Below are 138,028 nucleotides of genomic sequence, written 5' to 3'. Positions count from 1 at the left end.
AAATATGTCAAACTCCACCAACTGCACACGAATAAACTATAGGAGGAAAAAATTAATACATTATAATCAGGTCAGAACTATATTGAATTATTGCCATATACACTAACATGTGGTATTTACGAAAGGCTGTCAGGATGTAGATGTAATTTTTTTTATGACAAAATATAATGTGCAATTTTATTTGAAAAGAAAATGTTTTCTAAGCAGTATGAAACTCAAACCTCTCGCACCACAATCAACCTCTTGCCAAATATTATTCAATATTTAAGCCCTACATTTATGCAACTGATTTGCAATAACTATTTTCATTCACTTGTAGCATTCAGTGCTAATGCATGAAGTAGTGTGATGTTCATATAGTGCAAAGAAAAGACACTGATCTTTTATAATCTTAATTTATTTTGTGGAATTTTCCCAATTTCTTTTTGTCCTATATTAACCAGTTAATTAAAGTTCAGATTATGAGATGTTCCCAGTGAGGCTGCAGCACATGATGTTTCTGCGCATTATATTTAGTTATATTGCTTTATTCTGTATTAATTCAAATGTAAAACTAGAGGGGAAAAAACATTATACTTGTTTATACGACGTGAACCACATCTCCTGTCCTGTACCTCTTACACCTCTGCTGATATTGCTGCAAAGCTACAACCCGTTTAGATGGAAATGGATGCTTTAATAAAACAAATCAAAGAAACTACAAAATCCCTGTTTGTAATGTGTGTATGTTATTCTGCATAGTAGTAGTATACACTCCTTTATTACATGCGTGTAAATTTCTTTGTCTTTTGTTATTCTGGGTCAAGATCCACCAGGTATAGAAGGTGTAATAGGTGAGTGACTGAAAATAAATTCTCCTAATATATAACATTCAGTTGTAATTCTAATGTTTACAATGTCTACTTCTACCATCAGCTGTGCTTTACCATGTACTATACCTTCACCTCAGCCTCCCTTTACTTCAAAATCACTTTTCACTGTCTGATCTATTCATGTTTGTTGCAGCATCGAAGTCTACATCTTATCCAAAATTAGATGAAATGATCAGAAAATTCAAATGGAAATTATGTACTCTTTGCACAAAAAATGGCATGAGTGTGTTTCCTCAATTTCACTAACTTGGATACCAAAGTTTTGGGAAATTGCAGTAGTTTCACCACCAAAAAGAAAAGAAAAAAAGAAATATGTCAAACTCCACCAACTACACACAAATAAACTATAGGAGGAAAAAATTACTACATTATAATCAGGTCAGAACTATATTGAATTATTGTCACATACGCTAACATGTGGTATTCATGTATGGCTTTTAGGGTGTATATATATATATATAGTCATTTATGTACGAAATATATAATATGAAATTTTGTTTGAAAAGAAAATGTTTTCTAAGCAGAATGAAACTCAACCCTCTCGCACCACAATCAACCTCTTGCCAAATATTATTCACTATTTAAGCCCTACATTTATGCCTGATTTTTGTGATATTACGTAAGTGAAAAAAGGCAGTCCTTGAAATTTGATTTATGTGGGAGTTAAAGGACATATCCTGATCAAAGATAACTCCCAGATTCCTTACGGTGGTGCTGGAGGCCAGGGTAATGCCATCCAGAGTAGCTATATCATTAGATAATGTGTTTCTAAGGTGTTTAGGGCCAAGCACAATAACTTCAGTTTTATCTGAATTTAGTAGTAGAAAATTGCAGGTCATCCAGGTCTTTATGTCGTTAAGGCATGCTTGGAGTTTGTTTAACTGATTGGGTTCATCTGGCTTCATTGATAAATATAATTGGGTGTCATCTGCGTAACAATGAAAATTTATGGAGTGTTATGCAACTAATTTGCAATAACTATTTTCATTCACTTGTAACATTCAGTGCTAATGCATGAAGTAGTGTGATGTTCATATAGTGCAAAGAAAAGAAACTGATCTTTTATAATCTTAATTTATTTCTTGGAATTTTCCCAATTTCTTTTTGTCCTATTTTAACCAGTTCATTAAAGTTTAGATTATGGGATGGTCCCAGTGATGATATGGTACATAATGTTTCTTCTCATTACATTTAGTTATATTGCTTCAATCTGTATTCATTTTAATGGCAAAAATTGTGGGGAAAAAAACCTACACTGTGCTTTTTTATTTGGTATGAACCACATCTCCTGTCCTGTACCTCTTACACCTCCGCTGATATTGCTGCAAAGCTACAACCAGTTTAGATGGAAATGGATGCTTTAATAAAACAAAACAAAGAACCTACAAAATCCCTGTTTGTAATGTGTGTATATACATGTTATTCTGCATAGTAGTAGTATACACTCCTTTATTACATGTGTGTAAATTTCTTTGTCTTTTGTTATTCTAGATCACGGTGCACCAGGTGAGTGACTGAAAATAAATTCTCCTAATATATAACATTCAGTTGTAATTCTAATGTTTACAATGTCTACTTCTACCATCAGCTGTGCTTTACCATGTACTATACCTTCACCTCAGCCTCCCTTTACTTCAAAATCACTTTTCACTGTCTGATCTATTCATGTTTGTTGCAGCATCGAAGTCTACATCTTATCCAAAATTAGATGAAATGATCAGAAAATTCAAATGGAAATTATGTACTCTTTGCACAAAAAATGGCATGAGTGTGTTTCCTCAATTTCACTAACTTGGATACCCAAGTTTTGGGAAATTGCAGTAGTTTCATCACCAAAAAGAAAAGAAAAAAAGAAATATGTCAAACTCCACCAACTGCACATGAATAAACTATAGGAGGAAAAAATTACTACATTATAATCAGGTCAGAACTATATTGAATTATTGCCATATACACTAACATGTGGTATTTACGAAAGGCTGTCAGGATGTAGATGTAAATTTTTTATGACAAAATATAATGTGCAATTTTATTTGAAAAGAAAATGTTTTCTAAGCAGTATGAAACTCAAACCTCTCGCACCACAATCAACCTCTTGCCAAATATTATTCAATATTTAAGCCCTACATTTATGCAACTGATTTGCAATAACTATTTTCATTCACTTGTAACATTCAGTGCCAATTCATGAAGTAGTGTGATGTTCATATAGTGCAAAGAAAAGAAACTGATCTTTTATAATCTTTATTTATTTTGTGGAATTTTCCCAATTTCTTTTTGTCCTATTTTAACCAGTTAATTAAAGTTCAGATTATGAGATGATCCCAGTGAGGCTGCAGCACATCATGTTTCTGCACATTACATTTAGTTATATTGCTTTATTCTGTATTAATTCAAATGTAAAACTAGAGGGGAAAAAACATTATATTTGTTTATACGACGTGAACCACATCTCCTGTCCTGTACCTCTTACACCTCTGCTGATATTGCTGCAAAGCTACAACCAGTTTAGATGGAAATGAATGCTTTAATAAAACAAATCAAAGGACCTACAAAATCCCTGTTTGTAATGTGTGTATGTTATTCTGCATAGTAGTAGTATACACTCCTTTATTACATGCGTGTAAATTTCTTTGTCTTTTGTTATTCTAGATCAAGGTCCAGTGGGTCCACCAGGTAAATAATAATATATAACATTCAGTTGTAATTCTAATGTTTACAATGTCTACTTCTACCATCAGCTGTGCTTTACCATGTACTATACCTTCACCTCAGCCTCCCTTTACCTCAAATTCACTTTTCACTGTCTCATCTCTTCATGTTTGTTGCAGCACCAAAGTCAACATCTTATTCAAAATGAGATGAAACGAACATAGAATTCAAATGGAAATTATGTACTCTTTGCACAAAAAGTGACATAAGTGTGTTTTGTCAATTTCACTAACTTGGATACCCAAGTTTTGGGAAATTGCAGTAGTTTCACCACCAAAAAGAAAAGAAAAAAAAAAGAAATATGTCTAACTCCACCAACTACACACCAATAAAGTATAGGAGGAAAAAATTACTACATGATAATCAGGTCAGAACTGTTTTGAATTATTGCCATACACTAACATGTGGTATTCATGTATGGCTTTTAGGGTGTACATATATAGTTATTTATGTACGAATCATATAATATGAAATTTTGTTGAAATTTGTCCACCTGCCAGGTACAATGAACAGTTCTCAAGTTATGCGAAGGACAATCCAACATACATGCATACAGGCATGGTCAGTGGTAGTGTCTATAATGTGCATTCCTGGATATTAAATGTTCATTTGCAATTTTCTGTAGTGGTCCCAGTAATATTTGCTGGTAAAGTGTCCTGAAGTAATGTATCACATGACATGGTTATGCTATGTTTGAGTGAAAAAGGGTATAAATGCGGTTGCAAGAACAATACTTTCCACTCATATCTTGGGATGTTTCATATGTTTCACTCCGCAGATTCTCGTTTCTCACTCTGCATTAAATGTTTTGTCAGAGTGATTTTTATTTGGGGCGCTTTAACTACGCGTTCAACCTCTCTCATGACTCTATGTGCCTTTTTTCTGCCTCTTTCCCAGTCGATGATCATGGAGGCTGCGCTGGAAATTAGAAATGTAAATTTTGACAGCATTTTGCGTGCAAATTCAGGAGGCTCATCTCTGCCCAGTTACCACAATTGCAGTCAAATCAAGCACATCTGCAATGCAGTCGACCCATAATAAACTGATATAACAGCTCCATGAGTCGCATGTTTTACCTTCAAGACTCGTATTTTACTGCTGTTGTTCATCGTTTGTGATGTGAAAACATCAGAGAAATTAAAAGTTTGCATCCTGGTATTAGTTCAGTTATAAAATCCAAACGCACCGCAGAGGAAACACAGTCAGTCTGCGCCTCGCTGCTGTTCTCTGTGTCCATCATCTCATGCTGACTCATTTTAAAAGAGCAACGGCCAATGGTGAAACTTCATCACTCAACTGGCCAACCAATGGTGAAACTTCATTACTCACTCAGGCACTCCCTCACTTACGGACAACCGCGGTTATACGGCTGGTCTGTGGCTGGTCCAGCCAAAAAGTACAATATTCTACATTAACATACGTTTAATATAGGCCCTGTTAGTTTGATGTTTTGGTCTTGATTGCCTTTATAGGCTGGATAAGAATTACTTTGATCAAAATATATAATAAAGTTATATGTAAAATGGATGTTGTTGTTATGCTGCTGACTAAAGCTCAGAGGACTATTATTACAAGAAGGAAACAGATCAAAATGCTCACAGCTGAAAGTAACAGAGTGCAGCTCACATTTGAGTTTCAGATGTAGTCAAATTATAGTTTGTTCCTGCATGTAAACCTGCATACTTCTGCTTTTCACATGTTTTCATATTGTCACTTCACAGGACGCCAAGGCTTCATTGGTAGAGAGAGCCAAGATGGGGTAGAAGTCAGCTCCCACGACAAAGAAATCCTGAGCAGTCATCTTACAACTGTCTTCCTTCCAATCATCTACATCATTGTATTTGCTGTGGGGCTGCCCACCAACGCCATGGCAATATGGGTATTCCTCTTCAGGACCAAGAAAAAACGCCTGTCGTCAATCTACATGGCAAACCTGGCTCTGGCTGACTTGCTCTTTGTCATCTGGGTCCCCCTGAAGATATCATACCACTTCAATGGCAACAACTGGGTCTACGGAGAAGGGCTGTGCAAAGTGCTGGTGGCATTTTTCTACAGCAACATGTACTGCTCCATCGCCTTTATCACCTGCATAAGTGTCCAGCGTTACTGGGCAGTGGTCCACCCACTGTCCGAGCAGCAGAGGGACAACCGCATACCCGTTGCCGTCTCCATCACAGTCTGGGTGGTGGTCTGGCTTTTCACCATCCCTCTCTACCTGTATGACCAACAGGTCAAAATAACAAACTTCAATCCAAAAATCCTTACCTGCCATGATGTCACCAGGGAAAGTCAGGTGAAAATAGCAGCTGGCTACTTCCTGACAATGGGAACTCTGGGATTTGTTGTTCCCACTATTGTGTGCATCATATCCTACATCCTCATGCTCAAAGCTCTCAGGAACAGCATGAAAAATGCTGCCATCACCAAGAAGCAACGGAAGGCTGTGCTCTTGATCATCACAGTGTTGGTTATGTTTTTAGTGTGCTTCACCCCCAGTAACATCATGCTGCTGGTACACTATATCCTCCTGTTGAGCGGGGCCGACAACCACCTGTACGAATTTTACACCACCACCCTGTGCCTGGCTAGTCTCAACAGCTGCATCGACCCTTTTGTTTACTACTTTATCTCCAAGGACTTCAGGGATCATGTGAAGAACACGTTCCTCTGCAGGAGTGAGAGCACAGTGAAGAGGATGAAGGTGTCCTTCAGGGCTCCGAAAAACTCACAAGAGCAACACACCACGCCTAAGTCAGGAAACACACAGAGCACTGAATGCTAGTGGATTAATCATTATTAAGCTGTTTTATTCCTGATCATTATCTACCTTCAGATATCGTTTTTCAGTAACACTTAATTTACAGGTCTCTTCATTTGTATAGTAAAATAAAATAAAGTGTTACCTTTTTTTTCTTATTCTACTGTGACTTCTTCCACCTCAGGTTTGGTTCAGTACATGTAAGGAAATTTAGGAGTCATCTTTGTTAATGACCTCCTGTTTCAGAGCTTTGAGCTGTCTAAATTACTGCTTATATTGTTTTAATACATTTAATTATCTTTATATCTTTTACAACACACTTGTTTTATGCACTTTCCTTGATGCAGTTTGCTTGATTTCAGCAGGATATGAATGATTGCCTTTATGCAGTTTTAATGGGTCTAATCTTTTATTCCATGTTGTAATTTGATGAATTTTCTGTCATTGTTTGATGTGCCAGAATTGAGACCCAAACCTAAAATGTGCAAAATTTAGCTGGTTTTATAATGTAGGATACAAGTTTGTCTGTGTTGTTTAAAGTAATAATTTTTGCTTGTATATATACATTTTAGTTTGTCAATAAAAGTCATTGTCTAACTAGCAGTTTCCTGACTCTGTGGACGGGTCGACATGGGAAAGGTCAATCCAGGTAATTCTCATTTTCAAAACAATCCTGATATTTTAACCTTTGCTCACAATCGAGGGTTATGTTCATCTAAAATTCCCCTCAAAGACAAAATTTCATCCCAATTATTTATTCTGTGTGTAGAAGATTTTTCATACCTCCCAGGGCCTGGCATAATGTCAGAAATGTCTCTTTCTTTGTCCAACTGTAAAAATATCAAGTAAATTGTTGCCATTTTGTGAAAACACACATCATCCACCCTTCTTTGTTTTTTCTTCTTTTCTTTTGAAATGGCATTTTAACACCGTAATTCTTCACTTCAGTTAATGATTGTCACTCAGCTCTTGTTCACTCCTCCTCTGTTACACTGCTGCACAGAATACCACGGGAGGTGAAGGTAAACTTTTACTGAACTTTATTTATCACTGTTCTCAGTTTACACACAACATGTTAGCATATGCAACCAATAATACAATTGACTTCTCCCAAAAAACTCTTCTTCTCCTCTTCTTTTTAACCCTCTCCACAATTTCCCTACTATGGCAAGTAACCTAGGTCACAAAAAACATGCCCCTCAATATTATTTCCTATTTACTGCCTTACAGCATGTTGAAGAACTTTAACTATTACTGTAGATTATAAAAGGAAATAAAATAATAAAAGGCAACTGCAGTTTTCAACATATTAAACATGCAGTTGGAGTTTGTGCTTCCTGTTTGGGACAAAAGTAAGAAAATAAAACTTTCTCCAAAGTAAAGAATAATCTTTACAAATTGAACAAGTTTTTACATATTTTATACTTTTATGAACTTGTCTTGTGTTTAGACTCAACCCAAAGTCACAACTCCAGTTTGTCCAGAATGCAGCTGTTCAGATTATTAGAGGAGTAGAAAGACGTGGTCACATCACTCAGTTGCATATTTACCTTAGTTACTAGATTGCTTCAGAGTTGTTTTTTAAGATTTAACTGATCATCTTACGTGATGAGGACAGTTTTGAAGTCAACAGGGAATTAGAGGGTTTGACATGAACTTGACCTTCGTTGAAACGTCACGTATCAGTAGTTGCACAACAAGATAAAGTGGACGTGGCAAACTTTGTACAAACCAGAGACATTTAGTCTGATGAAGTGCTTTTGTCCGCTCAATTTATGTTAATCCAATGAATCTAATTAATCCAAAATATTGAGTTTTCTTTTTTGTTGTTTGTTTGTTTCTTTTAGATTTTTTGGGTTTTTCTTTTTACATATATTGTGACATACTAAGCATGTTCTGTAATGAAATGTTGAAAGTAGAGCTGAAACTATAGCTCAATTCACTGATTATTCAATCAACAGAAAATTAACAGGTAGCTATTTTGATCATCAATTGCTGCAGTCATTTTCAAGTATAAACGCCAATACTTTGATGGTTCCAGATTCTCAAATGTTAAAATTAACCATTTGTAGGAAATTTTGATGTTTTTTTTTCCACAATTTTCTGATATATATAAAAAATAAACATTGATCAATTGAGAATATAATCGGCATATTAATAAATAAAGTGAGATATTCAAGTCCAACATCACATCACATCATCAACATGAAGACATTAAGCGGCAGGAGATTTGGAATTTGGATTCATGACCTCAGTATTTATATAATCCAACAAAGAACATTGGTCATGAACGAGAAATGAATTTTGACCTGATGCACTACATGAAAAGCTAGGGGAAGGGTTCAAAAAAGTCATTAAATTTCATCCTTTCAACCCAAAGTCACAACTCCAGCTTGTCCAGAATGCAGCTGTTCAGATTATTAGAGGACCAAGACTCAAAAACCCAAATACATAAGAAATATATATAATATATAAGAAAACTAGCAAATATTCACATATGAGAATCTGGTAACAGATAATTAATATATATGTACTTATAGTGAAGTAACAGTTTGAATGCATGGCTTTTGCTTGTAATAGAGTATTTTATGCTGTGTTACTGTCACTTCTAAAATTCAATGCATAATCTAAATAGAAGGACAATAATCACCAAAGTCCATAAATGAAAGCTACAGACCTAAAAAAAAAAATCACACACGCTGGTCATTTAAACATAAAATATCTTCTGACAATATATAAGTTATTCTTTGATATTATATCAGTGGAGGCGTAGAAATATCATTGATAAGCGGGTTTTGAATGTTTCCATATAATGTTCCTGGCGTGCAGATGAAGAGAAATGCGTGTTCTAGTTATCAATGACGGAAGGAAGATGAACTCATGAGTGAGATTATTATCATATCACCGAAATCAACCCGAGCTATGTCTCGGTTGGTTAGATGCGGTCAGCTGACTCAGTGACATCAATTAGTGTCCAAATCATCTATTTGAAGAGGGGATGACAGTTCAAACAGTGAAGCAGTAACACCATCGGACATTACATTACATTTTATTTTAACCCGCTCTTGCAGCCATGACTTTAAACACTCGATGGTCTCACCTGTTTCTCCTTCTGTGTTGCGTCCAGACTTGTCTTTGTCAGTCAGGTAAGATGTTGCTTTGTTTTTTTCCATCACTAATGTTTTATGCTGTCATGAAAACATTCAGCTCAGGTAGATTTAAAATCCAAAAAGACTTGGTCATAACCTAGAAGCCTATATGGCTGGACCGTGTGTGGTCAATGTGTGAAACTGTGGACAATTTGTTACAGAGATAGTCAGTGTCAGGGGCGCCGGATTCATTTCAGAAGTGTGGGGGGACCGCGGACGCGCACACGGTTCCATTCATATATTTTCTGAGGTCGCGGACACAGACATTGTATGTTTATGTATATACTTTATTACAAACAATCCTACCGTATAAACCTGGAATCTGTGTGTAACAGCTGACCTCTTTATATACAGTCAATGGTGTAGATGGGTAACAGAACACAGAACATTATTTACCGTTAGATCCTTGCCGATCCTGTTAATGAAGTTACTGCTGCTGTGCCAGGTGCGTGAATGCGCACATCACTAATGTATCGTTTCAGCTGCTGTGTGATGCTGCAGGTATTTAATAAAGTAAAAAGGAAAGAATCTGACGCACAGCCAACTGTGGACAACAAACATCATTACTGATGTTTTTGCAACATCCCGGATTACATTCAGTGACACATGAACGACATTAATGTACAATTCAGTCTCAGACTGTAACCTTTTCTGACGGACATTTCAGTAGATTATGTTATAGATGCGAAATACTAGAGAAGTAAAAGAAGCAAAATACATGAAAGTTGATTTGTTATGTTGGAGAGCTCTGTGTGCGCACCTCTGTTGACTAAAGACACACAAACTGCATCTTTTACGCTCTCTGCAATTTTCATTTACTAGCAGCCTCCCTTTACCTCGAGCTCACTTTTCATTGTCTGATCTATTCATATTCGTAGCAGCACCAAAGTCTACATCTTATCCAAATTTACATGAAATGATCAGAAAATTCGAATGGAAATGATGTAGTCTTTGCAGAAAAAGTAGCAAAATTTTGTTGCTGTTTTTTTCAATTTCACTCCCAAGTTCTGAGAAATTGTAGTAATTCTAATACAAAAAAACAACACGTCTAATTCCACCAACTACACACACAGGTCAGAACTATATAGAATTATTGCCATATGCACTAACATGTGGTATTCACGCAACGCTTTCAGGGTGTATATGTACATTTTTTATGACAAAATATAATGCGAAATTTTGTTTGAAAAGAAAATGTTTTCTAAACAGAATGAAACTCAAACCTCTCGCACCACAATCAACCTCTTGCCAAATATTATTCACTATTTAAGCCCTACATTTATGCAACTAATTTGCAATAACTATTTTCATTTACTTGTAAAATTCAGTGTCAATGCATGAAGTAGTGTGATGTTCATATAGTGCAAAGAAAAGAAACTGATCTTTTATAATCTTAATTTATTTCTTTGAATTTTCCCAATTTCTTTTTGTCCTATATTAACCATTTAATTAAAGTTCAGATTATGAGATGGTCCCAGTGAGGCTGCAGCACATGATGTTTCTGCGCATTACATTTAGTTATATTGCTTTATTCTGTATTAATTCAAATGTAAAACTAGAGGGGAAAAAACATTATACTTGTTTATATGACGTGAACCACATCTCCTGTCATGTACCTCTTACACCTCTGATTTAAAATCCAAAAAGACTTGGTCATAACCTCGTAGCCTATATGGCTGGACCGTGTGTGGTCAATGTGTGAAACTGTGGACAATTTGTTACAGAGATAGTCAGTGTCAGGGGGCGCCGGATTCATTTCAGAAGTGCGGGGGGACCGCGGACGCGCACACGGTTCCATATATATTTTTTCGGGTGTCGCGGACACAGACATTGTATGTTTAATCCTACCGTATAAACCTGGAATCTGTGTGTAACAGCTGACCTCTTTATATACAGTCAATGGTGTAGATGGGTAGCAGAACACAGAACATTATTTACCGTTAGATCCTTGCCGATCCTGTTAATGAAGTTACTGCTACTGTGCTAGGTGCGTGAATGCGCACATCACTAATGTATCGTTTCAGCTGCTGTGTGATGCTGCAGGTATTTGATAAAGTCAAAGGAAAGAATCTGACGCACAGCCAACTGTGGACAACAAACATCAGTACAGATGTTTTTGCAACATCCCGGATTACATTCAATGACACCTGAACGACATTTATGTACAATTCAGTCTCATTAAAAGCTGTATAAAAACTATTCTGACGGACATTTCAGTAGATTATGTTATAGAAGCGAAATACTATAAAAGTAAAAGAAGCAAAATACATGAACGTTGATTTGTGATGTTGGAGAGCTCCGTGTGCGCACATTTGCTGACTAAAGACACACAAACTGTGTTTTTTCTCTCTCTGCAATTTTCATTATGTAACAATCTCTGTGCTGACATGTGGAGAGAAGCGTGAAACACTGGAAACCGCTCCGCTCATTGTAAAAGTAACTTTACTACCTGTAACGCGTCCACGACCTGTAAGCATCTTGTTGTGCAGCAAAATATTTCTCTTCCACTCTGTTACATTAATAACAGTTTTGAGGAGATGAAATATGCGGGGAAAGGCTCAAAACACTTGGGGCTGAAGCAGTGGTGGCTCCCGGGACCTACAGGACGGTCCCAAAGCTTTGGCACCGCATCACAGCTGTTGTGTTCACTTTTGCTGTTGACATGAACAGAAATGAGACGCAGGATTGTGATTCAAAGAAACTTGTAGCATTCAGTGCCTAGTGCATGAAGTAGTGTGATAGTCACATAGTGCAAAGAAAAGAAACTGATCTTTTTTAATCTTAATTTATTTCTTGGTATTTTACCAATTTTGTTCTGTCCTACTTTAACCAGTTAATTAAAGTTCAAATTATGGGATGGTACCAGTGAGGCTACAGTACGTTTCTGCACATTATATTTAGTTATATTGCTTCACTCTGTATTGATTAAAATGGAAAAATAGAAGAAAACAAACAGTATGCTTGTGAGGAAGCTCTAGTTCCCTGCTATGACTATGTGCTGGATTTGTTCACGTGGAACTCGCTACAGGTGAAGAATCACGCAGATGTCTTGAATTTGTATGGATTTATTGTCACCACCACAACCACAATCCTTGTACAAGTGTCTGATGACTCAGTGGTTCTGTGTAAATGAACATAATAAATCAGAATAAACGTATGAAAGTATAACAGGCTAATGTAGAAATGGTAAACTATATTACTTTCTGAATGTATAAATTTCAACTATACAAGATAATACAACTGGCAAACAGCTGATAAATAATGTGGCCATGTATTAAACAGGCATAGCTGAGGCTGAAGCAGTATATTCCCTCTAACAGTGGGTTAATGTACATCAGCAGTGCAACACTGCCATCTAATGGCCAGTAGTAGACATGCATGACATCAATCCGGGGGCTGAACGAGCTGCTACACTGCACGGGTTGTGCACACCTGTTAATTAAAGAGCGGACCTACAAATGGCCGTTCAGTCCACTATTCTATTGGTAATATGGTAAATATTACACATCACAACTCAAACATAAAGTCCTAAGCGTGTGCTTGAGACATGATGCCTGTTAACATCTAGTGACTGTGGGAAACAGTAGCTGCTAATATGAGGCTACACAGTCGGCAGAATACATGAATATCAATCAATCAATCAATCAATCTTTATTTATATAGCGCCATATCACAACAGAAGTCATCTCAAGGCACTTTTCACATAGAGCAGGTCAAGACCGTACTCTTTAATTTACAGAGACCCAACAGTTCCCCCATGAGCAAGCACTTGGCGACAGCGGTAAGGAAAAACTCCCCTTTAACGGGTAGAAACCTCAAGCAGACCCCGGCCCCTTTAGTTCGGTTAACACAGAAACAATTCACTAACGAACAGCAACTATAACAACATTCTTAAATACTTCACTCACTTGCGCTAGACGCACTTGACACCAGATGACTGTTAGTACAAAGCAAAGTTCTTCACCCAAAAGAGCGTCTGCTGCGTGGCGGATTTCAGACTACCGTCTTGAGGAAACTGCGGGTCAACCTAGTTTAGTTCTGATGAGCCCCAAAGTCCATGTCACATGATGCAGAGTTCAGGTGGGGGAAGAGAGAGAGAGAAAGAGGGGGGGGGGGGGGGGGTTGCTGTGAAATGGGGCCTTTTGGACAATGCTTGTTTGTTTGGCGTGAACCACATCTCCTGTCCTGTACCTCTTACACCTCTGCTGATATTGCCACAAAGCTACAACCAGTTTAGATGGAAATGGATGCTTGAATAAAACAAAGAACCTACAAAATCCCTGTTTGTAATGTGTGTATATACATGTTATACTGCATAGTAGTAGTATACACTCCTTTATTACATGCGTGTAAATTTCTTTCTCTTTTGTTATTCTAGGTCAAGGTCCAGTGGGTCCACCAGGTAAATAATAATATATAACATTCAGTTATAATTCTAATGTTTACAACGTCTACTTCTAACATCAGCTGTACTTTACCATGTACTATACCTTCACCTCAGCCTCCCTTTACCTCAAGCTCACTTTTCACTGTCTCATCTCTTCATGTTTGTTGCAGCACCAAAGTCAACATCTTATTCAAAATTAGATGAAACGAACATAGAATTCAAATGGAAATTATGTACTCTTTGCACAAAAAGTGACATAAGTGTGTTTTGTCAATTTCACTAACTTGGATACTCAAGTTTTGGGAAATTGCAGTAGTTTCATCACCAAAAAGAAAAGAAAAAAAGAAATATGTCAAACTCCACCAACTGCACATGAATAAACTATAGGAGGAAAAAATTACTACATTATAATCAGGTCAGAACTATATTGAATTATTGCCATACACACTAACATGTGGTATTTATGAAAGGCTGTCAGGATGTAGATGTAATTTTTTTTATGACAAAATATAATGTGCAATTTTATTTGAAAAGAAAATGTTTTCTAAGCAGTATGAAACTCAAACCTCTCGCACCACAATCAACCTCTTGCCAAATATTATTCACTATTTAAGCCCTACATTTATGCAACTGATTTGCAATAATTATTTTCATTCACTTGTAGCATTCAGTGCTAATGCATGAAGTAGTGTGATTTTCATATAGTGCAAAGAAAAGAAACTGATCTTTTATAATCTTAATTTATTTTGTGGAATTTTCCCAATTTCTTTTTGTCCTATTTTAACCAGTTCATTAAAGTTCAGATTATGAGATGTTCCCAGTGAGGCTGCAGCACATGATGTTTCTGCACATTACATTTAGTTATATTGCTTTATTCTGTATTAATTCAAATGTAAAACTAGAGGGGAAAAAACATTATACTTGTTTATACGACGTGAACCACATCTCCTGTCCTGTACCTCTTACACCTCTGCTGATATTGCTGCAAAGCTACAACCAGTTTAGATGGAAATGGATGCTTTAATAAAACAAATCAAAGAAACTACAAAATCCCTGTTTGTAATGTGTGTATGTTATTCTGCATAGTAGTAGTATACACTCCTTTATTACATGCGTGTAAATTTCTTTGTCTTTTGTTATTCTGGGTCAAGGTCCACCAGGTATAGAAGGTGTAACAGGTGAGTGACTGAAAATAAATTCTACTAATATATAACATTCAGTTGTAATTCTAATGTTTACAATGTCTACTTCTACCATCAGCTGTGCTTTACCATGTACTATACCTTCACCTCAGCCTCCCTTTACCTCAAGCTCACTTTTCACTGTCTGATCTATTCATGTTTGTTGCAGCACCAAAGTCAACATCTTATTCAAAATTAGATGAAACGAACATAGAATTCAAATGGAAATTATGTACTCTTTGCACAAAAAGTGACATAAGTGTGTTTTCTCAATTTCACTAACTTGGATACCCAAGTTTTGGGAAATTGCAGTAGAAAACCTACACTGTGCTTTTTTATTTGGTATGAACCACATCTCCTTTCCTGTACCTTTTACACCTCCGCTGATATTGCTGCAAAGCTACAACCCGTTTAGATGGAAATGGATGCTTTAATAAAACAAAACAAAGAACCTACAAAATCCTTGTTTGTAATGTGTGTATATACATGTTATTCTGCATAGTAGTAATATACACTCCTTTATTACATGTGTGTAAATTTCTTTGTCTTTTGTTATTCTGGGTCAAGGTCCACGAGGTGAAAAAGGTCCACCACCTCCATCAGGTAAGTGACTGAAAATAAATTCTCTTAATATATAACATTCAGTTGTAATTCTAATGTTTACAATGTCTACTTCTACCATCAGCTGTGCTTTACCATGTACTATACCTTCACCTCAGCCTCCCTTTACTTCAAAATCACTTTTCACTGTCTGATGTATTCATGTTTGTTGCAGCATCGAAGTCAACATCTTATCCAAAATTAGATGAAATGATCAGAAAATTCAAATGGAAATGATGTACTCTTTGCACAAAAAATGGCATGAGTGTGTTTCCTCAATTTCACTGACTTGGATACCCAAGTTTTGGGAAATTGCAGTAGTTTCATCACCAAAAAGAAAAGAAAAAAAGAAATATGTCAAACTCCACGAACTGCACACGAATAAAGTATAGGAGGAAAAAATTACTACATTATAATCGGGTCAGAACTATATTGAATTATTGCCATATGCACTAACATGTGGTATTTACGAAAGGCTGTCAGGATGTAGATGTAAATTTTTTTATGACAAAATATAATGTGCAATTTTATTTGAAAAGAAAATGTTTTCTAAGCAGTTTGAAACTCAACCCTCTCGCACCACAATCAAACTCTTGTCAAATATTATTCACTATTTAAGCCCTACATTTATGCAACGGATTTGCAATAACTATTGTCATTCACTTATAGCATTCAGTGCTAATGCATGAAGTAGTGTGATGTTCATATAGTGCAAAGAAAGGAAACTGATCTTTTATAATCTTTATTTATTTTGTGGAATTTTCCCAATTTCTCTTTGTCCTATTTTAACCAGTTCATTAAAGTTCAGATTATGAGATGATCCCAGTGAGGCTGCAGCACATGATGTTTCTGCACATTACATTTAGTTATATTGCTTTATTCTGTATTCATTCAAATGTAAAACTAGAGTGGAAAAAACATTACACTTGTTTATACGACGTGAACCACATCTCCTGTCCTGTACCTCTTACACCTCTGCTGATATTGCTGCAAAGCTACAACCAGTTTAGATGGAAATGGATGCTTTAATAAAACAAATCAAAGAAACTACAAAATCCCTGTTTGTAATGTGTGTATGTTATTCTGCATAGTAGTAGTATACACTCCTTTATTACATGCGTGTAAATTTCTTTGTCTTTTGTTATTCTGGGTCAAGGTCCACCAGGTATAGAAGGTGTAACAGGTGAGTGACTGAAAATAAATTCTACTAATATATAACATTCAGTTGTAATTCTAATGTTTACAATGTCTACTTCTACCATCAGCTGTGCTTTACCATGTACTATACCTTCACCTCAGCCTCCCTTTACCTCAAGCTCACTTTTCACTGTCTGATCTATTCATGTTTGTTGCAGCACCAAAGTCAACATCTTATTCAAAATTAGATGAAACGAACATAGAATTCAAATGGAAATTATGTACTCTTTGCACAAAAAGTGACATAAGTGTGTTTTCTCAATTTCACTAACTTGGATACCCAAGTTTTGGGAAATTGCAGTAGAAAACCTACACTGTGCTTTTTTATTTGGTATGAACCACATCTCCTTTCCTGTACCTTTTACACCTCCGCTGATATTGCTGCAAAGCTACAACCCGTTTAGATGGAAATGGATGCTTTAATAAAACAAAACAAAGAACCTACAAAATCCTTGTTTGTAATGTGTGTATATACATGTTATTCTGCATAGTAGTAATATACACTCCTTTATTACATGTGTGTAAATTTCTTTGTCTTTTGTTATTCTGGGTCAAGGTCCACGAGGTGAAAAAGGTCCACCACCTCCATCAGGTAAGTGACTGAAAATAAATTCTCTTAATATATAACATTCAGTTGTAATTCTAATGTTTACAATGTCTACTTCTACCATCAGCTGTGCTTTACCATGTACTATACCTTCACCTCAGCCTCCCTTTACTTCAAAATCACTTTTCACTGTCTGATGTATTCATGTTTGTTGCAGCATCGAAGTCAACATCTTATCCAAAATTAGATGAAATGATCAGAAAATTCAAATGGAAATGATGTACTCTTTGCACAAAAAATGGCATGAGTGTGTTTCCTCAATTTCACTGACTTGGATACCCAAGTTTTGGGAAATTGCAGTAGTTTCATCACCAAAAAGAAAAGAAAAAAAGAAATATGTCAAACTCCACGAACTGCACACGAATAAAGTATAGGAGGAAAAAATTACTACATTATAATCGGGTCAGAACTATATTGAATTATTGCCATATGCACTAACATGTGGTATTTACGAAAGGCTGTCAGGATGTAGATGTAAATTTTTTTATGACAAAATATAATGTGCAATTTTATTTGAAAAGAAAATGTTTTCTAAGCAGTTTGAAACTCAACCCTCTCGCACCACAATCAAACTCTTGTCAAATATTATTCACTATTTAAGCCCTACATTTATGCAACGGATTTGCAATAACTATTGTCATTCACTTATAGCATTCAGTGCTAATGCATGAAGTAGTGTGATGTTCATATAGTGCAAAGAAAGGAAACTGATCTTTTATAATCTTTATTTATTTTGTGGAATTTTCCCAATTTCTCTTTGTCCTATTTTAACCAGTTCATTAAAGTTCAGATTATGAGATGATCCCAGTGAGGCTGCAGCACATGATGTTTCTGCACATTACATTTAGTTATATTGCTTTATTCTGTATTCATTCAAATGTAAAACTAGAGTGGAAAAAACATTACACTTGTTTATACGACGTGAACCACATCTCCTGTCCTGTACCTCTTACACCTCTGCTGATATTGCTGCAAAGCTACAACCAGTTTAGATGGAAATGGATGCTTTAATAAAACAAATCAAAGAAACTACAAAATCCCTGTTTGTAATGTGTGTATGTTATTCTGCATAGTAGTAGTATACACTCCTTTATTACATGCGTGTAAATTTCTTTGTCTTTTGTTATTCTGGGTCAAGGTCCACCAGGTATAGAAGGTGTAACAGGTGAGTGACTGAAAATAAATTCTACTAATATATAACATTCAGTTGTAATTCTAATGTTTACAATGTCTACTTCTACCATCAGCTGTGCTTTACCATGTACTATACCTTCACCTCAGCCTCCCTTTACCTCAAGCTCACTTTTCACTGTCTGATCTATTCATGTTTGTTGCAGCACCAAAGTCAACATCTTATTCAAAATTAGATGAAACGAACATAGAATTCAAATGGAAATTATGTACTCTTTGCACAAAAAGTGACATAAGTGTGTTTTCTCAATTTCACTAACTTGGATACCCAAGTTTTGGGAAATTGCAGTAGAAAACCTACACTGTGCTTTTTTATTTGGTATGAACCACATCTCCTTTCCTGTACCTTTTACACCTCCGCTGATATTGCTGCAAAGCTACAACCCGTTTAGATGGAAATGGATGCTTTAATAAAACAAAACAAAGAACCTACAAAATCCTTGTTTGTAATGTGTGTATATACATGTTATTCTGCATAGTAGTAATATACACTCCTTTATTACATGTGTGTAAATTTCTTTGTCTTTTGTTATTCTGGGTCAAGGTCCACGAGGTGAAAAAGGTCCACCACCTCCATCAGGTAAGTGACTGAAAATAAATTCTCTTAATATATAACATTCAGTTGTAATTCTAATGTTTACAATGTCTACTTCTACCATCAGCTGTGCTTTACCATGTACTATACCTTCACCTCAGCCTCCCTTTACTTCAAAATCACTTTTCACTGTCTGATGTATTCATGTTTGTTGCAGCATCGAAGTCAACATCTTATCCAAAATTAGATGAAATGATCAGAAAATTCAAATGGAAATGATGTACTCTTTGCACAAAAAATGGCATGAGTGTGTTTCCTCAATTTCACTGACTTGGATACCCAAGTTTTGGGAAATTGCAGTAGTTTCATCACCAAAAAGAAAAGAAAAAAAGAAATATGTCAAACTCCACGAACTGCACACGAATAAAGTATAGGAGGAAAAAATTACTACATTATAATCGGGTCAGAACTATATTGAATTATTGCCATATGCACTAACATGTGGTATTTACGAAAGGCTGTCAGGATGTAGATGTAAATTTTTTTATGACAAAATATAATGTGCAATTTTATTTGAAAAGAAAATGTTTTCTAAGCAGTTTGAAACTCAACCCTCTCGCACCACAATCAAACTCTTGTCAAATATTATTCACTATTTAAGCCCTACATTTATGCAACGGATTTGCAATAACTATTGTCATTCACTTATAGCATTCAGTGCTAATGCATGAAGTAGTGTGATGTTCATATAGTGCAAAGAAAGGAAACTGATCTTTTATAATCTTTATTTATTTTGTGGAATTTTCCCAATTTCTCTTTGTCCTATTTTAACCAGTTCATTAAAGTTCAGATTATGAGATGATCCCAGTGAGGCTGCAGCACATGATGTTTCTGCACATTACATTTAGTTATATTGCTTTATTCTGTATTCATTCAAATGTAAAACTAGAGTGGAAAAAACATTACACTTGTTTATACGACGTGAACCACATCTCCTGTCCTGTACCTCTTACACCTCTGCTGATATTGCTGCAAAGCTACAACCAGTTTAGATGGAAATGGATGCTTTAATAAAACAAATCAAAGAAACTACAAAATCCCTGTTTGTAATGTGTGTATGTTATTCTGCATAGTAGTAGTATACACTCCTTTATTACATGCGTGTAAATTTCTTTGTCTTTTGTTATTCTGGGTCAAGGTCCACCAGGTATAGAAGGTGTAACAGGTGAGTGACTGAAAATAAATTCTACTAATATATAACATTCAGTTGTAATTCTAATGTTTACAATGTCTACTTCTACCATCAGCTGTGCTTTACCATGTACTATACCTTCACCTCAGCCTCCCTTTACCTCAAGCTCACTTTTCACTGTCTGATCTATTCATGTTTGTTGCAGCACCAAAGTCAACATCTTATTCAAAATTAGATGTACGAACACAGAATTCAAATGGAAATGATGTACTCTTTGCACAAAAAGTGACATAAGTGTGTTTTCTCAATTTCACTAACTTGGATACCCAAGTTTTGGGAAATTGCAGTAGTTTCGTCACCAAAAAGAAAAGAAAAGAAAAAAGAAATATGTCAAACTCCACCAACTACACACGAATAAACTATAGGAGGAAAAAATTACTACATTATAATCAGGTCAGAACTATACTGAATTATTGTCACATACGCTAACATGTGGTATTCATGTATGGCTTTTAGGGTGTATATATATATATAGTCATTTATGTATGAAATATATAATATGAAATTTTGTTTGAAAAGAAAATGTTTTCTAAGCAGAATGAAACTCAACCCTCTCGCACCACAATCAACCTCTTGCCAAATATTATTCACTATTTAAGCCCTACATTTATGCCTGATTTTTGTGATATTACGTAAGTGAAAAAAGGCAGTCCTTGAAATTTGATTTATGTGGGAGTTAAAGGACATATCCTGATCAAAGATAACTCCCAGATTCCTTACGGTGGTGCTGGAGGCCAGGGTAATGCCATCCAGAGTAGCTATATCATTAGATAATGTGTTTCTAAGGTGTTTAGGGCCAAGCACAATAACTTCAGTTTTATCTGAATTTAGTAGTAGAAAATTGCAGGTCATCCAGGTCTTTATGTCGTTAAGGCATGCTTGGAGTTTGTTTAACTGATTGGGTTCATCTGGCTTCATTGATAAATATAATTGGGTGTCATCTGCGTAACAATGAAAATTTATGGAGTGTTATGCAACTAATTTGCAATAACTATTTTCATTCACTTGTAACATTCAGTGCTAATGCATGAAGTAGTGTGATGTTCATATAGTGCAAAGAAAAGAAACTGATCTTTTATAATCTTAATTTATTTCTTGGAATTTTCCCAATTTCTTTTTGTCCTATTTTAACCAGTTCATTAAAGTTTAGATTATGGGATGGTCCCAGTGATGATATGGTACATAATGTTTCTTCTCATTACATTTAGTTATATTGCTTCAATCTGTATTCATTTTAATGGCAAAAATTGTGGGGAAAAAAACCTACACTGTGCTTTTTTATTTGGTATGAACCACATCTCCTGTCCTGTACCTCTTACACCTCCGCTGATATTGCTGCAAAGCTACAACCAGTTTAGATGGAAATGGATGCTTTAATAAAACAAAACAAAGAACCTACAAAATCCCTGTTTGTAATGTGTGTATATACATGTTATTCTGCATAGTAGTAGTATACACTCCTTTATTACATGTGTGTAAATTTCTTTGTCTTTTGTTATTCTAGATCACGGTGTAGCAGGTGAGTGACTGAAAATAAATTCTCCTAGTACATAACATTCACTTGTAATTCTAATGTTTACAATGTCTACTTCTACCATCAGCTGTGCTTTACCATGTACTATACCTTCACCTCAGCCTCCCTTTACTTCAAAATCACTTTTCACTGTCTGATGTATTCATGTTTGTTGCAGCATCGAAGTCTACATCTTATCCAAAATTAGATGAAATGATCAGAAAATTCAAATGGAAATTATGTACTCTTTGCACAAAAAATGGCATGAGTGTGTTTCCTCAATTTCACTAACTTGGATACCCAAGTTTTGGGAAATTGCAGTAGTTTCATCACCAAAAAGAAAAGAAAAAAAAGAAATATGTCAAACTCCACCAACTGCACACGAATAAACTATAGGAGGAAAAAATTACTACATTATAATCGGGTCAGAACTATATTGAATTATTGCCATATACACTAACATGTGGTATTTACGAAAGGCTGTCAGGATGTAGATGTAATTTTTTTTTTGACAAAATATAATGTGCAATTTTATTTGAAAAGAAAATGTTTTCTGAGCAGTATGAAACTCAAACCTCTCGCACCACAATCAACCTCTTGCCAAATATTATTCAATATTTAAGCCCTACATTTATGCAACTGATTTGCAATAACTATTTTCATTCACTTGTAACATTCAGTGCCAATGCATGAAGTAGTGTGATGTTCATATAGTGCAAAGAAAAGGAACTGATCTTTTATGATCTTAATTTATTTTGTGGAATTTTCCCAATTTCTTTTTGTCCTATATTAACCAGTTAATTAAAGTTCAGATTATGAGATGGTTCCAGTGAGGCTGCAGCACATGATGTTTCTGCGCATTACATTTAGTTATATTGCTTTATTCTGTATTAATTCAAACGTAAAACTAGAGGAGAAAAAACATTATACTTGTTTATACGACGTAAACCACATCTCCTGTCCTGTACCTCTTACACCTCTGCTGATATTGCTGCAAAGCTACAACCAGTTTAGATGGAAATGGATGCTTTAATAAAACAAAACAAAGACCCTACAAAATCCCTGTTTGTAATGTGTGTATGTTATTCTGCATAGTAGTAGTATACACTCCTTTATTACATGCGTGTAAATGTCTTTGTCTTTTGTTATTCTGGGTCAAGGTGCACTAGGTAAAGAAGGTGTAAAAGGTGAGTGACTGAAAATAAATTCTCCTAATATATAACATTCAGTTGTAATTCTAATGTTTAGAATGTCTACTTCTACCATCAGCTGTGCTTTACCATGTACTATACCTTCACCTCAGCCTCCCTTTACCTCAAACTCACTTTTCACTGTCTCATCTCTTCATGTTTGTTGCAGCACCAAAGTCAACATCTTATTCAAAATGAGATGAAACGAACATAGAATTCAAATGAAAATTATGTACTCTTTGCACAAAAAGTGACATAAGTGTGTTTTGTCAATTTCACTAACTTGGATACCCAAGTTTTGGGAAATTGCAGTAGTTTCATCACCAAAAAGAAAAGAAAAAAAGAAATATGTCAAACTCCACCAACTGCACATGAATAAACTATAGGAGGAAAAAATTACTACATTATAATCAGGTCAGAACTATATTGAATTATTGCCATATACACTAACATGTGGTATTTACGAAAGGCTGTCAGGATGTAGATGTAAATTTTTTTATGACAAAATATAATGTGCAATTTTATTTGAAAAGAAATGGTTTTCTCAGCAGAATGAAACTCAAACCTCTCGCACCACAATCAACCTCTTGCCAAATATTATTCACTATTTAAGCCCTACATTTATGCAACTGATTTGCAATAACTATTTTCATTCACTTGTAGCATTCAGTGCTAATGCATGAAGTAGTGTGATGTTCATATAGTGCAAAGAAAAGGAACTGATCTTTTATAATCTTTATTTATTTTGTGGAATCTTCCCAATTTCTCTTTGTCCTATTTTAACCAGTTCATTAAAGTTCAGATTATGAGATGATCCCAGTGAGGCTTCAGCACATGATGTTTCTGCACATTACATTTAGTTATATTGCTTTATTCTGTATTCATTCAAATGTAAAACTAGAGGGGAAACAACATTATACTTGTTTATACGACATGAACCACATCTCCTGTCCTGTACCTCTTACACCTCTGCTGATATTGCTGCAAAGCTACAACCAGTTTAGATGGAAATGAATGCTTTAATAAAACAAATCAAAGAACCTACAAAATCCCTGTTTGTAATGTGTGTATGTTATTCTGCATAGTAGTAGTATACACTCCTTTATTACATGCGTGTAAAATTCTTTGTCTTTTGTTATTCTGGGTCAAGGTCCATCAGCTAAAGCACATACACCAGGTGAGTGACTAAAAATAAATTCTACTAATATATAACATTCAGTTGTAATTCTAATGTTTACAATGTCTACTTCTACCATCAGCTGTGCTTTACCATGTACTATACCTTCACCTCAGCCTCCCTTTACCTCAATCTCACTTTTCACTGTCTCATCTCTTCATGTTTGTAGCAGCACCAAAGTCAACATCTTATTCAAAATGAGATGAAACGAACATAGAATTCAAATGGAAATTATGTACTCTTTGCACAAAAAGTGACATAAGTGTGTTTTGTCAATTTCACTAACTTGGATACCCAAGTTTTGGGAAATTGCAGTAGTTTCATCACCAAAAAGAAAAGAAAAAAAGAAATATGTCAAACTCCACCAACTGCACATGAATAAACTATAGGAGGAAAAAATTACTACATTATAATCAGGTCAGAACTATATTGAATTATTGCCATATACACTAACATGTGGTATTTACGAAAGGCTGTCAGGATGTAGATGTACATTTTTTTATGACAAAATATAATGTGCAATTTTATTTGAAAAGAAAATGTTTTCTCAGCAGAATGAAATTCAAACCTCTCCCACCACAATCAACCTCTTGCCAAATATTATTCACTATTTAAGCCCTACATTTATGCAACTGATTTGCAATAACTATTTTCATTCACTTGTAGCATTCAGTGCTAATGCATGAAGTAGTGTGATGTTCATATAGTGCAAAGAAAAGGAACTGATCTTTTATAATCTTTATTTATTTTGTGGAATCTTCCCAATTTCTCTTTGTCCTATTTTAACCAGTTAATTAAAGTTCAGATTATGAGATGATCCCAGTGAGGCTTCAGCACATGATGTTTCTGCACATTACATTTAGTTATATTGCTTTATTCTGTATTCATTCAAATGTAAAACTAGAGGGGAAAAAACATTATACTTGTTTATACGACGTGAACCACATCTCCTGTCCTGTACCTCTTACACCTCTGCTGATATTGCTGCAAAGCTACAACCAGTTTAGATGGAAATGAATGCTTTAATAAAACAAATCAAAGAACCTACAAAATCCCTGTTTGTAATGTGTGTATGTTATTCTGCATAGTAGTAGTATACACTCCTTTATTACATGCGTGTAAAATTCTTTGTCTTTTGTTATTCTGGGTCAAGGTCCATCAGCTAAAGCACGTACACCAGGTGAGTGACTAAAAATAAATTCTACTAATATATAACATTCAGTTGTAATTCTAATGTTTACAATGTCTACTTCTACCATCAGCTGTGCTTTACCATGTACTATACCTTCACCTCAGCCTCCCTTTACCTCAAGCTCACTTTTCACTGTCTCATCTCTTCATGTTTGTAGCAGCACCAAAGTCAACATCTTATTCAAAATGAGATGAAACGAACATAGAATTCAAATGGAAATTATGTACTCTTTGCACAAAAAGTGACATAAGTGTGTTTTGTCAATTTCACTAACTTGGATACCCAAGTTTTGGGAAATTGCAGTAGTTTCATCACCAAAAAGAAAAGAAAAAATGAAATATGTCAAACTCCACCAACTGCACATGAATAAACTATAGGAGGAAAAAATTACTACATTATAATCAGGTCAGAACTATATTGAATTATTGCCATACACACTAACATGTGGTATTTATGAAAGGCTGTCAGGATGTAGATGTAAATTTTTTTGACAAAATATAATGTGCAAAATGTTTTTCAGCAGAATGAAAGTCAAACCTCTCCCACCACAATCAACCTCTTGCCAAATATTATTCAATATTTAAGCCCTACATTTATGCAACTAATTTGCAATAACTATTTTCATTCACTTGTAGCATTCAGTGCTAATGCATGAAGTAGTGTGATGTTCATATAGTGCAAAGAAAAGAAACTGATCTTTTATAATCTTTATTTATTTTGTGGAATTTTCCCAATTTCTTTTTGTCCTATTTTAACCAGTTAATTAAAGTTCAGATTATGAGATGATCCCAGTGAGGCTGCAGCACATGATGTTTCTGCACATTACATTTAGTTATATTGCTTTATTCTGTATTCATTCAAATGTAAAACTAGAGTGGAAAAAACATTATACTTGTTTATACGACGTGAACCACATCTCCTGTCCTGTACCTCTTACACCTCTGCTGATATTGCTGCAAAGCTACAACCAGTTTAGATGGAAATGGATGCTTTAATAAAACAAATCAAAGAAACTACAAAATCCCTGTTTGTAATGTGTGTATGTTATTCTGCATAGTAGTAGTATACACTCCTTTATTACATGCGTGTAAATTTCTATGTCTTTTGTTATTCTGGGTCAAGGTCCATCAGCTAAAGCACATACACCAGGTGAGTGACTAAAAATAAATTCTACTAATATATAACATTCAGTTGTAATTCTAATGTTTACAATGTCTACTTCTACCATCAGCTGTGCTTTACCATGTACTATACCTTCACCTCAGCCTCCCTTTACCTCAAACTCACTTTTCACTGTCTGATCTATTCATGTTTGTTGCAGCACCAAAGTCAACATCTTATTCAAAATGAGATGTAACGAACATAGAATTCAAATGGAAATTATGTACTCTTTGCACAAAAAGTGACATAAGTGTGTTTTGTCAATTTCACTAACTTGGATACCCAAGTTTTGGGAAATTGCAGTAGTTTCATCACCAAAAAGAAAAGAAAAGAAAAAAGAAATATGTCTAACTCCACCAACTACACATGAATAAACTATAGGAGGAAAAAATTACTACATTATAATCAGGTCAGAACTATACTGAATTATTGTCACATACGCTAACATGTGGTATTCATGTATGGCTTTTAGGGTGTATGTATATATATATAGTCATTTATGTACGAAATATATAATATGAAATTTTGTTTGAAAAGAAAATGTTTTCTAAGCAGAATGAAACTCAACCCTCTCGCACCACAATCAACCTCTTGCCAAATATTATTCACTATTTAAGCCCTACATTTATGCCTGATTTTTGTGATATTAAGTAAGTGAAAAAAGGCAGTCCTTGAAATTTGATTTATGTGGGAGTTAAAGGACATATCCTGATCAAAGATAACTCCCAGATTCCTTACGGTGGTGCTGGAGGCCAGGGTAATGCCATCCAGAGTAGCTATATCATTAGATAATGTGTTTCTAAGGTGTTTAGGGCCAAGCACAATAACTTCAGTTTTATCTGAATTTAGTAGTAGAAAATTGCAGGTCATCCAGGTCTTTATGTCGTTAAGGCATGCTTGGAGTTTGTTTAACTGATTGGGTTCATCTGGCTTCATTGATAAATATAATTGGGTGTCATCTGCGTAACAATGAAAATTTATGGAGTGTTATGCAACTAATTTGCAATAACTATTTTCATTCACTTGTAACATTCAGTGCTAATGCATGAAGTAGTGTGATGTTCATATAGTGCAAAGAAAAGAAACTGATCTTTTATAATCTTAATTTATTTCTTGGAATTTTCCCAATTTCTTTTTGTCCTATTTTAACCAGTTCATTAAAGTTTAGATTATGGGATGGTCCCAGTGATGATATGGTACATAATGTTTCTTCTCATTACATTTAGTTATATTGCTTCAATCTGTATTCATTTTAATGGAAAAATTGTGGGGAAAAAAACCTACACTGTGCTTTTTTATTTGGTATGAACCACATCTCCTGTCCTGTACCTCTTACACCTCCGCTGATATTGCTGCAAAGCTACAACCAGTTTAGATGGAAATGGATGCTTTAATAAAACAAAACAAAGAACCTACAAAATCCCTGTTTGTAATGTGTGTATATACATGTTATTCTGCATAGTAGTAGTATACACTCCTTTATTACATGTGTGTAAATTTCTTTGTCTTTTGTTATTCTAGATCATGGTGCAGCAGGTGAGTGACTGAAAATAAATTCTCCTAATATATAACATTCAGTTGTAATTCTAATGTTTACAATGTCTACTTCTACCATCAGCTGTGCTTTACCATGTACTATACCTTCACCTCAGCCTCCCTTTACTTCAAAATCACTTTTCACTGTCTGATGTATTCATGTTTGTTGCAGCATCGAAGTCTACATCTTATCCAAAATTAGATGAAATGATCAGAAAATTCAAATGGAAATTATGTACTCTTTGCACAAAAAATGGCATGAGTGTGTTTCCTCAATTTCACTAACTTGGATACCCAAGTTTTGGGAAATTGCAGTAGTTTCATCACCAAAAAGAAAAGAAAAAAAAGAAATATGTCAAACTCCACCAACTGCACACGAATAAACTATAGGAGGAAAAAATTAATACATTATAATCAGGTCAGAACTATATTGAATTATTGCCATATACACTAACATGTGGTATTTACGAAAGGCTGTCAGGATGTAGATGTAATTTTTTTTATGACAAAATATAATGTGCAATTTTATTTGAAAAGAAAATGTTTTCTAAGCAGTATGAAACTCAAACCTCTCGCACCACAATCAACCTCTTGCCAAATATTATTCAATATTTAAGCCCTACATTTATGCAACTGATTTGCAATAACTATTTTCATTCACTTGTAGCATTCAGTGCTAATGCATGAAGTAGTGTGATGTTCATATAGTGCAAAGAAAAGACACTGATCTTTTATAATCTTAATTTATTTTGTGGAATTTTCCCAATTTCTTTTTGTCCTATATTAACCAGTTAATTAAAGTTCAGATTATGAGATGTTCCCAGTGAGGCTGCAGCACATGATGTTTCTGCGCATTATATTTAGTTATATTGCTTTATTCTGTATTAATTCAAATGTAAAACTAGAGGGGAAAAAACATTATACTTGTTTATACGACGTGAACCACATCTCCTGTCATGTACCTCTTACACCTCTGCTGATATTGCTGCAAAGCTACAACCCGTTTAGATGGAAATGGATGCTTTAATAAAACAAATCAAAGAAACTACAAAATCCCTGTTTGTAATGTGTGTATGTTATTCTGCATAGTAGTAGTATACACTCCTTTATTACATGCGTGTAAATTTCTTTGTCTTTTGTTATTCTGGGTCAAGATCCACCAGGTATAGAAGGTGTAATAGGTGAGTGACTGAAAATAAATTCTCCTAATATATAACATTCAGTTGTAATTCTAATGTTTACAATGTCTACTTCTACCATCAGCTGTGCTTTACCATGTACTATACCTTCACCTCAGCCTCCCTTTACTTCAAAATCACTTTTCACTGTCTGATCTATTCATGTTTGTTGCAGCATCGAAGTCTACATCTTATCCAAAATTAGATGAAATGATCAGAAAATTCAAATGGAAATTATGTACTCTTTGCACAAAAAATGGCATGAGTGTGTTTCCTCAATTTCACTAACTTGGATACCAAAGTTTTGGGAAATTGCAGTAGTTTCACCACCAAAAAGAAAAGAAAAAAAGAAATATGTCAAACTCCACCAACTACACACAAATAAACTATAGGAGGAAAAAATTACTACATTATAATCAGGTCAGAACTATATTGAATTATTGTCACATACGCTAACATGTGGTATTCATGTATGGCTTTTAGGGTGTATATATATATATATAGTCATTTATGTACGAAATATATAATATGAAATTTTGTTTGAAAAGAAAATGTTTTCTAAGCAGAATGAAACTCAACCCTCTCGCACCACAATCAACCTCTTGCCAAATATTATTCACTATTTAAGCCCTACATTTATGCCTGATTTTTGTGATATTACGTAAGTGAAAAAAGGCAGTCCTTGAAATTTGATTTATGTGGGAGTTAAAGGACATATCCTGATCAAAGATAACTCCCAGATTCCTTACGGTGGTGCTGGAGGCCAGGGTAATGCCATCCAGAGTAGCTATATCATTAGATAATGTGTTTCTAAGGTGTTTAGGGCCAAGCACAATAACTTCAGTTTTATCTGAATTTAGTAGTAGAAAATTGCAGGTCATCCAGGTCTTTATGTCGTTAAGGCATGCTTGGAGTTTGTTTAACTGATTGGGTTCATCTGGCTTCATTGATAAATATAATTGGGTGTCATCTGCGTAACAATGAAAATTTATGGAGTGTTATGCAACTAATTTGCAATAACTATTTTCATTCACTTGTAACATTCAGTGCTAATGCATGAAGTAGTGTGATGTTCATATAGTGCAAAGAAAAGAAACTGATCTTTTATAATCTTAATTTATTTCTTGGAATTTTCCCAATTTCTTTTTGTCCTATTTTAACCAGTTCATTAAAGTTTAGATTATGGGATGGTCCCAGTGATGATATGGTACATAATGTTTCTTCTCATTACATTTAGTTATATTGCTTCAATCTGTATTCATTTTAATGGCAAAAATTGTGGGGAAAAAAACCTACACTGTGCTTTTTTATTTGGTATGAACCACATCTCCTGTCCTGTACCTCTTACACCTCCGCTGATATTGCTGCAAAGCTACAACCAGTTTAGATGGAAATGGATGCTTTAATAAAACAAAACAAAGAACCTACAAAATCCCTGTTTGTAATGTGTGTATATACATGTTATTCTGCATAGTAGTAGTATACACTCCTTTATTACATGTGTGTAAATTTCTTTGTCTTTTGTTATTCTAGATCACGGTGCACCAGGTGAGTGACTGAAAATAAATTCTCCTAATATATAACATTCAGTTGTAATTCTAATGTTTACAATGTCTACTTCTACCATCAGCTGTGCTTTACCATGTACTATACCTTCACCTCAGCCTCCCTTTACTTCAAAATCACTTTTCACTGTCTGATCTATTCATGTTTGTTGCAGCATCGAAGTCTACATCTTATCCAAAATTAGATGAAATGATCAGAAAATTCAAATGGAAATTATGTACTCTTTGCACAAAAAATGGCATGAGTGTGTTTCCTCAATTTCACTAACTTGGATACCCAAGTTTTGGGAAATTGCAGTAGTTTCATCACCAAAAAGAAAAGAAAAAAAGAAATATGTCAAACTCCACCAACTGCACATGAATAAACTATAGGAGGAAAAAATTACTACATTATAATCAGGTCAGAACTATATTGAATTATTGCCATATACACTAACATGTGGTATTTACGAAAGGCTGTCAGGATGTAGATGTAAATTTTTTATGACAAAATATAATGTGCAATTTTATTTGAAAAGAAAATGTTTTCTAAGCAGTATGAAACTCAAACCTCTCGCACCACAATCAACCTCTTGCCAAATATTATTCAATATTTAAGCCCTACATTTATGCAACTGATTTGCAATAACTATTTTCATTCACTTGTAACATTCAGTGCCAATTCATGAAGTAGTGTGATGTTCATATAGTGCAAAGAAAAGAAACTGATCTTTTATAATCTTTATTTATTTTGTGGAATTTTCCCAATTTCTTTTTGTCCTATTTTAACCAGTTAATTAAAGTTCAGATTATGAGATGATCCCAGTGAGGCTGCAGCACATCATGTTTCTGCACATTACATTTAGTTATATTGCTTTATTCTGTATTAATTCAAATGTAAAACTAGAGGGGAAAAAACATTATATTTGTTTATACGACGTGAACCACATCTCCTGTCCTGTACCTCTTACACCTCTGCTGATATTGCTGCAAAGCTACAACCAGTTTAGATGGAAATGAATGCTTTAATAAAACAAATCAAAGGACCTACAAAATCCCTGTTTGTAATGTGTGTATGTTATTCTGCATAGTAGTAGTATACACTCCTTTATTACATGCGTGTAAATTTCTTTGTCTTTTGTTATTCTAGATCAAGGTCCAGTGGGTCCACCAGGTAAATAATAATATATAACATTCAGTTGTAATTCTAATGTTTACAATGTCTACTTCTACCATCAGCTGTGCTTTACCATGTACTATACCTTCACCTCAGCCTCCCTTTACCTCAAATTCACTTTTCACTGTCTCATCTCTTCATGTTTGTTGCAGCACCAAAGTCAACATCTTATTCAAAATGAGATGAAACGAACATAGAATTCAAATGGAAATTATGTACTCTTTGCACAAAAAGTGACATAAGTGTGTTTTGTCAATTTCACTAACTTGGATACCCAAGTTTTGGGAAATTGCAGTAGTTTCACCACCAAAAAGAAAAGAAAAAAAAAAGAAATATGTCTAACTCCACCAACTACACACCAATAAAGTATAGGAGGAAAAAATTACTACATGATAATCAGGTCAGAACTGTTTTGAATTATTGCCATACACTAACATGTGGTATTCATGTATGGCTTTTAGGGTGTACATATATAGTTATTTATGTACGAATCATATAATATGAAATTTTGTTGAAATTTGTCCACCTGCCAGGTACAATGAACAGTTCTCAAGTTATGCGAAGGACAATCCAACATACATGCATACAGGCATGGTCAGTGGTAGTGTCTATAATGTGCATTCCTGGATATTAAATGTTCATTTGCAATTTTCTGTAGTGGTCCCAGTAATATTTGCTGGTAAAGTGTCCTGAAGTAATGTATCACATGACATGGTTATGCTATGTTTGAGTGAAAAAGGGTATAAATGCGGTTGCAAGAACAATACTTTCCACTCATATCTTGGGATGTTTCATATGTTTCACTCCGCAGATTCTCGTTTCTCACTCTGCATTAAATGTTTTGTCAGAGTGATTTTTATTTGGGGCGCTTTAACTACGCGTTCAACCTCTCTCATGACTCTATGTGCCTTTTTTCTGCCTCTTTCCCAGTCGATGATCATGGAGGCTGCGCTGGAAATTAGAAATGTAAATTTTGACAGCATTTTGCGTGCAAATTCAGGAGGCTCATCTCTGCCCAGTTACCACAATTGCAGTCAAATCAAGCACATCTGCAATGCAGTCGACCCATAATAAACTGATATAACAGCTCCATGAGTCGCATGTTTTACCTTCAAGACTCGTATTTTACTGCTGTTGTTCATGGTTTGTGATGTGAAAACATCAGAGAAATTAAAAGTTTGCATCCTGGTATTAGTTCAGTTATAAAATCCAAACGCACCGCAGAGGAAACACAGTCAGTCTGCGCCTCGCTGCTGTTCTCTGTGTCCATCATCTCATGCTGACTCATTTTAAAAGAGCAACGGCCAATGGTGAAACTTCATCACTCAACTGGCCAACCAATGGTGAAACTTCATTACTCACTCAGGCACTCCCTCACTTACGGACAACCGCGGTTATACGGCTGGTCTGTGGCTGGTCCAGCCAAAAAGTACAATATTCTACATTAACATACGTTTAATATAGGCCCTGTTAGTTTGATGTTTTGGTCTTGATTGCCTTTATAGGCTGGATAAGAATTACTTTGATCAAAATATATAATAAAGTTATATGTAAAATGGATGTTGTTGTTATGCTGCTGACTAAAGCTCAGAGGACTATTATTACAAGAAGGAAACAGATCAAAATGCTCACAGCTGAAAGTAACAGAGTGCAGCTCACATTTGAGTTTCAGATGTAGTCAAATTATAGTTTGTTCCTGCATGTAAACCTGCATACTTCTGCTTTTCACATGTTTTCATATTGTCACTTCACAGGACGCCAAGGCTTCATTGGTAGAGAGAGCCAAGATGGGGTAGAAGTCAGCTCCCACGACAAAGAAATCCTGAGCAGTCATCTTACAACTGTCTTCCTTCCAATCATCTACATCATTGTATTTGCTGTGGGGCTGCCCACCAACGCCATGGCAATATGGGTATTCCTCTTCAGGACCAAGAAAAAACGCCTGTCGTCAATCTACATGGCAAACCTGGCTCTGGCTGACTTGCTCTTTGTCATCTGGGTCCCCCTGAAGATATCATACCACTTCAATGGCAACAACTGGGTCTACGGAGAAGGGCTGTGCAAAGTGCTGGTGGCGTTTTTCTACAGCAACATGTACTGCTCCATCGCCTTTATCACCTGCATAAGTGTCCAGCGTTACTGGGCAGTGGTCCACCCACTGTCCGAGCAGCAGAGGGACAACCGCATACCAGTTGCCGTCTCCATTACAGTCTGGGTGGTGGTCTGGCTTTTCACCATCCCTCTCTACCTGTATGACCAACAGGTCAAAATAACAAACTTCAATCCAAAAATCCTTACCTGCCATGATGTCACCAGGGAAAGTCAGGTGAAAATAGCAGCTGGCTACTTCCTGACAATGGGAACTCTGGGATTTGTTGTTCCCACTATTGTGTGCATCATATCCTACATCCTCATGCTCAAAGCTCTCAGGAACAGCATGAAAAATGCTGCCATCACCAAGAAGCAACGGAAGGCTGTGCTCTTGATCATCACAGTGTTGGTTATGTTTTTAGTGTGCTTCACCCCCAGTAACATCATGCTGCTGGTACACTATATCCTCCTGTTGAGCGGGGCCGACAACCACCTGTACGAATTTTACACCACCACCCTGTGCCTGGCTAGTCTCAACAGCTGCATCGACCCTTTTGTTTACTACTTTATCTCCAAGGACTTCAGGGATCATGTGAAGAACACGTTCCTCTGCAGGAGTGAGAGCACAGTGAAGAGGATGAAGGTGTCCTTCAGGGCTCCGAAAAACTCACAAGAGCAACACACCACGCCTAAGTCAGGAAACACACAGAGCACTGAATGCTAGTGGATTAATCATTATTAAGCTGTTTTATTCCTGATCATTATCTACCTTCAGATATCGTTTTTCAGTAACACTTAATTTACAGGTCTCTTCATTTGTATAGTAAAATAAAATAAAGTGTTACCTTTTTTTTCTTATTCTACTGTGACTTCTTCCACCTCAGGTTTGGTTCAGTACATGTAAGGAAATTTAGGAGTCATCTTTGTTAATGACCTCCTGTTTCAGAGCTTTGAGCTGTCTAAATTACTGCTTATATTGTTTTAATACATTTAATTATCTTTATATCTTTTACAACACACTTGTTTTATGCACTTTCCTTGATGCAGTTTGCTTGATTTCAGCAGGATATGAATGATTGCCTTTATGCAGTTTTAATGGGTCTAATCTTTTATTCCATGTTGTAATTTGATGAATTTTCTGTCATTGTTTGATGTGCCAGAATTGAGACCCAAACCTAAAATGTGCAAAATTTAGCTGGTTTTATAATGTAGGATACAAGTTTGTCTGTGTTGTTTAAAGTAATAATTTTTGCTTGTATATATACATTTTAGTTTGTCAATAAAAGTCATTGTCTAACTAGCAGTTTCCTGACTCTGTGGACGGGTCGACATGGGAAAGGTCAATCCAGGTAATTCTCATTTTCAAAACAATCCTGATATTTTAACCTTTGCTCACAATCGAGGGTTATGTTCATCTAAAATTCCCCTCAAAGACAAAATTTCATCCCAATTATTTATTCTGTGTGTAGAAGATTTTTCATACCTCCCAGGGCCTGGCATAATGTCAGAAATGTCTCTTTCTTTGTCCAACTGTAAAAATATCAAGTAAATTGTTGCCATTTTGTGAAAACACACATCATCCACCCTTCTTTGTTTTTTCTTCTTTTCTTTTGAAATGGCATTTTAACACCGTAATTCTTCACTTCAGTTAATGATTGTCACTCAGCTCTTGTTCACTCCTCCTCTGTTACACTGCTGCACAGAATACCACGGGAGGTGAAGGTAAACTTTTACTGAACTTTATTTATCACTGTTCTCAGTTTACACACAACATGTTAGCATATGCAACCAATAATACAATTGACTTCTCCCAAAAAACTCTTCTTCTCCTCTTCTTTTTAACCCTCTCCACAATTTCCCTACTATGGCAAGTAACCTAGGTCACAAAAAACATGCCCCTCAATATTATTTCCTATTTACTGCCTTACAGCATGTTGAAGAACTTTAACTATTACTGTAGATTATAAAAGGAAATAAAATAATAAAAGGCAACTGCAGTTTTCAACATATTAAACATGCAGTTGGAGTTTGTGCTTCCTGTTTGGGACAAAAGTAAGAAAATAAAACTTTCTCCAAAGTAAAGAATAATCTTTACAAATTGAACAAGTTTTTACATATTTTATACTTTTATGAACTTGTCCTGTGTTTAGACTCAACCCAAAGTCACAACTCCAGTTTGTCCAGAATGCAGCTGTTCAGATTATTAGAGGAGTAGAAAGACGTGGTCACATCACTCAGTTGCATATTTACCTTAGTTACTAGATTGCTTCAGAGTTGTTTTTTAAGATTTAACTGATCATCTTACGTGATGAGGACAGTTTTGAAGTCAACAGGGAATTAGAGGGTTTGACATGAACTTGACCTTCGTTGAAACGTCACGTATCAGTAGTTGCACAACAAGATAAAGTGGACGTGGCAAACTTTGTACAAACCAGAGACATTTAGTCTGATGAAGTGCTTTTGTCCGCTCAATTTATGTTAATCCAATGAATCTAATTAATCCAAAATATTGAGTTTTCTTTTTTGTTGTTTGTTTGTTTCTTTTAGATTTTTTGGGTTTTTCTTTTTACATATATTGTGACATACTAAGCATGTTCTGTAATGAAATGTTGAAAGTAGAGCTGAAACTATAGCTCAATTCACTGATTATTCAATCAACAGAAAATTAACAGGTAGCTATTTTGATCATCAATTGCTGCAGTCATTTTCAAGTATAAACGCCAATACTTTGATGGTTCCAGATTCTCAAATGTTAAAATTAACCATTTGTAGGAAATTTTGATGTTTTTTTTTCCACAATTTTCTGATATATATAAAAAATAAACATTGATCAATTGAGAATATAATCGGCATATTAATAAATAAAGTGAGATATTCAAGTCCAACATCACATCACATCATCAACATGAAGACATTAAGCGGCAGGAGATTTGGAATTTGGATTCATGACCTCAGTATTTATATAATCCAACAAAGAACATTGGTCATGAACGAGAAATGAATTTTGACCTGATGCACTACATGAAAAGCTAGGGGAAGGGTTCAAAAAAGTCATTAAATTTCATCCTTTCAACCCAAAGTCACAACTCCAGCTTGTCCAGAATGCAGCTGTTCAGATTATTAGAGGACCAAGACTCAAAAACCCAAATACATAAGAAATATATATAATATATAAGAAAACTAGCAAATATTCACATATGAGAATCTGGTAACAGATAATTAATATATATGTACTTATAGTGAAGTAACAGTTTGAATGCATGGCTTTTGCTTGTAATAGAGTATTTTATGCTGTGTTACTGTCACTTCTAAAATTCAATGCATAATCTAAATAGAAGGACAATAATCACCAAAGTCCATAAATGAAAGCTACAGACCTAAAAAAAAAAATCACACACGCTGGTCATTTAAACATAAAATATCTTCTGACAATATATAAGTTATTCTTTGATATTATATCAGTGGAGGCGTAGAAATATCATTGATAAGCGGGTTTTGAATGTTTCCATATAATGTTCCTGTAGTGCAGATGAAGAGAAATGCGTGTTCTAGTTATCAATGACGGAAGGAAGATGAACTCATGAGTGAGATTATTATCATATCACCGAAATCAACCCGAGCTATGTCTCGGTTGGTTAGATGCGGTCAGCTGACTCAGTGACATCAATTAGTGTCCAAATCATCTATTTGAAGAGGGGATGACAGTTCAAACAGTGAAGCAGTAACACCATCGAACATTACATTACATTTTATTTTAACCCGCTCTTGCAGCCATGACTTTAAACACTCGATGGTCTCACCTGTTTCTCCTTCTGTGTTGCGTCCAGACTTGTCTTTGTCAGTCAGGTAAGATGTTGCTTTGTTTTTTTCCATCACTAATGTTTTATGCTGTCATGAAAACATTCAGCTCAGGTAGATTTAAAATCCAAAAAGACTTGGTCATAACCTAGAAGCCTATATGGCTGGACCGTGTGTGGTCAATGTGTGAAACTGTGGACAATTTGTTACAGAGATAGTCAGTGTCAGGGGGCGCCGGATTCATTTCAGAAGTGTGGGGGGACCGCGGACGCGCACACGGTTCCATTCATATATTTTCTGAGGTCGCGGACACAGACATTGTATGTTTATGTATATGCTTTATTACAAACAATCCTACCGTATAAACCTGGAATCTGTGTGTAACAGCTGACCTCTTTATATACAGTCAATGGTGTAGATGGGTAACAGAACACAGAACATTATTTACCGTTAGATCCTTGCCGATCCTGTTAATGAAGTTACTGCTACTGTGCCAGGTGCGTGAATGCGCACATCACTAATGTATCGTTTCAGCTGCTGTGTGATGCTGCAGGTATTTAATAAAGTAAAAAGGAAAGAATCTGACGCACAGCCAACTGTGGACAACAAACATCATTACTGATGTTTTTGCAACATCCCGGATTACATTCAGTGACACATGAACGACATTAATGTACAATTCAGTCTCAGACTGTAACCTTTTCTGACGGACATTTCAGTAGATTATGTTATAGATGCGAAATACTAGAGAAGTAAAAGAAGCAAAATACATGAAAGTTGATTTGTTATGTTGGAGAGCTCTGTGTGCGCACCTCTGTTGACTAAAGACACACAAACTGCATCTTTTACGCTCTCTGCAATTTTCATTTACTAGCAGCCTCCCTTTACCTCGAGCTCACTTTTCATTGTCTGATCTATTCATATTCGTAGCAGCACCAAAGTCTACATCTTATCCAAATTTACATGAAATGATCAGAAAATTCGAATGGAAATGATGTAGTCTTTGCAGAAAAAGTAGCAAAATTTTGTTGCTGTTTTTTTCAATTTCACTCCCAAGTTCTGAGAAATTGTAGTAATTCTAATACAAAAAAACAACACGTCTAATTCCACCAACTACACACACAGGTCAGAACTATATAGAATTATTGCCATATGCACTAACATGTGGTATTCACGCAACGCTTTCAGGGTGTATATGTACATTTTTTATGACAAAATATAATGCGAAATTTTGTTTGAAAAGAAAATGTTTTCTAAACAGAATGAAACTCAAACCTCTCGCACCACAATCAACCTCTTGCCAAATATTATTCACTATTTAAGCCCTACATTTATGCAACTAATTTGCAATAACTATTTTCATTTACTTGTAAAATTCAGTGTCAATGCATGAAGTAGTGTGATGTTCATATAGTGCAAAGAAAAGAAACTGATCTTTTATAATCTTAATTTATTTCTTTGAATTTTCCCAATTTCTTTTTGTCCTATATTAACCATTTAATTAAAGTTCAGATTATGAGATGGTCCCAGTGAGGCTGCAGCACATGATGTTTCTGCGCATTACATTTAGTTATATTGCTTTATTCTGTATTAATTCAAATGTAAAACTAGAGGGGAAAAAACATTATACTTGTTTATATGACGTGAACCACATCTCCTGTCATGTACCTCTTACACCTCTGATTTAAAATCCAAAAAGACTTGGTCATAACCTCGTAGCCTATATGGCTGGACCGTGTGTGGTCAATGTGTGAAACTGTGGACAATTTGTTACAGAGATAGTCAGTGTCAGGGGGCGCCGGATTCATTTCAGAAGTGCGGGGGGACCGCGGACGCGCACACGGTTCCATATATATTTTTTCGGGTGTCGCGGACACAGACATTGTATGTTTAATCCTACCGTATAAACCTGGAATCTGTGTGTAACAGCTGACCTCTTTATATACAGTCAATGGTGTAGATGGGTAGCAGAACACAGAACATTATTTACCGTTAGATCCTTGCCGATCCTGTTAATGAAGTTACTGCTACTGTGCTAGGTGCGTGAATGCGCACATCACTAATGTATCGTTTCAGCTGCTGTGTGATGCTGCAGGTATTTGATAAAGTCAAAGGAAAGAATCTGACGCACAGCCAACTGTGGACAACAAACATCAGTACAGATGTTTTTGCAACATCCCGGATTACATTCAATGACACCTGAACGACATTTATGTACAATTCAGTCTCATTAAAAGCTGTATAAAAACTATTCTGACGGACATTTCAGTAGATTATGTTATAGAAGCGAAATACTATAAAAGTAAAAGAAGCAAAATACATGAACGTTGATTTGTGATGTTGGAGAGCTCCGTGTGCGCACATTTGCTGACTAAAGACACACAAACTGTGTTTTTTCTCTCTCTGCAATTTTCATTATGTAACAATCTCTGTGCTGACATGTGGAGAGAAGCGTGAAACACTGGAAACCGCTCCGCTCATTGTAAAAGTAACTTTACTACCTGTAACGCGTCCACGACCTGTAAGCATCTTGTTGTGCAGCAAAATATTTCTCTTCCACTCTGTTACATTAATAACAGTTTTGAGGAGATGAAATATGCGGGGAAAGGCTCAAAACACTTGGGGCTGAAGCAGTGGTGGCTCCCGGGACCTACAGGACGGTCCCAAAGCTTTGGCACCGCATCACAGCTGTTGTGTTCACTTTTGCTGTTGACATGAACAGAAATGAGACGCAGGATTGTGATTCAAAGAAACTTGTAGCATTCAGTGCCTAGTGCATGAAGTAGTGTGATAGTCACATAGTGCAAAGAAAAGAAACTGATCTTTTTTAATCTTAATTTATTTCTTGGTATTTTACCAATTTTGTTCTGTCCTACTTTAACCAGTTAATTAAAGTTCAAATTATGGGATGGTACCAGTGAGGCTACAGTACGTTTCTGCACATTATATTTAGTTATATTGCTTCACTCTGTATTGATTAAAATGGAAAAATAGAAGAAAACAAACAGTATGCTTGTGAGGAAGCTCTAGTTCCTTGCTATGACTATGTGCTGGATTTGTTCACGTGGAACTCGCTACAGGTGAAGAATCACGCAGATGTCTTGAATTTGTATGGATTTATTGTCACCACCACAACCACAATCCTTGTACAAGTGTCTGATGACTCAGAGGTTCTGTGTAAATGAACATAATAAATCAGAATAAACGTATGAAAGTATAACAGGCTAATGTAGAAATGGTAAACTATATTACTTTCTGAATGTATAAATTTCAACTATACAAGATAATACAACTGGCAAACAGCTGATAAATAATGTGGCCATGTATTAAACAGGCATAGCTGAGGCTGAAGCAGTATATTCCCTCTAACAGTGGGTTAATGTACATCAGCAGTGCAACACTGCCATCTAATGGCCAGTAGTAGACATGCATGACATCAATCCGGGGGCTGAACGAGCTGCTACACTGCACGGGTTGTGCACACCTGTTAATTAAAGAGCGGACCTACAAATGGCCGTTCAGTCCACTATTCTATTGGTAATATGGTAAATATTACACATCACAACTCAAACATAAAGTCCTAAGCGTGTGCTTGAGACATGATGCCTGTTAACATCTAGTGACTGTGGGAAACAGTAGCTGCTAATATGAGGCTACACAGTCGGCAGAATACATGAATATGAGCCCCTTTAGTTCGGTTAACACAGAAACAATTCACTAACGAACAGCAACTATAACAACATTCTTAAATACTTCACTCACTTGCGCTAGACGCACTTGACACCAGATGACTGTTAGTACAAAGCAAAGTTCTTCACCCAAAAGAGCGTCTGATGCGTGGCGGATTTCAGACTACCGTCTTGAGGAAACTGCGGGTCAACCTAGTTTAGTTCTGATGAGCCCCAAAGTCCATGTCACATGATGCAGAGTTCAGGTGGGGGAAGAGAGAGAGAGAAAGAGGGGGGGGGGGGGGGGGGGTTGCTGTGAAATGGGTCCTTTTGGACAATGCTTGTTTATTTGGCGTGAACCACATCTCCTGTCCTGTACCTCTTACACCTCTGCTGATATTGCCACAAAGCTACAGCCAGTTTAGATGGAGATGGATGCTTGAATAAATCAAAGAAACTACAAAATCCCTGTTTGTAATGTGTGTATGTTATTCTGCATAGTAGTAGTATACACTCCTTTATTACATGCGTGTAAATTTCTTTGTCTTTTGTTATTCTAGATCAAGGTCCAGTGGGTCCATCAGGTAAATAATAATATATAACATTCAGTTGTAATTCTAATGTTTACAATGTCTACTTCTACCATCAGCTGTGCTTTACCATGTACTATACCTTCACCTCAGCCTCCCTTTACCTAAAACTCACTTTTCACTGTCTGATCTCTTCATGTTTGTTGCAGCACCAAAGTCAACATCTTATTCAAAATGAGATGAAACGAACATAGAATTCAAATGGAAATTATGTACTCTTTGCACAAAAAGTGACATAAGTGTGTTTTGTCAATTTCACTAACTTGGATACCCAAGTTTTGGGAAATTGCAGTAGTTTCATCACCAAAAAGAAAAGAAAAAAAGAAATATGTCAAACTCCACCAACTGCACACGAATAAATTATAGGAGGAAAAAATTACTACATTATAATCAGGTCAGGACTATATTGAATTATTGCCATATACACTAACATGTGGTATTTACGAAAGGCTGTCAGGATGTAGATGTACATTTTTTTATGACAAAATATAATGTGCAATCCCTGTGTGTATATTTATGTAATTCTACACAGTAGTAGTATACACTTTATTACATGTGTGTAAATCTCTCTGTCTTTTTTTATTCCAGCACTTCAACCACGTGAGTGACTGAAAATAAATTCTCCTTATATATAACATTTAGTTGTAATTCTAATGTTTACAATGTCTACTTCTACCATCAGCTGTGCTTTACCATGTACTATACCTTCACCTCAGCCTCCCTTTACTTCAAAATCACTTTTCACTGTCTCATCTATTCATGTTTGTTGGAGCATCGAAGTCAACATCTTATCCAAAATTAGATGAAATGATCAGAAATTTCAAATGGAAATTATGTACTCTTTGCACAAAAAATGGCATGAGTGTGTTTCCTCAATTTCACTAACTTGGATACCCAAGTTTTGGGAAATTGCAGTAGTTTCATCACCAAAAAGAAAAGAAAAAAAGAAATATGTCAAACTCCACCAACTGCACACGAATAAACTATAGGAGGAAAAAATTACTACATTATAATCAGGTCAGAACTATATTGAATTATTGCCATACACACTAACATGTGGTATTTACGAAAGGCTGTCAGGATGTAGATGTAAATTTTTTTATGACAAAATATAATGTGCAATTTTATTTAAAAAGAAAATGTTTTCTAAGCAGTATGAAACTCAAACCTCTCGCACCACAATCAACCTCTTGCCAAATATTATTCAATATTTAAGCCCTACATTTATGCAACTGATTTGCAATAACTATTTTCATTCACTTGTAACATTCAGTGCCAATGCATGAAGTAGTGTGATGTTCATATAGTGCAAAGAAAAGGAACTGATCTTTTATGATCTTAATTTATTTTGTGGAATTTTCCCAATTTCTTTTTGTCCTATATTAACCAGTTAATTAAAGTTCAGATTATGAGATGGTCCCAGTGAGGCTGCAGCACATGATGTTTCTGCGCATTACATTTAGTTATATTGCTTTATTCTGTATTAATTCAAACGTAAAACTAGAGGAGAAAAAACATTATACTTGTTTATACGACGTGAACCACATCTCCTGTCCTGTACCTCTTACACCTCTGCTGATATTGCTGCAAAGCTACAACCAGTTTAGATGGAAATGGATGCTTTAATAAAACAAAACAAAGAACCTACAAAATCCCTGTTTGTAATGTGTGTATAAACATATTATTCTGCATACTAGTAGTATATACTCCTTTATTACATGTATATAAATCTCTCTGTCTTTTGTTATTCCAGGTGCAAAGCAAGGACGTGAGTGACTGCAAATAAATTCTCCTAATATATAACACTCAGTTATAAATCTAATGTTTACAATGTCTACTTCTACCATCAGCTGTGCTTTACCATGTACTATACCTTCACCTCAGCCTCCCTTTATCTCAAGCTCACTTTTCACTGTCTGATCTATTCATGTTTGTAGCAGCACCAAAGCCAACATCTTATCCAAAATTAGATGAAATGAATACAGAATTCAAATGGAAATTTTATACTCTTTGCAGAAAAAATGGCATGAGTGTGTTTCCTCAATTTCACTAACTTGGATACCAAAGTTTTGGGAAATTGCAGTAGTTTCACCACCAAAAAGAAAAGAAAAAAAGAAATATGTCAAACTCCACCAACTACACACAAATAAACTATAGCAGGAAAAAATTACTACATTATAATCAGGTCAGAACTATACTGAATTATTGTCACATACGCTAACATGTGGTATTCATGTATGGCTTTTAGGGTGTATATATATATATATAGTAATTTATGTACGAAATATATAATATGAAATTTTGTTTGAAAAGAAAATGTTTTCTAAGCAGAATGAAACTCAACCCTCTCGCACCACAATCAACCTCTTGCCAAATATTATTCACTATTTAAGCCCTACATTTATGCCTGATTTTTGTGATATTACGTAAGTGAAAAAAGGCAGTCCTTGAAATTTGATTTATGTGGGAGTTAAAGGACATATCCTGATCAAAGATAACTCCCAGATTCCTTACGGTGGTGCTGGAGGCCAGGGTAATGCCATCCAGAGTAGCTATATCATTAGATAATGTGTTTCTAAGGTGTTTAGGGCCAAGCACAATAACTTCAGTTTTATCTGAATTTAGTAGTAGAAAATTGCAGGTCATCCAGGTCTTTATGACGTTAAGGCATGCTTGGAGTTTGTTTAACTGATTGGGTTCATCTGGCTTCATTGATAAATATAATTGGGTGTCATCTGCGTAACAATGAAAATTTATGGAGTGTTATGCAACTAATTTGCAATAACTATTTTCATTCACTTGTAACATTCAGTGCTAATGCATGAAGTAGTGTGATGTTCATATAGTGCAAAGAAAAGAAACTGATCTTTTATAATCTTAATTTATTTCTTGGAATTTTCCCAATTTCTTTTTGTCCTATTTTAACCAGTTCATTAAAGTTTAGATTATGGGATGGTCCCAGTGATGATATGGTACATAATGTTCCTGCTCATTACATTTAGTTATATTGCTTCAATCTGTATTCATTTTAATGGCAAAAATTGTGGGGAAAAAAACCTACACTGTGCTTTTTTATTTGGTATGAACCACATCTCCTGTCCTGTACCTCTTACACCTCCGCTGATATTGCTGCAAAGCTACAACCAGTTTAGATGGAAATGGATGCTTTAATAAAACAAAACAAAGAACCTACAAAATCCCTGTTTGTAATGTGTGTATATACATGTTATTCTGCATAGTAGTAGTATACACTCCTTTATTACATGTGTGTAAATTTCTTTGTCTTTTGTTATTCTAGGTCAAGGTGCACCAGGTAAAGAAGGTGTACCAGGTGAGTGACTGAAAATAAATTCTCCTAATATATAACATTCAGTTGTAATTCTAATGTTTACAATGTCTACTTCTACCATCAGCTGTGCTTTACCATGTACTATACCTTCACCTCAGCCTCCCTTTACTTCAAAATCACTTTTCACTGTCTGATCTATTCATGTTTGTTGCAGCATCGAAGTCTACATCTTATCCAAAATTAGATGAAATGATCAGAAAATTCAAATGGAAATTATGTACTCTTTGCACAAAAAATGGCATGAGTGTGTTTCCTCAATTTCATTAACTTGGATACCCAAGTTTTGGGAAATTGCAGTAGTTTCATCACCAAAAAGAAAAGAAAAAAAGAAATATGTCAAACTCCACCAACTGCACACGAATAAACTATAGGAGGAAAAAATTACTACATTATAATCAGGTCAGAACTATATTGAATTATTGCCATATACACTAACATGTGGTATTTACGAAAGGCTGTCAGGATGTAGATGTAAATTTTTTTTTGACAAAATATAATGTGCAATTTTATTTGAAAAGAAAATGTTTTCTAAGCAGTATGAAACTCAAACCTCTTGCACCACAATCAACCTCTTGCCAAATATTATTCAATATTTAAGCCCTACATTTATGCAACTGATTTGCAATAACTATTTTCATTCACTTGTAACATTCAGTGCTAATGCATGAAGTAGTGTGATGTTCATATAGTGCAAAGAAAAGAAACTGATCTTTTATAATCTTAATTTATTTCTTGGAATTTTCCCAATTTCTTTTTGTCCTATTTTAACCAGTTCATTAAAGTTTAGATTATGGGATGGTCCCAGTGATGATATGGTACATAATGTTCCTGCTCATTACATTTAGTTATATTGCTTCAATCTGTATTCATTTTAATGGCAAAAATTGTGGGGAAAAAAACCTACACTGTGCTTTTTTATTTGGTATGAACCACATCTCCTGTCCTGTACCTCTTACACCTCCGCTGATATTGCTGCAAAGCTACAACCAGTTTAGATGGAAATGGATGCTTTAATAAAACAAAACAAAGAACCTACAAAATCCCTGTTTGTAATGTGTGTATATACATGTTATTCTGCATAGTAGTAGTATACACTCCTTTATTACATGTGTGTAAATTTCTTTGTCTTTTGTTATTCTAGGTCAAGGTGCACCAGGTAAAGAAGGTGTACCAGGTGAGTGACTGAAAATAAATTCTCCTAATATATAACATTCAGTTGTAATTCTAATGTTTACAATGTCTACTTCTACCATCAGCTGTGCTTTACCATGTACTATACCTTCACCTCAGCCTCCCTTTACTTCAAAATCACTTTTCACTGTCTGATCTATTCATGTTTGTTGCAGCATCGAAGTCTACATCTTATCCAAAATTAGATGAAATGATCAGAAAATTCAAATGGAAATTATGTACTCTTTGCACAAAAAATGGCATGAGTGTGTTTCCTCAATTTCATTAACTTGGATACCCAAGTTTTGGGAAATTGCAGTAGTTTCATCACCAAAAAGAAAAGAAAAAAAGAAATATGTCAAACTCCACCAACTGCACACGAATAAACTATAGGAGGAAAAAATTACTACATTATAATCAGGTCAGAACTATATTGAATTATTGCCATATACACTAACATGTGGTATTTACGAAAGGCTGTCAGGATGTAGATGTAAATTTTTTTTTGACAAAATATAATGTGCAATTTTATTTGAAAAGAAAATGTTTTCTAAGCAGTATGAAACTCAAACCTCTCGCACCACAATCAACCTCTTGCCAAATATTATTCAATATTTAAGCCCTACATTTATGCAACTGATTTGCAATAACTATTTTCATTCACTTGTAACATTCAGTGCCAATGCATGAAGTAGTGTGATGTTCATGTAGTGTAAAGAAAAGAAACTGATCTTTTATAATCTTTATTTATTTTGTGGAATTTTCCCAATTTCTTTTTGTCCTATTTTAACCAGTTAATTAAAGTTCAGATTATGAGATGGTCCCAGTGAGGCTGCAGCACATGATGTTTCTGCACATTACATTTAGTTATATTGCTTTATTCTGTATTAATTCAAATGTAAAACTAGAGGGGAAAAAACATTATACTTGTTTATACGACGTGAACCACATCTCCTATCCTGTACCTCTTACACCTCTGCTGATATTGCTGCAAAGCTACAACCAGTTTAGATGGAAATGGATGCTTTAATAAAACAAAACAAAGAACCTACAAAATCCCTGTTTTTAATGTGTGTATATTTAAATTATTCTGCATAGTAGTAGTATACACTCCTTTATTACATGTGTGTAAATTTCTTTCTCTTTTGTTATTCTAGATCAAGGTTCAGTGGGTCCACCAGGTAAATAATAATATATAACATTCAGTTATAATTCTAATGTTTACAACGTCTACTTCTAACATCAGCTGTGCTCTACCATGTACTATACCTTCACCTCAGCCTCCCTTTACCTCAAGCTCACTTTTCACTGTCTCATCTCTTCATGTTCGTAGCGGCACCATTTATCCAAAATTACATGAAATGAACATAGACTTCAAATGGAAATGATATACTCTTTGCACAAAAAGTGACATAAGTGTGTTTTCTCAATTTCGCTAACTTGAATATGTTCACTTGTCACATTCAGTGTCAATGCATGGAGTAGTGTGATGTTCATATAGCGCAAAGAAAAGACACTGATCTTTTATAATCTTAATTTATTTCGTGGTATCTTAACAATTTCTTTCTGTCCTACTTTAACCTGTTAATTAAAGTTCAAATTATAAGATGGTCCCAGTGAAGATACAGTATGTTATGTTTCTGCACATTATATTTAGTAACATTGCTTTAATCTGTATTGGTTCAAATGTAAAAATAGAGGGAAACAAACAGTGTGCTTGTTTATTTGGTGTGAACCACATCTCCTGTCCTGTTCCTCTTACACCTCTGCTGATATTGCCACAAAGCTACAGCCAGTTTAGATGGAAATGGATGCTTTAATAAAAACAAAACAAAGAACCTACAAAATCCCTGTTTGTAATGTGTGTATAAACATGTTATTCTGCATAGTAGTAGTATATACTCCTTTATTACATGTATATAAATCTCTCTGTCTTTTGTTATTCCAGGTGCAAAGCAAGGACGTGAGTGACTGCAAATAAATTCTCCTAATATATAACACTCAGTTATAAATCTAATGTTTACAATGTCTACTTCTACCATCAGCTGTGCTTTACCATGTACTATACCTTCACCTCAGCCTCCCTTTATCTCAAGCTCACTTTTCACTGTCTGATCTATTCATGTTTGTAGCAGCACCAAAGCCAACATCTTATCCAAAATTAGATGAAATGAATACAGAATTCAAATGGAAATGATGTACTCTTTGCAGAAAAAATGGCATGAGTGTGTTTCCTCAATTTCACTAACTTGGATACCAAAGTTTTGGGAAATTGCAGTAGTTTCATCACCAAAAAGAAAAGAAAAAAAGAAATATGTCAAACTCCACCAACTACACACAAATGAACTATAGGAGGAAAAAATTACTACATTATAATCAGGTCAGAACTATACTGAATTATTGTCACATACGCTAACATGTGGTATTCATGTATGGCTTTTAGGGTGTATATATATATATAGTCATTTATGTACGAAATATATAATATGAAATTTTGTTTGAAAAGAAAATGTTTTCTAAGCAGAATGAAACTCAACCCTCTCGCACCACAATCAACCTCTTGCCAAATATTTTTCACTATTTAAGCCCTACATTTATGCCTGATTTTTGTGATATTACGTAAGTGAAAAAAGGCAGTCCTTGAAATTTGATTTATGTGGGAGTCAAAGGACATATCCTGATCAAAGATAACTCCCAGATTCCTTACGGTGGTGCTGGAGGCCAGGGTAATGCCATCCAGAGTAGCTATATCATTAGATAATGTGTTTCTAAGGTGTTTAGGGCCAAGCACAATAACTTCAGTTTCATCTGAATTTAGTAGTAGAAAATTGCAGGTCATCCAGGTCTTTATGTCGTAAAGGCATGCTTGGAGTTTGTTTACTGATTGGGTTCATCTGGCTTCATTGATAAATATAATTGGGTGTCATCTGCGTAACAATAAAAATTTATGGAGTGTTATGCAACTAATTTGCAATAACTATTTTCATTCACTTGTAACATTCAGTGCTAATGCATGAAGTAGTGTGATGTTCATATAGTGCAAAGAAAAGAAACTGATCTTTTATAATCTTAATTTATTTCTTGGAATTTTCCCAATTTATTTTTGTCCTGTTTTAACCAGTTCATTAAAGTTTAGATTATGGGATGGTCCCAGTGATGATATGGTACATAATGTTTCTGCTCATTACATTTAGTTATATTGCTTCAATCTGTATTCATTTTAATGGAAAAATTGTGGGGAAAAAAACCTACACTGTGCTTTTTTATTTGGTATGAACCACATCTCCTGTCCTGTACCTCTTACACCTCCGCTGATATTGCTGCAAAGCTACAACCAGTTTAGATGGAAATGGATGCTTTAATAAAACAAAACAAAGAACCTACAAAATCCCTGTTTGTAATGTGTGTATATACATGTTATTCTGCATAGTAGTAGTATACACTCCTTTATTACATGTGTGTAAATTTCTTTGTCTTTTGTTATTCTAGGTCAAGGTGCACCAGGTAAAGAAGGTGTACCAGGTGAGTGACTGAAAATAAATTCTCCTAATATATAACATTCAGTTGTAATTCTAATGTTTACAATGTCTACTTCTACCATCAGCTGTGCTTTACCATGTACTATACCTTCACCTCAGCCTCCCTTTACTTCAAAATCACTTTTCACTGTCTGATCTATTCATGTTTGTTGCAGCATCGAAGTCTACATCTTATCCAAAATTAGATGAAATGATCAGAAAATTCAAATGGAAATTATGTACTCTTTGCACAAAAAATGGCATGAGTGTGTTTCCTCAATTTCATTAACTTGGATACCCAAGTTTTGGGAAATTGCAGTAGTTTCATCACCAAAAAGAAAAGAAAAAAAGAAATATGTCAAACTCCACCAACTGCACACGAATAAACTATAGGAGGAAAAAATTACTACATTATAATCAGGTCAGAACTATATTGAATTATTGCCATATACACTAACATGTGGTATTTACGAAAGGCTGTCAGGATGTAGATGTAAATTTTTTTTTGACAAAATATAATGTGCAATTTTATTTGAAAAGAAAATGTTTTCTAAGCAGTATGAAACTCAAACCTCTTGCACCACAATCAACCTCTTGCCAAATATTATTCAATATTTAAGCCCTACATTTATGCAACTGATTTGCAATAACTATTTTCATTCACTTGTAACATTCAGTGCTAATGCATGAAGTAGTGTGATGTTCATATAGTGCAAAGAAAAGAAACTGATCTTTTATAATCTTAATTTATTTCTTGGAATTTTCCCAATTTCTTTTTGTCCTATTTTAACCAGTTCATTAAAGTTTAGATTATGGGATGGTCCCAGTGATGATATGGTACATAATGTTCCTGCTCATTACATTTAGTTATATTGCTTCAATCTGTATTCATTTTAATGGCAAAAATTGTGGGGAAAAAAACCTACACTGTGCTTTTTTATTTGGTATGAACCACATCTCCTGTCCTGTACCTCTTACACCTCCGCTGATATTGCTGCAAAGCTACAACCAGTTTAGATGGAAATGGATGCTTTAATAAAACAAAACAAAGAACCTACAAAATCCCTGTTTGTAATGTGTGTATATACATGTTATTCTGCATAGTAGTAGTATACACTCCTTTATTACATGTGTGTAAATTTCTTTGTCTTTTGTTATTCTAGGTCAAGGTGCACCAGGTAAAGAAGGTGTACCAGGTGAGTGACTGAAAATAAATTCTCCTAATATATAACATTCAGTTGTAATTCTAATGTTTACAATGTCTACTTCTACCATCAGCTGTGCTTTACCATGTACTATACCTTCACCTCAGCCTCCCTTTACTTCAAAATCACTTTTCACTGTCTGATCTATTCATGTTTGTTGCAGCATCGAAGTCTACATCTTATCCAAAATTAGATGAAATGATCAGAAAATTCAAATGGAAATTATGTACTCTTTGCACAAAAAATGGCATGAGTGTGTTTCCTCAATTTCATTAACTTGGATACCCAAGTTTTGGGAAATTGCAGTAGTTTCATCACCAAAAAGAAAAGAAAAAAAGAAATATGTCAAACTCCACCAACTGCACACGAATAAACTATAGGAGGAAAAAATTACTACATTATAATCAGGTCAGAACTATATTGAATTATTGCCATATACACTAACATGTGGTATTTACGAAAGGCTGTCAGGATGTAGATGTAAATTTTTTTTTGACAAAATATAATGTGCAATTTTATTTGAAAAGAAAATGTTTTCTAAGCAGTATGAAACTCAAACCTCTCGCACCACAATCAACCTCTTGCCAAATATTATTCAATATTTAAGCCCTACATTTATGCAACTGATTTGCAATAACTATTTTCATTCACTTGTAACATTCAGTGCCAATGCATGAAGTAGTGTGATGTTCATGTAGTGTAAAGAAAAGAAACTGATCTTTTATAATCTTAATTTATTTCTTGGAATTTTCCCAATTTCTTTTTGTCCTATTTTAACCAGTTAATTAAAGTTCAGATTATGAGATGGTCCCAGTGAGGCTGCAGCACATGATGTTTCTGCACATTACATTTAGTTATATTGCTTTATTCTGTATTAATTCAAATGTAAAACTAGAGGGGAAAAAACATTATACTTGTTTATACGACGTGAACCACATCTCCTATCCTGTACCTCTTACACCTCTGCTGATATTGCTGCAAAGCTACAACCAGTTTAGATGGAAATGGATGCTTTAATAAAACAAAACAAAGAACCTACAAAATCCCTGTTTTTAATGTGTGTATATTTAAATTATTCTGCATAGTAGTAGTATACACTCCTTTATTACATGTGTGTAAATTTCTTTCTCTTTTGTTATTCTAGATCAAGGTTCAGTGGGTCCACCAGGTAAATAATAATATATAACATTCAGTTATAATTCTAATGTTTACAACGTCTACTTCTAACATCAGCTGTGCTCTACCATGTACTATACCTTCACCTCAGCCTCCCTTTACCTCAAGCTCACTTTTCACTGTCTCATCTCTTCATGTTCGTAGCGGCACCATTTATCCAAAATTACATGAAATGAACATAGACTTCAAATGGAAATGATATACTCTTTGCACAAAAAGTGACATAAGTGTGTTTTCTCAATTTCGCTAACTTGAATATGTTCACTTGTCACATTCAGTGTCAATGCATGGAGTAGTGTGATGTTCATATAGCGCAAAGAAAAGACACTGATCTTTTATAATCTTAATTTATTTCGTGGTATCTTAACAATTTCTTTCTGTCCTACTTTAACCTGTTAATTAAAGTTCAAATTATAAGATGGTCCCAGTGAAGATACAGTATGTTATGTTTCTGCACATTATATTTCGTAACATTGCTTTAATCTGTATTGGTTCAAATGTAAAAATAGAGGGAAACAAACAGTGTGCTTGTTTATTTGGTGTGAACCACATCTCCTGTCCTGTTCCTCTTACACCTCTGCTGATATTGCCACAAAGCTACAGCCAGTTTAGATGGAAATGGATGCTTTAATAAAAACAAAACAAAGAACCTACAAAATCCCTGTTTGTAATGTGTGTATAAACATGTTATTCTGCATAGTAGTAGTATATACTCCTTTATTACATGTATATAAATCTCTCTGTCTTTTGTTATTCCAGGTGCAAAGCAAGGACGTGAGTGACTGCAAATAAATTCTCCTAATATATAACACTCAGTTATAAATCTAATGTTTACAATGTCTACTTCTACCATCAGCTGTGCTTTACCATGTACTATACCTTCACCTCAGCCTCCCTTTATCTCAAGCTCACTTTTCACTGTCTGATCTATTCATGTTTGTAGCAGCACCAAAGCCAACATCTTATCCAAAATTAGATGAAATGAATACAGAATTCAAATGGAAATTTTATACTCTTTGCAGAAAAAATGGCATGAGTGTGTTTCCTCAATTTCACTAACTTGGATACCCAAGTTTTGGGAAATTGCAGTAGTTTCACCACCAAAAAGAAAAGAAAAAAAGAAATATGTCAAACTCCACCAACTACACACAAATAAACTATAGGAGGAAAAAATTACTACATTATAATCAGGTCAGAACTATACTGAATTATTGTCACATACGCTAACATGTGGTATTCATGTATGGCTTTTAGGGTGTATATATATATATATAGTCATTTATGTACGAAATATATAATATGAAATTTTGTTTGAAAAGAAAATGTTTTCTAAGCAGAATGAAACTCAACCCTCTCGCACCACAATCAACCTCTTGCCAAATATTATTCACTATTTAAGCCCTACATTTATGCCTGATTTTTGTGATATTACGTAAGTGAAAAAAGGCAGTCCTTGAAATTTGATTTATGTGGGAGTTAAAGGACATATCCTGATCAAAGATAACTCCCAGATTCCTTACGGTGGTGCTGGAGGGCAGGGTAATGCCATCCAGAGTAGCTATATCATTAGATAATGTGTTTCTAAGGTGTTTAGGGCCAAGCACAATAACTTCAGTTTTATCTGAATTTAGTAGTAGAAAATTGCAGGTCATCCAGGTCTTTATGTCGTTAAGGCATGCTTGGAGTTTGTTTAACTGATTGGGTTCATCTGGCTTCATTGATAAATATAATTGGGTGTCATCTGCGTAACAATGAAAATTTATGGAGTGTTATGCAACTAATTTGCAATAACTATTTTCATTCACTTGTAACATTCAGTGCTAATGCATGAAGTAGTGTGATGTTCATATAGTGCAAAGAAAAGAAACTAATCTTTTATAATCTTAATTTATTTCTTGGAATTTTCCCAATTTCTTTTTGTCCTATTTTAACCAGTTCATTAAAGTTTAGATTATGGGATGGTCCCAGTGATGATATGGTACATAATGTTCCTGCTCATTACATTTAGTTATATTGCTTCAATCTGTATTCATTTTAATGGAAAAATTGTGGGGAAAAAAACCTACACTGTGCTTTTTTATTTGGTATGAACCACATCTCCTGTCCTGTACCTCTTACACCTCCGCTGATATTGCTGTAAAGCTACAACCAGTTTAGATGGAAATGGATGCTTTAATAAAACAAAACAAAGAACCTACAAAATCCCTGTTTGTAATGTGTGTATATACATGTTATTCTGCATAGTAGTAGTATACACTCCTTTATTACATGTGTGTAAATTTCTTTGTCTTTTGTTATTCTAGGTCACGGTGCACCAGGTAAAGAAGGTGTACCAGGTGAGTGACTGAAAATAAATTCTCCTAATATATAACATTCAGTTGTAATTCTAATGTTTACAATGTCTACTTCTACCATCAGCTGTGCTTTACCATGTACTATACCTTCACCTCAGCCTCCCTTTACTTCAAAATCACTTTTCACTGTCTGATCTATTCATGTTTGTTGCAGCATCGAAGTCTACATCTTATCCAAAATTAGATGAAATGATCAGAAAATTCAAATGGAAATTATGTACTCTTTGCACAAAAAATGGCATGAGTGTGTTTCCTCAATTTCATTAACTTGGATACCCAAGTTTTGGGAAATTGCAGTAGTTTCATCACCAAAAAGAAAAGAAAAAAAGAAATATGTCAAACTCCACCAACTACACACGAATAAACTATAGGAGGAAAAAATTACTACATTATAATCAGGTCAGAACTATATTGAATTATTGCCATATACACTAACATGTGGTATTTACGAAAGGCTGTCAGGATGTAGATGTAAATTTTTTTTTGACAAAATATAATGTGCAATTTTATTTGAAAAGAAAATGTTTTCTAAGCAGTATGAAACTCAAACCTCTCGCACCACAATCAACCTCTTGCCAAATATTATTCAATATTTAAGCCCTACATTTATGCAACTGATTTGCAATAACTATTTTCATTCACTTGTAACATTCAGTGCCAATGCATGAAGTAGTGTGATGTTCATGTAGTGTAAAGAAAAGAAACTGATCTTTTATAATCTTTATTTATTTTGTGGAATTTTCCCAATTTCTTTTTGTCCTATTTTAACCAGTTAATTAAAGTTCAGATTATGAGATGGTCCCAGTGAGGCTGCAGCACATGATGTTTCTGCACATTACATTTAGTTATATTGCTTTATTCTGTATTAATTCAAATGTAAAACTAGAGGGGAAAAAACATTATACTTGTTTATACGACGTGAACCACATCTCCTATCCTGTACCTCTTACACCTCTGCTGATATTGCTGCAAAGCTACAACCAGTTTAGATGGAAATGGATGCTTTAATAAAACAAAACAAAGAACCTACAAAATCCCTGTTTTTAATGTGTGTATATTTAAATTATTCTGCATAGTAGTAGTATACACTCCTTTATTACATGTGTGTAAATTTCTTTCTCTTTTGTTATTCTAGATCAAGGTTCAGTGGGTCCACCAGGTAAATAATAATATATAACATTCAGTTATAATTCTAATGTTTACAACGTCTACTTCTAACATCAGCTGTGCTCTACCATGTACTATACCTTCACCTCAGCCTCCCTTTACCTCAAGCTCACTTTTCACTGTCTCATCTCTTCATGTTCGTAGCGGCACCATTTATCCAAAATTACATGAAATGAACATAGACTTCAAATGGAAATGATATACTCTTTGCACAAAAAGTGACATAAGTGTGTTTTCTCAATTTCGCTAACTTGAATATGTTCACTTGTCACATTCAGTGTCAATGCATGGAGTAGTGTGATGTTCATATAGCGCAAAGAAAAGACACTGATCTTTTATAATCTTAATTTATTTCGTGGTATCTTAACAATTTCTTTCTGTCCTACTTTAACCTGTTAATTAAAGTTCAAATTATAAGATGGTCCCAGTGAAGATACAGTATGTTATGTTTCTGCACATTATATTTAGTAACATTGCTTTAATCTGTATTGGTTCAAATGTAAAAATAGAGGGAAACAAACAGTGTGCTTGTTTATTTGGTGTGAACCACATCTCCTGTCCTGTTCCTCTTACACCTCTGCTGATATTGCCACAAAGCTACAGCCAGTTTAGATGGAAATGGATGCTTTAATAAAAACAAAACAAAGAACCTACAAAATCCCTGTTTGTAATGTGTGTATAAACATGTTATTCTGCATAGTAGTAGTATATACTCCTTTATTACATGTATATAAATCTCTCTGTCTTTTGTTATTCCAGGTGCAAAGCAAGGACGTGAGTGACTGCAAATAAATTCTCCTAATATATAACACTCAGTTATAAATCTAATGTTTACAATGTCTACTTCTACCATCAGCTGTGCTTTACCATGTACTATACCTTCACCTCAGCCTCCCTTTATCTCAAGCTCACTTTTCACTGTCTGATCTATTCATGTTTGTAGCAGCACCAAAGCCAACATCTTATCCAAAATTAGATGAAATGAATACAGAATTCAAATGGAAATGATGTACTCTTTGCAGAAAAAATGGCATGAGTGTGTTTCCTCAATTTCACTAACTTGGATACCAAAGTTTTGGGAAATTGCAGTAGTTTCATCACCAAAAAGAAAAGAAAAAAAGAAATATGTCAAACTCCACCAACTACACACAAATGAACTATAGGAGGAAAAAATTACTACATTATAATCAGGTCAGAACTATACTGAATTATTGTCACATACGCTAACATGTGGTATTCATGTATGGCTTTTAGGGTGTATATATATATATAGTCATTTATGTACGAAATATATAATATGAAATTTTGTTTGAAAAGAAAATGTTTTCTAAGCAGAATGAAACTCAACCCTCTCGCACCACAATCAACCTCTTGCCAAATATTTTTCACTATTTAAGCCCTACATTTATGCCTGATTTTTGTGATATTACGTAAGTGAAAAAAGGCAGTCCTTGAAATTTGATTTATGTGGGAGTCAAAGGACATATCCTGATCAAAGATAACTCCCAGATTCCTTACGGTGGTGCTGGAGGCCAGGGTAATGCCATCCAGAGTAGCTATATCATTAGATAATGTGTTTCTAAGGTGTTTAGGGCCAAGCACAATAACTTCAGTTTCATCTGAATTTAGTAGTAGAAAATTGCAGGTCATCCAGGTCTTTATGTCGTAAAGGCATGCTTGGAGTTTGTTTACTGATTGGGTTCATCTGGCTTCATTGATAAATATAATTGGGTGTCATCTGCGTAACAATAAAAATTTATGGAGTGTTATGCAACTAATTTGCAATAACTATTTTCATTCACTTGTAACATTCAGTGCTAATGCATGAAGTAGTGTGATGTTCATATAGTGCAAAGAAAAGAAACTGATCTTTTATAATCTTAATTTATTTCTTGGAATTTTCCCAATTTATTTTTGTCCTGTTTTAACCAGTTCATTAAAGTTTAGATTATGGGATGGTCCCAGTGATGATATGGTACATAATGTTTCTGCTCATTACATTTAGTTATATTGCTTCAATCTGTATTCATTTTAATGGAAAAATTGTGGGGAAAAAAACCTACACTGTGCTTTTTTATTTGGTATGAACCACATCTCCTGTCCTGTACCTCTTACACCTCCGCTGATATTGCTGCAAAGCTACAACCAGTTTAGATGGAGTGGATGCTTTAATAAAACAAAACAAAGAACCTACAAAATCCCTGTTTGTAATGTGTGTATATACATGTTATTCTGCATAGTAGTAGTATACACTCCTTTATTACATGTGTGTAAATTTCTTTGTCTTTTGTTATTCTAGGTCACGGTGCACCAGGTAAAGAAGGTGTACCAGGTGAGTGACTGAAAATAAATTCTCCTAATATATAACATTCAGTTGTAATTCTAATGTTTACAATGTCTACTTCTACCATCAGCTGTGATTTACCATGTACTATACCTTCACCTCAGCCTCCCTTTATCTCAAGCTCACTTTTCACTGTCTGATCTATTCATGTTTGTAGCAGCACCAAAGCCAACATCTTATCCAAAATTAGATGAAATGAATACAGAATTCAAATGGAAATGATGTACTCTTTGCAGAAAAAATGGCATGAGTGTGTTTCCTCAATTTCACTAACCTGGATACCAAAGTTTTGGGAAATTGCAGTAGTTTCATCACCAAAAAGAAAAGAAAAAAAGAAATATGTCAAACTCCACCAACTACACACAAATGAACTATAGGAGGAAAAAATTACTACATTATAATCAGGTCAGAACTATACTGAATTATTGTCACATACGCTGACGTGGTATTCATGTATGGCTTTTAGGGTGTATATATATATATAGTCATTTATGTACGAAATATATAATATGAAATTTTGTTTGAAAAGAAAATGTTTTCTAAGCAGAATGAAACTCAACCCTCTCGCACCACAATCAACCTCTTGCCAAATATTATTCACTATTTAAGCCCTACATTTATGCCTGATTTTTGTGATATTACGTAAGTGAAAAAAGGCAGTCCTTGAAATTTGATTTATGTGGGAGTTAAAGGACATATCCTGAATTATTGCCATATACACTAACATGTGGTATTTACGAAAGGCTGTCAGGATGTAGATGTAAATTTTTTTATGACAAAATATAATGTGCAATTTTATTTGAAAAGAAAATGTTTTCTAAGCAGTATGAAACTCAAACCTCTCGCACCACAATCAACCTCTTGCCAAATATTATTCAATATTTAAGCCCTACATTTATGCAACTGATTTGCAATAACTATTTTCATTCACTTGTAACATTCAGTGCCAATGCATGAAGAAGTGTGATGTTCATGTAGTGTAAAGAAAAGAAACTGATCTTTTATAATCTTAATTTATTTTGTGGAATTTTCCCAATTTCTTTTTGTCCTATATTAACCAGTTAATTAAAGTTCAGATTATGAGATGGTCCCAGTGAGGCTGCAGCACATGATGTTTCTGCGCATTACATTTAGTTATATTGCTTTATTCTGTATTAATTCAAACGTAAAACTAGAGGGGAAAAAACATTATACTTGTTTATACGACGTGAACCACATCTCCTGTCCTGTACCTCTTACACCTCTGCTGATATTGCTGCAAAGCTACAGCCAGTTAAGATGGAAATGGATGCTTTAATAAAACAAAACAAAGAACCTACAAAATCCCTGTTTTTAATGTGTGTATATTTAAATTATTCTGCATAGTAGTAGTATACACTCCTTTATTACATGTGTGTAAATTTCTTTCTCTTTTGTTATTCTAGATCAAGGTTCAGTGGGTCCACCAGGTAAATAATAATATATAACATTCAGTTATAATTCTAATGTTTACAACGTCTACTTCTAACATCAGCTGTGCTCTACCATGTACTATACCTTCACCTCAGCCTCCCTTTACCTCAAGCTCACTTTTCACTGTCTCATCTCTTCATGTGCGTAGCGGCACCATTTATCCAAAATTAGATGAAATGAACATAGACTTCAAATGGAAATGATACACTCTTTGCACAAAAAGTGACATAAGTGTGTTTTCTCAATTTCGCTAACATGAATATGTTCACTTGTCACATTCAGGGTCAATGCATGGAGTAGTGTGATGTTCATATTGCGCAAAGAAAAGACACTGATCTTTTATAATCTTAATTTATTTCGTGGTATCTTACCAATTTCTTTCTGTCCTACTTTAACCTGTTAATTAAAGTTCAAATTATAAGATGGTCCCAGTGAAGATACAGTATGTTATGTTTCTGCACATTATATTTAGTAACATTGCTTTAATCTGTATTGGTTCAAATGTAAAAATAGAGGGAAACAAACAGTGTGCTTGTTTATTTGGTGTGAATCACATCTCCTGTCCTGTACCTCTTACACCTCTGCTGATATTGCCACAAAGCTACAGCCAGTTTAGATGGAAATGGATGCTTTAATAAAAACAAAACAAATAACCTACAAAATCACTGTTTGTAATGTGTGTATAAACATGTTATTCTGCATAGTAGTAGTATATACTCCTTTATTACATGTATATAAATCTCTCGTGAGTGACTGCAAATAAATTCTCCTAATATATAACACTCAGTTATAAATCTAATGTTTACAATGTCTACTTCTACCATCAGCTGTGCTTTACCATGTACTATACCTTCACCTCAGCCTCCCTTTATCTCAAGCTCACTTTTCACTGTCTGATCTATTCATGTTTGTAGCAGCACCAAAGCCAACATCTTATCCAAAATTAGATGAAATGAATACAGAATTCAAATGGAAATTTTATACTCTTTGCAGAAAAAATGGCATGAGTGTGTTTCCTCAATTTCACTAACTTGGATACCAAAGTTTTGGGAAATTGCAGTAGTTTCACCACCAAAAAGAAAAGAAAAAAAGAAAGAAATATGTCTAACTCCACCAACTACACACGAATAAACTATAGGAGGAAAAAATTACTACATGATAATCAGGTCAGAGCTGTTTTGAATTATTGCCATACACTAACATGCGGTATTCATGTATGGCTTTTAGGGTGTACATATATAGTTATTTATGTACGAATCATATAATATGAGATTTTGTTGAAATTTGTCCACCTGCCAGGTACAATGAACAGTTTTCAAGTTATGCGAAGGACAATCCAACATACATGCATACAGGCATGGTCAGTGGTAGTGTCTATAATGTGCATTCCTGGATATTAAATGTTCATTTGCAATTTTCTGTAGTGGTCCCAGTAATATTTGCTGGTAAAGTGTCCTGAAGTAATGTATCACATGACATGGTTATGCTATGTTTGAGTGAAAAAGGGTATAAATGCGGTTGCAAGAACAATACTTTCCACTCAAATCTTGGGATGTTTCATATGTTTCACTCTGCAGATTCTCGTTTCTCACTCTGCATTAAATCATTTGTCAGAGTTATTATTATTTGGGGCGCTTTAACTACGCGTTCAACCTCTCTCATGACTCTATGTGCCTTTTTTCTGCCTCTTTCCCAGTCGATGATCATGGAGGCTGCGCTGGAAATTATAAATGTAAATTTTGACAGCATTTTGCGTGCAAATTCAGGAGGCTCATCTCTGCCCAGTTACCACAATTGCAGTCAAATCAAGCACATCTGCAATGCAGTCGACCCATAATAAACTGATATAACAGCTCCATTAGTCGCATGTTTTACCTTCAAGACTCGTATTTTACTGCTGTTGTTCATGGTTTGTGATGTGAAAACATCAGAGAAATTAAAAGTTTGCATCCTGGTATTAGTTCAGTTATAAAATCCAAACGCACCGCAGAGGAAACACAGTCAGTCTGCGCCTCGCTGCTGTTCTCTGTGTCCATCATCTCATGCTGACTCATTTTAAAAGAGCAACGGCCAATGGTGAAACTTCATCACTCGACTGGCCAACCAATGGTGAAACTTCATTACTCACTCAGACACTCCCTCACTTACGGACAACCGCGGTTATACGGCTGGTCTGTGGCTGGTCCAGCCAAAAAGTACATTAGGGCCTATATTCTACATTAACATACGTTTAATATAGGCCCTGTTAGTTTGATGTTTTGGTCTTGATTGCCTTTATAGGCTGGATAAGAATTACTTTGATCAAAATATATATTAAAGTTATATGTAAAATGGATGTTGTTGTAATGCTGCTAACTAAAGCTCAGAGGACTATTACTACAAGTAGGAAACAGATCAAAATGCTCACAGCTGAAAGTAACAGAGTGCAGCTCACATTTGAGTTTCAGATGTAGTCAAATAGTTTGTTCCTGCATGTAAACCTGCATACTTCTGCTTTTCACATGTTTTCATATTGTCACTTCACAGGACGCCAAGGCTTCATTGGTAGAGAGAGCCAAGATGGGGTAGAAGTCAGCTCCCAAGACAAAGAAATCCTGAGCATTCATCTTACAACTGTCTTCCTTCCAATCATCTACATCATTGTGTTTGCTGTGGGGCTGCCCACCAACGCCATGGCAATATGGATATTCCTCTTCAGGATCAAGAAAAAGCACCCGTCGTCAATCTACATGGCAAACCTGGCTCTGGCTGACTTGCTCTTTGTCATCTGGGTCCCCCTGAAGATATCATACCACTTCAATGGCAACAACTGGGTCTACGGAGAAGGGCTGTGCAAAGTGCTGGTGGCGTTTTTCTACAGCAACATGTACTGCTCCATCGCCTTTATCACCTGCATAAGTGTCCAGCGTTACTGGGCAGTGGTCCACCCACTGTCCGAGCAGCAGAGGGACAACCGCATACCCGTTGCCGTCTCCATCACAGTCTGGGTGGTGGTCTGGCTTTTCACCATCCCTGTCTACCTGTATGACCAACAGGTCAAAATAACAAACTTCAATCCAAAAATCCTTACCTGCCATGATGTCACCAGGGAAAGTCAGGTGAAAATAGCAGCTGGCTACTTCCTGACAATGGGAACTCTGGGATTTGTTGTTCCCACTATTGTGTGCATCATATCCTACATCCTCATGCTCAAAGCTCTCAGGAACAGCATGAAAAATGCTGCCATCACCAAGAAGCGACGGAAGGCTGTGTTCTTGATCATCACAGTGTTGGTTATGTTTTTAGTGTGCTTCACCCCCAGTAACATCATGCTGCTGGTACACTATATCCTCCTGTGGAGCGGGGCCGACAACCACCTGTACGGATTTTACATCACCACCCTGTGCCTGGCTAGTCTCAACAGCTGCATCGACCCTTTTGTTTACTACTTTATCTCCAAGGACTTCAGGGATCATGTGAAGAACACATTCCTCTGCAGGAGTGAGAGAACAGTGAAGAGGATGAAGGTGTCCTTCAGGGCTCCGAAAAACTCACAAGAGCAACACACCACGCCTAAGTCAGGAAACACACAGAGCACTGAATGCTAGTGGATTAATCATTATTAAGCTGTTTTATTCCTGATCACTATCTCCCTTCAGATATCGTTTTTCAGTAACACTTAATTTACAGGTCTCTTCATTTGTATAGTAAAATAAAATAAAGTGTTACCTTTTTTTTCTTATTCTACTGTGACTTCTTCCACCTCAGGTTTGGTTCAGTACATGTAATGAAATTTAGGAGTCATCTTTGGCAATATCCTCCTGTTTCAGAGCTTTGAGCTGTCTAAATTACTACTTATATTGTTTTAATACATTTCATTCTCTTTATATCTTTTACAACACACTTGTTTTATGCACTTTGCTTGATTTCAGCAGGATATGAATGATTGCCTTTATGCAGTTTTAATGGGTCTAATCTTTTATTCCATGTTGTAATTTGATGAATTTTCTGTCAATGTTTGATGTGTCAGAATTGAGACCAAAACCTAAAATGGGCAAAATTTAGCAGGTTTTATAATGTAATGAATAAAAGTTTGTCTGTGATTTTTAAAGTAATAATTTTTGCTTGTATATCTACATTTTAGTTTGTCAATAAAAGTCATTGTCTAACTAGCAGTTTCCTGACTCTGTGGACGGGTCGACATGGGAAAGGTCAATCCAGGTTTTTCTCATTTTCAAAACAATCCTGATATTTTAACCTTTGCTCACAATCCAGGGTTGTGTTCATCTAAAATTCCCCTCAAAGACAAAATTTCATCCCAATTATTGATTCTGTGTGTAGAAGATTTTTCATACCTCCCAGGGCCTGGCATAATGTCAGAAATGTCTCTTTCTTTGTCCAACTGTAAAAATATCAAGTAAATTGTTGTCATTTTGTGGAAACACACATCATCCACCCTTCTTTGTTTTTTCTTCTTTTCTTTTGAAATGGCATTTTAACACCGTAATTCTTCACTTCAGTTAATGATTGTCACTCAGCTCTTGTTCACTCCTCCTCTGTTACACTGCTGCACAGAATACCACGGGAGGTGAAGGTAAACTTTTACTGAACTTTATTTATCACTGTTCTCAGTTTACACACAACATGTTAGCATATGCAACCAATAATACAATTGACTTCTGCCCAAAAAAAACCCTCTTCTTCTCCTCTTCTTTTTAACCCTCTCCACAATTTCCCTACTATGGCAAGTAACCTAGGTCACAAAAAACATGCCCCTCAATATTATTTCCCATTTACTGCCTTACAGCATGTTGAAGAACTTTACATTTACTGTTACTGTAGATTTCACAGAGCACGTAATAAAAGGAAACTGCAGTTTTTAACATATTAAACATGCAGTTGGAGTTTGTGCCTCTTGTTTGAGACTTGACAAAAGTAAGAAAACTTTCTCCAAAGTAAAAATAATCTTTACAAATTGAACCAGTTTTTAAATATTTTATACTTTTATAAGCTTGTCTTGTGTTTAGAATCAACCCAAAGTCACATCTCCAGCTTGTCCAGAATGCAGCTGTTCAGATTATTAGAGGAGTAGAAAGACGTGGTCACATCACTCAGTTGCATATTTACCTTAGTTACTAGATTGCTTCAGAGCTGTTTTTTAAGATTTAACTGATCATTTTACGTGATGAGGACAGTTTTGAAGTCAACAGGGAATTAGAGGGTTTGACATGAACTTGACCTTAGTTGTAACGTCACGTATCAGTAGTTGCACAACAAGATAAAGTGGACGTGGAAAACTTTGTACAAACCAGAGACATTTAGTCTGATGAAGTGCGTTTGTCCGCATTTATGTTAATCCAATGAATCTAATTAATCCAGAATATTGAGTTTTCTTTTTTTGTTGTTTGTTTGTTTCTTTTAGATTTTTTGGGTTTTTCTTTTTACATATATTGTGACATACTAAGCATGTTCTGTAATGAAATGTTGAAAGTAGAGCTGAAACTATAGCTCAATTCACTGATTATTCAATCAACAGAAAATTAACAGGTAGCTATTTTGATAATCGATCAATTGTTGCAGTCATTTTCAAGTATAAACGCCAATACTTTGATGGTTCCAGATTCTCAAATGTTAAAATTAACCATTTGTAGGAAATTTTGATGGGTGTTTTTCACAATTTTCTGATGTATAAAAAATAAACATTGATCAATTGAGAAAATAATCGGCATATTAATAAATAAAGTGAGATATTCAATTCCAGAATCACATCAAACACATTAAGCGGCAGGAGATTTGGAATTTTGAGTCATGACCTCAGTATTTATAAAATCTTTGCTACGGCCCCGAGGGGACCAGAGGTCACACTTTTACTGAGGAAACTGTGAAACTGTTGGTGCAATATTGAACATACTAGAAAAGTTACATTTTAACAGAACAAGTCAGGACAGCAGTGCTTTGAACTAAATGCTCACAATTACAATGCTAACATGCTACTAACATACTACTAAATTAGCACTAAACACAAAGAACATTGGTCATGAATGAGAAATACATTTTGACCTGATGATGGCACTACATGAAAAGCTAGGGGAAGGGTTCAAAAAAGTTATTAAATGTAATCCTTAATGTAACAGGTACAAAATTTCATTGCAATCCATCCAATAGCTGTTGAGACGCTTTATAAGCTGCAAGTGAATATGCAAATAAATACAAGGACTTACTATTTTGTCAATGTTTTGTATTTCCTGTATACATATATACAGGAAACACCCCAGGTGTTACCTTTTCTTGGCCTTGTGATTTACCTGTCTGCTCTCTCTGCTGGTCCTCCAGCTGTTGGTCAAACGTTTTATTCAGCTGGGGTTGTTTTGAAGATTATTTTGTTTTGCTTTGGTTGCTGTGATCCCGATGGGACAACGTCTTAAGGGAGGGGATGGGGTGGGTGTCACATTTTGTTTGGCCTTGTGATTTACCTGTCTGCTCCCTCTAGAGGTGTTCATGAGGGCAGCTGGCAACAGTTGAGGGCCCACAGGGTTCCCAGGTTATTTAAGTCCAGGCTGCAGCACAGCTCAGTCTCACCCATCTTCTCTGACTGCTTACGGCTGCTACTGGTTGCGGCTCTCTGTTCTCCCCTTCAGCTACTTGGTTTGGTTTAGCTCTGTTTCCGTAGTTTGGTTATGTTTTATGTTCTTCCATCTTAAAACACTCACACACACACATTTTACACTCATGCACGTCACACACCACTGACTACTGATTTCCACACTCCATATTGTGAATTTTTAATTTTGTTTAATTTTGTCTAATTTGGTTAATTTGTGTTAATTAACTTATTTTCTGTTAAAACTAAGCATGGTGTGTGTCCTATTTTGGTGCGGCCAATGAGCCGGGTCATAACAATATATATATTTACTGAAAAAATTATTTTATCGCACATATGTTTCACAGTGAAAAGCTTTCAGTCATTCCTTGCTTTGTACTTTCATTAAATATGCATCACTTTTAAAACAAAACAACCTTTTGTCTAAATATGTTTGAGCATCATTGTGATAGTGAAAGACAACCAAGAAGCAACACTTATGTGATCAGCAAACATCCCTCCTTGGCATAGTTTGTTTAATGCTTCCCCCTGCTGGTGAGAAATGTGCAGTACATCCTAAATGTACACTCACTGATCACTTTATTAGGAACACCTGTGCAACCTAATGCAATCCATTACAACAGCTCTGACAAATTCTACTTTTTTTACGAGGCTTATACATTTTCAGTTTTTGTTGACATTATGAGAAAGGTGATAATTCTACTTTGTGTTTATTATTGATGTCGTAGTGGATGGTAGTGGTGTACTGAAGCGCATTATATTCAAAATTGTTGGAAATATTTTGCCCCCCTCATGTATGTTAATACGGTGGAAATGTTTTACTCCACTAGCTTGAGCTTCTTTTCACATAAAGACTAAAATGTAAAACCAAGTTAAGAGTATATAACCTTGTTAAAATTAGCTCCATTTTGACAGCAATAAAATGCTGCTTACAGGTTACTGCATCAGTAACAATGTTTATAATATTCATAAGTAAGGCTGGATTACCAACCAGGCAGAGCAGCAACTGACCAGACCCCCAGGTGGCCCCAAAAGCCTCCATATTATTTGGGTCTACATAATTTGATTAATTGCATATTTGTTTATAGAAATCTTCAAAGAAATTTGCACCACTGAATATCAACTGGCAGGTCCTCCATTCTCCATCTTGTGGTCCTGGTCTTGAAGAGGGACTGTGTCAGAATCTAGTTATGAGACTTGAATTGTTTTAATTTATATTGAACTCATTTGTTGTAATGTTGTGTTTTATCAATTTCCACACAGAAAACTGAGGACAAGATAGTATTATTCCATCATAGGAGTACTGTAAGGCTGCAACCAACAATTATTTTCATTATTAATAGGTCTGACAATTATTTTCTTTAATAAATGATTGATTGTTCAGTAGCTATGATGTCAGAATATAGTGGAAAATTCCTATAATTATTCCCTAAAGTCCAAGTTAACATATTATATGTTATAGGATAGGTTCTGTCTTAAAACAACAGTCAGGTGTCCATATGAACAGTGAAAGAGTTTTTCCTCGCTGTCATCATTCCTCCTGTTCATACTGGCTATTAAAATATCCCCTTCAAAAGTGCTTTCAATGGAAGTGATGAGAGACAAAATCCACAGTGTGTCCACGCAGTCATTTTACACAAAAATGTATTTAAAAGTCTACCTGAAGATATATGATACTTCAGCAGGTTGAGTTAGTCATATCAAGTGGATATCTGACACATTTACAGTCTTTTTAGCATCAAATTCCCTCTTTGTGTTTCCTCAGACAGTGTTTCCCTTTTGAGCTGCAGTGGAAGTATAGTAACAAGAAGAGGGACTGGCATAAAAAAGATGAACATTGAAAGATATCTACTTGATTTGACTCATTTGCAAAAAACCTTCATATCAGCTCCAGAAAAACTTTTAGATACATTTTTGCACAGAAGGAGGACTGTGGATTTTGGCCCCCATGGTCAGTGTGAACAGGAGGAACGATTATGGCAAAAAAAACCTACTTCAGTGTTCATTTGGGCACCTGACTGTTGGATAAGAGAGGCTTGAAAAACTGTGAACCTGTCCTTTAACATATTATTTCATCTGACCAAATATATAAGAAATATATATAATATATAAGAAAACAACTAGCAAATATTCACATATGACAAGCTGGTACTGGTTAATTTCTGGCATCTTTGCTCAGAAAGATTACAATTAACAATTAATTGCCAGAAATTAAAATTTCTGGCAATTAATTGTGGATCATATCAGCAAATCAATTAATCAACAAATAAGTTTGGCTCTAGAGTCCTACTCCCATGTGTAGTGGGGCAAAAAACTAACTTTTGCCCCAGGGCCCTATAGGAGGTAAATCCTGCCATGTTCATAAGGAGTATTTTTACTCCAGTATTTTTACTGCACTGCAGTATGTACTTTGACATATTCTTTGATACTATATCAGTAGATATCTAGAGATATCATTGATAAGCGGGTTTTGAGTGTTTCCACATAATCTCCCTGTAGTGCAGATGAAGAGAAATGCGTGTTCTTGTTATCAATGACGGAAGGCAGATGAACTCATGAGTGAGATTATCATCATATTACCGAAATCAACCCGAGCTGTGTCCTGTTCGGTTAAATATAGGCCTTGTTTGTTTCATGTTTTGGTCTTGATTATTTTTATAGTCTGGATAAGAAATAATTTGATCACATTATATAAATTACATAAGTTATATGTAAAATGTATGTTATAATGCTGCTGACTCAGAATCAGAGGACTATTATTACAAGTAGGAAACAGGTCAAAGTGTTCACAGCTGAAAGGATCAGAGTCCAACTCACATTTGCTCATTTTCTTATTCTACTGTCAGTTCTTCCACCTCAGGTTTGGTTCAGTGCATGTAAGGAGTCATCTTTGTCAGTGACCTCCTGTTTTAGAGCTTTGAGCTGTCTAAGTTACTGTTCATGTTTTTTGTAAATACATTTAATTGTTTTTATATCTTTGACAACACACTTGTTTTATTCATTTTGCTTGATGCAGTTTGCTTGATTTCAGCAGGGTATGAATGATTGCAGTTTTATTGAGTCTATAGAAGATTTTTCATACCTCCCAGGGCCTGGCATAATGTCAGAAATGTCTCTTTCTTTGTCCAACTGTAAAAATATCAATTAATTTTGTTGCCATTTTGTGAAAACACACATCATCCTTCCTTCTTTGTTTTTTCTTCTTTTCTTTTGAAATGGCATTTTAACACCGTAATTGTTCACTTCAGTTAATGATTGTCACTCAGCTCTTGTTCACTCCTCCTCTGTTACACTGCTGCACAGAATACCACGGGAGGTGAAGGTAAACTTTTACTGAACTTTATTTATCACTGTTCTCAGTTTACACACAACATGTTAGCATATGCAACCAATAATACAATTGATTTCTCCCAAAAAAACTCTTCTTCTCCTCTTCTTTTTAACCCTCTCCACAATTTCCCTACTAGGTCACAGAAAACATGCCCCTCAATATTATTTCCCATTTACTGCCTTACAGCACGTTGAAGAACTTTAACTGTTACTGTAGATTTCACAAAGCACGTAACATATTAAACATGCAGTTGGAGTTTGTGCCTCCTGTTTGGGAGGAGGTTTTACAAATTGAACCAGTTTTTATATATTTTATACTTTTATGAACTTGTCTTGTGTTTAGACTCAACCCAAAGTCACATCTCCAGTTTGTCCAGAATGCAGCTGTTCAGATTATTAGAGGAGTAGAAAGACGTGGTCACATCACTCAGTTGCATATTTATCTTAGTTACTAGATTGCTTCAGAGCTGTTTTTTAAGATTTAACTGATCATCTTACATGATGAGGACAGTTTTGAAGTCAAGAGGAAGTTAGGGGGTGTGCTTTTACTCACTTTCGTTGCAACATCAGGTAATATCACGTATCAGTAATCGCAAAAAAAGATAAAGAGGACGTGGCAAACTTTGTACAGACTAGAGACATTTAGTCTGATGAAGTGCATTTGTCCACTCAATTTATGTTAATCCATTGAATCTAATTAATCCAGAATATTGAGAATATTGCATATTGATTTTTTTGTTTGTTTGTTTGTTTTTAGATTTTTGGGTGTGTGTGTGTTTTTTAAGGTGTATTATATATATTTATCTGACCAAGAGTCAAAAACCCAAATACATAAGAAATATATATATACATATATACATATACATACATACACACACAAACACACACACACACATATATATATATATGAAAACTAGCAAATATTCACATATGAGAATCTGGTAACAGATAATTAATAATGTACTTCTAGTGAAGTAATAGTTTGAATGCATGGCTTTTGCTTGTAATAGAGTATTTTATGCTGTGTTACTGTCACTTCTAAAATTCAATGATCCATAATCTAAATAGAAGGACAATAATCACCAAAGTCCATAAATGAAAGCTATATAAGTTATTCTTTGATATTATATCAGTGGAGGCGTAGAGATATCATTGATAAGCGGGTTTTGAATGTTTCCATATAATGTTCCTTTAGTGCAGATGAAGAGAAATGCGTGTTCTAGTTATCAATGACGGAAGGAAGATGAACTCATGAGTGAGATTATTATCATATTACCGAAATCAACCCGAGCTGTGTCTCGGTTGGTTAGATGCGGTCAGCTGACTCAGTGATATCAACTAGTGTCCAAATCATCTATTTGAAGAGGGGATGACAGTTCAAACAGTGAAGCAGTAACACCATCGGACATTACATTACATTTTATTTTAACCCGCTCTTGCAGCCATGACTTCAAAGACTCGATGGTCTCACCTGTTTCTCCTTCTGTGTTGCGTCCAGACTTGTCTTTGTCAGTCAGGTAAGATGTTGCTTTGTTTTTTTCCATCACTAATGTTTTATGCTGTCATGAAAACATTCAGCTCAGGTAGATTCAAAATCCAAAAAGACTTGGTGATAACCTAGTAGCCTATATGGCTGGACCGTGTATGGTCAATGTGTGAAGTTGTGGACAATTTGTTACAGAGATAGTCAGTGTCAGGGGCGCCGGATTCATTTCAGAAGTGCGGGGGGACCGCGGACGCGCACACGGTTCCATTCATACTTTTCTGGGGTCGCGGACACAGATATTGTATGTTTACCGTATAAACCTGGAATCTGTGTGTAACAGCTGACCTATTTATATACAATCAATGGTGTAGATGGGTAACAGAACACAGAACATTATTTACAGTTTAATACTTGCCGATCCTGTTAATGAAGTTACTGCTGCTGTGCCACGTGCGTAAATGCGCACATCACTAATGTATCGTTTCAGCTGCTGTGTGATGCTGCAGGTATTTGATAAAGTCAAAGGAAAAAATCAGACGCACAGCCAACTGTGGACAACAAACATCAGTACAGATGTTTTTGCAACATTCCAGATTACATTCAATGACACCTGAACGACATTAATGTACAATTCAGTCTCATTAATTACTATAAAAACTATTCTGACGGACATTTCAGTAGATTATGTTATAGATGCGAAATACTAGAGAAGTAAAAGAAGCAAAATACATGAAAATTGATTTGTGATGTTGAAGAGCTCTGTGTGCGCACCTCTGTTGACTGAAGACACAAAAAATGTTTCCCTTACTCTTTCTGTAGTTTTCATTATAAAACAATCTCTGTGCTGATATGTGAAGAAAAGCGAAACCGCTCCGCTCATTGTAAAAATAACTTTATTGTCTGTAATACGTCCACGACCTGTATGCGTCTTCTTGTTATATATTTATATATATGTATTTATATTGCTTTATTCTGTGTTCAAATGTAAAAATAGAGGGTGAAAAACCCCAACAGTATGCTTGTTTATTTGGCATGAACCACATCCCCTGTCCTGTGCCTCTTACACCTCCACTCATATGGCTGTGAAGTTATTCTGCATAGTAGTAGTATACCCCCCTTTATGTGTGTAAATCTCTTTATCTTTTGTTATTCCAGGTCAAGGTCTAACAGATGTACTAAGTGAGTGACCGCAAATAAATTCTACTAATATATAACATTCAGTTGTAATTCTAATGTTTACAATGTCTACTTCTACCATCAGCTGTGCTTTACCATGTACTATACCTTCACCTCAGCCTCCCTTTACTTCAAAATCACTTTTCACTGTCTGATGTATTCATGTTTGTTGCAGCACCAAAGTCAACATGTTATTCAAAATGAGATGAAACGAATACAGAATTCAAATGGAAATGATGTACTCTTTGCACAAAAAGTGACATAAGTGTGTTTTCTCAATTTCACTAACTTGGATACCCAAGTTTTGGGAAATTGCAGTAGTTTCACCACCAAAAAGAAAAGAAAAAAAGAAATATGTCAAACTCCACCAAATACACACAAATAAACTATAGGAGGAAAAAATTAATACATGATAATCAGGTCAGAACGTATATATATATAGTTATTTTATATACAAAACATGTAATGTGCAATTTTGTATGAAAAGAAAATGTTTTCTAAGCAGAATGAAACTCAAACCTCTCGCACCACAATCAACCTCTGTCCAAATATTATTCACTATTTAAGCCCTACATTTATGCAACTAATTTGCAATAACTATTTTCATTCACTTGTAACATTCAGTGCTAATGCATGAAGTAGTGTGATGTTCATATAGTGCAAAGAAAAGAAACTGATCTTTTATAATCTTAATTTATTTCTTGGAATTTTCCCAATTTATTTTTATCCTATTTTAACCAGTTAATTAAAGTTCAGATTATGGGATGGTCCCAGTGAGGATATAGTACATAATGTTTCTGCTCATTATATTTAGTTATATTGCTTTATTCTGTATTGATTGAAATGGAGAAATTGCGGGGGAAAAAATCTACATTGTGCTTTTTTATTTGGCGTGAACCACATCTCCTGTCCTGTACCTCTTACACCTCTGCTGATATTGCCACAAAGCTACAACCAGTTTAGATGGAAATGGATGCTTTAATAAAACAAAACAAAGAACCTACAAAATCCCTGTTTGTAATGTGTGTATAAACATGTTATTCTGCATAGTAGTAGTATATACTCCTTTATTACATGTGTGTAAATCTCTTTGTCTTTTGTTATTCCAGGTGAATATGAAGAGGGTAAGTGACTGCAAATAAATTCTACTAATATATAACATTCAGTTGTAATTCTAATGTTTACTATGTCTACTTCTACCATCAGCTGTGCTTTACCATGTACTATACCTTCACCTCAGCCTCCCTTTACCTCAAACTCACTTTTCACTGTCTGATCTATTCATGTTTGTAGCAGCACCAAAGTCAACATCTTATTCAAAATGAGATGAAATGAAGACAGAATTCAAATGGAAATGATGTACTCTTTGCACAAAAAGTGACATAAGTGTGTTTTCTCAATTTCAGTAACTTGAAACTGACTTGGGATATTCTTAATTTCTTTCTGTCCTATTTTAATCAGTTAATTAAAGTTCATATGATGGGATGGTCCCAGTGAGGGTACAGTAGCTACATAAAATTTCCTTTCTATGTAGTTATATTAGTAATATATATTTAGTAATATTGCTTAATTCTGTATCCATTCATGACAGTGAAACATGTTCATGTTTTTGCTTCATGTCTAATTTGTCTAAAGTGCCTGTAAAGCAAGTTATGCACAAAGTCAGATTTTTGATTTTTTTGAACTGATGTGGTGTTTTGCTCTGTTCATCCTCTTTCCAGCCTCTTTGCCAAAATATACTGTAGGAAAGAATAAACATTACAATTAACAATAGCAATAGAATTAGAATAGAATTATTAACAATAGAATATCTCATTGCATCTTCCCTGTGCTGGGCCAAAAAAAGTCTTGATCAGTATTTCTTATCATGTTGGTGTGTTTTGAATGTTTAGTTTGGATGATGTGAATTATGTCTTTCAAGGATCACAGGATTTAGTTGTAATGATATCTACATGTGTTAATTTTTGTTTTAGACAATCCCTCAATCAAACAAAGTTAGTGTGGAGAATTTAAACATGAAATTTATTTTTTAAAAGTCAATATTTTGAACCGTCACATTTCATAAGAGCTGATATTAGCAGCTTTCTCCTTCACAGGAACAAGTAGGTTACTGGTAGTGATAGTAAGGAGGCAGTTTGAGCACGATATTGTCTGGAAGGGATTATTTGGTGCTTCTGGTTTTATGGAATGAAATGTGAGATTATTATATAGTTTTCACAAGCAGGCCAAAAAAACTTTTCATTGAAGTTGAATAGGTCACAATTTAACCATTGTTGGTAAACTGAGACTTCATTTGCTCTATCTAGTGTAATATGTACACTTCTGGCAGTCTGAAGTGTACTCTATAAAACATCTAACCTACTTATGCTATTTATGCATCTTGTATGTACATTCATCAATATAACGAGCCTCTGATACCGCTGTGTGTTTTTCCGTTCGTTGACTCGACGGGTGGAAGAAGCAAATCAACATTGTTTATGGGGTATTTTTACATATTTCTCAAGAACCACTCATCCAAACGACTTCACACATCAACATTGCACTTCCTTGATTCCCAGCAATACACCTGCCAGGTACAAAGTAGATCGAATGAAGAGTTCTCAAGTTATAGGCTGGATGAGAATTACTTTGATCAAAATATATAATAAAGTTATATGTAAAATGGATGTTGTTGTAATGCTGCTGACTAAAGCTCAGAGAACTATTATTACAAGTAGGAAACAGATCAAAATGCTCACAGCTGAAAGGAACAGAGTGCAGCTCACATTTGAGTTTCAGATATAGTCAAATTATAGTTTGTTCCTGCATGTAAACCTGCATACTTCTGCTTTTCACACGTTTTCATATTGTCACGTCACAGTAGAAGGAGCCATCCCTGGACCTCAGCCTGATATAGAGAGCTCAGGTGAGGAGCATTCTCAATTTCACTAACTTGAAACTGATCTTTTTTAATCTTTATTTATTTCTTGGGATTGTCCTAATTTCTTTCTATCCTATTTTAACCACTTCATTAAAGTTCATATGATGGGATGGTCCCAGTGAGGTTACAGTAGCTACATAATGTTTCATTTTTATGTAGGTATATTAGTTATATATATTTAGTAATATTGCTTCCTTCTGTGCCCATTCATGACAATGAAACATGTTCATGTTTCTGCTTCACGTCTAATTTGTCTAACCACCAGATCTACTAAGTGAGTGACTGAAAATACATCCTCCTAATATATAACATTCAGTTGTAATTCTAATGTTTACAATGTCTCCTTCTACCATCAGCTGTGCTTTACCATGTACTATACCTTCACCTCAGCCTCCCTTTACCCTTTAGTAATTTCACCACCAAAAACAAAAGAAAAGAAAACATGTCTAACTTCACCAACTACACACAAATGAATTATAAGAGGAAAACATTACTACATGACAGATCAGAACTATACTGAATTATTGCCATATGCACTAACATGTTGTATTCACATCTGCCTTTTAGGGTGTATATATATACTTATTTGTTTATGAAACATGTAATGTGCAATTTTATTTGAAAAGAAAATGTTTTTTCTAAGCAGTATGAAACTCAAACCTCTCCCACCACAATCAACCTCTGTCCAAATATTATTCACTATTTAAGCCCTACATTTATGCAACTAATTTGCAATAACTATTTTCATTCACTTGTAGCATTCAGTGCTAATGCATGAAGTAGTGTGATGTTCATATAATGCAAAGAAAAGAAACTGATCTTTTATAATCATAATTTATTTTGTGGAATTTTCCCAATTTATTTTTATCCTATTTTAACCAGTTAATTAAAGCTCAAATAATGGGATAGTCCCATTGAGGCTACAGTACATAATGCTTCTGCGCATTATATTTAGTTATTTTGCTTTATTCTGTATTCATTCAAATGTAAAACTAGAGGGGAAAACAACATTATGCTTTTTTATACGATGTGAACCACATCTCCTGTCCTGTACTTCTTACACTTCTGCTGATATTGCTGCAAAGCTACAACCAGTTTAGATGGAAATGGATGTTTTAATAAAACAAATCAAAGAATCTACAAAATCCCTGTTTGTAATGTGTGTATAAACATGTTATTCTGCACAATAGTAGTATACACCCTTTATTACATGTGTGTAAATTTCTTTGTCTTTTTTTATTCCAGGTCCACTTCCAGAACTTCCACCACGTGAGTGACTGTAAAATAAATTCTACTAATATATAACATTCAGCTGTAATTCTAATGTTTACAATGTCTACTTCTACCATCAGCTGTGCTTTACCATGTACTATACCTTCACCTCAGCCTCCCTTTACCTCAAACTCACTTTCCACTGTCTGATATATTCATGTTTGTAGCAGCACCAAAGTCAACATCTTATCCAAAATTACATGAAATTAACACAGAATTTAAATGGAAATTATGTACTCTTTGCACAAAAAGTGACACAAGTGTGTTTTCTCAATTTCACTAAATAGAAAGTGATCTTTTTTAATTTTAATCTAGTTCTTGAGATTGTCCTAATTTCTTTCTGTCCTATTTTAACCAGTTAATTAAAGTTCATATGATGGGATGGTCCCAGTGAGGGTACAGTAGCTACATAATGTTTCCTTTCTATGTAGTTATATTAGTTATATATTTAGTAATATTGCTTCATTCTGTATCCATTCATGACAATGACATGTTCATGTTTTTGCTTCATGTCTAATTTGTCTAAAGTGCCTGTAAAGCAAGTTATGCACAAAGTCAGACTTTTGATTTTTTTGAACTGATGTGGTGTTTTGCTCTGTTCATCCTCTTTCCAGCCTCTTTGCCAAGATATACTGTAGGAAAGAATAAATATTATAATTAACAATAGCAATAGAATTAGAATAGAATTATTAACAATAGAATATCTCATTGCATCTTCCCTGTGCTGGGCCAAAAAAAGTCTTGATCAGTATTTCTTATCATGTTGGTGTGTTTTGAATGTTTAGTTTGGATGATGTGAATTATGTCTTTCAAGGATCACAGGATTTAGTTGTAATGATATCTACATGTGTTAATTTTTGTTTTAGACAATCCCTCAATCAAACAATGTTAGTGTGGAGAATTTAAACATGAAATTTATTTTTTAAAAGTCAGTATTTTGAACCGTCACATTTCATAAGAGCTGATATTAGCAGCTTTCTCCTTCACAGGAACAAGTAGGTTACTGGTAGTGATAGTAAGGAGGCAGTTTGAGCATGATATTGTCTGGAAGGGATTATTTGGTGCTTCTGGTTTTATGGAATGAAATGTGAGATTATTATATAGTTTTCACAAGCAGGCCAAAAAAACCTTTTCATTAAAGTTGAATAGGTCACAATTTTACCATTGTTGGTAAACTGAGACTTCATTTGCTCTATCTAGTGTAATATGTACACTTCTGGCAGTCTGAAGTGTACTCTATAAAACATCTAACCTACTTATGCTATTTATGCATCTTGTTTGTACATTCATCAATATAACAAGCCTCTGATACCGCTGTGTGTTTTTCCGTTCGTTGACTCGACGGGTGGAAGAAGCAAATCAACATTGTTTATGGGGTATTTTTACATATTTCTCAAGAACCACTCATCCAAACGACTTCACACATCAACATTGCACTTCCTTGATTCCCAGCAATACACCTGCCAGGTACAAAGTAGATCGAATGAAGAGTTCTCAAGTTATAGGCTGGATGAGAATTACTTTGATCAAAATATATAATAAAGTTATATGTAAAATGGATGTTGTTGTAATGCTGCTGACTAAAGCTCAGAGGACTATTATTACAAGTAGGAAACAGATCAAAATGCTCACAGCTGAAAGGAACAGAGTGCAGCTCACATTTTAGTTTCAGATGTAGTCAAATTATAGTTTGTTCCTGCATGTAAACCTGCATACTTCTGCTTTTCACATGTTTTCATATTGTCACTTCACAACAGGAGAAGACACATCAGTGCAAGCCATCCCTGGACGTGAGCCTGATATAGAGAGCTCAGGTGAGGAGCATTCTCAGTGTCACTAACTTGAAACTGATCTTTTTTAATTTTAATTTATTTCTTGGGATTGTCCTAATTTCTTTCTATCCTATTTTAACCACTTCATTAAAGTTCATATGATGGGATGGTCCCAGTGAGGTTACAGTAGCTACATAATGTTTCATTTTTATGTAGTTATATTAGTTATATATATTTAGTAATATTGCTTCCTTCTGTATCCATTCATGACAATGAAACATGTTCATGTTTCTGCTTCATGTCTAATTTGTCTAACCACCAGATCTACGAAGTGAGTGACTGAAAATACATCCTCCTAATATATAACATTCAGTTGTAATTCTAATGTTTACAATGTCTCCTTCTACCATCAGCTGTGCTTTACCATGTACTATACCTTCACCTCAGCCTCCCTTTACCCTTTAGTAATTTCACCGCCAAAAAGAAAAGAAAACATGTCGAACTTCACCGACTACACACAAATGAATTATAAGAGGAAAACATTACTACATGACAGATCAGAACTATACTGAATTATTGCCATATGCACCAACATGTTGTATTCACATCTGCCTTTTAGGGTGTATATATATACTTATTTGTTTATGAAACATGTAATGTGCAATTTTGTTTGAAAAGAAAATGTTTTCTAAGCAGTATGAAACTCAAACCTCTCCCACCACAATCAACCTCTTGCCAAATATTATTCACTATTTAAGCCCTACATTTATGCAACTAATTTGCAATAACTATTTTCATTCACTTGTAGCATTCAGTGCTAATGCATGAAGTAGTGTGATGTTCATATAGTGCAAAGAAAAGAAAATGATCTTTTTTAATCTTAATTTATTTCTTGGAATTTTCCCAATTTCTTTTTGTCCCTTTTTAACCAGTTAATTAAAGATCAGATTATGGGATGGTCCCAGTGAGGCTACAGTACATAATGTTTCTGCTCATTATATGTAATTATATTGCTTTATTCTGTATTCATTCAAATGTAAAAATTGCGGGGAAAAAAAACCTACATTGTGCTTTTTTATTTGGCGTGAATCACATCCCCTGTCCTGTACTTCTCACACCTCTGCTGATATTGCTACAAAGCTACAACCAGTTTAGATGGAAATGGATGCTTTAATAAAACAAAACAAAGAACCCACAAAATCCCTGATCGTAGTTATATTGCTTTATTCTGTGTTCATTCAAATGTAAAAATAGAGGGTGAAAAACCCCAACAGTATGCTTGTTTATTTGGCATGAACCACATCCCCTGTCCTGTGCCTCTTACACCTCCGCTCATATGGCTGCGAAGTTATTCTGCATAGTAGTAGTATACCCCCCTTTATGTGTGTAAATCTCTTTATCTTTTGTTATTCCAGGTCAAGGTCTAACAGTTGCACGAGGTGAGTGACCGCAAATAAATTCTCCTAATGTATAACATTCAGTTGTAATTCTAATGTTTACTATGTCTCCTTCTACCATCAGCTGTGCTTTACCATGTACTATACCTTCACCTCAGCCTCCCTTTACCCTTTAGTAATTTCACCACCAAAAACAAAAGAAAAGAAAACATGTCTAACTTCACCAACTACACACAAATGAATTATAAGAGGAAAACATTACTACATGACAGATCAGAACTATACTGAATTATTGCCATATGCACTAACATGTTGTATTCACATCTGTCTTTTAGGGTGTATATATATACTTATTTGTTTATGAAAAATGTAATGTGCAATTTTGCTTGAAAAGAAAATGTTTTCTAAACAGTATGAAACTCAAACCTCTCCCACCACAATCAACCTCTTGCCAAATATTATTCACTATTTAAGCCCTACATTTATGCAACTAATTTGCAATAACTATTTTCATTCACTTGTAGCATTCAGTGCTAATGCATGAAGTAGTGTGATGTTCATATAATGCAAAGAAAAGAAACTGATCTTTTATAATCATAATTTATTTTGTGGAATTTTCCCAATTTATTTTTATCCTATTTTAACCAGTTAATTAAAGCTCAAATAATGGGATAGTCCCATTGAGGCTACAGTACATAATGCTTCTGCGCATTATATTTAGTTATTTTGCTTTATTCTGTATTCATTCAAATGTAAAACTAGAGGGGAAAAAACATTGTGCTTTTTTATACGATGTGAACCACATCTCCTGTCCTGTACTTCTTACACCTCCGCTGATATTGCCGCAAAGCTACAACCAGTTTAGATGGAAATGGATGCTTTAATAAAACAAATCAAAGAATCTACAAAATCCCTGTTTGTAATGTGTGTATAAAAATGTTATTCTGCATAGTAGTAGTATACACCCTTTATTACATGCGTGTAAATTTCTTTGTCTTTTCTTATTCTAGTTCAACCTCCAGTAGGTGAGTGACTGAAAATAAATTCTCCTAATATATAACATTCAGTTGTAATTCTAATGTTTACAATGTCTACTTCTACCATCAGCTGTGCTTTACCGTGTACTATACCTTCACCTCAGCCTCCCTTTACCTCAAACTCACTTTTCACTGTCTAATATATTCATGTTTGTAGCAGCACCAAAGTCAACATCTTATCCAAAATTACATGAAATTAACACAGAATTTAAATGGAAATTATGTACTCTTTGCACAAAAAGTGACATAAGTGTGTTTTCTCAATTTTACTAAATAGAAAGTGATCTTTTTTAATTTTAATTTATTTCTTGGGATTGTCCTAATTTCTTTCTATCCTATTTTAACCAGTTAATTAAAGTTCATATGATGGGATGGTCCCAGTCAGGGTACAGTAGCTACATAATGTTTCCTTTCTATGTAGTTATATTAGTTATATATTTAGTAATATTGCTTCATTCTGTATCCATTCATGACAAAGACATGTTCATGTTTTTGCTTCATGTCTAATTTGTCTAAAGTGCCTGTAAAGCAAGTTATGCACAAAGTCAGATTTTTGATTTTTTTGAACTGATGTGGTGTTTTGCTCTGTTCATCCTCTTTCCAGCCTCTTTGCCAAGATATACTGTAGGAAAGAATAAATATTATAATTAACAATAGCAATAGAATTAGAATAGAATTATTAACAATAGAATATCTCATTGCATCTTCCCTGTGCTGGGCCAAAAAAAGTCTTGATCAGTATTTCTTATCATGTTGGTGTGTTTTGAATGTTTAGTTTGGATGATGTGAATTATGTCTTTCAAGGATCACAGGATTTAGTTGTAATGATGTCTACATGTGTTAATTTTTGTTTTAGACAATCCCTCAATCAAACAAAGTTAGTGTGGAGAATTTAAACATGAAATTTATTTTTTAAAAGTCAATATTTTGAACCGTCACATTTCATAAGAGCTGATATTAGCAGCTTTCTCCTTCACAGGAACAAGTAGGTTACTGGTAGTGATAGTAAGGAGGCAGTTTGAGCATGATATTGTCTGGAAGGGATTATTTGGTGCTTCTGGTTTTATGGAATGAAATGTGAGATTATTATATAGTTGTCACAAGCAGGCCAAAAAAACTTTTCATTAAAGTTGAATAAGTCACAATTTAACCATTGTTGGTAAACTGAGACTTCATTTGCTCTATCTAGTGTAATATGTACACTTCTGGCAGTCTGAAGTGTACTCTATAAAACATCTAACCTACTTATGCTATTTATGCATCTTGGTTGTACATTCATCAATATAACGAGCCTCTGATACCGCTGTGTGTTTTTCCGTTCGTTGACTCGACGGGTGGAAGAAGCAAATCAACATTGTTTATGGGGTATTTTTACATATTTCTCAAGAACCACTCATCCAAACGACTTCACACATCAACATTGCACTTCCTTGATTCCCAGCAATACACCTGCCAGGTACAAAGTAGATCGAATGAAGAGTTCTCAAGTTATAGGCTGGATAAGAATTACTTTGATCAAAATATATAATAAAGTTATATGTAAAATGGATGTTGTTGTAATGCTGCTGACTAAAGCTCAGAGGACTATTATTACAAGTAGGAAACAGATCAAAATACTCACAGCTGAAAGGAACAGAGTGCAGCTCACATTTTAGTTTCAGATGTAGTCAAATTATAGTTTGTTCCTGCATGTAAACCTGCATACTTCTGCTTTTCACATGTTTTCATATTGTCACGTCACAGTAGAAGGAGCCATCCCTGGACCTCAGCCTGATATAGAGAGCTCAGGTGGGGAGCATTCTCAATTTCACTAACTTGAAACTGATCTTTTTTAATCTTTATTTATTTCTTGGGATTGTCCTAATTTCTTTCTATCCTATTTTAACCACTTCATTAAAGTTCAGATGATGGGATGGTCCCAGTGAGGTTACAGTAGCTACATAATGTTTCCTTTTTATGTAGGTATATTAGTTATATATATTTAGTAATATTGCTTCCTTCTGTATCCATTCATGACAATGAAACATGTTCATGTTTCTGCTTCACGTCTAATTTGTCTAACCACCAGATCTACTAAGTGAGTGACTGAAAATACATCCTCCTAATATATAACATTCAGTTGTAATTCTAATGTTTACAATGTCTCCTTCTACCATCAGCTGTGCTTTACCATGTACTATACCTTCACCTCAGCCTCCCTTTACCCTTTAGTAATTTCACCACCAAAAACAAAAGAAAAGAAAACATGTCTAACTTCACCAACTACACACAAATGAATTATAAGAGGAAAACATTACTACATGACAGATCAGAACTATACTGAATTATTGCCATATGCACTAACATGTTGTATTCACATCTGCCTTTTAGGGTGTATATATATACTTATTTGTTTATGAAACATGTAATGTGCAATTTTATTTGAAAAGAAAATGTTTTTTCTAAGCAGTATGAAACTCAAACCTCTCCCACCACAATCAACCTCTGTCCAAATATTATTCACTATTTAAGCCCTACATTTATGCAACTAATTTGCAATAACTATTTTCATTCACTTGTAGCATTCAGTGCTAATGCATGAAGTAGTGTGATGTTCATATAATGCAAAGAAAAGAAACTGATCTTTTATAATCATAATTTATTTTGTGGAATTTTCCCAATTTATTTTTATCCTATTTTAACCAGTTAATTAAAGCTCAAATAATGGGATAGTCCCATTGAGGCTACAGTACATAATGCTTCTGCGCATTATATTTAGTTATTTTGCTTTATTCTGTATTCATTCAAATGTAAAACTAGAGGGGAAAACAACATTATGCTTTTTTATACGATGTGAATCACATCTCCTGTCCTGTACTTCTTACACCTCTGCTGATATTGCTGCAAAGCTACAACCAGTTTAGATGGAAATGGATGTTTTAATAAAACAAATCAAAGAATCTACAAAATCCCTGTTTGTAATGTGTGTATAAACATGTTATTCTGCACAATAGTAGTATACACTCCTTTATTACATGTGTGTAAATTTCTTTGTCTTTTTTTATTCCAGGTCCACTTCCAGAACTTCCACCACGTGAGTGACTGTAAAATAAATTCTACTAATATATAACATTCAGCTGTAATTCTAATGTTTACAATGTCTACTTCTACCATCAGCTGTGCTTTACCATGTACTATACCTTCACCTCAGCCTCCCTTTACCTCAAACTCACTTTCCACTGTCTGATATATTCATGTTTGTAGCAGCACCAAAGTCAACATCTTATCCAAAATTACATGAAATTAACACAGAATTTAAATGGAAATTATGTACTCTTTGCACAAAAAGTGACACAAGTGTGTTTTCTCAATTTCACTAAATAGAAAGTGATCTTTTTTAATTTTAATCTAGTTCTTGAGATTGTCCTAATTTCTTTCTGTCCTATTTTAACCAGTTAATTAAAGTTCATATGATGGGATGGTCCCAGTGAGGGTACAGTAGCTACATAATGTTTCCTTTCTATGTAGTTATATTAGTTATATATTTAGTAATATTGCTTCATTCTGTATCCATTCATGACAATGACATGTTCATGTTTTTGCTTCATGTCTAATTTGTCTAAAGTGCCTGTAAAGCAAGTTATGCACAAAGTCAGACTTTTGATTTTTTTGAACTGATGTGGTGTTTTGCTCTGTTCATCCTCTTTCCAGCCTCTTTGCCAAGATATACTGTAGGAAAGAATAAATATTATAATTAACAATAGCAATAGAATTAGAATAGAATTATTAACAATAGAATATCTCATTGCATCTTCCCTGTGCTGGGCCAAAAAAAGTCTTGATCAGTATTTCTTATCATGTTGGTGTGTTTTGAATGTTTAGTTTGGATGATGTGAATTATGTCTTTCAAGGATCACAGGATTTAGTTGTAATGATATCTACATGTGTTAATTTTTGTTTTAGACAATCCCTCAATCAAACAATGTTAGTGTGGAGAATTTAAACATGAAATTTATTTTTTAAAAGTCAGTATTTTGAACCGTCACATTTCATAAGAGCTGATATTAGCAGCTTTCTCCTTCACAGGAACAAGTAGGTTACTGGTAGTGATAGTAAAGAGGCAGTTTGAGCATGATATTGTCTGGAAGGGATTATTTGGTGCTTCTGGTTTTATGGAATGAAATGTGAGATTATTATATAGTTTTCACAAGCAGGCCAAAAAAACCTTTTCATTAAAGTTGAATAGGTCACAATTTTACCATTGTTGGTAAACTGAGACTTCATTTGCTCTATCTAGTGTAATATGTACACTTCTGGCAGTCTGAAGTGTACTCTATAAAACATCTAACCTACTTATGCTATTTATGCATCTTGTTTGTACATTCATCAATATAACAAGCCTCTGATACCGCTGTGTGTTTTTCCGTTCGTTGACTCGACGGGTGGAAGAAGCAAATCAACATTGTTTATGGGGTATTTTTACATATTTCTCAAGAACCACTCATCCAAACGACTTCACACATCAACATTGCACTTCCTTGATTCCCAGCAATACACCTGCCAGGTACAAAGTAGATCGAATGAAGAGTTCTCAAGTTATAGGCTGGATGAGAATTACTTTGATCAAAATATATAATAAAGTTATATGTAAAATGGATGTTGTTGTAATGCTGCTGACTAAAGCTCAGAGGACTATTATTACAAGTAGGAAACAGATCAAAATGCTCACAGCTGAAAGGAACAGAGTGCAGCTCACATTTTAGTTTCAGATGTAGTCAGATTATAGTTTGTTCCTGCATGTAAACCTGCATACTTCTGCTTTTCACATGTTTTCATATTGTCACGTCACAGTAGAAGGAGCCATCCCTGGACGTGAGCCTGATATAGAGAGCTCAGGTGAGGAGCATTCTCAGTGTCACTAACTTGAAACTGATCTTTTTTAATTTTAATTTATTTCTTGGGATTGTCCTAATTTCTTTCTATCCTATTTTAACCACTTCATTAAAGTTCATATGATGGGATGGTCCCAGTGAGGTTACAGTAGCTACATAATGTTTCATTTTTATGTAGTTATATTAGTTATATATATTTAGTAATATTGCTTCCTTCTGTATCCATTCATGACAATGAAACATGTTCATGTTTCTGCTTCATGTCTAATTTGTCTAACCACCAGATCTACGAAGTGAGTGACTGAAAATACATCCTCCTAATATATAACATTCAGTTGTAATTCTAATGTTTACTATGTCTCCTTCTACCATCAGCTGTGCTTTACCATGTACTATACCTTCACCTCAGCCTCCCTTTACCCTTTAGTAATTTCACCGCCAAAAAGAAAAGAAAACATGTCGAACTTCACCGACTACACACAAATGAATTATAAGAGGAAAACATTACTACATGACAGATCAGAACTATATTGAATTATTGCCATATGCACTAACATGTTGTATTCACATCTGCCTTTTAGGGTGTATATATATACTTATTTGTTTATGAAACATGTAATGTGCAATTTTGTTTGAAAAGAAAATGTTTTTTCTAAGCAGAATAAAACTCAAACCTCTCCCACCACAATCAACCTCTATCCAAATATTATTCACTATTTAAGCCCTACATTTATGCAACTAATTTGCAATAACTATTTTCAGTCACTTGTAGTATTCAGTGCTAATGCATGAAGTAGTGTGATGTTCATATAGTGCAAAGAAAAGAAACTGATCTTTTATAATTTTAATTTATTTCTTGGAATTTTCCCAATTTCTTTTTGTCCCTTTTTAACCAGTTAATAAAAGATCAGATTATGGGATGGTCCCAGTGAGGCTACAGTACATAATGTTTCTGCTCATTATATTTAATTATATTGCTTTATTCTGTATTGATTAAAATGTAAAAATTGCGGGGAAAAAAACCTACATTGTGCTTTTTTATTTGGCGTGAATCACATCCCCTGTCCTGTACTTCTCACACCTCTGCTGATATTGCGACAAAGCTACAGAAAGTTTAGATGGAAATGGATGCTTTAATAAAACAAAACAAAGAACCTACAAAATCCCTGTTTGTAGTTATATTGCTTTATTCTGTGTTCATTCAAATGTAAAAATAGAGGGTGAAAAACCCCAACAGTATGCTTGTTTATTTGGCATGAACCACATCCCCTGTCCTGTGCCTCTTACACCTCCGCTCATATGGCTGCGAAGTTATTCTGCATAGTAGTAGTATACCCCCCTTTATGTGTGTAAATCTCTTTATCTTTTGTTATTCCAGGTCAAGGTCTAACACCTGTACGAGGTGAGTGACCGCAAATAAATTCTCCTAATATATAACATTCAGTTGTAATTCGAATGTTTACAATGTCTACTTCTACCATTAGTTGTGCTTTACCATGTACTATACCTTCACCTCAGCCTCCCTTCACCCTTTAGTAATTTCACCACCAAAAACAAAAGAAAAGAAAACGTGTCTAACTTCACCAACTACACACAAATGAATTATAAGAGGAAAACATTACTACATGATGAACAGATCAGAACTATACTAAATTATTGCCATATGCACTAACATGTTGTATTCACATCTGCCTTTTAGGGTGTATATATATACTTATTTGTTTATGAAACATGTAATGTGCAATTTTGTTTGAAAAGAAAATGTTTTCTAAGCAGCATGAAACTCAAACCTCTCCCTCCACAATCAACCTCTTGCCAAATATTATTCACTATTTAAGCCCTGCATTTATGCAACTAATTAGCAATAACTATTTTCATTCACTTGTAGCATTCAGTGCCAATGCATGAAGTAGTGTGATGTTCATATAGTGCAAAGAAAAGAAACTGATCTTTTATAATCATAATTTATTTTGTGGAATTTTCCCAATTTATTTTCTATCCTATTTTAACCAGTTAATTAAAGCTCAAATAATGGGATAGTCCCATTGAGGCTACAGTACATAATGCTTCTGCGCATTATATTTAGTTATATTGCTTTATTCTGTATTCATTCAAATGTAAAACTAGAGGGGAAAAAAACATTATGCTTTTTTATACGATGTGAACCACATCTCCTGTCCTGTACTTCTTACACCTCTGCTGATATTGCCGCAAAGCTACAACCAGTTTAGATGGACATGGATGTTTTAATAAAACAAATCAAAGAATCTACAAAATCCCTGTTTGTAATGTGTGTATAAACATGTTATTCTGCATAATAGTAGTATACACTCCTTTATTACATGCGTGTAAATGTCTTTGTCTTTTGTTATTCTAGTTCAACATTCAGTAGGTGAGTGACTGAAAATAAATTCTACTAATATATAACATTCAGTTGTAATTCTAATGTTTGCAATGTCTACTTCTACCATCAGCTGTGCTTTACCATGTACTATACCTTCACCTCAGCCTCCCTTTACCTCAAGCTCACTTTTCACTGTCTGATCTATTCATGTTTGTAGCAGCACCAAAGCCAACATTTTATCCAAAATTACATGAAATGATCAGAAAATTCAAATGGAAATGACATACTCTTTGCACAAAAAGTGACATAAGTGTGTTTTCTCAATTTCAGTGACTTAAAACTGATCTTTTTTAATTTTAATTTATTTCTTGGGATTGTCCTAATTTCTTTCTATCCTATTTTAACCACTTCATTAAAGTTCATATGATGGGATGGTCCCAGTGAGGGTACAGTAGCTACATAATGTTTCCTTTCTATGTAGTTATATTAGTTATATATTTAGTAATATTGCTTCATTCTGTATCCATTCATGACAAAGACACATGTTCATGTTTTTGCTTCATGTCTAATTTGTCTAAAGTGCCTGTAAAGCAAGTTATGCACAAAGTCAGATTTTTGATTTTTTTGAACTGATGTGGTGTTTTGCTCTGTTCATCCTCTTTCCAGCCTCTTTGCCAAGATATACTGTAGGAAAGAATAAACATTACAATTAACAATTGCAATAGAATTAGAATAAAATTATTAACAATAGAATATCTCATTGCATCTTCCCTGTGCTGGGCCAAAAAAAGTCTTGATCAGTATTTCTTATCATGTTGATGTGTTTTGAATGTTTAGTTTGGATGATGTGAATTATGTCTTTCAAGGATCACAGGATTTAGTTGTAATGATGTCTACATGTGTTAATTTTTGTTTTAGACAATCCCTCAATCAAACAACGTTAGTGTGGAGAATTTAAACATAAAATTTATTTTTTAAAAGTCAGTATTTTGAACATTCACATTTCATAAGAGCTGATATTAGCAGCTTTCTCCTTCACAGGAACAAGTAGGTTACTGGTAGTGATAGTAAGGAGGCAGTTTGAGCACGATATTGTCTGGAAGGGATTATTTGGTGCTTCTGGTTTTATGGAATGAAATGTGAGATTATTATATAGTTTTCACAAGCAGGCCAAAAAAAACTTTTCATTGAAGTTGAATAGGTCACAATTTAACCATTGTTGGTAAACTGAGACTTCATTTGCTCTATCTAGTGTAATATGTACACTTCTGGCAGTCTGAAGTGTACTTTATGCATCTTATTTGTACATTCATCAATATAACGAGCCTCTGATACCGCTGTGTGTTTTTCTGTTCGTTGACTCGACGGGTGGAAGAAGCAAATCAACATTGTTTATGGGGTATTTTTACATATTTCTCAAGAACCACTCATCCAAACGACTTCACACATCAACATTGCACTTCCTTGATTCCCAGCAATACACCTGCCAGGTACAAAGTAGATCGAATGAAGAGTTCTCAAGTTATAGGCTGGATGAGAATTACTTTGATCAAAATATATAACAAAGTTATATGTAAAATGGATGTTGTTGTAATGCTGCTGACTAAAGCTCAGAGAACTATTATTACAAGTAGGAAACAGATCAAAATGCTCACAGCTGAAAGGAACAGAGTGCAGCTCACATTTGAGTTTCAGATGTAGTCAAATTATAGTTTGTTCCTGCATGTAAACCTGCATACTTCTGCTTTTCACATGTTTTCATATTGTCACTTCACAACAGAAGAAGCCATCCCTGGACTTGAGTCTGATATAGAGAGACTAGGTGGGGAGCATTCTCAATTTCACTAACTTGAAACTGATCTTTTTTAATCTTTATTTATTTCTTGGGATTGTCCTAATTTCTTTCTATCCTATTTTAACCACTTCATTAAAGTTCATATGATGGGATGGTCCCAGTTAGGTTACAGTAGCTACATAATGTTTCCTTTCTATGTAGTTATATTAGTTATATATATTTAGTAATATTGCTTCCTTCTGTATCCATTCATGACAATGAAACATGTTCATGTTTCTGCTTCATGTCTAATTTGTCTAACCACCAGATCTACTAAGTGAGTGACTGCAAATACATCCTCCTAATATATAACATTCAGTTGTAATTCGAATGTTTACTATGTCTCCTTCTACCATCAGCTGTGCTTTACCATGTACTATACCTTCACCTCAGCCTCTCTTTACCCTTTAGTAATTTCACCACCAAAAAGAAAAGAAAAAAAGAAATATGTCTAAGTAGTGTGATGTTCATATAGTGCAAAGAAAAGAAACTGATCTTTTATAATCTTTATTTATTTTGTGGAATTTTCCCAATTTCTTTTTGTCCCTTTTTAACCAGTTAATTAAAGTTCAGATTATGGGATGGTCCCAGTGAGGCTACAGTACATAATGTTTCTGCTCATTATATTTAATTATATTGCTTTATTCTGTATTCATTCAAATGGAAAAATTGCGGGGAAAAAAACCTACATTGTGCTTTTTTATTTGGCGTGAACCACATCCCCTGTCCTGTACTTCTCACACCTCTGCTGATATTGCTACAAAGCTACAGACAGTTTAGATGGAAATGGATGCTTTGATAAAACAAAACAAAGAACCTACAAAATCCCTGTTTGTAGTTATATTGCTTTATTCTGTGTTCATTCAAATGTAAAAATAGAGGGTGAAAAACACCAACAGTATGCTTGTTTATTTGGCATGAACCACATCCCCTGTCCTGTGCCTCTTACACTTCCGCTCATATGGCTGCGAAGTTATTCTGCATAGTAGTAGTATACCCCCCTTTATGTGTGTAAATCTCTTTATCTTTTGTTATTCCAGGTCAAGATCTAACAGTTGCACGAGGTGAGTGACCGCAAATAAATTCTCCTAATATATAACATTCAGTTGTAATTCTAATGTTTACAATGTCTACTTCTACCATCAGCTGTGCTTTACCATGTACTATACCTTCACCTCAGCCTCCCTTTACCTCAAGCTCACTTTTCACTGTCTGATCTATTCATGTTTGTAGCAGCACCAAAGTCAACATCTTATTCAAAATGAGATGAAACGAACACAGAATTCAAATGGAAATGATGTACTCTTTGCACAAAAAATGGCATGAGTGTGTTTCCTCAATTTCACTAACTTGGATACCAAAGTTTTGGGAAATTGCAGTAGTTTCACCACCAAAAAGAAAAGAAAAAATGAAATATGTCAAACTCCACCAACTACACATGAATAAACTATAGGAGGAAAAAATTAATACATGATAATCAGGTCAGAACTATATTGAATTATTGCCATACACGCTAACATGTAGTATTCATGTATGGTTTTTAGGTTGTATTTATATATAGTTTTTTATGTATTAAACATGTAATGTGCAATTTTGTTTGAAAAGAAGTCAGTTTAGATGGAAATGGATGCTTTAATAAAACAAAACAAAGAACCTGCAAAATCCCTGTTTGTAATGTCTGTATATTTATGTTATTCTGCATAGTAGTAGTATACACTCCTTTATTACATGTGTGTAAATCTTTTTGTCTTTTGTTATTCCAGTTGAATATGAAACAGGTGAGTGAATGCAAATAAATTCTCTTAATATATAACATTCAGTTGTAATTCTAATGTTTACAATGTCTCCTTCTACCATCAGCTGTGCTTTACCATGTACTATACCTTCACCTCAGCCTCCCTTTGCCTCAAGCTCACTTTTCACTGTCTGATCTATTCATGTTTGTAGCAGCACCAAAGCCAACATTTTATCCAAAATTACATGAATTGATCACAAAATTCAAATGGAAATGACGTACTCTTTGCACAAAAAGTGACATAAGTGTGTTTTCTCAATTTCAGTAACTTAAAACTGATCTTTTTTAATTTTAATTTATTTCTTGAGATTGTCCTAATTTCTTTCTATCCTATTTTAACCAGTTAATTAAAGTTCATATGATGGGATGGTCCCAGTCAGGGTACAGTAGCTACATAATGTTTCCTTTCTATGTGGTTATATTAGTTATATATTTAGTAATATTGCTTCATTCTGTATCCATTCGTGACAAAGACATGTTCATGTTTTTGCTTCATGTCTAATTTGTCTAAAGTGCCTGTAAAGCAAGTTATGCACAAAGTCAGATTTTTGATTTTTTTGAACTGATGTGGTGTTTTGCTCTGTTCATCCTCTTTCCAGCCTCTTTGCCAAGATATACTGTAGGAAAGAATAAATATTACAATTAACAATAGCAATAGAATTAGAATAGAATTATTAACAATAGAATATCTCATTGCATCTTCCCTGTGCTGGGCCAAAAAAAGTCTTGATCAGTATTTCTTATCATGTTGATGTGTTTTGAATGTTTAGTTTGGATGATGTGAATTATGTCTTTCAAGGATCACAGGATTTAGTTGTAATGATGTCTACATGTGTTAATTTTTGTTTTAGACAATCCCTCAATCAAACAACGTTAGTGTGGAGAATTTAAACATGAAATTTATTTTTTAAAAGTCAGTATTTTGAACAGTCACATTTCATAAGAGCTGATATTAGCAGCTTTCTCCTTCACAGGAACAAGTAGGTTACTGGTAGTGATAGTAAAGAGGCAGTTTGAGCATGATATTGTCTGGAAGGGATTATTTGGTGCTTCTGGTTTTATGGAATGAAATGTGAGATTATTATATAGTTTTCACAAGCAGGCCAAAAAAAACTTTTTATTAAAGTTGAATAGGTCACAATTTAACTATTGTTGGTAAACTGAGACTTCATTTGCTCTATCTAGTGTAATATGTACACTTCTGGCAGTCTGAAGTGTACTCTATAAAACATCTAACCTACTTATGCTATTTATGCATCTTGGTTGTACATTCATCAATATAACGAGCCTCTGATACCGCTGTGTGTTTTTGCGTTTGTTGACTCGACGGGTGGAAGAAGCAAATCAACATTGTTTATGGGGTATTTTTACATATTTCTCAAGAACCACTCATCCAAACGACTTCACACATCAACATTGCACTTCCTTGATTCCCAGCAATACACCTGCCAGGTACAAAGTAGATCGAATGAAGAGTTCTCAAGTTATAGGCTGGATGAGAATTACTTTGATCAAAATATATAATAAAGTTATATGTAAAATGGATGTTGTTGTAATGCTGCTGACTAAAGCTCAGAGAACTATTATTACAAGTAGGAAACAGATCAAAATGCTCACAGCTGAAAGGAACAGAGTGCAGCTCACATTTGAGTTTCAGATGTAGTCAAATTATAGTTTGTTCCTGCATGTAAACCTGCATACTTCTGCTTTTCACATGTTTTCATATTGTCACGTCACAGTAGAAGGAGCCATCCCTGGACCTCAGCCTGATATAGAGAGCTCAGGTGGGGAGCATTCTCAATTTCACTAACTTGAAACTGATCTTTTTTAATCTTTATTTATTTCTTGGGATTGTCCTAATTTCTTTCTATCCTATTTTAACCACTTCATTAAAGTTCATATGATGGGATGGTCCCAGTTAGGTTACAGTAGCTACATAATGTTTCCTTTCTATGTAGTTATATTAGTTATATATATTTAGTAATATTGCTTCATTCTGTATCCATTCATGACAATGAAACATGTTCATGTTTCTGCTTCATGTCTAATTTGTCTAACCACCAGATCTACTAAGTGAGTGACTGCAAATACATCCTCCTAATATATAACATTCAGTTGTAATTCTAATGTTTACAATGTCTCCTTCTACCATCAGCTGTGCTTTACCATGTACTATACCTTCACCTCAGCCTCCCTTTACCCTTTAGTAATTTCACCACCAAAAACAAAAGAAAAGAAAACATGTCTAACTTCACCAACTACACACAAATTAATTATAAGAGAAAAACATTACTACATGATGAACAGATCAGAACTATACTAAATTATTGCCATATGCACTAACATGTTGTATTCACATCTGCCTTTTAGGGTGTATATATATACTTATTTGTTTATGAAACATGTAATGTGTAATTTTGTTTGAAAAGAAAATGTTTTCTAAGCAGTATGAAACTCAAACCTCTCCCACCACAATCAACCTCTGTCCAAATATTATTCACTATTTAAGCCCTACATTTATGCAACTAATTTGCAATAACTATTTTCATTCACTTGTAACATTCAGTGCCAATGCATGAAGTAGTGTGATGTTCATATAGTGCAAAGAAAAGAAACTGATCTTTTTTAATCTTAATTTATTTTGTGGAATTTTCCCAATTTATTTTTGTCCCTTTTTAACCAGTTAATTGAAGTTCAGATTATGGGATGGTCCCAGTGAGGATATAGTACATAATGTTTCTGCTCATTATATTTAATTATATTGCTTTATTCTGTATTGATTCAAATGTAAAAATTGCGGGGGAAAAAACCTACATTGTGCTTTTTTATTTGGCGTGAATCACATCCCCTGTCCTGTACCTCTTACACCTCTGCTGATATTGCGACAAAGCTGCAGACAGTTTAGATGGAAATGGATGCTTTAATAAAACAAAACAAAGAACCTACAAAATCCCTGTTTGTAATGTGTGTATAAACATGTTATTCTGCATAGTAGTAGTATATACTCCTTTATTACATGTGTGTAAATTTCTTTGTCTTTTGTTATTCCAGGTCAAGGTCTAACACCTGTACGAGGTAAGTGACTGCAAAAAAATTCTCCTAATATATAACATTCAGTTGTAATTCTGATGTTTACAATGTCTACTTCTACCATCAGCTGTGCTTTACCATGTACTATACCTTCACATCAGCCTCCCTTTACCTCAAGCTCACTTTTCACTGTCTGATCTATTCATGTTTGTAGCAGCACCAAAGTCAACATGTTATCCAAAATTACATGAAATGATCAGAAAATTCAAATGGAAATGACGTACTCTTTGCACAAAAAGTGACATAAGTGTGTTTTCTCAATTTCAGTAACTTAAAACTGATCTTTTTTAATTTTAATTTATTTCTTGGGATTGTCCTAATTTCTTTCTGTCCTATTTTAACCACTTAATTAAAGTTCATATGATGGGATGGTCCCAGTGAGGGTACAGTAGCTACATAATGTTTCCTTTCTATGTAGTTATATTAGTTATATATTTAGCAATATTGCTTCATTCTGTATCCATTCATGACAGTGAAACATGTTCATGTTTTTGCTTCATGTCTAATTTGTCTAAAGTGCCTGTAAAGCAAGTTATGCACAAAGTCAGATTTTTGATTTTTTTGAACTGATGTGGTGTTTTGCTCTGTTCAGCCTCTTTCCAGCCTCTTTGTCAAGATATACTGTAGGAAAGAATAAACATTACAATTAACAATAGCAATAGAATTAGAATAGAATTATTAACAATAGAATATCTCATTGCATCTTCCCTGTGCTGGGCCAAAAAAAGTCTTGATCAGTATTTCTTATCATGTTGGTGTGTTTTGAATGTTTAGTTTGGATGATGTGAATTATGTCTTTCAAGGATCACAGGATTTAGTTGTAATGATATCTACATGTGTTAATTTTTGTTTTAGACAATCCCTCAATCAAACAAAGTTAGTGTGGAGAATTTAAACATGAAATTTATTTTTTAAAAGTCAATATTTTGAACCGTCACATTTCATAAGAGCTGATATTAGCAGCTTTCTCCTTCACAGGAACAAGTAGGTTACTGGTAGTGATATTAAGGAGGCAGTTTGAGCATGATATTGTCTGGAAGGGATTATTTGGTGCTTCTGGTTTTATGGAATGAAATGTGAGATTATTATATAGTTTTCACAAGCAGGCCAAAAAAAACTTTTCATTAAAGTTGAATAGGTCACAATTTAACCATTGTTGGTAAACTGAGACTTCATTTGCTCTATCTAGTGTAATATGTACACTTCTGGCAGTCTGAAGTGTACTCTATAAAACATCTAACCTACTTATGATATTTATGCATCTTGGTTGTACATTCATCAATATAACAAGCCTCTGATACCGCTGTGTGTTTTTCCGTTCGTTGACTCGACGGGTGGAAGAAGCAAATCAACATTGTTTATGGGGTATTTTTACATATTTCTCAAGAACCACTCATCCAAACGACTTCACACATCAACATTGCACTTCCTTGATTCCCAGCAATACACCTGCCAGGTACGAAGTAGATCGAATGAAGAGTTCTCAAGTTATAGGCTGGATGAGAATTACTTTGATCAAAATATATAATAAAGTTATGTGTAAAATGGATGTTGTTGTAATGCTGCTGACTAAAGCTCAGAGGACTATTATTATAAGTAGGAAACAGATCAAAATGCTCACAGCTGAAAGGAACAGAGTGCAGCTCACATTTTAGTTTCCGATGTAGTCAAATTATAGTTTGTTCCTGCATGTAAACCTGCATACTTCTGCTTTTCACATGTTTTCATATTGTCACTTCACAACAGAAGAAGACATCCCTGGACGTCTGCCTGGTATAGAGAGCCAAGATGGGGTAGAAGTCAGACCTCAAGACAAAGAAATCCTGAGCAGTCATCTTACAACTGTCTTCCTCCCAATCATCTACATCATTGTGTTTGTTGTGGGGCTGCCCACCAACGCCATGGCAATATGGGTATTCCTCTTCAGGACCAAGAAAAAGCACCCGTCGTCAATCTACATGGCAAACCTGGCTCTGGCTGACTTGCTCTTTGTCATCTGGGTCCCCCTGAAGATATCATACCACTTCAACGGCAACAACTGGATCTACGGAGAAGGGCTGTGCAAAGTGCTGGTGGCGTTTTTCTACAGCAACATGTACTGCTCCATCGCCTTTATCACCTGCATAAGTATCCAGCGTTACTGGGCGGTGGTCCACCCACTGTCTGAGCAGCAGAGGGACAACCGCATACCCGTTGCCGTCTCCATCAGCGTCTGGGTGGTGGTCTGGCTTATCACCATCCCTCTCTACCTGCATGACCAACAGGTCAGAATAACAAACTTCAATCCAAAAATCCTTACGTGCCATGATGTCACCAGGGAAAGTCAGGTGGGAATATCAGCTGGCTACTTCCTGACAATGGGAACTCTGGGATTTGTTGTCCCCACTATTGTGTGCATCATATCCTACATCCTCATGCTCAAAGCTCTCAGGAACAGCATGACAGATGTTGCCATCACCAAGAAGCGACGGAAGGCTGTGTTCTTGATCATCACAGTGTTGATTATGTTTTTAGTGTGCTTCACCCCCAGTAACATCATGCTGCTGGTACACTATATCCTCCTGTTGAGCGGGGTCGACAACCACCTGTACGGATTTTACATCACCACCCTGTGCCTGGCTAGTCTCAACAGCTGCATCGACCCTTTTGTTTACTACTTTATCTCCAAGGACTTCAGGGATCATGTGAAGAACACGTTCCTCTGCAGGAGTGAGAGAACAGTGAAGAGGATGAAGGTGTCCTACAGGGCTCCGAAAAACTCACAAGAGCAACACACCACGCCTAAGTCAGGAAACACACAGAGCGCTGAATGCTAGTGGATTAATCATTATTAAGCTGTTTTATTCCTGATCATTATCTCCCTTCAGATATCGTTTTTCAGTAACACTTAATTTACAGGTCTCTTCATTTGTATAGTAAAATAAAATAAAGTGTTACCTTTTTTTCTTATTCTACTGTGACTTCTTCCACCTCAGGTTTGGTTCAGTACATGTAATGAAATTTAGGAGTCATCTTTGACCTCCTGTTTCAGAGCTTTGAGCTGTCTAAATTACTGCTTATATTGTATTAATACATTTAATTATTTTTATATCTTTTATGACACACTTGTTTTATGCACTTTGCTTGATGCAGTTTGCTTGATTTCAGCAGGGTATGAATGATTGCCTTTATGCAGTTTTAATCTTTTATTCCATGTTGTAATTTGATGAATTTTCTGTCATTATTTGATGTGTCAGAATTGAGACCCAAACCTAAAATGGGCAAAATTTAGCAGGTTTTATGATGTAATGGATAAAAGTTTGTCTGTGTTTTTTAAAGTAATAATTTTTGCTTGTATATCTACATTTTAGTTTGTCAATAAAAGTCATTGTCTAACTAGCAGTTTCCTGACTCTGTGGACGGGTCGACATGGGAAAGGTCAATCCAGGTAATTCTCATTTTCAAAACAATCCTGATATTTTAATCTTTGCTCACAATCCAGGGTTGTGTTCATCCAAAATTCCCCTCAAAGACAAAATTTCATCCCAATTATTTATTCTGTGTGTAGAAGATTTTTCATACCTCCCAGGGCCTGGCATAATGTCAGAAATGTCTCTTTCTTTGTCCAACTGTAAAAATATCAAGTAATTTGTTGCCATTTTGTGAAAACACACATCATCCACCCTTCTTTATTTTTTCTTCTTTTCTTTTGAAATGGCATTTTAACACCGTAATTCTTCACTTCAGTTAATGATTGTCACTCAGCTCTTGTTCACTCCTCCTCTGTTACACTGCTGCACAGAATACCACGGGAGGTGAAGGTAAACTTTTACTGAACTTTATTTATCACTGTTCTCAGTTTACACACAACATGTTAGCATATGCAACCAATAATACAATTGATTTCTCCCAAAAAAACTCTTCTTCTCCTCTTCTTTTTAACCCTCTCCACAATTTCCCTACTATGGCAAGTAACCTAGGTCACAAAAAACATGCCCCTCAATATTATTTCCCATTTACTGCCTTACAGCACGTTGAAGAACTTTACTTTAACTGTTACTGTAGATTTCGCAAAGCATGTAATAAGGTATAAGGACACTGCAGTTTTCAACATATTAAACATGCAGTTGGAGTTTGTGCTTCCTGTTTGGGTCTTGACAAAAGTAAGAAAATAAAACTTTCTCCAAAGTAAAAATAGTCTTTACAAATTGAACAAGTTTTTACATATTTTATACTTTTATAAGCTTGTCTTGTGTTTAGACTCAACCCAAAGTCACATCTCCAGCTTGTCCAGAATGCAGCTGTTCAGATTATTAGAGAAGTAGAAAGACGTGGTCACATCACTCAGTTGCATATTTACCTTAGTTACTAGATTGCTTCAGAGCTGTTTTTTAAGATTTAACTGATCATCTTACGTGATAACCTTATCACGTAAGATGATCGGTTTTGAAGTCAACAGGAAATTAGAAGGATTGACATGAACTTGACCTTCGTTGTAACGTCACGTATCAGTAGTTGCACAACAAGATCCATCTTTGGTTAAAGCATGTCTCAGGTTAAAAAAATGAATATATCCCTGCACTACCTTCTGACCTTTGTATCCAGGCAGGCACGTGGCATGTTTGCAACAAGGTGGTTGACTAAAAACATACAACTAACTGCATCATTGTTTTATGTCCCAGAGAACCACACGTTAGAGGACGTGTCAGAAGTGTCATCGCTCTGCAGGAGAAAGATGTTGACGGTTTGGATCGCACTGCTGGGGCTATTCGAGGCCGTGCTGCCAGAGTTTTCCACCCAGTCTCTTCTGAAATGGATAATTATGAACCTGGAGTCTACACAGAGAAGCTACTGGAGGCCACCAAGCTCCTCACTAACACAGGTACCACACAAACATTATGTTATGAAACCAATAACAGTAATGTGTTTGTTTCTGCCAATAGACTGTGCACTTATATACAAGTGATTATTCAGTTGTTGTTGTTGTTAATTGAAACTCACTTTAGTCCTCACTGTTAGTAGTCAGTTACACAATAGTGTGTCGAGTAGTATGTCGTACATTTTGCTGTTTACGGTAAAAATCTGTAAGTATGCCACTTGCGAAAAGTTCAAATTAACAGTAATACACAAGTTACTGTTAATTTACACTGCTTGTAACAGTATTTTGCTGTAAAAGTAGAAAATAACAGTTTTATGCTCTATTTATAAAGGCACCTAAAAACTGAATTTCAGCATGACACTGATTTCCGTTCCTGCAGTATAATGGTGAGTATAATGGCATACCCTGGGGTCGTGCGGTGTACGGGGCACAGGAAATTGCTCTTAAAAACAGCATCTTTTTCATTTTATAGTTCTTTACATAGGTCTAGAATGGCAAATTCTGGGGTTGTGCAGTGTATGGAACACAGAATCTTGCCTTTTTAACAATTAGTTTTCTACAAAATCTTAATCTACAAATTAGGCTCTCTCAGATAGCATGCATTTCCTGGGGTCAAGCGGTGTACGGGGCACAGGAAATTGCCTTAAAAACCACTACTTTTGCTTAGTTTTTAGCTTAAAACCAGCAATTCCCGGGGTTGTGCGGTGTACGGAAGCGACATAGGCTCCAGGGTTAGCCTCACTCATGCAACAGCCCACAATGCACCACACACAACGAATCTTGGCCCCCAAACAATCGGTCTCCTTCAAATTTTCTCACAACCCCCAAATTCTCCATCCCCTAGTCCAGCTTAGGCAGCTAGGCCACGGATGCACCGGGACCTAGGACAACCCTACGGAGCAGAGAAGCTGAAGAAACTCTGGAGGACGAGTCAACCACAGCCCGGAAGGATCCAATCTCTTAGACTTCCAAAATACCTTAGAAACCTTTAACTTACCTTTAGACCTACCTACTCTCGCTCTAAGGCCTCAGCCCAAAATTTCCCTATACAATTAGCCTCAGAATTGCTTGATTAACTATGTACCCAAACCCAACTTAACATTCACCTCCCTCCTACCTTAATATTTAACCCTAATATTTACCTTAATAATTTAAGTTAGTCTGGGACCTACCTTGGCCTATAGTAATACCTACCTTACTTACCTGCAATACTTTAATAGCTACCCTATTTGCCGTTATCCTAATGCTTACCTCAATATTTACCATGGTAGAAGTACCTATCTAAAAAATACATACTTACCTTAAGTACTTACTGTAGGAAAAATTAGCACCTCAACAACTAATACCTATCTTCATAATACCTACCTTAAATACCGACTGATCTTAGCAATCTTAGCAACTCCTTATACTAACCCAGACCTATTTACCAGAAAAAAAACAAAAAAATAAATACTGTCAGTTACAAGATCGATCCGAAACCGGAATCCAAATAGCTTAAACACTTGATATAAAACTAGATCAACTAATTATGAAGTGACCAAAACCTACCCAGATCTTAAACCATTGATAACTAAGATTCTTACCAGGGAGATTCTAAGTCAGACCTTTTAGAAAATCTCGATAGGAAGAAAATAGTAAAGACACCAATTAAATGTTAGCGGATAGGAGTCGTGGGCTGCTGATGAACGTGCGTCGGCCAGTGCATTATTAGATATATATTTTCAATGTCCTTCCCCCCAGTACTACTTAGCAAATGCAGGGTTGCCATTGATTTATTGAAAAACAGGCTCTCGGGGCACCCGTCAAGGCCCCTGTGCAGGGTCCCCAGCCGTGGCCCCTTCGAGCCTTTCGCTATAAAATATTGCTAGAATCTTAAAGAAATGTATAAATCTGCACAAACAAATTAAAAACATTGAATAAATACTTTAAAATTAACTCATTTAATTCTGCAGCTGCTGTGAGGGTCGGAGGCAAAGTTGCCATTGTGTGTATATTGAAAAAAATACAGGCAACAACATTGACACCTGTTTGGTGTGCAGGTACTTTTAAGAGCATGATACATATTTTCTGCTTGTGTATTCTCAGGACAAGGCTTGCTGAGGCTCATTGCACAGGATCATAGCCATCGTTGGAATTCTGAAAGGAAGTGGGTGGCTTTCAATCTGTCCTATGAACTTGAGGCTTTTTTTAGCATGCAGATTCACCTATTTCCATGGCCAAGGATAGTTCAATAATTATTTGTCAGAGGTTGGAGACTCAAGTCGCATGACTTGACGCGAGTTGCAATTTTGAGGACTCGCAACTTGGTTGACTAACACTTATAAGACTCCACTTGACTTTGACTTGAGGCAGATGACTCGAAAAGACTTGACAGTTTTTATTTAGCTGAATCGCCTATTTGCATTATTGTGGATATTGAGCATGAACAGCTAATGTTTTGAGACATGAAAGGATGGCTTCTAGTGAAGTGTGTGCAACCCAGGCATTGAAGACAGTGTCTAGCAAGACCTAGAAAACAATGCAAGACAGGATTGAGCTCAAAGCTTGTTGAAAGCATTTTCCCATACCTGCGCTGATTTTCTCTCAAGCTTAATATTACCAGACCGTTTCTGATTCAGACAAGACAGCTTATGAATTGACAGCTTTTCATGGCAGAGCTTCACTGTTCTGTACACAGTCCCTCACTAGTTCAAAGTCAATGTTACTCAACCACAGCAGAATGGTCTCCTTCTCTTTAATCAACTGTGTGACAAATGCAATCCTTCAAGATCAGGCAAACAAGATGGTATTTTTCCTTGATGATGCTTGATGTTTGAACAATTTCAGTGTTCTAAATTAATGGATGTATTAGTCTACACAATCCACAGCAGAAAAAAGTAATCATCAGATAGAATACTATGTTTCGTTGTGCAAGTGCCAAATGCGGGTAGATTTTCCATTTGGTGAGTAAATATACCAAAGTAGTCATGTGTTGCAGACAGACACTCAGGCCGTAGTATAACTGGCAGTTTCTTTTATCTGCACACTTTACAACCACAACAAAGCAGTATGTGTTGCTTACAGTCCATCAGCATATTTTTGCTGCTGTTAAAACCCACTAGTTTCGTGCTAACTACTGCAACTGGAGGAAGTTCCTCTTCTTCTACTATTTCTGCTTCAAAACTCTCACCTTACTCAAAGGCACAACCTGGTGGCAGAATGGCAGAAGTCATACAACATATCCACACACATTAATACTGCATAAAATACAAAATTATGAACCCTAGATCCTGGAAAACATGTTAGATCAGATTATTTATTTTTGTTCAACTAGTTAATTAATGTGAAGTTAATTTATAAAGTTAATCAATCTGCATGATGTTCTTTAGTTTTATGTTGACATTCCAAATTAGTAGTTGATTTTATCCCCCCCCGCCCCCAAAAAAAACCCAACAACAACAATAAACAAGGTATGAACTGAACCACAAATAGTTGTATTTATGAATCCTTACCATAGCCATCCCTAGTTGTAGAGACTAACTAACATGTGCAGTTCTCTCATGACATGGCTTGCCATTGTAACCTTTTCATGTTTTAAGTGCTTCTTTCATGGTGACTGACTTGTGACTTAATTGACTTTTCTTGCTTGACGTTTAGCATTGACTTGACTTGGCTTACTTGAGTCTAAGTGATTTGTGAGTGAGAGTCACAGTGATTTAAGACTTGCTTGAGCCTTTAAGGTTAAGACTTGAGACTTGCTTGTGACTTGCACATGTGTAACTTACTCCCACTTCTGATATTTGTGAACATGTACTACTTTCTCCCAAAGCCACAAACCAGAGACTTAAGACTCAAATTTGTGATGCCATCCGGAATAAAGTGTGGAGCTGCTTCATATACAATGAATGTGAAACTAATTTTGTAGTAATTTTTTAATACCCAAATAAGCTTTACTCTATAGTAAACTTTCATATCTGAAACATAAAATGTACCTGTATACTAGGCTTGGGCAATGTCTACAGAATTACTTTGTAAAGCAAGCAGTAAAAGGTAATTTTATGATTACTGTATGAAAACAAGAGTCTTCATTTAAATTAGGTAATTTTAAGGTAGTTCTGCAATCTTTTTCATTTTTTGTGCAGATTTATACATTTGTTTAACATTCTAGCAATGTTTTATAATGAGATTTTCTTTTTATTTTATAATGGTTGTACTGTAAAAATGCAGACAATGTCCAAAGTAAGTATCCGTATTTTTAAAATAAATCTCTGTAGAATAACTAAAGGTTTTTTACTGTTAAGTGTTACGGTAAGAGTTTGACAACTTTTGCTGCCAGACTTTTTACCGTTTTTTACGATTTTTTTTTTTTTTTTACAGTGTGTGTTTTGTCTCTTTTCTGGCAAATGAATTACACTCAAAATATGAGGTGAGAGAGAAAGTCTGTAACCAGAACTTCACAGAAGCTACAACAAGAACAAAATACAACCAGATGATCTGACAAACAAAAGATCCACAAGGTTTAACATCTGCCATCAATAGAGGACAGAGAGTTAGTGTGTGTGTCCATGTCCTTACATACGTTTTTTTTTTCCACAATTACAATATTTCACATTTTCTGTGTAATTTTTATTAAAGAAGACGAGCATGTTTAGTTGATCAGATTATTGTGATCATATGTGTTTTTAAATATCACAGTTATTGTCAATGCTGGTATGTCACGACACCCGCTAAATAAAATATTCATACAGCCTTAAAACATCCTCTTCTCCTCCTTGTTTATGTGACTCTTATGGTTCTGCGATGGTGATACAAATTGTGGATGTTGTACAGTCTGTTTACACATGGCTGTGTTGCCAAATATGACGATAACAGCATCATAAAATTGTCAGACAACACCACAGTGATCGGACTAATCTAACCATATGGTGCCATGATAACAACCTCTCTGTAAATGTCACTGTATCGCGTCCTGTAGATTGTGTTTATAATGTGTAGACATGAATGTGTACATAGTCTGTGTGTGTCTGTAGTGTTTGGGATGTTGTGTCCTTTGTGTTAAAGGTAGAGAGAGCCAGAACCTGAACCAGAGCCTGAACTTAAACTCCACACGGTGCGTTCAAGAAACACCTGAAAACTCAGCTCTTCTGTGAAAACTTCAACATTTGAGCCCCTTTAAACCTTTTAGCACCTTGTTGATTGTTGCACTTTTCTCTTGTTGTTTATGTTATTTATTATGCACTTCACTACTTGTAGTTGTTTCTTAGTTAAAGAATTGAATTAATTAACAAAAAACAACAAAAAAACTGAAAAAAAATTACAGCACAGCTCTTTCTGAGTCTCTGTCCTCAAAAGTCAATAACTTTATTGTTACTATGAAAGCACAACAAAATTGCAATTTCATCAACGTCAGATGGTTCGTTTGTATTTAAGACTTTACAAATATTTACTTCACACATTTTAAAAAAGAATAAATAAGGCAGAAATATAAAGATATCAGCGATAAAGTGCAGAATCTGAGCAATATAAGTACAAAATATAAGCAATATAAAGTAACAAATGGTGCAGCAAACAGATATGAGTGATGGTGCGTTGGGGTGTTGCACGTGATCAATGGCTTAAAGTGACATGTAAGTAAATAAACATGACACGTGCCCAATGATGGCAGCATATCAGTCAGTTAAAATAATGTACAGTAGATAAATATTGATAATTAACACTCAATTGTCTCGTCTCACTTGTAGGTCTCTTTAGATAAAAGTGTCTGTCAAAAATCCAGAATCTGTAAATTTGTGGATTTTGTCCTCCATCACTTCCATTGTAAGTGCATTATGAAGGGATCTTCTAATGGTCAGTTAATAGTTGAGTATTAACGTATACATGGAGTACTAATTGAATTCTGCACAGATTAAATAGATTTTTAATGTGTTATGACAGACTTGTTGTAGTTCAGTCTGCTCAGGTTTCCTTCAGTCCACATCAGTTGTGGCTCCATCTAGTGGTCACTACAGAAAACATCATTATCCAGAGTTGATCTAATATTCTTCAGGATATGTTCATTATGATGGTGTGAGCTGTGTTTTCTTTGAGTCTCTGTCAGATTTGCTGCTCAGAATAAAGTCAAACAGACATTTAATGAACAAAGTTCAGCAACAGACTCAGAAAGCAGCTGATGATCCAGTGAAGACACCAATCATGATCAAGAACATGAAACATGATCATAAAAGCTGTTTGATTCAAAAACACGTGAAGAAAATCTAATCAAACATTTCATGACTTGACTCAGAAACACAAACATCAGAAAGTTGGATTCACGTCCAACACAGCAGAATATTTCTACGTTCTGTAACATCGTCTGAACAAACGCATTCAAATGAGAAAATAAATCACGTTTGATAAACTTTAAATGACCTGACTTCTTTAGATGCTACAGAAGAATTTCTTAGTTTTAGTTCCAAGTTTTAAGGCTGCTTAATAACTTTGTTTCTCACATACATGGCAAAGAAATCTGAACCAGGTTTATCTCATCCTCTACTGCAACTACTGAAACCAGATCTCTTGTTCTTGTTTCCTGGTTACTGAAGTCTTTGATCTGATAAATGAAGCTGATAAGCAGAAAAGTGGTTTAATTTCATAACAGATATTGATAAAAAGAAAAAGCTGCTGTTATATTATCCATAAAAAGTAATTAAAGCTGTCAAATAAATGTAGTGGAGTAGAAAGTACAATATTTCCCTCTGAAATGTAGTGGAGTGGAAGTATAAAGTAGCATCACATGGAAATACTCAAGTAAAGTACAAGTACCTCAAAACTGTACTTAAGTACAGTAGTTGAGTGAATGTGCTCGGTTATTTTCCACTGCTGGTTGTTTGGTTTGATTGACAGGTTCGATCGGGAAGCAGGACTCATTTACACTCATGAAACTTGACAGATTTGACAGACAAGTGACTCACAGACCACACGTGGAAATTTACTGTAAGATGACACTTTGAGTTTCACTATGACGAAACTTTTAGTTTCACTATCAATGAAATGTGTTATTATTATTATTATTATTACACACCAGGAAAGGTATGAGAAAACAATAAGAATCCCTTAAAACGCCTTTAATTACACATGAAAACAAACTAAAACCATTTATCTGTAAAGATGAATTTGAAAAGCCCTTCAAATTAAGTAGATTTTAAGGAATACATGACGTCCCCTTAACTTTCATTAATTTGCCGCTAATATCAACATTGAATAATGATTCATCTGTTCTGTTTTCTGCATAGCAACACCAGTTTATTTCAAAGGAGTAAAAACCCTAAAAATGTACAAAATAACATACACGTAACTCTTAATCTGTCCTTTAAAAGGACCTTAAATTTTCAATTCAAGAACAAATTCAGGCACTTAAACTAAAAATGTTGATGAATAGATTAATGGATCGTGAAATATTAAAGTATTTGTAATAGATTATATGCACAGATTAAGAGGTAAAATGTTTAGCCCATTTTATGGGTTTTTACCCCTTATAACACCTTAATCTGTGCATATAATCTGTTAAAATACCATAATATATTACAATCCTTTAATTTATGCATTAATTATCCCCTTAAAATCCCATTAAAATGCCTTAATTTCATAACTATTAATGGGTAAATTAATGGAATGTCATAAATTAAGGTAATTTTAATGGATTACATGCACAGATTAAGGGATAAAAACCCCTTAAAATGTACAAAATAACATTACACGTCCCCCATAATTTTTCATTTTAGGGGCAAATTCAGGTGTTCACAACAAACATGAGGATAATTAATGGATTCTAACTCATTAAGACGTTTTTAAAGGGTTATATGCATATATTAAGGGGTAAAAATGCCTTTCAGCCTATTTTAAGGGCTAAAACACCTTAATCTGTGTATATGCACCATTAAAATACCATAATATTTTACAATTCTTTAATTTATCCTTTTATTATCCCCTTAAAATCCCCTAATTCCTTAATTTCATAATATTAATGGATAAATTAATGGATTTTTAAGGTTAAAAGAAAAATGATTAAGGGATTCAGTTTCATCACCAAAGAATCCTCTGACATTAATTTATTTTTTATTATCGATTAAAATGTCAATTACTTTAGTCAAAAAATGTCAGAAAGTAAATTAAAATGTATACAATTTCATACAAAAGCATGAAAATAAAATCATAAAACAAAAGAAAATAGTCGAGGTTTCAGTTCACATTGATAGGAATGAGAGAGAAACTGTAAATAAAATATTTGCGATATTATTGTTTTTATTATTTTTTGTTGTTTGTTTTTGTGAGCTAAAGAAATAGACGTTATTATTATTATTATTATTTTAAAGCAGGAAGAAGGAGAATTATTTCTGTGCTGCATGTTAGAGATAGTTAGTCCCAATATGACAACATTATTATAAAGAAATGTTTGATATTAGATTGTTTTATTCTGACAAAACCTTGTTTGGATGTTCAGTATAGACAAACTTACTCAGACAGCAACACAGAGGCTTTTTTTTTTACACTTAATTGTTTATATTTTCAGACAATATGTTTCACTGAAATTAACATCTGAACAGACAAGGACATCTAAAGATTTAAGTTTGAACATTTTTCCGTAAATGAATAGTTTATTAGTTATAGTTTAATAACATACACACACATAAATAAAGCTTTGCATTTAAACTTTGAATACAACATTCAACTTCACAGCAGGAGTCGGTTGCAGCAGCTGTTCATTAGTTCAAACTTTGCCTCGTTGTAAAGTAAGTGTTTAATTAAAAAAGTAGAAAAGTTACGTGTCACCAAATTAAACCTGTAGAACCACTTAAACGAGTTGTTATGCGGAAGTTACTAGCTAAGACATTTCTTAAAGGAGACATACTCAGCTTTTTGAAATATTATGTTATTTATATCCTGTTCTGATGTCGGATGTTAAACATCAAAGTTCCAAAACTTGAGGTCCAAAACGTATGTGGAAATGCTGCCTGCAAGTCAAAAGTCAGGGCTTCAACCTCTACTAAGTTGCCTCTACTTCCTCCTTGAGATGACATCAGATTGTTCACGCATGCACATAAACGTCCGTCCATTCTGTAATTTTTGTTGCTAAGGTGGTTGCTAAGGTGGTTGCTAAGATGTTGTCCACTCTCATATTTCAGATCTGATTCAGCTCCAACATGTACGGATGGATTTGAGAAGTTGACATTTGGAGTAAAGAAGGAGAAAAAGAAGTGAAATCCTGCTACTATAGTTTGTTTACGTAGCCTCCGGAGCCGGAGGAAGCTTCCTGAAGCTGACCAATCAGAACAGAGTGGTCTCATCAGGAGGCGGGGCCTTAAAGAGACAGGAGCTGTTTCAGACAGAGGCTGAACTGAGGGGCTGCATAAAGGACCAGTAGAAGATAAATAAGAATATAAAGAGAACAGAATATAAATATACACCTGGAAATGTGCAGAATACGTGTCCTTTAAGTTTTGATGGTGCAACTGGATTTAGTAAATCACCAGTTTGAAACTAGTTATTAGTTCCTAACAACATAAAGACTTTACTCACAAACATCATGATGGATTTATGATCAGCTGGTGCAGCATGTCGACAATATTTCCTTGATGAAACCTTGAAACAGGTTTCTCAGTTCTGTGAGTGGAAAAATCCACAGAGATCAGCTGTTTGCGGCGTCTGGTCGCTTATCTCCTCTCATGCATCCACATTCCTGCTGATAATTATAGTTTTCACACACTCACATGCAGTCATGCACAACACACAGTCTAACTGATTGAAGGAGCCCGTTGTCTGACGTTTTCAGTCAGCAGTGACGTGGCTGAGAGACCCACGGCCCCGCCGTCTTTCCCCGCCTCAGCGAACGGGAACACCTCTCTGGTCAGGCGTGTCAGGAGGCAGGGCATTTCTTTCTTCCCGTCGAGCTGCCGACCTTTGGCCTGGAAGGTGTAGGCCACCCTGTTGGAGAGACGGGTCATCAGGCGAGTCAGCTCCAGGTTGCGGTTTCCTTCGTCCTCTAATAAGGTGCAGAAAGTCTGCAGGAAGACGGATCCCAGAGGGCTCATGAAGGCACCGTAACCTGAGGAGGGGAGAAGATTTAAACATTTAAATCAGACAAAACATTTTCATATATGAGATGAAATTATTGAAAGGCTGAAATTAACAATTAATTATCAGCCCAACAGTCCAAAACTCAAATATATTCAGTTTACTCTCATCTAAGATGTGGAAAAGCAGCAAATTCTCCTCTTTGATAGCCACTTTTTACTCAAGCTTACGACCCACATTCTACAAATACCTCCCTTGTTACACCATTACCAATAATAATGACTTTAGTTTTACTTAAATTGTTCCTACACCTCCATGTTTTTTGCACTAACTCAGCATTGGGGTTTACCTGATGTAGTGGCGTACATCACGGCGGTATCTACAGGAACGGAGAGATACTGTGCGAAGCTGTTCTCTCTGGTATCAGAGACCGAATCCACCTCCACACCATCATCCAGATCGTGTCCTCGACACGCCTGCAGACACAGCAACACGACAAGGTCTTCAGTAACAGACATCCTAAGTCATAAAACCTATTATTTTGATAATAATCAAAGCCTGATATATCTTATTCCTCCGTTGTTGTTCCAGAAACTATTAAAAACACGTCAGTGAGTCACACCGCTGCACTGGGTGACATGTTCCTTCATCATGAAGAGTTTGGTCACGTTAGTTTGTTTAGAAACGGCTCCAAAGACTCAGAACAGCGATCGCAGAGAGTAGTTCTGTGTAAGGCAAACGCCACTGAGCATGTGCAGGAAAGCAGTTCCGTTTAGTAGTACTTTGAACTGAAGATATGTAGCACAACAAGCTAACGGAGCTGTAAACAGAACCACGTCCCTGCACATGCTCAGTAGTGTCTGCCTTACACAGAACTACTCACTGGAGACTCAAAACATGATGCTGTTATTACTTTTTAGAGCTTTTTTCTAAATAAGGGAGGTCTACAGCTCAGAGGAATAGGAGATATCAGGCTTTGATGCTCACACAGTCAATAAGAAAAATATAGAAAAACACCAGAAATATCTTTTAAATGCTGTGATATATGTACAGTATTTTTTTTTTTTAATTTTTACATCCCTTAAAATCAACAGGGCTCATCACAAAGCTTTGGCGACCCCTAGTTGGGGTCAGGACTCCCTGGTCAAAAGTCACTTCCTGTTTTGACTAGAAGTGTTGCCATATACGACACAGGTATTATAAAGCTGAGGATACCTTTCTGTGTATTAATAATGCAAAAATTATGCCAACCAGCCTGGCCTCCTGTACTAACAATAAAATGATGATCTTGATATAAACATCTTCATCAGTTTTTCGTGTGTTTGTTGGCTCCTGCTGCTGCTGCTGCTGCTTCTTACCTGTATGAGGAACAGTTTGGCCTTTTTCTCCATATGTTCATTATCAAAATATCTGAAAATCTGAGACAGCCAGACGGGTTTCCCATCAGCTCCGAACACGCAGCCTTCGTCCCCGTGAGACGAAAACACGGCCAGAAAACAATCCTTCACCGGCCGCCTGCTCTCTGCAACACACAACAACACACACTCAGTCAGCTACACACCTGACTGTCTGTACTAGTCAAATAGAGATAATAAACAGGATGGTATGAGTTTAAACATAGTATTACATAACCATTAATATCTGCAGCTTAGAGAACATTGTGTATCAACTGCACTCTTTGTTTTACCGCTTAGTTAACAGAATGAAGAAGTTAAACGCCTTCATCAGAGCTTGATTACGAGGCCAATAATCAGGTACAGTTTGTGCTTGTTCTACATTTTTATCTGTTAGTGATAAGCAGCAATAAAACTCGACATGAACTTTCTGTTTGTTGAAGATCTTCAGTCATCCAGGTCATGTTTATCCAAGGCGGGATTTCCGTGCTGGTTCTAAATACACAGAGTTGTTTTATGCTCTGATAGAATATGAAGTTGAAGAATCAGCTGATACAAAAATGAAGGTTTTATGTGGACTATTGATTTGAATGCAAACAGGAACTTCCTCTATTACTCCACTAAAGTCAGAGACGAGATAATATGGAAATTATGGCCCACTGACAACCAGCCAGGGCACTGAGGTCATGTCCACCACTTTCATATAGACTGAAATATCTTAACAACTGTCAGATGGATCGCCATGAAATTTTGTACAAACATTCATGTTCTCCAGAGCATGAAGCCTGCTGACTTTGGTGATCCTCTGACTTTTTCCTCGAGCATTTCTGTGGTTCAGATTTGGATCAATTGTCATGAAATTTACAACAGATATTCAAGATCCCAGAAGAAACAGTCTAACCACAGCCGAAGCTTTCAGTTAGTCTGTTTCCATCCACCTGTCTTTATTTGCAAATTAACTTCAGGTTTTCATGGTTCCCAGAGGATGAATCCTAATACATTTAGTGATTCTCTCACTTTTCATCTGTTTGTCCAATATTAATGACTAATTCCCATCAGCCTCAGCTGCACTTTGTGTTTAGTGCTAATTAAGCAGCACAGTGAACATCAACATGCTCATTATCTTTGCGAGCATGTTAGCATGCTGATGTTAGCATTTAGCTTCACACAGCCGCTAGCATGGCTGTCTGGATTTTAGCTTTATGAGGAGAGTTTTTAATTCTAAATTAAATTAAAAATTTAGATTCATTATTTTTCAACCTGAATTCTACTTGAAGCTTTTAGACCTTTGTTTTTGGCAAATAAAACAGCAACACTTTATTATACAGGTGATTCATTTCCTGTAATTTCATTGGAAGTTTCCTGTGAAATCTGGTACCTTTAAGCTCCTTTAATTTTATTCTAATTTCCTATAAATTTTTAATCAATTTTAAATTTTTTAATGTAAACGTTTAGGACATATTACAGAAAGGATGGTGCACTTTGGTACAAATTACAAGAAGAAATATAAATAAAAGTTGGTTTAGTTGGTAAATACCTACTTTTATATTAAATTAGACTCTTAACGATTCTTTAACTGACAGAAAATACTCAGTTTTCATTTGTTTAAGGGACACTTACTGACTAAACCATCTCAACACTTGTTTTTTTAGTCTTTCTTATAATTTGTAACAAATTCTGTAAACTATCCCAAGAATTAACAGTTAAATACCTGCAGATTGCTCTGAAAATTTCAAGGAAATGTGTAATAAAGGATTTCCAGATAACTTTCATTAAAAGTCCAGCTCCTGATGAATAAATCTAGCGGGAAACACAACGATCAATCAAAATATTCTTTTAAATTGACTTGTTTTTTATGTTTTTGGCGGCAGGGAGGAGGTGATTGGAGGATCTTGAACTCAGTGACCTCAATATTTGGTTGATATCACACAAATCTGTAAAATCATCTTCCAGATTTGATGTTTTGTGTTTTTATTTGGTAAAGTGGGACTTTTTTTAGGGGCCCCAAACAGATTAAAATACACATTTAGAGTCTGAATAATGTGTGTCTTACCTTCCTGAAACAGCTCGTAGATTTCCTCACTCCCGAGGTCACTGTGGAGGTCAACCTTGAAGCCCAGTTTGCTGAGGGTGCGGTGGAGTTTCTTGGCGTCCCTCTCAGCCCCGGGCCTCCTGCCCAGCGTCACCCCGTGATCAAACTGAGCCACAGACACCACCACCGCCCGGTTACGCTCCCCCCTGCCGTCCATCCGTCCTCTCAACTGCAGCATCGTCCCTCAAAACACCTCAGAGAAGGAAATGAAGGTGCTGCTGCTTTCACCTGTCTGACACACCTGTGCTGCAGCTTCACCTGCACCTGTTGGACTGACTGTCTCTGTTATATCTGCCTCTATTAGACTTTGTGTCTGTAGTATACCTCTCCCAGCAATGTACAGCTTTAACCACACCTGTTAAGAGGAGGAGCGATCACATGTGTCACACAGCATTACGTAACTTTGTCTTCTTCATGTGCCAGGAAACCACGATGTGCAATCCTATCACATGACTTCCTCAGGTGTGTTTTCCTCAGGCTTTTTGACATGAGTCAATGTTTACTGTCTACACTTATGGTTTCATAAGTTAGTCATTGTGCTCTCTATAATAAGAAATAATAAGATTAAGAAACACATATTATTATAATAGCTGTTAGTATAATATTTGCATTTTTACTAAAAAAATCACAGAGTTTTACTGTCTTTCTGCACGATCGATGCTCAATTGAAGCATCTTTTTATTGGAACATTAACTGATATAGATTAAAAAATATGTTTATAATCCAAAAACATGCCAAGAAGGCCTGATAGTGTCTGCAGTCTTAGTTTTCAGGCTGCAATAACCTGCAGCAGTAAGGTAGCAGGGTGATGTTCATTATTTTCTCGATTAATTGATTAGTTGTTCGGTCCATAAAAAGCCAGAAAACAGTGAAAAATGTCGATCAGTGTTTCTGTTTTGTCCACAACTCAAAGATATTCAGTTTACTGTCATAGAGGACGAAAACCAGGAAATATTCACATTGAAATAATAATTATTAATAATAATTCACCTTAAAACTCTACGTCAGTGCAGGACTCGGCTGCTGCTGCTGTTGCAAGACATGTTGATCAGAGAAATGATTAATAAGCCATCAGACCTGAACTAAACTGAAAGTTATCGAATGAGGAAGAAAGCTGAATATCTGAGCTGAAGATGAGACATTAAATCTTCCACATGACTGACTGACTGACTGTCTTATAAAACAGTCGTTCAGCTGCTGACCTGCAGGATCTTATCAGCCTGATTACATGTTCGTTAGTTTGTATGATCAGAAGACGATTGCAACACAGTTAATTAGTTAATTACGCTCCACTGATGGACTGAAAACTAGAGTCTTGGAGATTTTAAAGCTTTATTATCTGATGTTTTTTTTACGACTCTTGTGTCAGTTTTAATTAATTCTTTGTTGATTGTCTGACTGTTGTTGTTGTTGTTGTTTCTGTTTGCTGATTGTGTTCTTCAAAAAAGAGATGAGACAATCTGTAATGCTGCGATATCATTTGTTAGCTTGATATTTTTGCAGAATTGTCACATTTAGCAGCAGCAGCAGCAGCAGCAGCAGGATCACTCCATCAGCTCAAGATCCTTTAAGTTTTTCACTTAAATAAACACCAAACTTGTGCATCAGCCTGCTTCTCTTCTTTTGCCTTGTAAAGCATTTTTCCAGCTGTTGATTTGCACAATTATAAAAGAAACCTGCCAAATGGTTACACCCATAGATATAAAACACTAGATGTGTCATAATGACTTATGAACCATTTGGCAGCCGTCATACCTGAAAAAACAAACATTCTGGTAGAATTGTGATTATTTTACCTCCAAGAGAACAAATCACGCTTTAAATCATGATTATCTCATAATTGTGCGTTTATATTGCAGACAATCATTTTATTTTTTCAATTTTGCCTGAACTTCATATGTAAGAACTGTGTTTGGTATTCTGAATATACTACTGTAGATAACTGGAACAGACTCCCAAAATCTACACGCCTGCTTAGAGAACTAATATTCAGCTTCTATCATCAGCAGCTGTCAGTGAATCACTGGTTCAGGCCTGTTTAGGAAGTATGTGTGTAAATAAGCAGTTTTATAAGGCGGCAAATCAACACATCTAGTAAATCTTTCAGTAAATTATGTTATTATAGGTTCTGTACTGAAATTACACGTCTATCACTGGTGCATCAGGTTTATTTCACTCAACAGATGTGAACCTGTCCGAGCTGTTAACACACAAGCATGTTTATCCTCCGTTACTGATTACTACACCTCCCAGTGGTCTGTACTGGTCTGACAGCTCTCAGCTGTGGGAAAAGTTATATTCAAATCACATTTCAGTCGATTTCTCTCAAGAATTTCAAAATATAAGCTCTGAACTGATCATATCTGACTGTGATTGTAATTATTATTATTATTATTATTATTATTATGTCTCTGCTTGGTTTATGTTTATGTTTATGCCTACTTTATGTTTGTTTTTTTGATTCTATGGCTGCTTGTTTGCTTATTTTTGTGTATTAAGTGACTTTTGTATTGGTTTATAAAGCGTACTGAGGTGAGATTCCTTCTATAAGCCTCTAAATCTCACCTGCACAGTTTTCTTCTTCTCTTTTTGTTGTTGTGTTTCCGCTGCTGTTTTATTGTGCAAATAAAATAAATAAATAATGATTAAATAAAGATTACATTTTAAAGAATTAAAAAAAAAAAAAAAAAAACATAGTGCAGCCAGAGATCGTGGGCTAAATCCGGCCCTCCGGGGAAAATGTTTTTCCTGGACTTTCAGTTTACATCGAAACTTTTCACATTCCTTTTTATTTACAAATCTACTGCAGATAATAAAAATAAATCCTGGTGAATATTAGCTTATTTCATCTAATCTGCCCTGCTGTCAACTGCTGACATTAAAGTCTAATAATCCACCAGAAACGATGATGAATGTTTGAACTTTAAATGTTTTGATGCCTTTTTTTTCTTCTGAGGCAACAACAGAACTGTTTATTATAATTGTATAATCAATAAAATACGTCTCTAGTCTCCAACTGCAACACACGACATAAACAGTATATTCACCAGTATTATTTTAATACTAACATATTATATAATGTCAACAAAAATGTTTAATAAGCTTTGATGCTCTGACACACACACACACACACACACACACACACACACACACAAAGAAATGAAACTTTCCGGCTCTGCAACATCAGAACTCAAGTGAACATTTATTAACACAGCGAGGAGAGAACAGATTTACTACCAGGTGGAAAAAAAAACAAAAAACATTTTCTTAAACAAACAAACAAACCCGTGTGCCACACCTCGTTTTCAAATTACAACAACTTGATCGTTCATAAAAAGTCATTAGAAAAGGTGACAGTTTGCAAAAATGTTTCATGAAGTTAGAGATGCAGTCAAATATTGACCAGTTATTTGTCCTTTTTATACTAATATAAAACGTGATACATCTATAAAAAAGTTTAAAAAAAGAAAAGCATCATTTACAGCATTTAAAAAAAGAGAGAGAATTGTATTTATATGATTTCACTGTTTTTTTTTTTTTATTTGATTTCATGAACAGTAAAAAAAAAAAAAAAAAAACAGGAAGCAGCTCGCGGCTCCTCACAGGTGATTGGATCGTCTGAGCGAGAACGGCTGAGTTAAGGCACCGAGGGAGCCGGCTGCTGATTGGTGAGAGGAGGTAGGAGGCGGGAGCAGGAACGGCGGCGGCGGGGGCGTGCTCCTGGAGGAGGCCGTGTGCGGCGACGGGGTGGGGGTGTCGGAGGACGACGACGGCGTGGAGGGTCCCGGAGTGACGGCGGTGGTTCTGCTCAGGGGGGGGAGGGCGGTCCGGTGGGGTTTGGTGGTGAGGGAGAGCGGCTGCAGCTGCTCGGCGTACGGCGACGAGTGTCCGCTGTGGCTGTAGGATGACGACGACGAGTGCGTGTGCTCGGTGTGCGTGGGCGCCGGCGCGGCGGGAGAGGCCAGCGCCGTGGTCGGTGTCGCCGGAGAGTCCAGGGAGGAGGCGGGGCTGGCCTGGGACAGGTGCGTGTGCGTCAGGTGGGAGATGGTGTGAGGCTGTGACAGGTGAGAGCGGGCGTGTGTGTGCGTGGGTGCAGTCTGTGAGTGTGTGAGGAGAGCGTGCGTGTGAGGCGTCTCCTCGGATCCGGGCGGCACATGAGGTCTCTTCAGCTGCGGCGAGATGTCGTCTGCAACACACACAAAAACATAACATCACAATACTGAATATTGATTATCTGCAGATACAAAGTCCCATCTGATATTTTTACATATCAGCTGATGTTTACAGGAGCTGCTTGAAATTCAAAACTATTAAACTGATCAGCTTCAATTATTGATCTGATCTGAAAGTTTAACTGCAGAACGCGGCTCCTGAGAGAGACGTGAGGCGATCCTCTACAGAGAAGACGTCTCACTCTGTCGGAGTTGTTGGAAACACTGATTGCACAGAGGTGTTACAGAGCGGAGCGTCTTCCCTCACAGAGGATCTTCGGTTGAGTACAGACACGCAAAACCAACAGCAGACGGTTTCACGTCATCATCAGGTGACTCACAGAACGACGGTTTGTTATGTAACAGCTGATTCGAGCTGCTGCCCAACATGTTTGATCAGAAGAGAGTTCAGTGTTTAACATTCATCTGTTTTCATTTTCACTCTCATATATGAGTGAAATGCTGCACTGCAGACTGTTGTGGACGAAACAAAGGAGAGTAAAGAAAGAAGAAGAACATCCAGCAGCAAACAGAGACGAGTTTCCGTCCTCCCTTCTCTCTCATGTAGCCAAAAAAACACAAAACTGATCAACACTAAACTTTAAACTAATTATATCTCAGTGTCTGAGCTCCAGATTAATGAAGTCGTCTTTGTTTTGCAGTTAACTCCTCCGTTACTTTCACTTTCAGTGTGACTGTCTGTTGCTTTTTTTTTATCTCTGATGAACTCCAGTGAACTCTGCGACACGCCTCGGTAACGCCTCCTTCCTGCTGCAGCGAGACAGACGACGAGTGACGACCCAGTTTTCACCACAACGAGCCGCCGCCGTCGTCTGAGCCACAAGGATTCATCCTGGTGGTTTTATGCAGGTGAGGAATTCAAGCTCAAGTATCTTCTGCCATCTAGTGGCTCTTCTTTGTGTTTTTGTGTTCAACAGTAAGTTGCCAGTTAAAAGTTATTTATATTATATTTTAAATTAATTATATAAATTTGATCATATGCTGTGGTTCATTTGAAAAAATATGGCAGATGTCACACTTGATAAGAGAATCTGAAAATGATCTTTTGTTAATATTACCTGAAAACTTTGTCTCAGTATCATCATGACATATGAACAAACAAACAAAACATACTGATCAGTCCACTTATTATCAATAAATCCATGTCTGATCGATTGATCATCTTACCATCAAGCAGAGTCTCACTCTTCGCTCTCTTTCTCTTCTTCTTTTTACCCTGCAGACACAAACAAACACGTCAAGACTTCATAAATACAAATATAAATATAAATATATATGTGTGTTAATGTAGAGCAGTATGAGAGCAGAGAGGGGTTTTCAATGTCACGAAGGTGTCTCTCTGTTAACCTGGCTACATCACCATGGTAACTCTCTGTTATCCTGGCTACATCACCATGGTAACTCTCTTTTAACCTGCTACATCACCATGGTAACTCTCTGTTAACCTGGCTAAATCACCATGGTAACTCTCTTTTAACCTGCTACATCACCATGGTAACTCTCTGTTAACCTGGCTAAATCACCATGGTAACTCTCTGTTAACCTGTCTACATCACCATGGTAACTCTCTGTTAACCTGGCTACATCACCATGGTAACTCTCTGTTAACCTGGCTACATCACTATGGTAACTCTCTGTTAACCTGGCTACATCACCATGGTAACTGATACTGCAAACTTAACCTGGTCTGGAGCAGGTTATGTTCTGAGTTTCGGCTTAAATCTTCAATAAAAAGCGCTGCTCTTTCACTAACCACCTGATTTCCTGCAAAGTCCGTTTAATACTGCTGGTACTGCAGCTATTAGAACACTGATTAGAAAACTGATCAGTCTTTTACCATACTTGCCATTGATTTGATGTCATACTGTAAATTTGTAATGGTGCAAGAGGTTCTGGTTACTTGTGGGATGGGATTTTGTTACAATATATCAAGCTGTATTTCAAATTGTAAAAAGAAACAAATAAAAAACAAAAAACTAATGAAAAAATACTTTGAACAAAAAAAGAGTAATCTATTGGTATTTATCACAGGTAATATTCAATCTATAATATTAATTTCACTTTGACTTGACCAGTGATTTCCACTGATCCTTCATTATGGGACTGAGTCAGACCTGAATGCACTTCTTTAGTATAATGTTTGAATCTGCAGCATCAAGTTTAATGTTTAAGAGCTTTGGAGGCACGGAGAGTTGCTATTTGCTGTGATAATGTATTTATATTATTCATAGCTCTCTGTTATAATGATCCGTTCCTCCTGACTGAAGCAGGCGGCACGTGATTGGTCCATTTTGTGCGGAAACAGAGTCAAATGACACCAAACGCCCCCTTTCATAGGGACGCGCACAGAGCCTGAAGCAGAGCCTGAGTTAACAAAGAAAGTTCATAACCACCGTCGTGATACCGCTCATCTCTGATCGTGAGTTTAGGGTTTGTTGATCCAGCTCACACAAAGAAAGCCTGGATATGTTGAACCTGCTTCGTAGTGCAGCCCTCTGGTGTGTGTGTGTATGTGTGTGTGTGTGTGTGTGTGTGTACTCACGTAGTTGTCTCTGGCTGACCAGCCGGGGTAGAGTTTGGAGTGGAGGAGTCTTTCTTTACGAGCCAGTTCGTAATATTTGGCTTGTTCCTCTTTGGAGAGAGAATGCCACTGAGGACAGACGACAACACCGTCAGTTATCACACACACACTGACACACACACACACACACACACACACACACTGATACACACACACACACACACACACATTTTATTTTTTATTCTACGTTTTTGTCATTATTCTCAAAATATCATGAATTTATCATGATTTTATTTATCACATGTAGTTTCTCAATTTCATTTTTGAAATCTTGATTATTACAACTTTCTTATTTACTCTCCAAAATATTTCTTTTGTCTTGAAATATCACAAATTAATAAATATTTTCACATTTTTCTAAAAACATTTTGACTTCAGTCTCAAAACTTAACATACATTCAACCAACATGTACTAAATAAAACATTTATACATGCTGCTAATTCTTTAATTTAGAGTCTTTTCCTTATTATGTGACATCACAAAACAAAACACTCTCAATAAACAATAAAAATGATTAGTATTATAAACTACTTTAACCTTCCAGGATCAAGCTTGTAAAAGCGAGCAGACAGACTCACCCTCTGTCCCAGTATCTGGTTGATGGTGGCGCTCTCTTTAACTTTGCACTGAGCGACCACTTTGGGTCTTTCCTCCCTCATGTACAACATGAAGGCGTTGAGCGGCTTCTTGATATGAGGCTTCTTCTCGTCTGCTTTCTCCTGCTGAGCGTCGGCCAGCAGCTTCCTGCACCAACACACAACCATCCAATCCATTACAATCAGTGTTGAAACATCTTCAATCTCATCTTCAAACCTATTTAAAGTATCCTGACGTCTCATCGGTTCAGGACGTTATCAACGGCTGCAGACGACTGGACAGACCTACAACCAATCAGAGCGACGTAACTTGTGACGTAGCGCTTAGCAACCGAATCCTGTCGGTACGACACACACGTCATTCTTCTCAACAAAAGCTTTAAGTTGAGAACATATATTGTCCAGTTCGTTTAATCCTGTCGCAACAGATTCAACAGACTGTTCCACATCAGCGGCGGCCATCTTGGTTGTTTACAAAAAAAGCCTCAACAGCGCCCATCAGTCATCGTATAACCCGCCCCCTATTAGATAAACGGCTGTGATTGGCCCGATCGGGGCGAGGTCGGCTGGAAATCCGTCTGAATAGGAAGGGAGACATGAACTCGCTGCCAGGTTATATTTAAAGAAACTGATAATAATATTTATACAAGCAGGATATGTTTTTATTTACCCCGGCTGGCTGCTGCCTTCAGGCTCCTGCTTCACTCCCGTGGCGACGATGGCGGGATGAGGAATGGACGACTGCGGCGTTTGCATCAGACGAGGAGAAAAGCCGCCTGACACCAAACTGCCGACAAAAACACAACGTCACATGTTCAGATTAACATCATGTGTCGAGCGTCGTATCCCGCGGTAACAAACAGAACACACACACTGACCTTGAAACGGACGCGTTCATGGCGAGAGCGGCGGGTGAGAAGCCTCCTGCGATGGGATACATGTGCTGCCCCTGCCTGCACGGAGACAAACAAACAAACAAAGGTCCGACAGTCACATGAAGGTCCAAAACTTTTGTTGATGTGTTTGTTTTGTTCACAATATGTGTTTCGTGTTTGACTCACAGCCAGCCGAGAGGGTGCGGGATCTGAGCCATGCCTCCGGGAGAGACGGGGTAGCAGGCGGCGTGAGGCGGCCTGGACATCCCTGCAGGGGAGAATTATTCATTTACTGTTTAAACAAGAGTCCAGCAGCCAAAATCCAAGTTGATATGTTGAACTTGTTAGCAAACAGTCGCTTATTTCCACATCAGCAGTTACGGAGCAACATTATCATTCATGTGGAGTCGTGTTTCTGTCCACCTGGTGAATGTAAGTCCAATATTCACTCTCTTTTAGCTTCTGTTTTTACAAATATCTGGTTCTTTAGCTGCTAAATGCTCCACTAGCTAGTCTACAGCTAACTGTGTCTGTTTGCAGGTAGTGTACAGTGACTTTTTACAGCTTTCTATCTCTGAAAACGACGCTATGAGACACTGAGAGTGAACCAGAGCAGTAAAAGTTGCAGCCGGACAGATAAACAATGAGCTGAAACTCAATATAAAGCTCCGTAAAGCCGAGAGAAGCTGCAGAGTCACTACCAGCCAAACACATGACACACTGACAGCTCAGACTGTGTTAATATAACAAAAATATACATTATAGATGCTTTAAAATATAATTAAATCTGTTTTTATTAACAGATAAAAAAGATGCTGGAACTGATCATCATTTAAAGATGACAGTACGCAGCACCGTTTGTAGTAAAGATGGAAATAAAACTTTATTTATTAGGTTTAAAGTTTCATTGTTGACGTTTAAAATAGTCATTCGCTACATGACACGCGTTAATATAAATAAATAGAATGTACTTTATATACTGTCTGTGGGTTTGAACCTACAGGCATCAGTGTGTCTGCTGAACAGAAGCTCAGAAACGTTTATATGTGGTCGTACATGATTAAATAAAGCAGTGTTCATGTTGTGGTGATTTGAGGTGAGAGCGTTGTGCGTACCTGTGTCAGGAGAGAAGCCAGGTGAGGCTCTCTGAGGGGAGAAGGCCTCCGGGCTGTAGGACAGCAGCGGATGCAGGTGGGTCATGTGTGGGTGCTGCACCACCGGCACGTTGTTAGACTGGAAAACACAGAGAGACAGAGAGAGAGAGAGAGAGAGAGAGAGAGAGAGAGAGCAGGTGATTACAGATGCTGCAGTGAGGTCACATGTCCACCAGGTGTCAGGATTGACCTTCTTTTACTTTGTTTTTCTCTCTATTGATCATCTCCACTTTGAATGATTTCTGCTTCTTTTCACACAAATATCTGAAAGACATCACAGTTAACAGAACGTTTAACACAAACATGAACACTGAGCGGAAAGTTTTCTGCTTTCAACGATGCTCCAAACAAAGATTATAATCTTGTTTCTGTCGAGTCGGCTTGTTTACTGAGTGAGAAGATGCAGAGAGACGAAACTTCAGCCTGTTGGATGAAAACATCTCTCTGCTACAGCTCGACATGAAACTCAACAACAGATGAACAACTGAAAATATCTGATTGTGGACATAAAAACCTTATAAAACAGCAGCTAAAGAAACACAAATCTCATCAGAGCTGCAACAATCTTGATTATTGATGAATCATTTAGACTCAGATTCTGGTTCCAGCTTCTTAAATGTGAATATTTTCTGTTTTCTTTAATCTTCTACGACAGTAAACTGAATATTTTGGGGCACCTGAAGCTCTGAAAAACAATTTTCACCACTTCCTGACATTTTATAGACTGAATAACTAATTGATTAATCGTGAAAACAATCGAGAGATTAACTGATGATAAATATAATGGTTCCTTTCAGCCACTGCAGTCATGTTAACGTTGGATCTGTGACATAAAAACTCTTGAATCTAATAGTGAAATTATGAAAACAGGTGTGATGAGATCAAAGTCTGTGACATTGATCAGTAAACAGCTGTTAGGTCTGCAGATACGACCTGAATCTCAGATCCAGATAACGATATCTAATCCAGATATAACACAGTTTAATCCAATGAATAATATATCTTATTAGTCTGTAGCAGGTTGTAAACATGTTGATCTCTGCTGTAAAGGCTTTTTAACGTGTGGGTCTATGTGGGGGGGGGGGGGTTGACTTGCTTTTGGAGCCTCAAGCAGCCGTTAGAGGAACTGCAGTTTTTTGGCACTTCCTGTTGGCTTCATGTCTCTGCCCTGAGGGTTTCCGCTCCGTCAGGACAAAACAAGACATTTAAGGACGTCACCTTGGAGTTTTGGGAGAAACAGTGATGGATGTTTTTCACCATTTTCCTGATATTTCATAGATCCGCTAAATAATCGAGAAAATAATCAGATTAGTGGATAATGAAAGTGAATCTTCTCCCTTCAGGATGTTTACATTCTTCACTATTTCTCTGCTAATTAACAGACTCGTTACTCTCATAAAACACTTTCTTTACCTCCTTAAATGTGATTCATTTCTCCTTGAGATATGATCTTTGTGGAAAACAAACGGATGCAGGAAACAGAAGCAGTTCAATATGATGTGATGTGATGTGATGCAGGGAGGTTTTATTTACACCTACATGAGGCCGCTGTTGAAGATCAACTATTTTCAAGGAAGTAAAAAAAAAAAAAAAATTATTCCAGGAAGTAACAGCCATGAGTTCAAAGTCCCTGTTTCAGGAAGTCATGACTGATAACATTCAACACAGCTTGTTTCTTCATTTCAGGAGTCAGGAGGCGGTTTTTTGTTTTTATATATCTGTCAAAAGTTACAACAACAACGCCCACATATGATCTGTATCAAAACATGTCAACTATAAGGAACTAGAAAAATGTGCTGGAGGAGGCCGAAGCTCCAGTTAACACCACGAGTCCTCTAATATGTCATGAGTGTGTGTGTGTGTGTGGTTAACCTGCGGGTCTTACCAGGTGTGTAGGAGTAGCAGAGTCTCTCATAGCTGCTCTTCCCGGGACGTCGAGCAGAGGCCACTGGAACGGCAGGTACTGCGGAGAGGAAGGGAAGGTTCAAACAGTCACACAAACATTTCATAAACAAAAACAATCAGCTTTCTCTAATATGACACATTATTTTACACACACTAGTGGATTATCAGGAGACTACGAGTGAGCGTCTTTCTCAGCTTGTGTGACTGGAAGAAGCAGCTTCTGTAAGTTAGAGAGAAGGTTTATTTTGTTTTTGTGCAGTGTGTCTGTAAGTGTTCATCAAATAAATCAAATGAGACATTTTTAATACATCAGAATGCAGTTTAATACCTTTTTCAAGGTGAAAGAAGGACTGAAAACCAGCTCTACACTTATTTATGAAGCACTGAAGGGCTACAATCATTTTCCCCAATCAGTTTGTTGTTCATCTGTAATGTTAAGACGAGGAAAAGCAGCAAATTGATCACATCAGAGAAGCTAAAACCATCAAAAAAATGACTAAAACGATTGATTTTCTGTTTTGTCAGTTTATTAATCATTTGTTGCAACTCTAAAATTTACATCAAGTTAAAGAGGACACATATTCTGCACATTTCCAGGCAGGTCTGTGTTTATACTCCGGGGCTCTACTGGAATATATTTTTTTTTGCATGATTTACAGTTAAAAACTCTATTTATCTCACACCAGCCGCAGCAACCTTTGCAACGACAGATTAAAAGGACAGACAGTCGTTTGCGGGGAATGTGTGTGAACAACCTGACGTCGTCGTGAGGAGGAAGTAGATTAGAGGGAACTACGTGTTCAGAGCAGATTTTAGAACTTTGACCACGTTTATCATCTGACATCTTAACGGCTTATTAATAGCAGAAAATCAGCTGCAGCGGTGACAGTGATGACCAGCGTCTTCCACAAAAAGAAACAAACAAACAAAAAAGGATTAAAACAGCTTCCTGCAGCACAATCCTCTGTCACACTTCTAAATAAAAAGTGTCATTTAGCAACAGGAACAAACTGTGATGAACCTTGACACCTTTGTGTGTGTGTGTGTGCGTGTGTGTGTGTGTGTGCGTGTGCGTGTGTGTGTGTGTGTGCAGGAGGGTTGCGGTTCCTGCTGAGCCGCAGCACATCCCTATCTTTGATTACAGGTTATGATAACACGGTTCGATGTTGTTCCGTCTCCCACATGCTTACATTCTTTCTGCTGCTTCAGACCAAGACAACGACGACGACGACGGCGGCGGTCACACAGCCCGCGCAGACACACCCTGAAAGACGAGCACGTATATACACACACACACACACGACTTACACGGGACAAAGAGAAGCTACGCATGGATGAGTTTTATTGTGCTGAAGGTCAAACAGAAATCATAACGATCACAGAACATCGCAGTAGAGTTTGGAGAGACTCTGCTTGCTCTGAGAGTGTCTGTATGGGAGTTAAACAAAGGACAGAGCCTAAACTGTTCGCCTTCACCCTGCCCCCATTACCCCCCCGCGCCCCCCCCCCACGCCCCCTCCACACATACACCCCACCAGCCCCAAACCGCCGGGGTCCCACTGTTGACCGAGCTGTCTGAAACTGAGAGAGACGCAGACTCGGCTGAGCCCCGCAGAAAAGAAGAGGCCTTTGGTGCTCATTCAACTGTGAGTGACGTCAACAGACTCGCAACTGTGACCTCTGACCCCGAACGAGAGAGAGAGAGAGAGAGAGGAGAGAATCCAGAGGAGACGCAGGAAGAGGGGGGGGCGGCGCAACTGACAGTGTTTATGAGTGTATTTTTATTACGTTATTATCATTTAATATTCAAATATTCTCCTAATTAATGGGCTTAAAGTTGCATAAAGTTCAGTTGAAACCGATTCATCACATGACAAGAGTTGCAACTGTGACCTCTGACCCCAAACGACAGAGAGAGAGAGAGAATCCAGAGCACAATGACTTAGAGTTGTCTTCTTAAAATCTGAGAGAGTAACCCTGATGATGTCACAGTGATGTCATCAGGGTTATCTCTAGCTCGAGCAACACGCTACCCAGTATGCATTATGGGAAACGTAGGTGATTTTGGAGCTTTGAGTTGTTCTACAGAGTGAAGGTCAGGATGTCGAGGCCTCTGTTGGTTTCATTAAAGTTAAATTAAAAACTCTTTAATTTGAAAATACTGTGATTGTTCTGTTGTGTGCCATTTAAAACAAAAGACTGAAAAATAATAATAACATTCAACAATAACAACAACAAATTCTCTCTTTTGGTTTCTTGTCCAGACATGTGAATCAAGCTGCTGCTGCAGTGGTTGGACTTTTATTTTATGATGTGTTTCCTGCGTCTGGTTCAGTTTAAACGTGGATCTTTCTGCTCTGTTGTTTTCATTGCGCTGAATTTTGAGAAGACATAACATTGTTGTGTGAGGGTTTTTTTTTGTATTTTGTGTTTTAAGAAAATGAGCTTTCAGAAAACACATGTAAGCAATTGAGGAAAAAAAAAAAACTTTATTAGCAAAAAGAAATAGAAAAACATAAACTACCATCAACAGTCCAAACATCATAAAAGCTTCAAATCTTCACATTTAAGAAGCTGCGACTGGTAAATGTTCCTTAAATATGAATAAAACGGTTATTTGATTTTGTTTACATCGAGTGTTATTTATAGACGTGGGGTGATGTCACATTTGCAGGTAAATAAATAAATATTGATGAGGGCGACAGCGTGTGAGAGTGACACTACAGCTTGTGGTCTGGGGTGGTGTGACAGTGTGTGTGTGCTCTCTCGACACGGTGATGAAACACACAACTTCTGCATTTCCAAACACAAGTGCAGCAATGTTTCTATCAGCCTCGCTCCAGTTGAACCAAGGTGAACTCTGACCCTGCGGACGGCCAGTAGCAGCCGAAACAGGAAACGCACGCTAGAATTCTCATACGACGATGTTCATATGACGGAAATGTAATGTTTACAAACACACACTTCCTTTCTAATAAAAAAAAACCTTTGCAAAGCTTCTTCAAAGTTTTGTAACCTGTATTGCTTCTTCTTCTTCTGCGCTGCCTTTGCTACCTGTAGATCAGTGAAACGGCAGCAGAAAAAGCTTATTGCATCATCAACATGCAGCCAAAGAACAGGGACGTTGATCTGTAGCAACTCGCGCTCAAAAACTCTCACAGGGCGTCTTTAAGTGCGACGTAAACGTGCTGATGGCTTATCAGGGTGATTATAAATGTCCTGACTCATCACAACGAGGAACCAAACAACCATCCAGTTAAATTAGAAACTACCACTGATTACATTTTTCCACTCATAATCACTCTTCAGAAAAGCCTACAAACATATGTGTGTACACCGCACCTCCCCTACTGCTGCGTAAAAATCCCCGCGACACACATACAATGTCCCACACACACACACACACACACACATAAAATAACTCCACAATGCTGCCTCATCCCCGTCCCCGATTCTGAGGCCCGAGGAAGCTCTTGCTGAGAGCGCTAACTGGATCCAGCTGTTGGAAATACCAGGAAAAATCAATGTACACACACACACACACACACACACACACACACACACACACACAGTCCATTACTGAGGGAAGCATAAAATCGCTGTGTGACTGGAGGGAGAAGAAGTTATTGGGCTCGCTGCTTGTTTACGAAACACAAACCTCACATTGAAGACAAAGTGCTGACGACGAGGTCGTTAAAGGTCAACGATACGGGTGAAAAAAAAAAACACATAAATAACGTATACTTTCATAATCGATTCATCTGTCCGTTATTTTCTCTCAATCGGGGCTGAAAGTAGGAAAAAAACAAAAAGGTTTCTGCTTTATGCTCACAGGGATTACTGCTACACATGTTTACCTCATTATTACCGACACTGTAACATTATATGTATATATATATATATATATACACACACACATGAGTGAAAATAAGATGTTTTTCTCACTCGGTCAGGCAAGTGCGTCAGAAATCTACTTGTCCAAAGTCAATTTTTACTTTTAATGTCCAGATTTTTTGATTCCAGCTTCTCAAATGTGTTTTTGGTGTCTTAAATCGTCTGCAGAGCTGCAACGATTAGCCAACAGACAACAATAATAATAATAATGATAATAATAATAATGTGTGACTGGGCTTCTGCTCACAGCTGCTGATCTGCACATAAACACAGTTTGATGATGCTGAAGTGAATCATATTAACATGAACCAAAAACCATTTATAGCTTTTGTAGATTTCCTGCTGACAAACATATGGAGCAGTGTTTGTGTGTGTGTGTGTGTGTGTGTGTGTGTGTGTGTGTGTGTGTGTGTGGGAGCTTTGTTATGATGTGTGTTTGCATGCTTATAGGAGAGTGTGTATGTACAAAGCTTTGTTGTTGTTTCAGACGGGGTCATCCTCCTGGTATTTTAAGACTTTGGAGACAATGTTGAGTAAACAGAGGAATTCTGGGATTGTTCAGCCTGCCGAAAGAGACGTTAACTAAACACAGCGCTGCCGCATTTATACACACACACACACACACATGCAGTCATGCCCCTGAACGCTCACACAGATGGTCAGCTTTGTCAACATAAAGCTTTTTTTTAACAAACAGAGAGTGAAAATAAAGCGAGAGGCCTGACATCTCCGGCGTGATCAACACTCGCACGGCGGATAACTTATCTCTCCTCAGACGCCTCCTATCATTCACCACCGCTCAGGTGTGACACTGGTGTGAAGACAGCTGTGTGTGTGTGTGTGTGTGTGTGTGTGTGTGTGTGTGTGTGTATGCCAGATCTGTAAAGTCAGCAAACCTGTGAACCAACTACATCTTTTTTTTTTCTTATTATTTAGACTTTTATAGATCGTATCGGCTAAAATAAACCCGATCAAATGCACAACACTCAACCTGCCAGTTTTTGCAGCGCTGTTCTTCTTTTACACGATGCTTTTTTAAAGCATTTCACTGCATATCAGAGTGAAAATAAGAGTGTAAATGTGAGTTCTGACACCCGAACTGGCAAAACACACAGACACGTGTTGTCGTCTGTGTTTGCAGCACATTTTCTTACGCCGTCTATGTTTTGTCAAACCGGTGCTTGATGTTTGCTTCATTTGCTTGTGTTTTGTCTATTTTTGAGATGTTTTTTTTGTTGCAGTGTAGAGCTTCAAGAGGAACATATTCTGCACATTTTCATATTTATATTCTGGGGTTTTACTGGAGTATATTTGCATGATTTCCAGTTAAAAACTCATTATTTATCTTCTACTGGTCCTTTATGCAGCCCCTCAGTTCAGCCTCTGTCTGAAACAGGCCGTTTTAGCTCCTGTCTCTTTAAGCCCCGCCTCCCGATGAGCCTATTCTGTTCTGATTGGTCAGCTTTCAGGGAGCTTCCTCTGACTCAGGAGGCTACGTACACTTCTTTTTCTCCTTCTTTACTCCAAATGTCAACTTCTCAAATCCATCCTTACATGTTGGAGCTGAAATACAAGAGCGGACAACGTGAACAATGCATGGAAAGCCCCTAGCAACCACCTTAGCAACCAAGGCTAGAGAACGGATGGCAGAAAAACGACGCAAACGAAGCAATCAGCAGGTTGAAGCCCTGACTTTTGACTTGCAGGCAGCATTTTTAACATACATTCAGCTCAAGTTTTTGAAACTTTGACCACGTTTAACATCCAACATCATAACAGGATATAAATAACAAAAAAAGTTGAATACGTCCCCTTTAAAAAGAAGAGTTGAGGACATGTGAGTTCCAGTGTGTGTACACTGTTTAAAGAGTGGAGACAGAGGTGAGGAGCAGACCAGGAGGCAGGTGGGGGGAGGTGAGAGGAGGACGGCTGAGTAAGCAGACAGGTTGTCTCTACACGCTGCCTTCTGCTTCCTGCCCTGAGTACATGAGTACAGTAAACAGCCTGTATTATGGTTCAGGTAGCGTCCAACTAACGATAGCCTGTTTACCTTGACTTGCCTTCAGACTGGCAGGCGCATCATCTCCTCCTCCTCCTCCTCCTCCTCACTCCTCCTCCTCCTCCTCCCATACACACACCTCACACTCTTACTCAGAAGGCTGAAAAATACACAAGGTCTCCATTGTGTAAAGAGAAATGTGAGGGAGGACCAAAGTAGAGGAAGAGAAGGAACAACTGTTGTCTCGAGGCAACAATCAGTCAGTCAGAAGCAGCGGTAGAGTGAGTGTGTGTGTGTGTGTGTGTGTTTGTGTGTGTGTGTGTGTGTGTGTGTGTGGAGAAGCCACAGGCAGTGTGTTAAGCATAATGAGACGTAACGATCCCCCTGTGGAGTCATGCATTAGGACTATTCAGACGCCGCTAATGACAACAATCGCCCTCTAATGCAAAGCGAAGGGGGGAGGAGGGGGGGGGGTGGCGTTACAAAGCTGAGGAATGCAGGTGTTTGTGTGAGAGGGCTCGGCTGTGTGTTTTAGCCCACACGTGTGTCTGGGATAAATCCGCAGAGGAAAGACTCTTCAAAACAAACCAGAGAGGAGAGAAGGAAAAGAAATCACCGATCTGTGTCACTGGGAAACCTGAACGCTAGAAAACTAACCCCAAGCTCAGCTCGGCTTCGGCCTTACTACGACTTATTGTTACCGCGGGGCTGCAGCCGACGATTGTTTTCATTATCGATTAGATTATTTTTCTCGATAAATCGCTCGTTCTATGAAAATATGGCGTCCACGGTTTCTCTGATGTCTTCCAACAGTCTGAGACGTTCACATATTTCATTTAAAACCGCAAATCGTCACATTTGAGAAGCTGGAACCTTCAAATATTTGGCATTTTTGCTTGAAAAATGATTAACTGATTATCAAAATAGTCGACGATTAACTGATTTGTATCTACTGTAGCGCTGCAACTAACAATTATTTTCATTATCAATTAATCTGTCGATTATTTTCTCAATTAATCAATTAGTTGTTTCGTCTATAATATGTGAAAAATGTCAATTAAGCCCAAGATGCAACCTGAGATGTTTTATTAAAGACTAAAGAAAATATTCACATTTTAGAAGCTGGAATCAGAACATTTAGTGTTTTTACTGATGTTTGTTTTGTTGTTTTTTTTATTGTTGTTTTCTTCTGAACTCAACAACAAGACGATAAACATTAATCTTATTTTTCCCGCCATCAGTTGGTGGATTGTGTCTTTTGTCAGCCAGTAAATTTATTATTTCATTAAAAAAATATTAAAATGAAGGCTGAGGATCGTCTGACATGTTTTGACGTCGTCGCTGATACTGATGATTATTTTCATAGTTAATGAATCTATAGATTATTCTCTAATGATTGATTTGTGTATAAAAATGCACATGATGAGTCTGAGGTGACGAACAACAGCACAAACCCCCAAAAACCTTCATGTTTAGGAAGAATAATCTATCTATAATCTGATAATCTTAATCTAGTCACACCTTCTCAAACCAGACAACGTTCTGCTTGTATTTCTACGTTTGTTTTTTTTTAGATATTTCATGTTCGGACTGTTAATAATAAACCTGAATTCAGTCAGCTGATTATTATTATTATTATTTCCCAACACCAACGTCTATTAATAGTTTTCTGAATCCTTCTACACACCGACGGGAATAAAGTTTAAAAATAGTGGAATCAGTTTACCGACCATGTGAACAAATAAATAAAACTAATTAAGAATACTGAGGGAATGACCTCAGCACCTGCATGTTTATATTTATATATATATATATATATATATATCTTCACTTTAACTGTTTTAACTCTTCTTAAAGCAGACATGTGAACTGCTTGTTCCACCTCTGCAAGAATATTTTGCTCAAAATACTCTTAAATTCCTCAGTGTGCCACCGAGGCAATTTTTAGATTAGTGGCCGTGAGTATTAGTGTGTTAAACCATCAGCCGGTATCCTGATAATCCGAGCTGAGCTCCCATAAAGCTGCAGGGGAGTGGAGAAAAATTGGGCAACTCGCCGTCAATCCCGCTGTGCAACTCCCAGCTACAGCGGCTAATCTGCTGCGCAGAGAGAGAGACAGAGAGAGAGAGAGGACTGTGTCCAGGCCTGTCGAACCCTGCAGCATCACCAACCGCCTTATCATAACACACACACACACACACACACACACACACACACACACACACACACACACACACACACACACACGCAGCTTCCAAGACAATGGCGGGTCAGAGGTATCCAGCATGTCTCAATTTGCAAAAACAATATCCTCACAATGCCGAGCAGCTAGAACCTGTTTGCTGTTTACGGGAGATTCGTCAACATCTCGTAAACTTCTGCTCCCGCCACCACCGCCGCCGCCACCGCGGCCCCAGACGGCACAAAAACCAACGTCTGTGTGTGAGCAACACAAGACTTTACAGCTGCCACTAATGAATATTTTTCCTGTTTAAAAGGTGTTTGTTGTTTTTAGGGGGGTTTATCCATATCTGAATCTTGGCTCTAAAAGGATAGAAACTGCTGATTATTTCCTTGATTCAATCAATCAATCATTTAGTCTATAAAATGTCAGAAAATAGTGAAAAACACCCCTTAAGATTTTAAACAGGTCATCAACTTTTGCTTGTTTTCTTTGCGCAACAGTCCAGAACTCAGAAGATATTGACTTTACTGTCACGTAAGCAGAACAACGTCACGCTGGGTGCAAAATAAACAAACAGACTCTTCTCCTGAACTAAATATTGCGTTTCTACAGACGGTAAACTGTTAGCGGCTTCTCTAAACAGCAGTCGACCTCTTACTGTCACCATGACGACATTCTTCACTAGAAAATAACCTCAAGGTATCATTTTTACGGTCTTCGCCAAACTACAGACATGTCAGGAGGTGTTGCAAGTATCAATACATTCATCAAAAACAACAGAAACCATCTTCACCAGGACCAGGAGCTGGAACGTTAATCAAACTATTGATTAGTCCAACAAAAAAAAAAAAAAAAAGGAAATCAGCAACTATTTTGATAAGCAGTTAATCGTCCATCAGTTCCATTCTGGTTCCAAATGTGAATATTTGCTTATTTTCTTTGTCTTGTATGAAAGTAAACAACACATCACAACAACATACCAGAAAAACCCACCTCACCTTCAGCTCTGAGGTCAAACAAGGCTAAAAAAATGTCCAATAGAAAAGCTGCGACGATTAATCGATCAGTTGATCGAAACGAGATTAACTGGCGACTATTTTCATAACCGATTAATCGTTTGAGTCCATTTTCATTTTAGTTTCATTCTGACATGTGAGAATGAGCTGATTTTTTTTCTTCTTCTTCTTCTTACATTCAAGTAAATCGAATGTTTGTTTTTACGGATTGTTTATCAGACAAAACAAGACTTTGTATGACGTCACCTTGTAGGACCATGTGACGCTCGTTTTCTAACGTTTTATAGAAAATAATCAGCAGACGAACTCATAATGAAAATAACAGCAATCAGTCTTCATCCTTCAAGTCTTTTCTCTTGTAAAACCAAAAAAAAAACATTTCTAATAAAGCATAAATCTCACGAGTTGTTTTTGAAAAGAGGTGAAGAAAACGCCGCACTCGAAAAAACAGACTCGGACAAACTGAACAAAGGTGAGACGTTCGCTTTACTGGAAGAGTTCACAGACTTGAAGGATGAAGATGAAGAGGTTGGTTCCCTCCTTTCCAAAAAAAAAAAAAGTGTTAACTACACGCAGCTTCAGGGTGTGTGTGTGTGTGTGTGTGCCGCAGCGTGTCGTCTTACCGTCCGGGCGCCTGGCGTGAGGGCTCCGTTGGTGAGGTAGGGGCTGCACAGGTTCCCGAGGTCTGGGATCATGAAGAAGGGATATCCGACGTACGGAGAGGGCTGGAAGAGACCTCCATCCTGCTGTCTCCTCAGCGCTGAGAAACAACAGGTCAACGTCAGACTTAAAAAAAGGGTCAATCCGACTAATTTTACACAAGAAGATCAGTTTAGTCATCTTGGAAAGTCCTGCTCAGTCTGTCACAACTGTTGCGTAATGTCTTCTGAGGATCTGGAGGAAGTTAATTAAGTCTCCCATAACATCATCAGGGTTATTTTCAACCTTCAGTTGGGCTTAAGACTTCAAATATTTGACACAAAGCCTGCGTTATAAACTCAGGGATGAAGTTTGAAAGATGAGAGGATTTAACAAGTAGGGAACATGTTGCTGAGTTGCATTATGGGACATGTAGGATCCTGCATCTTTGCACGTGATGGACTCAAAGTCCACAGCTGTGCAGATTTGAAGCTTTCTTTGTTTAATCTGTCTCTTGCAAGTTTCCCCGACTTTATGAAGCCAATACTGATTGTTGAAAGTGAAAACAACATTAAGTATATTTCAGTAGGGCTGTGACTTTTCATCTTCCATTAATCTGCTGATTATTTATCGTTTTTGTCCATAAAATATCAAATAAAATACCTGTCGCAATAAGTTATGTCTTGAAATTAGAGCTGCAACAATTAGTCGATCTATTTTGATAATCATTTCACCATTTGAGTCTTTTTTTTAGCGAAAAAATGCAAAATATTTTATGGTTTCAGGCTCTCAAATATGAGATTTTGCTGCTTTTCCTCTTCATACATCATAATAAACTGAATATCTTTCAATTTCGGACTGTTTGTCGCACAAAAGATGATATTTTTTATTATGTTTTATTATGATTTATGGACCAAAACAATTAACAGAAAAACTAATCCCAAGATTGATCAATAATGAAAATAATCATTAGTTGCAGCCCTGGTTGAAATGTCATATTTCGTCCAGTCAACCGTCCAAAACCCAAACTAACCAGTTGACTATCATGTATGACAAAGAAAAGCATGAAATCATCACATTTGAGAGACTGATATTACAACATTTTTTTGCATCTTTGCTTAAAAAAAAATGTTTAAAATAGACAAAATAGTTGATAAATCCAGTTTAATACTAAATCTCAGATCGCCTGATTAACTCTCAACGTGTATGTTGACGTTATTTGTGCAGTTAGTCTGAGAGACGTCACATCAACAGGATCCCATACGATGCATCCACTTCTGCTATCGTGTTACAAGTTGGTCTCAAACTGGAGCTTCCACATTGAAACTCACTCTCTAAACAAACACATGACAGTATTACTATTAAAATGTCAGTGATGATTAACATGCAATGTCCCCTATAAATAAATAAATAAATAAATGAAGTGATCAAGTCTTGAGAGTATTACCTTCTTCAAACAGCAGACTCTGTCTGGCCCTGCTCTCCAGATCTGGATTGGGCTTGGGGCGTCTGTCTGCCTGCAAAGAAACCACACACACAGAAACGTAAACAAAGCCAGACCACGAAAAGGCACACAAACAAAGCTCCACAGGGGGACGTGATGTGATGGATCCACTAAAGAAAGGCTAATAACGTTACTGTCCCCCAGTTATAGGACAGGTTAACAAACTTTCAAGTGTGTCTTAAATCAATGGTTCAAACCTTTTTGTCCTGTGGCCCCTTAAAATAAAGCCTGGTCTACTTGCGACCCCTCTACACACAAAGCACTGTCTACCAGTTAAAAGAAAGATGGCTTATTTAGTTTTATTTAAATGATGTTTAGAGTCCTAGGGAAGTAAATACAGTAATCCACAGGAAATAAAAGCAAAAATTAGAGGACAGCTTGTATCAAAAATATGTTTCTTTCTGTTTTTCTATTATCTCATGACCCCTAGCAGGGGTCCCGACCCCCAGGTTGGGAACCACTGTCTTAAAACAACAGTCAAGCGTCCATATGACCAGTGGATATCTGACACATTTACAGTCTTTTTAGCATCAAATTCCCTCTTTGTGTTTCCTCGGACAGTGTTTCCCTGTTAAGCTGCGGTGGAAGTATAGTAACAAAAAGAGGGACTTTAACACTAAAAAGACTGTAACGTTGAAAGATATCTACCTAATTTAACTCATTTGGACGCTGAAGCTTCATATTAGCTTCAGATAAACTTTTAAATACATTTTTTGCACAGAAGGAGGACTGTGGATTTTGTCCTCCATCACTTCCATTATAAGTGCATTATGAAGGGATCTTCTAATGGTCAGTATGAACAGGAGGAATGATTACAGCAAGAAAAACATGTTTCACTGTTCATTTGGGCTCCTGACTGTTGTTTTAAGACTGACTTTGAAGTGAACTTATCATTTGACTCACCTCCGAGTCTGAGCTACTGTTGGTCTCGGACTCGTTGACCAGAGAGGACTTGACATCGTCCAGATCCCGTCCAGCAGACACATTCCTCTTCTCCTCCTGCTCTCCTTCGTCTTTGAAAGCGATCAGTTCATCGTTTGCTCCCAAGTCGTCTCCGTCTCCCCCGGTTAGCTGCGGCATGTTTGGACGTTAGCTGCAGCGGCTACGGCTTGAGTTTAGACCAAGTTGATAGCTACAGTTTGTCAAAAACAAAACAAGACTGAAAAACCTCGGAGAAAGAAAAAACATCTAACGTTAGCTGTGTGCTGAACACATGAAAAACAGCATTAACGTTACGTAGAGTTGTTTTTCTGCGTGTTAAAAAACTAGCTTAGAAACTAGCTAACCAGCTAGCCAGCTAGCTACCTGCGGCGTTCACGGACGCTGAATTCCTGAGGTGTGGAAGAACTCCGTGAGCTTGTCTGCACCAAGAAAAGAGTCGAAAAGGTGCCGTGCATTGACAGGAAAAGCTCCAACTGGTTTAAAAATAAAAAATACAAACATTCATAGCCAGTTTAGCACCGTTGACATTGTAGAAACCGAGTCGTCCGCACCGTCTGAAAAGTTTACGTCCCCTTCGATGCAGTTACTCCAGCGGAGAAAACAGTATCCGCCCTTTTTTCGTTAAATTCCTACATCGTTAATACAGTTTAAACCGTAAATAATGTCCTCCGCAGCCGATGTAAAGTGTCCATTTCCGCATGTTACATTCTTTGCTGATTCAAAACCCTTTTCTGAAGTCGTGAGACACCGACGGACAGCTCGGTGTTTCTGAAGTGGAGTGGAAGGAACAGACTGTCGGAATACAGCGACTGACTGTCGGGGCAGGACCGGGCATCTTTACTGACCCCGGGTCAGTTTAACGGCAGCAGGTTGCCATGGTTTCACTACACAGTCAGTGAGCTGAGCTGATCCTGGACCAGGCACAACAGGTTGATCCCATTTGTTTGCAGAGAAGGCACAAAGAGGAGGGAGGGAGGAGTAAAGACAGAAAAAACACAGTTTTAGAGTTTAAAGGAGCAGATAGACTCTTTTCTCTGGAAGTCTATTTCCAACAGTAAAAGGAAAATTATAAAGAAAAATGCTTATGGTAAATTTTGACTCACTAAGCCAACGTTATACAGTCAAAATTGAGATAGTAAGTCAACATTATGAGATAAAAAGTCAAAATTATGAGATAAAAAAGGCAAAATTATGAGATATAAAGGCAACGTTATGAAATAAAAAGAAAATTATGTGA

The 138,028-nt window shown here is 36.1% G+C and overlaps 6 protein-coding genes and 1 long non-coding RNA gene across 10 annotated transcripts; 5 read left to right on the top strand and 2 right to left on the bottom strand.

Annotated features, from left to right (window-relative positions):
- The first annotated feature begins 5,022 nt into the window (after positions 1 to 5,022).
- On the top strand, positions 5,023 to 7,410 carry LOC137170675 (proteinase-activated receptor 2-like). The gene has a single exon (XM_067574198.1). It carries the CDS (start codon positions 5,281 to 5,283, stop codon positions 6,364 to 6,366), a length of 1,086 nt encoding a protein of 361 aa, XP_067430299.1. The 5' UTR covers positions 5,023 to 5,280; the 3' UTR covers positions 6,367 to 7,410.
- Positions 7,411 to 33,575: 26,165 nt separating this feature from the next.
- LOC137170677 (proteinase-activated receptor 2-like) lies at positions 33,576 to 35,981 on the top strand. Its single transcript, XM_067574200.1, has one exon. The coding sequence runs from the start codon at positions 33,839 to 33,841 to the stop codon at positions 34,922 to 34,924; it is 1,086 nt and encodes a 361-aa protein (XP_067430301.1). The 5' UTR covers positions 33,576 to 33,838; the 3' UTR covers positions 34,925 to 35,981.
- Positions 35,982 to 62,477: 26,496 nt separating this feature from the next.
- Positions 62,478 to 64,145, top strand: LOC137170676 (proteinase-activated receptor 2-like). Its single transcript, XM_067574199.1, has one exon. The coding sequence runs from the start codon at positions 62,493 to 62,495 to the stop codon at positions 63,576 to 63,578; it is 1,086 nt and encodes a 361-aa protein (XP_067430300.1). The 5' UTR covers positions 62,478 to 62,492; the 3' UTR covers positions 63,579 to 64,145.
- Positions 64,146 to 71,173: 7,028 nt separating this feature from the next.
- Positions 71,174 to 84,904, top strand: LOC137170678 (uncharacterized). 2 transcript variants are annotated; one of them, XR_010924651.1, is made up of 6 exons: positions 71,174 to 71,418; positions 79,943 to 79,966; positions 80,935 to 80,949; positions 81,566 to 82,749; positions 84,011 to 84,034; positions 84,652 to 84,904. It is a non-coding gene; the product is annotated as an uncharacterized lncRNA (long non-coding RNA). The 2 variants fall into 2 exon arrangements; XR_010924650.1 differs by lacking the exons at positions 71,174 to 71,418; positions 79,943 to 79,966; positions 80,935 to 80,949 and adding an exon at positions 75,420 to 75,468 and having other exon boundaries at positions 82,705 to 82,749.
- An 11,002-nt stretch (positions 84,905 to 95,906) lies between these two features.
- Positions 95,907 to 98,270, top strand: LOC137170674 (proteinase-activated receptor 2-like). Its single transcript, XM_067574197.1, has one exon. The coding sequence runs from the start codon at positions 96,614 to 96,616 to the stop codon at positions 97,709 to 97,711; it is 1,098 nt and encodes a 365-aa protein (XP_067430298.1). The 5' UTR covers positions 95,907 to 96,613; the 3' UTR covers positions 97,712 to 98,270.
- Positions 98,271 to 106,803: 8,533 nt separating this feature from the next.
- LOC137171115 (caspase-3-like) lies at positions 106,804 to 113,591 on the bottom strand. Its single transcript, XM_067574876.1, has 4 exons — positions 113,230 to 113,591; positions 111,141 to 111,304; positions 110,132 to 110,258; positions 106,804 to 109,813 (listed from the first exon to the last, which is right to left on the bottom strand). Exons 1-4 carry the CDS (start codon positions 113,444 to 113,446, stop codon positions 109,503 to 109,505), a joined length of 819 nt encoding a protein of 272 aa, XP_067430977.1. The 5' UTR covers positions 113,447 to 113,591; the 3' UTR covers positions 106,804 to 109,502.
- A 2,860-nt stretch (positions 113,592 to 116,451) lies between these two features.
- Positions 116,452 to 137,725, bottom strand: LOC137170657 (transcription factor 7-like 1-B). 3 transcript variants are annotated; one of them, XM_067574171.1, is made up of 13 exons: positions 137,155 to 137,725; positions 136,753 to 137,017; positions 135,793 to 135,862; positions 134,330 to 134,466; positions 124,593 to 124,670; positions 122,669 to 122,786; positions 121,740 to 121,821; positions 121,557 to 121,631; positions 121,349 to 121,465; positions 120,661 to 120,826; positions 120,043 to 120,150; positions 118,668 to 118,716; positions 116,452 to 117,454 (listed from the first exon to the last, which is right to left on the bottom strand). In XM_067574171.1, exons 2-13 carry the CDS (start codon positions 136,927 to 136,929, stop codon positions 116,868 to 116,870), a joined length of 1,764 nt encoding a protein of 587 aa, XP_067430272.1. In that variant the 5' UTR covers positions 136,930 to 137,017; positions 137,155 to 137,725; the 3' UTR covers positions 116,452 to 116,867. The 3 variants fall into 3 exon arrangements, with proteins under 3 accessions (XP_067430272.1, XP_067430271.1, XP_067430270.1); XM_067574170.1 differs by having other exon boundaries at positions 136,753 to 136,981; XM_067574169.1 differs by having other exon boundaries at positions 136,753 to 137,725.
- Positions 137,726 to 138,028: the final 303 nt, after the last annotated feature.

This window comes from Thunnus thynnus, chromosome 19 (assembly GCF_963924715.1).
Source record: "Thunnus thynnus chromosome 19, fThuThy2.1, whole genome shotgun sequence".
In the NCBI taxonomy this organism is placed as follows: Eukaryota; Metazoa; Chordata; class Actinopteri; order Scombriformes; family Scombridae; genus Thunnus; species Thunnus thynnus.
The sequence above is the reverse complement of the archived record's forward strand: the minus strand, read 5'-3'. Positions and strand labels throughout refer to the sequence as shown.

Coding starts and splice junctions, on each gene's coding strand:
- LOC137170675 (XM_067574198.1), top strand. CDS start 5,281: ATGTTTTCATATTGTCACTTCACAGGACGCCAAGGCTTCATTGGTAGA.
- LOC137170677 (XM_067574200.1), top strand. CDS start 33,839: ATGTTTTCATATTGTCACTTCACAGGACGCCAAGGCTTCATTGGTAGA.
- LOC137170676 (XM_067574199.1), top strand. CDS start 62,493: ATGTTTTCATATTGTCACTTCACAGGACGCCAAGGCTTCATTGGTAGA.
- LOC137170674 (XM_067574197.1), top strand. CDS start 96,614: ATGTTTTCATATTGTCACTTCACAACAGAAGAAGACATCCCTGGACGT.
- LOC137171115 (XM_067574876.1), bottom strand. CDS start 113,446: ATGCTGCAGTTGAGAGGACGGATGGACGGCAGGGGGGAGCGTAACCGG. Junction 110,259..111,140: donor CCAAACTGTTCCTCATACAG/GTAAGAAGCAGC, acceptor CTGTGTCTGCAG/GCGTGTCGAGGACACGATCT. Junction 109,814..110,131: donor GATGTACGCCACTACATCAG/GTAAACCCCAAT, acceptor TCCCCTCCTCAG/GTTACGGTGCCTTCATGAGC.
- LOC137170657 (XM_067574169.1), bottom strand. CDS start 136,929: ATGCCGCAGCTAACCGGGGGAGACGGAGACGACTTGGGAGCAAACGAT. Junction 135,863..136,752: donor ACAGTAGCTCAGACTCGGAG/GTGAGTCAAATG, acceptor GTTTCTTTGCAG/GCAGACAGACGCCCCAAGCC. Junction 124,671..134,329: donor TCACGCCAGGCGCCCGGACG/GTAAGACGACAC, acceptor TCCTCTCCGCAG/TACCTGCCGTTCCAGTGGCC.